This window comes from Vanessa cardui, chromosome 13 (assembly GCF_905220365.1).
Source record: "Vanessa cardui chromosome 13, ilVanCard2.1, whole genome shotgun sequence".
In the NCBI taxonomy this organism is placed as follows: domain Eukaryota; kingdom Metazoa; phylum Arthropoda; class Insecta; order Lepidoptera; family Nymphalidae; genus Vanessa; species Vanessa cardui.
The window spans coordinates 1320235-1438732 of record NC_061135.1 but is presented as its reverse complement, the minus strand read 5'-3'; the positions used below and the strand labels follow the sequence as shown (position 1 = coordinate 1438732).

The 118498-nt window shown below is 34.6% G+C and overlaps 10 protein-coding genes across 12 annotated transcripts; 5 read left to right on the top strand and 5 right to left on the bottom strand.

The window, feature by feature from the left end:
- Positions 1–1606: 1606 nt before the first annotated feature.
- On the bottom strand, positions 1607–4494 carry LOC124534595 (vacuolar protein sorting-associated protein 33B). Its single transcript, XM_047110519.1, has 2 exons — positions 4127–4494; positions 1607–3656 (listed from the first exon to the last, which is right to left on the bottom strand). Exons 1-2 carry the CDS (start codon positions 4282–4284, stop codon positions 1883–1885), a joined length of 1932 nt encoding a protein of 643 aa, XP_046966475.1. The 5' UTR covers positions 4285–4494; the 3' UTR covers positions 1607–1882.
- A 1946-nt stretch (positions 4495–6440) lies between these two features.
- LOC124534593 (probable isocitrate dehydrogenase [NAD] subunit alpha, mitochondrial) lies at positions 6441–20717 on the top strand. Of its 3 annotated transcripts, none has more exons than XM_047110517.1 (7): positions 6441–6573; positions 6908–7075; positions 7351–7529; positions 11595–11810; positions 15006–15141; positions 15623–15736; positions 20131–20717. In XM_047110517.1, exons 1-7 carry the CDS (start codon positions 6547–6549, stop codon positions 20356–20358), a joined length of 1068 nt encoding a protein of 355 aa, XP_046966473.1. In that variant the 5' UTR covers positions 6441–6546; the 3' UTR covers positions 20359–20717. The 3 variants fall into 3 exon arrangements, with proteins under 3 accessions (XP_046966473.1, XP_046966472.1, XP_046966470.1); XM_047110516.1 differs by having other exon boundaries at positions 6537–6828; XM_047110514.1 differs by lacking the exons at positions 6441–6573; positions 20131–20717 and adding exons at positions 6585–6828; positions 17516–17912.
- A 6557-nt stretch (positions 20718–27274) lies between these two features.
- On the top strand, positions 27275–47846 carry LOC124534629 (nucleolar protein 6). Its single transcript, XM_047110573.1, has 14 exons — positions 27275–27407; positions 27494–28571; positions 29638–29908; positions 30409–30627; positions 31029–31130; positions 31857–31981; positions 33177–33341; positions 40730–40828; positions 41471–41771; positions 42427–42671; positions 43510–43685; positions 43751–43906; positions 46832–46933; positions 47574–47846. Exons 1-14 carry the CDS (start codon positions 27396–27398, stop codon positions 47709–47711), a joined length of 3189 nt encoding a protein of 1062 aa, XP_046966529.1. The 5' UTR covers positions 27275–27395; the 3' UTR covers positions 47712–47846.
- A 195-nt stretch (positions 47847–48041) lies between these two features.
- On the bottom strand, positions 48042–60189 carry LOC124534921 (myogenesis-regulating glycosidase-like). The gene is made up of 9 exons (XM_047110965.1): positions 60153–60189; positions 59194–59325; positions 58638–58847; positions 57582–58242; positions 57120–57312; positions 50961–51070; positions 50471–50726; positions 49129–49285; positions 48042–48453 (listed from the first exon to the last, which is right to left on the bottom strand). The coding sequence occupies exons 1-9, from the start codon at positions 60187–60189 to the stop codon at positions 48167–48169; spliced, it is 2043 nt and encodes a 680-aa protein (XP_046966921.1). The 3' UTR covers positions 48042–48166.
- Positions 60190–62260: 2071 nt separating this feature from the next.
- LOC124534920 lies at positions 62261–63952 on the top strand. The gene is made up of 3 exons (XM_047110964.1): positions 62261–62316; positions 62393–63737; positions 63942–63952. Exons 1-3 carry the CDS (start codon positions 62269–62271, stop codon positions 63950–63952), a joined length of 1404 nt encoding a protein of 467 aa, XP_046966920.1. The 5' UTR covers positions 62261–62268.
- Positions 63953–64023: 71 nt separating this feature from the next.
- Positions 64024–72816, bottom strand: LOC124534662 (myogenesis-regulating glycosidase-like). The gene is made up of 9 exons (XM_047110638.1): positions 72732–72816; positions 71891–72007; positions 68319–68525; positions 67188–67848; positions 66487–66679; positions 66012–66121; positions 65250–65523; positions 64909–65065; positions 64024–64317 (listed from the first exon to the last, which is right to left on the bottom strand). Exons 1-9 carry the CDS (start codon positions 72754–72756, stop codon positions 64040–64042), a joined length of 2022 nt encoding a protein of 673 aa, XP_046966594.1. The 5' UTR covers positions 72757–72816; the 3' UTR covers positions 64024–64039.
- Positions 72817–79230: 6414 nt separating this feature from the next.
- Positions 79231–85291, bottom strand: LOC124534660 (myogenesis-regulating glycosidase-like). The gene is made up of 9 exons (XM_047110635.1): positions 85192–85291; positions 84271–84369; positions 83692–83859; positions 82965–83625; positions 82248–82440; positions 82060–82169; positions 81350–81605; positions 80687–80843; positions 79231–79428 (listed from the first exon to the last, which is right to left on the bottom strand). The coding sequence occupies exons 1-9, from the start codon at positions 85214–85216 to the stop codon at positions 79241–79243; spliced, it is 1857 nt and encodes a 618-aa protein (XP_046966591.1). The 5' UTR covers positions 85217–85291; the 3' UTR covers positions 79231–79240.
- A 2218-nt stretch (positions 85292–87509) lies between these two features.
- Positions 87510–89106, top strand: LOC124534632 (tubulin-specific chaperone A). The gene is made up of 2 exons (XM_047110575.1): positions 87510–87765; positions 88768–89106. The coding sequence occupies exons 1-2, from the start codon at positions 87557–87559 to the stop codon at positions 88895–88897; spliced, it is 339 nt and encodes a 112-aa protein (XP_046966531.1). The 5' UTR covers positions 87510–87556; the 3' UTR covers positions 88898–89106.
- Positions 88947–91542, top strand: LOC124534631 (cytadherence high molecular weight protein 2-like). The gene is made up of 4 exons (XM_047110574.1): positions 88947–89498; positions 89591–89777; positions 90642–90849; positions 91352–91542. Exons 1-4 carry the CDS (start codon positions 88947–88949, stop codon positions 91434–91436), a joined length of 1032 nt encoding a protein of 343 aa, XP_046966530.1. The 3' UTR covers positions 91437–91542.
- Positions 91543–95070: 3528 nt separating this feature from the next.
- Positions 95071–108636, bottom strand: LOC124534813 (DDB1- and CUL4-associated factor 12 homolog). Its single transcript, XM_047110832.1, has 10 exons — positions 108220–108636; positions 107003–107159; positions 104522–104674; positions 103827–103948; positions 103048–103147; positions 102582–102735; positions 101827–101984; positions 100626–100782; positions 97935–98032; positions 95071–95412 (listed from the first exon to the last, which is right to left on the bottom strand). Exons 1-10 carry the CDS (start codon positions 108315–108317, stop codon positions 95260–95262), a joined length of 1350 nt encoding a protein of 449 aa, XP_046966788.1. The 5' UTR covers positions 108318–108636; the 3' UTR covers positions 95071–95259.
- Between the last annotated feature and the right edge of the window lie 9862 nt (positions 108637–118498).

Below are 118498 nucleotides of genomic sequence, written 5' to 3'. Positions count from 1 at the left end.
TGATAAATTATAACCAAGATTTTCTATCACAGGGTTTTTTTTTAATGGTCACGAAAAACATCTGTACCAACAGATGATGTATAAATATGCTTTCTAGAGGAAATTATTCTGTATTGAGGTTTTCACCTTTAGTGATTTCTGCGTTCGGAGCATGTCAGTTGTATAATATTAATAAAATTAATCTTAATAATGGTATTAATCTTTGTTCAGGAAAATGAAAATTAATCTTTAAAATCAATCCCATTATTTATTAATTTTTATTGTTTATCTTGCCAATGAATTATAGAATATAGTAATATATTTTAACGTAATTAATGTATAAGTTGTCTGTGTATTTTTCTATTTGAAAAATACAGTCTAGCAACAGTTACTTACATATAACTCGATGTACATATTTATTGTTGTAAATATTACAGTTTTATTTTTAATTTGTATTAAATATAAAAACAAATCATAAAAAAAATGTCTCGAGGTATTATGTAATTATAAACTAAACTTTAACAAAAGAATTTACTTACAGCAAGTATAATATATTATATGAAATGTATTTGTAAAGAAAATATTTAGGTGATTTCTTTCTCAGGCATAATTTATAGTGAACATACATACATTCTATTAAAGTTTAAGGAATATATTAAATTTTAATATAAGCATGTATATACTCATCTATAAATAAAATGTTATAATTACTGTCAGATACATGATATTATTGTTTTGCATTGAAATAAAAGAATCAACCTATAATACTATAATAATACTTACTCAGGCAGGAGTGACTAGAGTGTATACGGGTTCAAATCAGTGCAAGTACTACTGAGTTAAGATTTCTTTTTTTAACTCATCGTTGATAAAAGTGTCTTGAGGCATGTTTTGGAAAATATGTCTGCCACGAGCATATTATAAACTGCTTATACTTTCAGCTTAAGTTTAGAGGTCTATGGACACAGGCCTTCTCTATTTAATATAATTTTTCCAACTACTTAATAGGTTATATGCATGAAGAGTGATTATATGTTAACATTTGTATGTGTGAACCTATCCAAGTAGCAAGAAAAATATTGGTCATGTATGTAGTAAATAAAAAAAAATTAAAATGTTTATTTAAACATTAGACAGAATTGTCTGAGAAATTACATGATTATAACCTTATTGTAATGCCTTTTATTTCAAAAAGTTGTTGAACTTGTTACTGGTATTTTAATTGGTTATTTCATTTATATTTGATTGTTAACGAACATTAATTACGCACATTTAAAATTTAATTTTAATTAAATAGGTATTTCTTGTTATGAACTAACCCGGGAAAGAAATCTGTAACATTATCTGTGTGCGAAAAAAATATAATAATGTTTCTGCAACTTTGTTAAAATAATAATTTAAATAAAAGTAAATTCAAATTGGCCCACAGTAGTTGTAAGAAGTTATATTTGTAATTTTTTACTGTGATATTTACAAATAAAGTATTTTCATACAGATATATATTGTGTTTTCTTAATAAAATATGTTTTATAAAATAAGTTGTTTATTATGCAATAACAAAATATTTAACACTAAACATAAAATTCTTATGTTAAGTTAAACAATAATAATTATCAATTAAATAAATATTGTAAGACTTGGATTGTCTTTATCTATTGATAAATCAAGTGTAAAAAGTATTCAAAAAGTCTGTATATACATTATAAATAACATAAGTAGGCATAATTATTAAAGATATAACATATTCATATCCAGTTTCTGACTTGGAAATATGTAATTATTTAAATTTGAAAAGCTCTTAAATAATATAATATAATTGTAAATTTTGATAAATATAATTTCTATATATTTCCTTGCTGTGCAAGTTAAATGCAATAGAGATTCTTTACACCAATCTTCATAATCAAGTGTTGGCAGCCATCAGATCACTACCACTTGCAATGCAATCACTTGCTATTATAATCCTACTGCTTGTATTAGCCTGAATAACGTCACAAGCAGCAATTTCAGCATAAGTCACCCCACCGATTACATACACCAAAATTGTTTTTGGTTTTAGAGAAAACCCACCTAACTTATCAGCTTTTAAAGTTTTCAATATTGATTTAGCATCTCTACATCCAAATTCCAAATCATTTTGCAGATTCAAATTCGATAACTTTTCATTCAATGTTTCCATACCATCCTTGAATTTTTCAATTACAGCCCCGCCCACTTTAAGATCACTAAGAGCAGATAACTTTGACAAAACATCTACTAAAGATTCTGATGTTAGTAGGGCATTGCATATAATTGCTACCAGTGGAACATATCCACCATTAAAGACATAACTTGGTGACTTTCCATCATCAGATTTAGATGGTAACTGCTTTAATTTATTGGCTACAGTTTGAAATTCATTCTGCCACCTTGGTAGCCTTTCGCTCAGGTTACCTAAATTGGACAAAGAAAGTTTCGGACTGGATGGCTGTATCAACAGCCCAGCAGTTATCAAGTTATTAAAAACATATAAAAACTTGTAACCAAATGCTAACAAATACTTGCTTACAAGGGTATTATATTCATCGTAAGACAATCCTTGAGTCAAACTGAGTAAGCACATGAGTCTCAAGCTATTGTAGATGTGGATATCTGTTCCAAAATTCTCATCAATGAAGGTAAAATTGGACTTCTTATTTCTGTTATTTAACATTTCACTCTCGGTAAATGTCAGATTTTCGAATTTATTATTCATTTCTGATATAATGGTTTCACTGACTAAAACATGATTGACTAGATTCTGTTTAAAAAGTGTTACTTGTTGTAACTTTGTCGCAACAAATTCTTTCATTTCCTTAATGCCTAATGCTTTAATGTCTTCATTTTTTAATAACTTGGCTTTTGAGCTCAATACACTTAAAACTTCAGAGAAATGTCTGTGCTTTATTTCACCATATAGATTATCTAATGAACTATCTAGAGTTATGACTGTATTTTTACCAGGATTTCCTGCAGTAGTAGTAAAATTAAGCTTTCCTCTCTTTAACTTTGTATCATTTCCATTCACTTCTAAATGGCCACAGCTGATATCAAAAATCTCACTCAAGAGTCCACTATATGTAGCTGGTGTGAGCAAGCTTGAAGCATAGTCCTGATCCCTATCCATCACGATTAAGGCTCCAATATCTTGTGAGGATTCAGAACTTATGAAATCTCTGGAATAACTCTCATTGTATACCTCCAGTATATCTAAGACACTTGCTGACAATTTACCTAAGGATAATATACACTTAGGTCGGCCAGTGACATGGAATAAACTCCACAAGGACATGGAAATGCTTGATAATAGAGAATGGTTCTGTTCAACAAATAATTGTTTATAAATAAAAGGCAATTCTAAGCTTAGAAGCTGATCGTCGAGGTACATTAATTCCCATGAGAATGAATGCAACTTTACTACATCATAGAGACCTCTGTTCTCTAATATTGAGTCAAATGTGGATATAACTTTTGGTACAATTATAATGTTGAAACATTTGGCATCTGCTAGCGATGGGTTTTGGCTCAAAACAGATGATATCTGATCTAGAACACACTTGTACTTTTTTATGGAAGCCGGTATTAAATAAACTCTAGTGATGTTTGCTGTAGTACCCAATTGAGGATCCATTTTGTATATTTTTTCAATTCCATGTTGCCTTGAAGAAAAAAATTAAATAATATAGTGGGTCAATTAAAAATAAACCAAAAAAAATATTTGCTGAATAATATAAAAACTTTTTAAAATAACAACGATATTCTAATAAACAGATATGTCATATCCATACTAAACAACAGAAAAAAGTGTGCCGCGCCGGGGACCGTTTACTTTAATTTATTTTTACATTTCGTTAAAAGTAAAAAGGATAGCTTGATAAAAACAATAAGTAAAAGGGATAACTAGATGTTTTAATTACGCAAAACGTTTTACTACGTAATTGTGATATATTTTAACGTATTATTATTACGTAAAACTAGTAAAGGCAAACGTCCCAATTAGGACGTTTTCTAGTCTTCACTTTTTGCGCGTTAATAACATATCTGTTTACTACAACATCATTGTAAAATAATAAATAAACATCTGTTAACTTCATTATTTATGTTTTTCGTTAAAACGGGATATTCTTACCTGAGCCAACTAACACCGCATATTCTTTCCAATGGTTTTATAAGGGATGGGTCAATTATTAAGTCCGCCTTGTCGCCACATTGGTCAAGAATCTTTTCTAATTTATGTTGTGAAATTTGACTTAAGGAAGCTAACTTTAAGGAAAGCGGCTGGTCCATTATTTTGTATTTTTAATAAAACCTAAAGTACATTAATTATTGCATTGTTTAACGAAATGCATTTATATAGAATCTAGCTATGCTTCTAAAAATACGCTCTGGTATTATTAGGTATAATAAAATTATATAAAACTAATTAAATATATGCGAAATGTTTACTATTATTCAATGACCACTTGTCACTCTTGTCAGTCGCTACTCGCTTGTCAGTTTTCGCTGGATGCCACTTGCTCATGGTTGCCAATGCTTATTCAGCTAATTCCCCAATAATCTTAGCGAAATTCCCCAAATTATGGAAAAAAAATGTCCCAATTCCCCACACAGAAATAAAGGAAAAAAATCATGTTATTGTATGCTTGTTTTTCATTTCCTAACAATAAAATCAAATTTTTGAGGTAAATTTCGTCAAATCAGACTAGTCATGGTTACTGACGACCTTGTTTTTTTTTCGTTGAATATGACTAGTCATGGTTAATGTGTTAAATATATAGTGTGTTTTTGCTACCATGCTAACTAATAATCGATTACATACAATACCAATTTTTGTACTAACTAAAAAACGGGTAAACAATCAATTACCGATCGTTTTGGAATAAAACGCATAAGTATAAATTCCCCTCATTTTCCCCGTATACGACAATCCCCACACCAATCCCCGATCGACTTGCGATTCCCCGCAATTTGGGGAATTCTCCGCACATTGGCAACGCTGCACTTGCTAGTCTTGCTACTTGTTTTATTGTCAAACGTTAAAACCATACTTGACAGTAGGGTTGCTGAGGATTCCTCTTCCGCTTCCTCATAATGCAAAAGTTCCGCAATATTTTGGGTTCCTCAACCGATATCGCTTCCTCAGAAATAAAAATTAAAAATCCTCTTCCGCTATCGCTTCCTCAAAATTAACTTAAGAGCAATTTAAGAGGAATCTGTAGCTGTAGTAGACACATCCTGCCCCACACCCACCGCTTCCACGTTTACCAATAGAGGAGAGGTACATGTTACTAAAGCTACTATTAAATAACGACATTAAAAAAAACTAATTAATATGCTTGAACACAGTCTTTTATGGTGAAAAAATGATCCGAAATATTTCGGAGCTTTAGGGCAATACCTATCTTCTCCTCCATCAAGTATGCCCAGCGAACGACGTTTTAGCAGTGTTGGATTAGTACGAGTATATGATGAGCTAAGAAACCGGTTGTCAGGGGAAACAGCGTCCAAATTATTTTTTACAAAAAAAACCTTCCTATAATTTATTTTGATTATTTATTAGTATTCAATTCCTTTATTTTGAATAATAAAATATTTGACTTAAGTAATTAATAAAGATATAAAGACTGCACTTTTTTTAGTGTATGTATGTTATGTACAGACAGGACAACGGCTTTTCGGTTGGGTCCGCTAGTATTTATATTTTCCTATCTTCCTAATCCGTTCTCTCTGTCGCTTCCTCATCCGCATCCTCTTTCTTGAAAAATATCTTCATCCTCATCCGCATCCTCTAAATTTGCGTTCGAAAAATCCTCTTCCTCCTCCTCTTCCTCATAATCACTTCCTCAACAACCCTACTTGACAGTATAAAATCGAAATAAACTGCAGTTTATATAAAGAATTCTAGTGCGTACATTTTGCAACAGAGCCAAGATAGCTTAGTGGACAGTACACGTAAAATACAATATTTACATTAATATTTCATCTCAAAATCTCTTATTAATATTTTTATAATGTTGCGTGTAAAATAAAATACAGATGTTGGCAAGACCAATACGAGAAATGTCAAATTAACTTTATTGACATTTTGCTATTTATATGCAGTCGGTGTTGACAGAATACCACCGATAGCCAAACTAACGTCAGTTGAATTGAATGTTGCCTATGATAATATATTTGAAAAAATTGCAAATCTATATTTTTATTTACAATATTCTATTTTTACTCTTGAATATTTTAAATTTTAAATAATTTTTAATGTTACTAAAACATATGTTAGCACAATTTCACAAAAGTTTACTTATTTTGATATCTCTCAAAATATTTCAGTAAAGTGAAGTGTCATTAGTTTGGCTGAAAAAAAATTGTCCTTATATTCCAATTTGTTATAGTTTTTTTATTTATGTTATATCCATTTCCCAAAAATCCCGCGAAAAGTCGACCTTGACAGTTATTTCCGGTCATGCGTCGTCGTTGTCGAGTTCGCAGTATCCTTCCCCTCCGCCGCTCCACCGCGGAGTCTCTCGTCTTCGTAAAATAAAATTTAGTGAAATGGCTGCGAGAATAATCAGAAAAATTGTAAGTTTGTAGTTCAGTGTAATAGTTTTCTATTTCTTACAATTTTCTGCATGAGACCCTTATCCCATTAACATTTTACGACGGCTCGTTTAATTTCTTTTATCATCCAAAAATAGACTTATAGTTATGTCGAAGAATTACATAAATGCGCTATTGAAGCCTTTTCGTGAGAGTAAAGTTGTCGAAAGCTTACTGAAATTGTTCGAGTCGGGGACGAATAAACCCTCCGGAGGGGTTGGGAGTGTGAAAAATGAGGTTAACAAAATTTTTTCGTGTCTTTGTTCTACGAACGAAGTGTAAGGTTATACTGTAGGGTTTTTCTGGTTTCGTTAAGGTCCCAGCGGGCCGAGCTGGTACCGCTCAGTACAGCACGGGAGTACGGAAGGTGACCCTTATTCCCGGCCACGGGATCGGGCCGGAGATCACTGTAGCCGTTCAGAAAATATTCGAAGCTGCCAAAGTGCCGATTGAATGGGACGAAGTGGATGTCACAGCTGTTAGAGTAAGTACACGTTTTAACAAGAATTCGATTATTTTAAAGACACCATGCCCTTAAAATTATACGATAAAACAACTTACTTTTATTTTTGAGTTTATAAACTATTTACGTTTTTATTTTAAGGGAAACCAATGTCAATAATTTATTATTCTTATAAGAATGAATGTGACATATTTGTAATTATTATATATATTTAATTTATAATTATACATTTCGTAAATAAATAACAAATATTTATGTTTTATCTGATATTTTTACTTATCATTTGTTTTAATTAGGGACCAGATGGCAAATTTGGAATACCTCAACGGGCAATTGACTCCGTCAATGAAAACAAGATTGGTCTTAAAGGGCCATTGATGACCCCAGTCGGAAAGGGCTACCGCTCTCTCAACTTGGCACTCCGTAAGGAGTTCGACCTCTATGCTAACGTCAGGCCCTGTAAAAGTTTAGATGGGTGAGTAATTATCATACTCTAGATAGATAGTCCCACAAAATATAAATATGTGAATATAAAAAAGTTTTACTAGCTCTGGTTATAAATGAATAATGTCATATAACTGGACAGACGCTGCTTTCCTTTTAAAGTTTTGTATTTCACATCTCTAAGTTATATTATATTTATTAATATCTATGTTTAAAGTTTATAAAACACCGCAGAGCCGCTAGGTTAATGCACTAGTAGTGTGTACATAATGTGGTAACCGGTAGTATCAAATTACAGTTCATACAATGTATTTGTGGTCTCGTGATATTTGCAATCTCATTATACGGCTGTGCAAAATATAATACAACACTTACTAACAAAACTAGACTAATCTAGATTTAGTCTGTGCGAAATTTATTTGTAGTTGTAATAATCTAATTTGAACTGGTTTTAAAAGTTGTGAGAAAGAACTAGGGTTGTCATTTATCTAGTGGTCTCATTTACATCCTAACTCACATGATACCTGAGAAACATTGAAGGGAGTTTTTTTATACAGCTTTAAATTAAATTTAGGATTAACTGTTGTAGATTTATATTATTATTATTAATATTATAAAAGTGAAAGTAACTCTGTCTGTCTTTCTGTCTGTCGCTTTTTCACAACCAAACCGCTTAACCAAATTTGATGAAATTTGGTATAAAGCTAACTTAAACTCCAAGAAATGTCATAGGCTACTTTTTTTGCATAACTCATGACAACCAAAACCCTAAAGCGAGCGAAGACGCAGGCAACTAGTAGTTCTTCATAAAAGTTAATACATAAGCTTGTACTAAAATTGTTAAAGTATTGTTTCCTAGTAAATTCCTAGTCCTATAATATTGATTTAACAGCTGGTAACCCTAGCAATGTCTTGTTCTTTGAAATAGGATTATATATAATTTCAGTTAGTTATACATTATGTAATATAATATCCTCTTTTTACATGATCATTTTAATTTTTAAAAATTTACAAATCTTATGATAATAATTTTTAATCATACCTAAAAATATCCATTTTCAGTTATACACTAATAACTGAATTGCCATTATTAAAAAAAAATAACCAGATTCTATTTTTAAATGAATTTCTATAGGCTTAAATATTTATTTTACAAATTATTGATGTAGTTTTGTCGCCAGATTTTTATCAGTGTGCACTATAATGATTACAAGTAATTCATTGCACTTATCTTTCAACGGTATCGATGATTGATCCGTCGTCAGAATTCCAAGTGAAGCGCCATGATTGTGATAAGTTAATACCGGATATCACATGACTTAATGATATTTGTAAAGCCGAAACAATAACAATATTTCCAAAATGACCTTTCTGACCTCTATCCATCCAACACAAAAGTCTTTTATCTTCTGTAGTAGAATAAATTATCGATTAGTAACATTCTCTTTTCTTTATGCCTTTTTGGAATTGGAAAAGATTTGTCCAAAAGGTGCAGTGCACAAGGCCCCGGAGTTCAGGGGGCCTCTAACCTAAACCTGAAGCTTCTGTAGCTAGATAATCACAACCCCGCGCACAAGATTTCTTATTTGGTATTTATAATTTTAAAGGGTAATTATTAGTTAAAGCAGGATGGGAAAGAGGGGGGGGGGAGGACCTGATTCTTTTTCTATGCACCGGGGCCCTTCCTCATCTAGCTATGCCACTGTGACCAATCCCAGTCCAAAGTAATTCCTATAAGGACTTAGGCATCAGGTTATGGTAATATTGAAGGGTAAATATTGTCTTAAATTTTCGCGATTATTACACATTGAAATAAAACTAGTTATAACGGATTTGAATCGCGTATATTAATTATTTTTAACATCCCGACGTTTCGAGCACTTTACAGCGTTCGTGGTCACGGGTAGATCTCAGTCTATCTATCAAATCCGTTGTAACTAGTTTTATTTAAATATTGAAAGGTTCTCAGCGAATGGACTAGCGTTATAGAATGATTACTTAAATAAATGTGCCGGTAAGTAGCGACCGTGAATGGTGTACTTGAATCGAAGTAAAATTGTCGATAAGAACTGATTCACTCGAGCCCGTGAGCCACTCAAGTTCGATAATCTTCGTTATCTCGTACATGACAAACCGGGGTTACCGGATTGTTGTTAATAATAATTACGTAACTGATAACGTTTTGCGGGCTTCGTTCATTAAGATAAATAAAACTAATAACTTTACGTTGCTGCACACTTTTTTTTTCCTAATAAAAATATCATTGTGATTGGTTCAATGAAGGTTTTACTAAATGGATTAATTATAAATAATGTATGAATTATGTGAAGGAAATTAGCTTTTATACGCTATATTAAATGGTATGTCTTGTTCGTGATCTGATCTGCGTCCTCTACTACGGTCTACAGCATAGATAATATTCGGTAATATAGAAACATTATAACGAGCTTTAGCCCAACATTCAGTAGTACTAGTACAATTCTGGTTCAATATTTGGTACATACTTATAAGTCGCCATAGAAATTTCGCCTTTATTCTACAGACTTTAAGGAATATCGAAATCACACTTTTTTTGTACCTCATTTCACTAATCACGTCTGTTCGCACGTTTTACTTTTTTTAATTTCTTTATAAAGCCATAGCGCTGCTCTCTTCGCGGCCAGTAACTTTTTTCCGTTTTCTAAAATTAATTATTTGGTTAAATCATAGCATACAAGAATCCTCTTTAATTTTCTGTGCTTCTATGGCTGGAAGTCTTCAAAATAACACCATAACCGATGTGAGCAGCTTTCATCCCATAATCACTGCGACAAAATCGCTTTTCGCTATTAATATTTTTGGAACCAGAAGTAGGAAGTAGGTTAACCTCTAAAACAATTATCCTTAATTTAAAATAACAATCAATCTACCACAAAAGAAAAACATTTAGTCTACAACAAATAACCATCAATAATCACATTACACCGTAATCATTATATTCGCGATCCCAATATGTCAACTACGAATCTCCCGCCTTTTTTTTTAAAGGGAAGTTGTGTGACTTGACGCAGATGTTGCTTGTTTATTCCAACAATATATATAAAGTAGATTTTAATTTATCACACAACCAAATTACATTTACAAAAAGATCTTTAAAACACTATGTACAAACAAACCCCGATGTTATTTCTTATATATCATATAGATTTTTATGCTTATCGGATAATTGTGTTATCATTATAAATATTGACGTATTCCAGTAATATGCGGAAAAAAAATATGAAGTGAAATAATCCAAGATTGGAAAACCGTATCTGTCCGTAGCATTGACTACGTTCTTATCATATCGAGTTAAAAATATATCGTCATATATTTGAATGCGAAATGAAAATCTGTCGCCTCTAAATATGTTTTAATTTATTGTCTGTGGTGTACTGAATTAATATTTACTAACAATTATGTTTTTTTTTTTTAATTGTGACTAGATAATTTCACATAAGATGCCAGGTATTTTTCTAAATCTTGGTTATTTGTGCATATTTTTGTATAATACATTTAGTTACGAATGTGTGTGACGAATGTTTTTATAATATAAATATACTAAAGAATTTGTTTATTTACGACATCACATAAGAAACTTCTCACATTATCAGTGTTTCTTTAATATAGTGTCCATATATTATTATATACAAAAAAATCATCCCCTCGACACACCATCTATTTAAAAAAAACCGCTTCAAAATCCGTTTCGTAATTTGAATGTTCTAAAGCATACATAGGGACAGACAGCGGTAAGCGACTTTGGTTTGGGATTTTAATGTTAACATATTAAACAAAAAAAAAATTGTCTGCTATTACAGAGAAGGGTCTTATTGAGTAAATAAGTGCTAATGAGTTCAATACTAACAGTATAGGCCATATTCACCATTACCAGCTCCAAACATTGTTCCACATCACACCGACTTATCAACATATTCTCACACAATCATATCTATGTATGTGACACCCTTCAAACCGGAACACAACAATACTGCGTACTGTGCCTACCCAGACGGGCTAGCACGAAGCCCTGCCACCAAGTAATGTATGTGACGGTGTCTCCTATCTGCCGTTGCAGTATCAAGACGCTGTACGACAACGTGGACGTGGTGACGATCCGCGAGAACACGGAGGGCGAGTACTCGGGCATCGAGCACGAGATCGTCGACGGCGTCGTGCAGTCCATCAAGCTGATCACGGAGGAGGCCAGCAAGCGCGTCGCGCAGTTCGCCTTCCAGTTCGCGCGCGACAACAAGCGCAAGAAGGTCACCGCCGTGCACAAGGCCAACATCATGTGAGTGCCCCGACACCAGACATTATTTAAACGTCCTTCTAGCATTTTCTTAGCCTTTTCTATGGAATATGACTAGAAAGTAAAAGTAAGTAACAGCCTGTAAATTTCCCACTGCTGAAATAAGGCCTCCTCTTCCATTAAGGAGAGGGTTTGGAACGTATTCCACCACGCTGTTCCAGTTCGGTTTGGTGGAATACACGTGTCGCAGAGTTTCTATGAATTTAGACACATGCAGGTTTCCTCACGATGTTTTTTTTAACTACCGAACGAGATTATTATAAACACACATTAAGCACTTGACTTTTCAGCGGTGCTTGCTTGGTTCAACCCGCATCAATAAGATGCACGCGTTCTAACCACTGGGCTATGTCGCCTCCTTGATATACTCGAACAGTAGACATTATTTAAACGTTATTTTAGTGCTAGAAGTGACTACCATCTCAATAGACACTGGTTCTGTAAGAAAGATGAACCATCCCTTACATCATGAAAGCTTCCTCAACCTTAGGTACTGAATTGATATTTCCCTTGTGCCGTTAATTACTGGTTCACTCACTCGCATCAACAAAACTTAGTATTGCTGTTAAGCGACGAACATGTTCTTTGTTTGTAGAAAATCTGATGATTGAATGGTAGGTTGTATGTTCACAGACCGGTTTGCACAAAGCCCTTGGGACTTTTCTAGCTAAACCCCAAGTCAGAACAATTTAATTGTTTAATGGCACTTTTAGAGTGGGTGGTAGCTGACCAGGCTTGCAGGAATACCCAAAGTAAAAAAGTCACGATATAATTTGTCACGCTTGTGATTTATGACGTTATCATATCTTGTAATTATATTTTGTAGTTTCTTGATGAATTGGCTAAATATAAATTTCTGTGACAATTAGTGCTAAAATTGGCATAAGCTCTCTGCTAAGAAACATTGTAGCAACGAACTGTGTCACAGTCACATTCCTCAAATGTCAGTCAGACAAGAAGTAAATGAAATGCAATTGAAATTGAATTGAGGTATTTATAAAAAAAATGAGTTCGTATACGTAATACTATTGAAACTTTTTTGCGTCTTAAATGTAACATTTCGAATTTTAACTTATTCGAGGAATTTACTTCCGAAAAATTACTTCTAAATTCCATTTTTATTATGAAAAGTGAGAAAGTTTTGAAGACCTATATCACTTGTTTATAGAATGTGGCAAGACTCAGAATTATAGAAAGTTACTCTTATCTAGTTTAAAAGCACGTTTGTTCGATATGGGATTTTCTCAAAGTATTATTTAATAGCTATTAATAAAATAAATAGTATTAAAGCAGAGATAGCCCAGTGGTTAGAACGCGTGCATCTTAACCGATGATTGCGGGTTCAAACCCAGGCAAGTACCGCTGATTCATGTCCTTAATTTGTGTTTGTAATTCATCTCGTGCTAGGCGGTGACGGAAAACATCGTGAGGAAACCTGCATGTGACTAATTTCAAAGAAATTCAGCCACATGCTGGTCCACCCCGCATTGGAGTAGCGTGGTGGAATATGCTCCAAACCTTCTCTCAAAAGAAGAGGCCATTAGCCCAGACGTGGGAACTGGGAAATTTACAGGCTGTTTTTGTCGGTGTTGAATATTAAAAACAAAAAGAAGTACATTGTTGATACGGTTTTAGAGTATGGAAATATATGGCGTTATTACTTGCGAAGGTAAAACGGTCGGCCTCGAGCCTCGAGATAATTGTCACATATTAGGTTCGTCTTCATTGTCGCTAATAGAGCGATATCGAATCACCTGTTTTACGAATATAAATATCAATTAAACTGATGGTTCAATGCGATTTATATTAAAAATAATCTTGCACTTATTAATATAATATTTTATTACGTAACGTTGATTCTACCGAAAAAGTGAACATACATTCATATTTAATTTATTCGCTATTTTTCAGTTTTATTCGATAAAAATAAACGAATCATCTGTGAGTTATAAATTTTATATGAAACTCATGGATGTATGTTTATTTATTTATAAGCCTTTAGAATTGTTATCGTATGTCATATAAAGATTATTAGGCTAAAAATAAAGCGTCAATTGTTGTAATCAGTTTATATTATGAGTTTAAAAATGGTTATTTACTTACTAAGGCTGAAAATACTACTTAATTTATTCTAAAATCCCTAAATAAAAATGCATTTTATTAAACGTTTGTCACGTGACACAAAACGCTCCTGATTGGTCGTGCTTATTATGAAGTCACTTGTTTGTTAACCTTGCTTGCCTACTATATGTACCACAGATTAAAATACAGGCAAGTGACTTCATCGACACCATTGCAACGCCATATTGTCAAAGTAGCGTTTTCGCGCGCTATTTAATTGTGGAATTTTTAATATGATGATTTTTATATCACTTTTCGGCAAATGTGTACTAGAAATAAAAAAATCAACGTTTAATGGGTTCCTTAAACTCTACCAAATAATAATAAAATAGATTTGAAAAACCAGTCAAATAGCCAATTTTTACCCATTAGATAAGAAATTCTAAACCTAGATTCTAACGAATTCAATTTCAACTGTTCGTGAAATTCAAACATATAAAATAACACACATATATACTACAACTATTTTATTGAACATGCCTTCAGTAGCATAGATAATATAATATGTATGTTACATAAGAGCTACGAAATTTATCTGTGTAAATGCAAATATTGTACCTGGGCCAATATTAACACCTACTCACTAAGTAAAAAGTTAATATGTTAAACATATATTTGACATAATATGTGTTAAAATCAATATTTGTTGCTATTCTTGTTTAAATTGATATACTCGAAGAATTCTCGTATGCAGAATGTATTAGATTAGATTGAGGGGAACAACCATACGAACAAATATTAGCCGCGATGGCCCAGTGGTTAGAACGAGTGCATCTTATCCGATGATTGCGGGTTCGAATCCAGGAAATCAATATGTGTTTATAATAAATCTCGAGCTCGGTGGTAAAGGTAAAACATCGCGAGAAATCTTTCATGTGACTAATTTCAAAGAAACTCTGTAATATCTGGTGGATTTACACCAACCCAAATTGAAATATACTCCTAACCTTCTCCTCAAAGCTGTGAGAAATTATATTCAGGCATTACTCAGGCTATTGTTGTTGTTGTTAACATATTTTTAGCGATATGACGTCATAAAAATGTATGTGGTTGCAGGCGAATGTCAGACGGTCTGTTCCTGAGGTGTTGTCGTGACCTCGCCACTCAGTACCCGGATGTAAAGTTTGAGGAGCGGTATCTCGACACGGTTTGCCTCAACATGGTCCAGGATCCTTCAAAATTCGATGTTTTGGTGAGTATTTAATGTTAATCCTGTTTTTCTAATTAAATGATTTAGATTACGGAGTTTAAACATTTAATGGTAGCGAATTATACGAATTATAGTTTTTTATTTTTGAAATTTGCACTACTGTTATTTTCAAGGTCAAAGAGGATAAAAAGTTTATCAAAAATAAAATAAATAAAAATAAACTTTATTCAAGTAGGCTTTTATAAGCACTTTTGAATCGTCATTTTACAATTAAGTGACGCTACCACCGGTTCGGAAAGTAGATTCTACCGAGAAGAACCGGCAAGAAACTCAGTAGTTACTCTTTTTTAACATTTAAAAAATACAACGTCGTGTTAATTAAATACAATTATTTCAATTAATGTATCCTGCTTGGATAACTAACCATTAATGTCCTTGAATATCTGTAAAGGTATAAGAAAAATCTTCTTTAAAGGCAATTTGTATGAAGCGATGAGTTGATGTTGTGTGTGTGATGTTACAGGTGATGCCCAACCTGTACGGAGACATCATGTCGGACATGTGCTCGGGGCTCGTGGGCGGACTGGGCCTCACGCCCTCCGGCAACATCGGCAAGAACGGCGCGCTCTTCGAGTCCGTGAGTATCGCGCACACACACACACAAACACACACACACACACACACACACACACACACACACAAAACCCGGGGGGGGGGATTGTTATGACAGTACTTAATTATCTAAATCGTCCCGAATTGTCTCGAATGTAAAGGCCTATTTTACATATTATTATTATGTCAGGGTTTTCTAGTAAACATTAATAGTTGATTTACTATTATTTTTAAATATTAGGATTATATTAATTGCAGTAACTTTTTAAATATAAAGTCGCTTTTGATGAATTCGATTGTGAATCAAAACATTTTAAATTATATTAAAAACATGACAAAGATGCTATTGTGACATATTATAAAAAAAAAAAAACTAAACAAAACTGCTGTTCAGACTCGAGACAAATGCATCCACAGTCAACAAAGTCTACCATACACACCACTTGTTGTAATGTACACAACTCGCATACACTCACATTGCCAAATATATATATTGATGTACGCTAATAAATATACATAGAAAATCATATATTTAATTACAATATACAAGATTTTAAATATTTAAAAATACTTCATAAAGGAAATGTTTATACCGGACCGAGTTTATTTTGAAAGTGATAGTGTTTTAAAATACTGTGCATCTCAGCAGTGAAAATATATCAATTGAAAATGTAAGTCTGATCAAAAGATCTTTGACGAAATTTTTACTAACCAGTGTGGGCATTGAAAACATTACTAAAATATGTTTTGCATGAATATATGTTGTGTCCGTTATAAAAATTAATACACAATATTATGTCTAATAACTTTAATTGTATTTATAATGAAAATAACGAATTAAATATATACTGAGATTAAATTCTATATATTCCCAATAATCAATACACTTAATATCACAAAATTTTCTATTTTATTACATTGAAATATTTAGATTATATGTATATGTGCATAATATATGCTTCAAGTTATTTTAAATTAAGTTTTAAAATACTCTATAAAATGATTATTTTCTTAGTCAATAATATAGGAATGAAGTAACTAAATAAAATGTAAGGAATACCTTTGAACATATATTTTATAATTTTATAACTTCAAGAAATTATGACATAAATGCCTGATTGGGTATTAAAAAATTGCTTTATTATCTGTTACATGAAATATAAGCACGAGGTACAAAATATAATGCCAAAAATCATTTACACCATATAATTTTTGTGGAGTAATAACTATTTATGAGTAACTAATCTTTTTTTGTGATCATTATTATTTCTAAATTACATAATGAGTACTAACTGGCCTAAAACGGTTTTTACAATAATATATGTTAAGTACATGTATATGACTATCTCATTTAAAAAAATGTACAAAGATAAATCGGAAATGATGAAATTGTTCAGTTTTTCTTTTTAGTAAAAGTAATCATATAATATTATAATTTAAAGTTTTTTATCTCTATGTAAAGATTTTAGAGATGAGTTCGGGACATATTTTTTGAAAAAAGTCACTAATATATCATTTCCAATTTATACTTGTACAAATAAAATCAAAACTAACCCCATAATTAATATATATACTATAATCAATTTTGTCACCTACATTTCCATCGCTGGAAAATTGGTTACTTTTGTTCATAAACCGACAAAGGTTAACAGAGTCACTCCGGCTGTGTATATACATACTATAATCAATTTTGGCACCTACATTTCCATCGCTGGAAAATTGGTTACTTGTATTCATAAGCCGACAAAAGTTAACAGAGTCACTGTTGTCAGTCCGGTGTAAGTGTCATGTAATGCTGGTGCAGGTGCACGGCACGGCGCCCGCCATCGCGGGGCAGGACAAAGCTAACCCCACGGCGCTGCTGCTGTCGGGCGTCATGATGCTGCGCCACGTGGGGCTGGGGGCGCAGGCCGAGCGCATCGAGGCGGCGTGCTTCGCCGTGCTGCGCGAGGGTCGCGTGCTCACCGAGGACCTGGGCGGCTCCAGCTCCTGCACGCAGTACACCAACGAGATCATCAGCAAGCTGCAGTAGGACAGCTCCCCCCCCGCCCCCCTCGCTGCCTTGCCCCTGTTACTCGAAGACATTACATTGCATTACGGTGTATGTCTTCCACATATCTATCCGGACCCCCTGGCCGGGGCACATAAAGTGATAAAGATACTTAACGCCTTCAAAGAAATCGACCCCATTGATATATTATGTAAAATTTAACACAAAATTATTCAATATATTTTTCAAAAGCACTGTGAGACGGTAATCATATTATATTTAAACATACAAATAGTACTAAAGTTTTTAATTGATTTAAAAAAACAGTATTATTTTAAACTCATATGAAATATGAGTTTTAAGTTATTTATGTTTAATTATATAAAAGTAGTAGTATTTTTTTAAATGTATATAAGGCAACGCAGCGATGGAAGCTAAGTAGATGTTTAGCTAAACTAGATCAATTGTATATTAATAATTAAATGAAATTGTGTTTTGTTGTTATGTATTGTAAAATGTGCGATAGTTCATTAAACATTTCATAGCGGAGAGATCTGTTAGGTCGGAGATATACAATGATTATTGTTCAAGCCTACTTCAAATATTTTTTTACATCACATATATTTTAATGTCACACCTAATTGATGATGTATTTAAACCACCATCACAATAGTGCTACAATTTGGGACCTAACAAAAATTTAAATCAAACTAATTATAACGGATGAATCGCGTATATTAATTATTTTTAAACATCCCGACGTTTCGAGCACTTTGCAGTGTTCGTGGTCACGGGCAGACGAAAAATAATTAATATACGCGATTCATCCGTAATAATTAGTTTTATTTAAATGTGTAATAATCGCGAAAATTTAAGACAACCTAACAAAAATTGTCAGCATACTTGGAAAAACCACACAATCTTTTACAAAGGCAACATTATATAGCTACTTACCAGTAGTGGGAAAGCTCGTCTGATTTTGGTAAATGGATGAGGACAATGTATTCAAGAATTTGTAAATTCTGTGAATTGTAATTTGACATTGAAACCTAGTACTAGGATGTAATCAATGATTTTTTTTTTTAAATATAGAACCAAGTATTTATTAATCTGTGCAAAACCTGATGTCTAAAAAAATTACAAAGAATTTCTATTGAAATGAACACATAGATTGTTTTGTTTGTATTTTGTAAATAAAATGGATACATGTATGTGGAATGTAATACAATTTGTATGTTAACAGAGAAAAAAATTCATTGCATTGAAAGGGAAGGGAAAATTATATTTTCACAAACGAATGCTGCAAAATGGAATGAAGTGTTTGTGTTCATGATATTCATCGTATTTAAGTTATTTATTGGCCTCTTGGCATTTTGATAGTGATACACGGCTGTTTAAGTGTGATGCTAGGTAGATTTTCATATTGTAGTCAATAAAATATAATAAAAAAAAGTATTCAATCAATATTTCATGTTTTCCCGTATTCTATTATTTAGTATCAACCTCATTGCCCATATAACATACATATTATTGTGTTATGATACTCTTTATTTTAATTTATTAGGTCATGTCACATAATTTTTATATATAATTTAAAATTTGTTCAAATATTGCAATTGATTTTTGATGATATAAAAATGCACCATTATTATTAATTGAATAATGGAAAATTATAACAAACTTATTGTTACATAATTCAATTTATATTTGCAAAATTACTACATCCTTAAACATCTTATCTTATGATTGATACTGAAGTAAACATTTACCAATATCAGCCATAATAAACAGTATTTATGGTATATATTTCATTTAGTATAGATTTAGTTAAACGGGTTACCTAATTTGTGATGTTTGAATCATTCCATTTTTAGTTTGTATTCAGTATTATTTGTATTGATCTACAATATTTATTTCCAGTGAAATGAATTGTAATACATATTACAATTATCAGATGTAATCTGACAATAAATGTTATAATAAAATATTGTATTGCATTCGTGTTTTTTTATCCCATAGGTAAATAAATCGATTAAAACAAATGTTAATACTAAATGAACGGTAAGTGTGTTTACGGTGTTACTTTTCCAGATTTCGATAAGTTGATCAGGCATTGAAGGAACTCGAAAGCTACTAATATTTATTATAATAATAACACGCTGTTGAATGTTTACAATAACGTTTTTTTAACGATATTTCTATTTAATTTATTCCTGTCACAAATCATCACGTCACTACGTTAACATCATAGTGATGGCACACGTTTGATGGCCATTTTAATATAGAGCTTAGAAAACTTCCTGGAATATATGTTGTCGGGTCTTTTTAATTTGAACAATTTCGTCTACCAGCCAAGATTCCAATAAAATACGTAAATAATTCATTCAGTTTGTCATCATGTACTTAAATATATTTTTTATTTTGCCTAGGTCCATGGAACAGCTCCCGACATCGCTGGCAAAGACATGGCTAACCCCACAGCTTTACTCCTGTCCGCCATCATGATGTTAAGGCATTTACAACTTAATGAACACGCAGATAGAGTTCAAAATGCCTGCTACGAAGTGTTGCGCGAAGGAAAGTCTCTTACCGGTGATCTTGGCGGTACTGGCAAATGTAGCGAATACACCAATGCAATTATTTCGAAATTAAATTAATTATATACGCATGGTAGGATTTTTCCCGCCCTTTTGGACTTAGAAGATAAAAAAATGTTACCAGAGCCTTGAACATGATTCAAATTGTGAATATGGCGGCATAGTATTATTTTTTTTAGATAAAATTTACAGCAATCACGTAGAAAAAGCAGCGATATGAAATGCCAAAGTACATTTTCACCTTGAATGCAATTCATTCATTTAAGTATTTATTGAATGAATTAAGTTATTAATATTAAAACGAAAACATTGTTATCCTAAAGAATTATAATCGTTATTTATTAGAACTTGACACTAAAGAGTTTCTTTGTCAAACAAGGAATGAAATAAAATTTCAAATAAACCATTTATTAAAAATTTCTGTTGTTTTATTTTTTTGCATGTTTCTTAATAATTAGACGAATCATAAAAATAAAATAAAAAATTGTTTTAATTTCACGACTTGAAAAATTTGCTAAGTCATTAATTCTGAAGCCTTCAATTCTAATTTTATGTGAAATTAGATAAAATAAACAACGAAAAGACTTTCGATTTTGTTAAATGGGAAAATATTCAATTTTGCTCATGGCTTATTTGCAAAGTTGGTTTGCATGAATGCTGCTTTTCACACTTTTGAAAACGTATCGACTTTGAGGCACTTGTCAAACAGGTGCCGAAGATATTCAATCTCCAAGACGCGGCACAGCTCTGAAACATCGTCGTAGCATGCGCGGTGGCGACTGGCCACACACTTGCAGTGCGTTAAAAACCAGAACGAAAATATTTATTGTATCTTTTTAGATTATTATAACAAGACATCAATCATATTTTAATATACCATATGGTATTTTTAATATAAGGATATTGCTTGAGCAGTAAGTTATTGAAGCAAACGACTCATAGGCTGAAGAATGTGAGAACACGGTATTTTAGATATTCTAACCGTTTTACCTATAATTACGCTCACTCGTTACTTTTGAAACTGGAGCAAAGAAATCTAAATAAAGCAATATTTGATATAGTTAAAAACAATCTAACTTTTCGAATACTCTTTAATTGATTTCAGTAAAATGTAAATAAATGTAATAAATTTGTTTTTTTATTTTTTTTTAGGCTTTTATTTGAACCAAAAAGGCACGGATTATTTCACCAATGTTACGTGAGAGTTATTTTATTCAAGTGATGAATTAACAACATTAAATGCTTAAATATATATATACAAATATGAACTAAAACTAGTTACTGTATAAATCTTGACCGCGTGGAATGGTGGCAAGAATGCTAGCAGCATTTCCCCGTTGAATCGCAATTCCGATCCTCTGGGCAAAAAACGAACCAGCCCTCCTGTCACCAGTGGAGGCAATGAGGCGAGGTGTTATACTTTTGATGAAAAATTATTATTACGTGAGAGTGATTCAATCAATTCTTAGTTTAATGGCTTTTAGTTGTGCCGGCAGGGCACAGATTATTTCGCCAATGTCACGTAGGATGGAGAAGACACGAATGAGATTGATCGGTGCGGTTGAGACACTAAACTCAATTGAATTTTAAAGTCAAGAATAGTAGTATTAATTTCCTTGTTAATCCTTAACCTAGAACAACACAAACATTAAGAGTTGATAATAGGATAATTAAAAATAAAATAAAAATGTTGTTAGTATTCTAAACTATATATGTAATAAAATATGAAAAATTGGACTATTTACAACTTAATTTTATTTAATTTGATATATTTACATAAGATTGAACAAAATGGACTAAACACAAACGTCAACAAACATTCAACATTTATAGGGCGAGGGACTTTAGAAGGGAGGATGTCATAAATGGGACGAAGAAGTTTAGGGCAAAGGAACAGGATATGGGTTGCAGAGCCTTCGTCTAGGCCACATTCACACAGCGAGTGATCACGAACTCTGATTTTTGCTAGATGAGTAGGTGTGCATGAATGGCCGAGGCGTAACCGACAGATGGTGGAGGTGACCCAACGGTCAGCGTGCCTGTGAGATGAAAACCAAGGTCGCCTCGGAATTTCAGGTTGTAACGCCGAATAATATTTACTCTTGACCAATTTTGATGAAACCCAAAAAGAATTCCAGGATTTATTCATTTCAGCTTTAGCAAGAGAGAGCAAATCCTGAGATGTGTTGGCAAAATGCTCAGATGTACCAGATTGGATAGCAATCTTAGCATATGAGTCTGCCATCTCATTACCTGATATAGCTGAATGGCTAGGAATCCAGACCAGCAGGACTTGTAGCCCTTGTTGATGACAGGACAACAGGGCCTCTCTGATCTTAAAAACGATTGAAAGTCTTGATCTGCTACGAAAAGGATTTTCTTTAATGGCTAACAGACAGCTCACATAAAATAATTGTTTGCTGAATATTGTGTGACTGGGCATACATTACAGCTTCCAGTAAAGCGATAGCCTCACAGGAGAATACAGAGGTTTCGGGGGGACATTTAAATAATAGGGCTATTTTAAATTTAGGAATCCAACAAGCTGCACCAACGCAGCCGGTCGGCGAGAGCTTAGAGGCATCAGTATATATAGGGAGATGATTTGGCCAATTTTGATGAAAAATTGTTTGAAATTGGATATTAGTATCAGGGGAACCTTTTACGAGTCCAAGATTTGTAATTATCGGAGGATTATAAATAAGTGCATTAAAGGAGGTGGAAAAAAGAGGATTAGAGGGAAAAGTGGTAAGTGGATGGGGGAGTTTGGTATACTTGAGGAAACTGTTTAATAGGAATGGGGATGCCGGATTATCTGAGTTAAAAAGGTGGGATAGTTTGTTTAATCTGATCAGTAGAGGATGGGAGGGTAGCTGTAACAATCTGATGATAAAGCGGTCACAAAGATATTGCCTCCTTATCTGTAGAGGGGGGTCAACACACTCAACCTGTAGAGCATTAGTAGGGGTGGATTTCATCGCACCCAATATAATGCGAAAACATTTATATTGAATTTTATTTAATTTTTCTGAAGCTGATTTATTAAAAGGATCTAGAACGAACAGTCCATAGTCCAAGTGACTACGAACTATTGCGTTATAGACCAATTTTAATGTATAAGGGTGAGCTCCCCACCAGACTCCAGACACAGCTCTAAGGGCATTAATTGATTTTTCAAATTTCTTGGCTATGTAATCAGAGTGTGAAATTCCGTTCAGTTTGTAATCGAGAATTATACCAAGAAATTTTGTTTTGTCTACAAAGTTAATGCATTGACCCTCATAAAACAGATCAAAGGCAGGAATACGTCTTTTTTTCGTAAAGATCACTGCTTGACTTTTGGCTATCGAAAGCGACAAGCCATGGTCACAGAGCCATTGGGATAGATAATGCAAAGCAGAGTTTAATCGAAATGTTAAATTTTCAACGGAACTAGATCTATAATATAAAACTATGTCATCAGCATACTGGAGGATGTTACAAAAGTTGTTAACAGACAAATCGAGGTCATGAGTGTATATGCTATAAAGCAGAGGGCTGAGTACTGAGCCTTGAGGAAGACCTTTCCAGACGAATCTGGGGGGAAGTGAGAGATGTTGGTGTCTAACCGTTATTGATCTGCAAATTAACAGATTACATATGAAATGAACTATCCTCGGTGGAATACTCAGCTGTTGCATTTTCTGCCTGAGCAACGGAAGAAGGACATTATCATATGCAGAAGATATATCAAGAAAGATTCCCACAAGGTACTCTCCTTTAGCGAAGGCAATTCGAATGTCTGTTGTAAGTATGCTTAAACTATCAATAGTGCTCGACCCCTTCCGAAAGCCAAATTGAGAGGGAGCAAGTATGTTTCTGCTTTCCATTAACCATTCCAGGCGATTCTTCAAGAGATGTTCAGTGCTCTTTGCCAAAGTAGATGATAAAGCTATAGGCCTATATGAATCGCAATCGGAAGGGTTCTTACCCGGTTTAAGGATGGGAATAACAATTTGTGACTTCCAAGATTGCGGGATGATTCCTTTGATAAAGACCGAGTTAATAATATTTAAAAAACAATGTTTAGCTTTATCATTTAGTTTGGAAATAAAAGAGTAAGGAACGCCATCTTCCCCGGGTGTCGAATCGGATAAACCATTTAATGCACATTGAAGTTCAGAAAAAGAGAAGGGGGCATCCATTTCATCCAAAGTAGATGCTGGCGTAGAAATTAGAAAACTGTCCTCATATGGGACAAAGGAGGGGGCAAGCTTCTCAGCAAAATTGTTAAGCCACTCAGAAGGAGTATTTGAGGTAGGATTGTCAGAGTTAAGGCAACGGCGGAATTTTTTAAGTTGGGACCAGACTGCAGAGGAAGAGGAACGAGGGCTCAGGGATTCACAGAATTGAATCCAACTGACTTTTTTCTTTTTAGAAATCAGTCGTTTTAATTTGGCGTCGATTCTCTGATACTTGTAAAAATTATCCATAGACATACACATAGTGTATGTTTCTTCAGCCTCTAGTCTCTGTTCAGTTAATCGTTTGCATTCCTCATCCCACCAGGGGGTGGAAAGCAAATGATTTTTTGAGATGTGTTTTTTGGGAAAATGGAGATCAGCTGCAGTTAAAATACCATTAACGAACAGGTCGTAGCAAAGGATTACATTTCGATAGTCTTGCGACGCAAAGAGGGTGTCAATCATGTCGTCAACAGATTCAGCATATGCAGACCAATTAACATGTTTTAATTTATATTTTAATAAAGGATTTGGGATGGAGTATGGGATGGATCGGTTATTTAAAGAAAGGAGGATAGGGAAGTGGTCACTACCAAAAGAGGATGATAGGACATTCCAGGATAATTGAGAAGCAAGGGTAGGAGAGGTTAGGGATAGGTCAACAACGGATTTTGGGTTTTGGTTGGGGTATACTCTACGTGTTGGTGAGCCATTATTGAGGATGCAGAGGTTTGCATCATCAAATATGTCCATCAACAAGAGAGCAAACGAATCAGAAAAATGTGAACCCCAGGAGGTATGGTGGGCATTAAAATCCCCCATGACAAGGATAGGATGAGGGAGACTAGAGAAGATGGCGGATAAATCGGGAATTAAAGCGGGATTAGGATGAGGGATATACAGGGAGAGAAAAGAGATGTTGAGGGCTCTAACAGCAACAGCATTAATATGCTGGCTGGACAGGGATAGAGGGATTTGGGATCCAGGGATCAACCAAGTTTCAGAGATGGCAATAATGACAGGTTTATGGAGATTAATTAGAGAGAGGAGTTCATGTTTTTTAGGCCGGACGCTCTTGCAGTTCCATTGAAGGAAGCTGATAGGGGCCATTTTTAAGGATTGAGAACAGTTGACCTAAGTCTTGAGCAACGTTGGACGGTAAGGGGATATCATTACAGGTTGAAATAATGCTTAGAAGAATCTTCGTTAACATTTCCAAGAAGTTGGGATTGTTATTTACGGGGAGAGAAGTATTTTGGTTGAGAGCACAACCATTGGGAGTAGTAGAGGGACAATTGCTAACAATGGATTGGTGAGCCTGTTTATCGTATCCTTTTCCAAGCGGTGATCTTGGGCGAGGAGTACTTAAAACAGTCTTACGATAGGATCTGATAGGTGAAGGGATAGATTTGTTTGGGATAGTTGGAGAATATATAGGAGGGGTGAACATCTCTTTTGCAATCTCTGCATAGGATCTACGAACAGGAGGGAACCGTGAGGATGCTTCTATATATGACACATTGTCTTGGGACATAACAATTTTTATGGATTGTTGGCGTGAAAATTCAGGACAGTCCTTATCCGTAGTAAAATGAACACCTGAGCAATGTAAGCAAGTGGCGTTATCCTTACTTACATCACAAGACTCACCTGTGTGGGATTTGGAGCACTTAAAACATCTAGGTTGTGATCGGCACTGAGTTTTTATGTGTCCATAACGGCAGCAGTTCAGGCATTGGATCGTAGGAAGTTTATACATTTCTACAGGTAGGGAAGTATGATAGGAAAACACTTTATTGGGAAGCATTTGCCCCCTAAATGTGATAACCACAGATTGGGTTGGGACCCATGTGATAACACCATCAGTAAATGTTTTCCTGTTAAGGCGTCTGATTTTTAAAACTTCACCACATCCAGAGGGAAGTTCGAGTGATGTTGCTAATTCATCCATTGTCCAGTCCACGGGAATACCCTTAATCAAACCCATTCTAGTAATATTGAAAGTCGGTACAATAGCTTTATATTTATACATTTCAATAACAGGGTTTGCTAGAAAGGAGTTTGCTGCCTTGCTTGTTGAAAACTCAACAGATATTTTATTGCGTCCTACATTTTTAAGACCATCGTTAATAATACCACTAATTTTGTGAGTATGTAGAAATTGCCCAAATTTGATAGCCCGTATAGTAGTTCCTGAAGCAGGATCAGAGACTTCCCGGGACACATGAACAATGAAAGGGCCTTTGTCACTGTCTAAATAACTTTTAGGGCCTTCAGAGTAGGAAGGATGGGTATAAATCGTTTGGATAGAGGGAGTTGCGGTTGTGGGATGAATTACCGTTTTCTTGCTGTTGGAGTCGGAATTAATCGAATCATTAGTACTTTGTCGTTTACGAGAAGGTATAGAAGGAGAAGAACAACTGTCGGGAACTGAATCTACTGAGCCACCTGGATCAGGGGGTTCGGGAGGAGTATCAACCTCCATTATAAAACTTAAAAACTACAAAATATTAAAATACAGCAAATACTAACAATATGTATAAATGTTAGTAGCACCACTAACCCAAATATCAACTAATAGTACTATTAACAGTAAAATACACTACAAAACTAAACGTAAACACTCAAAATCTCTTAACACGTGTGTTAACCAACACTAACGCAAGCGAAAAAACGTGAGAGTGATTATTGTTAATCTATCGTTACTTTGACATTTGTTTGACAATCAACTTTGTCAAACAAATGTCAGTCACACATGGCAAGTTGCAACTTGCGAAGCATGTTGTTTACGAATTTATAACCTGATCGTAACTTGTAACAATTAAATTTTATATGATAATATTCAAAACATACTTCTGTTAATGTTCTATCACGATGGTAAAACGCGTAAGTAGATATTTTAATTAGTACAAAAGTAGTACAGCAGTGGTTCATATTTATTACTTTTTTATTTTAATTCTTTATTTACGTAGGCTATGAGGAATTCGGCTGTGAGTGAGGGAGAATCAAATATAATTAATGAAAATGGCAAAAGGCTTAACGATTTGGATAATAAAGATGGCGTAAAACGTATAAAAACGAAAAGTTTATATCGTCAACCAACTGCTAACGAATTGAATAGGCTCCAGGAAACTGAGAATTTGTTTAACTCGAACTTATTTAGACTTCAAATTGAAGAGATATTGCAAGAAGTTAAGGTAAAAGAAAAAACTGTAAACAGAATTAAAGAATGGTTCTCAGACTTTCAAACACATTTATTATCTATACCTGAAGATGAAACTGAATATGATTTAAGTGAGAAATCATTTGCTAAGCAACTAAATGTTAAACTACCAATCAGCAAAGACCACAAAAAAACAAAAGTTATGTTTAAATTTCACAAATTTACTGATGTCGAAATAGTTGGTTCATATGCCCTAGGCTGTTCAATTAATTCAAAATTAATAGTTGATTTACAAATAACAGTACCAGCCGAGACTTATACTAAGAATGACTCAATAAATTATAAATACCATAAAAAGCGAGCTGCATATCTAGCTTACATTGCTTCTTATTTGACGCAAACAGACATAATAGAGGAATTAAAATATTCGTTTTTAAATGGATGTGAAACAAAACCAACTATTGATATAAAACCCAGTGGAAAACTTGGCAATCATTTATCTATGCGTTTGAATCTTGTGTGTGAAGCTGAAGCATATAAATTTCACAGATTTAGTCCAAGTCGGAATAATTTAAGAGAATCATGGTTGTATTCCACTGAAAATCAGGAAAATGTATCTGAAATTGGTCCACCAACACCATATTATAACAGCAGTGTATTGTGCGATCTTACTGCATCATTCAACCAAGATTTCCTTAAAGAAATTTTGATGAATAGCGAAAATTTAAAGCAAGCTGTAGTGTTGCTTAAGATATGGATCAAGCAGCGTACTTTACAAGTATCTGGCTATGTGATCAGCATGCTGATTGCATACCTCGTACAGTCAAAGAGAATTAACAATATAATGAGCAGTTACCAAATTGTAAGGAATGTTTGGATAGCATTGAGTAAGTTTATATTGATTATTTACAATTCAAGCTTTGCTTTTTTTACTGTTAGTCCTATACATTATTCTAATACTTTACTACACAGCATATAAACTGTGTCTGTATTTGACTTATTAATAATCTTATTTAGAATATTTCTCCTGTATGGTTAACACAAAAAATAATTAACTCCTAAATCATTAACCATTTTAACTATAAATATTGTATGAGGGCAGAGTAGTTAAATAATACAGTATCCTCTTGCTGAGAAAAGATAAAAAAGACTCAGTGTTTACTTAAAAACTTGTAACATAACTTTGATCAGTTAAGCCATTAATTTATTAATGAAATAGACACCAATAATCTATGTAACTAACTATAATATAAAGATTTGTATAATTGAAATTCTTTGCATGTAATTTTATATATCTGTTTACTCACAAAAGAACCTTAAGTCCTATAAGATGTCTTAGTGTGTTTGATATGAGATGATAGCAAAAACATGAAAAATCATTATATTTATTAATGCACAACACATATGTTCACTTTTTTAAGTATGTAATAAAACTGACTTACATGCATACATAAAGCATGCATGCATAAAGTTGTGGGCAACAGTTAATAATTAAACATATTTTATAATTGAAAACTAAAATTATAATATTAACTAGTCAACTTCTCTAGAACATAAAAAAAATGGAGTAGAAATAATTTTGTTGCCAGATAAAATAAATAAAGTACATTTTTATTATATGCTAAAAAAAAGAACTTTCTGTTTAAATATAAGATTTTAAAGTAACATGGTTATTTTTTTTTAGTATGGTTATTTTGGTTATTAATTTCGGGATATTTACCATGTTTTTTATTTTTGTTCGGTGGAGCTCGATATTTCGACATTGCCTACGAATGTCTTGTTCACGAGTTTGTCTCGTGAACAAGACTAACTATAATTTCTGTATAAAGAAAAAACATTTCATAATTTGATGATAAAATTTGTTTTTTCTATCTGTCTGATTATTTTAATGTTCCTTCATCATATCTTGGAGTTTAATTAACATATTAAAAGCGCTTGTCTTTTTACTTACAGAATCATCAGAATGGGATTCAAAGGGCATATCTTTGAATAAAGACCAGAACACACCATCCATAGAGGAATTCCACCAACATTTTCCCATTGTATTTGTTGATAAAACTGGCTATTACAATATATGCTGGCAGATGAGTAAGGGCACTTACTATGCTTTGAAGAGAGAATCTTCACTCGCAATAGATATATTGGACAATGGAAAAATTAACGGTTTCATTCCATTGTTTATGACACCTGAGACAGATTTGTTGCAGTTCGATAATATACTTAGGTGAGAAAATATATAGTAACACTAGCGTCTCACAAATTATTGAGTATTTTAACTCAACCTAACAGGTCCAATCAAAGCCATCCACTCAAATACATACAAAAAAATTCATACACACAAATGAGTCCAACTGCTTCAAATGAGTCCAGTTTATACACAAGATTTAAATATATAAAGACACACAACACAAGACACACAAGACACAACCATCCATAAATAAACTTATTTTCTGCCTTATGAAGTGAAAATCACTGTATGGACTTTAATAATTTAGCTAATTTAAATTTAAACAATTTTTAAAAAAGTGAAATTGGAATAATTGAAAAATTTGTTTTACTTTTTTCTCAATTTCAGTTTGATTTTTTATGTTCATTGCCTTATAATCTTTCTGTTGACATGTATGATTTGAAAAATTATCTTTGCTTTTCCAATTAAAAAAAATTAAATTTAGAACTTTAATCTGATGAATATGCAATGATTAATATAAAATGCTTTTTTTTTAGATTTCAAAATTTTCCAGAAGTAAAGGAAAGTGTGTTAAATAGAGTTCCCAAACAAACAAGAATTAACTATGGTCTAGATCATTTGGCACTGGTGACAGACACTCTGTATAACTTAATATCTAAAGGTCTTAGTAACAGAGTTGATTTGATACAGGAGATTATTGAAGCAGATTTCTCTTGGCCGGTCAAAACTACATTGGAGAAAGCGAAAAAGGAAGGGTGAGGTCATTACTTGGGAAAATTAGTTAAATAAGAAAACTTGAGATGAGAGTCGAGATGGCCCAGTGGTTAGAACGCGTGCATCTTAACCAATGGTTGCGGGTTCAAACCCAGGCAAGCACCACTGATTCATGTGCTTAATTTGTCTTTATAATTCATCTCGTGCTCAGCGGTGAAGGAAAACATCGTGAGGAAACCTGCATGTGACAAATTTCATAAAAATTCTGCCACATGTGGATTCCACCAACCCGCATTGGAATAGCGTCGTGGAATATGTTCCAAACCTTCTCCTCAAAGGGAGAGGAGGCCTTTGGCCCAGCAGTGGGAATTTACAGGCTGCTGTTGTTGTTGTTGTAAGAAAACTTTAACAAAAACTTTTTAAAGATTTTTTTTTTATTTAGGTATGAAGAAAAGTTGTTCTTCGGTTTTATATTGAATGAAAATTCAATGGACATCGTCGACAGAGGACCTCCGGCGAACATGCCTGAAGCGGAAGAGTTCAGGTGATTATAAAATATAACCTGGTAATATATAAAAATAATTTAATTATAGTGATTGTGGACTTAAAAGAAGTCTTGTATATCGATACACATTGTACTATTGGATTTCCTGTCAAACTTCACGTTTATTCGAAAGTATTGGAGTTGGTCGATTTTCTTCAATTTTGACGTGTTTTCTTTTTTTTTTCCTTATACAACCGTTGTGCCGTTGTTTGAACGGCCAGTAGCTTTTTTCCGTACTCTAATGTTAAATCTTTGTTTAATCAAAACAATTGAGTGAGTTGTAATCAAGAATCCTCATTATTTTTCTGCACACCATGCTTCAGCTCTTCAAAGACGATAACTAATTTTCTATGTCCAACTTAGATATTAACATAGATGAAGTTGGCTATGATCTTGACTTTTCGAGGTTTGATTTTTTCATAGAAGGTAAACTAAGTTAAAATATATGGCCGTTTATATTGCATTTCCCAAACATTCGCAAAAGGAATCAAGACTAGGGTACTTCCCGTTGACCTTGAATCATGACATTTAGTAAGAAGGGTAAGAAACAAAAACTTGTACCACAAGTACAAAATATAAAAAACCCCAAATAGGGAAATCAGTGTTTGCTCGTGTATTTTTTTCTTAGTACGGTATTTTCAGTGTAGAAGGCTGATTCGCACTTGGCCGTTTTATTTTAAGTGTGGTAACACCTTAAGAAATCATTTAATAGTATGTGGTGTTTAGGGCATTCTGGGGCGAGAAGTCTGAACTGCGTCGGTTTCAAGACGGGTCCATCACGGAGGCGTGCGTGTGGCAGGAAGGGCCAGTGCTGCCGCAGATACTGGACTACCTAATGTTGCAGAAATATGGTGAGATTCAACATTCCACTTACAACATTACTCTTTTATTGAAAACTATTTTAGGTCAGACGCGAGATATCCCTAGAAAGCGCTTAATAATCTTCCTGACAAGATTTTATTTGTGATATTGTATATGTATTTACTTTTAGACAGGTGCACTATAACATATAGATAAATAAATAAATATAAGACAACATCACATACATTACTCTGATCCCAATGTAAGTAGCTGAAGCACTTGTGTTATGGAAATCAGAAGTAACGACGGTACCACAAACACCCAGACCCAAGACTACATAGAAAACTAATCTACTTCATCGAATCGGCCGGGAATCGAACCCGGGACCTCAGAGTGGCGTACCCATGAAAACCGGTGTACACACCGCTCGACCACGGAGGTCGTCAAATAGATGTTATTGGTTTGTCAAAGGTCACTACCGCATCGGTAGTGGGAGTATGGCCATCAGCGGTGTCGTCTTCTTTTAAGACATGGGCACCGTACTAGTCCGTTTGGTACCACTCATCGCTAGAGGTAGTGTGTATGTATGTGTCGTGTGTGCAGGCGTGCTTATTGGTTTGTCAAAGGTCATTACCGCATCGGTAGTGGGAGTATGGCCATCAGCGGTGTCGTCTTCTTTTAAGACAAGGGGGGCACCGTACTAGCCCGTCTGGTATCGTTAGGGGTAGTGTGTATGTATGTGTCGTGTGTGCAGGCGTGCTTATTGGTTTGTCAAAGGTCATTACCGCATCGGTAGTGGGAGTATGGCCATCAGCGGTGTCGTCTTCTTTTAAGACAAGGGGGGCACCGTACTAGCCCGTCTGGTATCGTTAGGGGTAGTGTGTATGTATGTGCTGTGTGTGCAGGCGTGCTTATTGGTTTGTCAAAGGTCATTACCGCATCGGTAGTGGGAGTATGGCCATCGGCAGTGTCGTCTTCTTTTAAGACAAGGGGGGCACCGTACTAGCCCGTCTGGTATCGTTAGGGGTAGTGTGTATGTATGTGCTGTGTGTGCAGGCGTGCTTATTGGTTTGTCAAAGGTCATTACCGCATCGGTAGTGGGAGTATGGCCATCGGCAGTGTCGTCTTCTTTTAAGACAAGGGGGGCACCGTACTAGCCCGTCTGATATCGTTAGGGGTAGTGTGTACGTACTAGCCCGACTGGTACCGTTCGTCACTAGGAGTATGTGTGTGCTGTGTGTGCAGGCGTGCCGGGGGCGTGGCTGCGGCACGAGGGCGGCGAGCTGGCGCCGCTGGATGCGGAGGGCGAGCCGGAGCCGCGCACGCGCGCCGTGCTGGCCGCCTTCGACGAGCTGCGCGCGCAGTTGCGCGACCTCAGCCAACTGCCGCTTGACGTCACCGCCGTGCACGGTGAGCGAGTGATATTTCCTGGGGGGAAATTATTATACTTTGGAATTGAATATAATCATACTAATAAGATTTAAAGACAGGGCTAGTCAGACCAATTCATAAAGGTGGCAAGAGTTCAGATTCTGGACAATATAGACCTACTACTATGCTTCCAATTATTGACAAAGTTGTGGAGTCTTATATTAGTAAAAATATTCATGAATATTATAGCCAGCATAATATATTATCATCAAAACAATACGTTTTTCAACCTAAGAAAAGTATTACTCAACTTTTGTCTAAATTAACAGATGACATATATAGACGCTTAAATAATAAAGAACATATATTAATAATTTTTATCGACTACAGTAAGGCTTTCGATACCTTGCAACATGATATTTTAATAAAAAAACTGGATAATACTGGAGTTAGGGGGCCATTACTTAAATGGTGTGAGAATTATCTTAATAATAGGTCTTATAAAGTCAAGATAGGGTCATCGTCTCCTCTCCCCTCTGGACCTCGTTCACGAGTAGACGCTTATAAAACTATTGTCGGACTAGTGTACAAATTTAATTTAATAAAAACATTAAAAAAAACAAAACAAACAAATAGGAGTGCATAACAGTGAAGAGTTGTGAAGAGTGCCGTTGCTATCTACGCTACCTCAAGCCCCGCCCATCTTTGCTAGAGGAGTGCAGCCCACTACGCCGGCCAGTAAGCATACCTTCTGTTGAATTCTTTTGCCCTGGTACTGTGAGAAGCGCAAACATCACCACTACTATCGGCTGCGCAGGCGCCGCCAATTAGGTGGAGGAGTTATTTACGATTGAGCACCCGACATTTTTGTTTGAACAGTAAACATAACATGTGCCAGCCAGAGTGAAGCCATCTTGTTCCCTACGCACTGACCACTACGCCGGTCAGTTATAGCTCATCTCTCACTAACTTCTAATACCCTGGTACTGTAGTCTAGTCCAACCACACTTGTCTACAAAGGTGCTGCCATCTACGATACTAAATAATTATAGTCATGATGGACAAGTCGATGTCAGAGCCGAACATAGATAATATATGCCAAAGAGATACGACACCACCAAATTACGTTTCACAACGTAGTAAAAGAAAACGGGAGGAGGACTTCGCTTCTGAACTTTCCACTTTTCGAGAGGAAATGAAAAGTATGATAAAATCTTTATTGTCTGTGCAAGAACAAGAGTTAAAAATAATAACCCCGACTCTAAAGGACATCCAACAATCAAATCGAAACATTGAGAATACGATCGCATTTTTAACCTCCCAGAATGAAGAGTTCAAAGCCAAAATTGACAAGTTAGAATCGCAGGCCAAGGAAGACCGTAAATATATTAATACTCTAGAAGAGAAAATAGAAGAATTACAGAGAGGAAGCAGAAAAGCCAATTTTGAAATTAAAAATGTACCAAAAAAAGGTAAAGAAACCAAGGAGGATCTAATTGAGATGGTCAAATGTTTATCGAAAAGTGTTGGTAGCAACATGACAACAACTGATATAAAAGACATATATAGGGTACGCGGGAAGAGAGGAGACATTACGAACACCCCTATTGTTGTCGAGACCTCGTCTACTACATTAAAGACTGAGCTTCTAAAGATGTGCAAAAACTATAATATCAAGCATAAGTCTAAACTGTGTGCCAAAAATCTAGGATTCTGCACCTCTGAAGATACACCTATATTCGTTTCAGATCAACTGACCCCTAAAGGGTCTCGGCTTTATTTTCTGGCTAGGGAACTTGTGAAATCGAAAGCCTACAAATTTTGTTGGATTGCTTACGGCAAAGTACTTGTAAGAAAGGATGAAAATTCCCCCATCATCACAATTAAAAATGAAGCCCAAATCTCATACCTACAGCAAGGAAAGTGACTATATTTCAGTACTACTGCTCATTTATTAATAAGATTAATTTATCTAATAATATTAACTTTAGCTGTACTTTTTTATGTTACTAAAACCTATTTACAGTTCTTAAAAGTTATGTCTTTTTACACTTCATACATATATACATCTTATAACACTAAAATCAACACACATTTAATCAATTCAGTAAGTACAAAGATATCAGTACCTATCTTTCAAAAACATATATTTACGTACAATATATTACATTACTTCGAACATTCTCTGCCCGAGTTAAATGAATCTAGTATAAAGTTTATTTTATATAATGGATAGTACTTTAATTACTCAAACAGATATAGACAAAGCAGAAATTTCGCAAGCAATGCAATGTGAAATTATGGACCTTACTAGACATATTTCTAATAAGAACACAGACATTACTGTCGTAAGTCAAAACATACGTAGTATTTATTGTAACTTTGACGACCTTCAAGTTACCTTATCTCAGCTTACTTTTGAACCAGACGTATTGATCTTGACCGAATGCTGGCTCAGTCAGAATAAACCAATACCACAACTGGTTAATTACACTTCTTATGAAACGACAATACATTTAAACCAGAATGATGGAATTGTTGCCTTTATTAAAAACACTATTAATGTAAATGTTAAAGAAATTCACCTGGTACATGCATCATGTTTGCAACTAACTATAAATAATAATAATATTATTTTAGGTATTTATCGCTCACCAGTGAACAACATTGCTGATGGATTCATCGAATCCCTGAATTCATATTTAGAAAATATAAAATCCTCAAATAATATAATACTAACTGGTGATATAAATATTAATATTATCCCTAAATCGGTGGAACGAACCTGTGAACGTAATAATATAATAAATTACCTAAACATGATTTCTCATCATGGATTGCGCCCAGGTCATGTCCTACCAACTAGAGAAGATAATTGCCTGGACCACTTTATTTTGAAGTTGGAAACAAATAAATGCAATGCTTTTGTAGCGGTCCTAAATACTACTATTACTGATCACTCTATGATATTTCTGCACTTAACGAACAGTAAAAACGAAAAAAGTTGTCCAAAAATTAAGACCATTACAAACTTCGGCGAGGCACTTAAAAGTCTTGAACATAAAAATATTTCTTTTTTACTTCATTGCGAGAACCCTGAACTAATAATTAAATACTTAACAAACGAAATTAAAGATTATTTAGACTTAAAATCAAAAAAAATTATTATTCCTAAAAACAAACGTACAATTAAACCCTGGATAACTCCAGGAATTTTACGCTGCATAAGACACCGTAATAAGTTACAAAAAAATTTGCGTTCGGACCAAGTTGAGTTGAGTTGAGTCTGTTAATCTTGTTAATAACTATTTTGCTAGTATTGGAAAAAAATTGGCGGAAAATATTCTCCAGAACAATTCGAAACAACAATCATCAAATTTTGTAACTTCATCCTATTCTCATTACTCATCATTTGGGGTCCTTGATACGAATTCTCAAGAAGTTAACGATATACTTATGAACTTAAAGACGGGCAGTGCATCAGGATGGGACCATATTCCAACAGAGTTCCTGAACCTTGCTAACAAATTAATAACTCCCATCTTCACTCATTTTGCTAATCTATGCTTTAGTAAAGGTATTTTCCCTGCAAGCTTAAAAAAATCTATCATAACGCCCATATACAAAGGTGGTGACATAGTCAATGTCAACAACTATCGACCGATCTCAGTTCTTCCTGCTATGTCAAAAATATTGGAAAAACTAGTTAATAATAGATTACTTAATTATTTAGACCAACGAAACATTATATCTGATTCCCAATATGGATACAGACTCTGCTCTCACCACCCAAATAGCATAACAGTTAGATACTAAAAACAAATGCCTTACTGTATTTCTAGACCTTAAAAAAGCCTTTGATACCGTCTCTGTTCCCATCCTATTGCAAAAACTGGAGTCCATAGGAGTGAGAGGTACGACAGTGGGCGTACCCAAATGGTTAGGATTGATAAATATATTAGCAATGAGACTGATATTACCTATGGCGTTCCGCAGGGCAGTGTGTTGGAACCAACCTTATTTTTGATATATATCAATGAATTATGTAACCTAAAAATTCAGAATGGACATATCTACTCCTATGCTGATGACACTGCCATTGTTTTTACAGGAGATTCCTGGAATGAAGTGCGTAATCACGCCGAAAAAGGGCTCGGTAAAATTGCTGAATGGCTTAGTTTTAACCTCTTAACACTTAATATTGCTAAAACAAATTACATGTGTTTTACCTTGTCCGAGCGTTCCCAACCTGCTTCTAACTTTGAAATTAAGTTACACTCTTGTGCACAGTTCGGAGCTCGAAATTTGAAATGTGATTGTCCTGATTTGAAGAAAGTCTCGACAATAAAGTACCTCGGGGTGATGCTCGATGATCGGATGACATGGTACCCACATATGAACATAGTATCTAACTAGAACAGAATAAGAAAATTAATATGGATATTTAAAAACTTGCGACATATAGCTACTAAAAGAGTTCTAAACACAGTATATTTAACACTTGCTCAATCAGTTATAACATACTGCATTACTGTGTGGGGCGGTGCGTCTAAAACAAAGTTTATTGAACTAGAGAGAGCCCAACGATCCCTTATTAAAGTCATGTTATTTAAACCATACATGTTCCCCACTACACAACTCTATTCAGTCTCTGGGATACTTTCTGTCAGAAAGTTATACGTTATCGGCATAGTTATAAGAAAGCATAAATCTATACCTTTTATACCTCGTAGCAAGAGAAAAAGATCTGATGTTGCCAAAACACCTCGTCCGAGAACAGCTTTTTCCCTTAAGCAATACGCTTCGCAATCAAGCTACTTGTATAACGTGATGAACAGGAAACTAAAAATATATTCATTAAAACTTCATGCTTGCAAAGACATCTTAAAAAAATATTTACTAACCTTCAACTATGATGAAGTAGAATCACTTTTAAAACGCATATTATAACTTATATATGTAATATATGTTAAGTAGGTACAAAAGACACACACACACACACACACACACACACACAAACACACACACACACACACACGCACACGCTTAATTAATATATGCTTATGTAAGATATTGATATGGGAGAGCGGTGTCTTCTGGCACAGGTGCCCTGCTGCACTTAAAAGAAGGCTCCAACCTTTACTGTTTAGACGAAATAAGCTGAATGAATAAAAATATTTTGTTTTTTTTTTTTGTTTTTTATCGTATAGTGAGAGTGTATGTGTTAGTGAGGGAACGGCTCAAGGATCTGTGTTAGGCCCCTTGCATTATCTTGCCTATGAAAATGATATAAGCCATATAGTACAAAAATGTGAAATTTACCAATTTGCTGACGATACTTGCCTTATATCATCTAATAAACATAAAAACGTTGCTGAATCTGAAATTCAGGCAGATTTTGAAAGAATTTGCATGTGGTCACACGATAATGGACTTATTCTAAATGCAGAAAAAACTAGCCTAATGCATGTCCGTTCTAGTCATAATATCACAGATATAATACCTCGGGTCATTGCCCACGATCATCACTGTTTACACACTCAATGTAATGGCACTAAATGCTATTGTCCACCTCTAAAATTAGTTGAAGAACAAAAATATCTTGGCCTAATTGTAGATAATCGTTTTAACTGGAGTAAGCACGTTGATAAGGTATGCGATCAGTTACGTGTTTTTATGGCAAAACTATACATAATAAAGCATAAGGTACCCTTCCCCATATTACTCATGATGTATAGGACCCTAGCAGAAAGTATCATATCCTACGGCCTGGGTAGTTATGGACGTACATTTAAAACTTACCTAGACCGAATATTTAAAATACAGCAAAGAATATTAAAAAATATAGTACCCCAAAAAATTCAAATTAAAATAAAAAAAAAATTTCTCTTTTCAAATATTGTAAAGTCTTACCAGTGTATGATCTAATTAAACTCGTTATAGTCTCTAACAATTATTTTAATAATGAACTAAAAAATCCTTATATTCATAATATGACTACCAGAAATATAACCAATAAAAACTTAACGTTTCCAAGAACCAAAAATCTATACGGGAAAAAATCTCTTATCTATGTCCTACCTATGTTTATAATGAGTTACCAAAAAATATTAGAGAAAAAATTACAGAAAAAAATATCAAAAATGTCCTAAAAAAATATTTTTATCAAAAATTATAATATACTATGTATGTATATATATGTATATATATATATGTATAAATATGTGTATATATATATGTATATGTGTGTATGTGTATGTGTATATGGTATGTATATAAATAAAAAAATATATATAATTAAATGAGACATTTGGGAACAGCCTGTATTGTTTAGTTTTAATAAATAGTATATGCGAATACTTTTCTTAGCCAATACAAACCAGAAAATGGTTTAATGGCTTGTAAAATATATTAATGTGTATGTTTTATTATAAAAGAAATAAATAATCAAAAATAAATAATAATAGTGATAATGGAGTAATCGGCCTTGACCCTGGTTGTACTATTAGAGGTGAATCCTTTACAATTCACGCTCAACATGACTATGTCAATCAGATGTACATTCAACCTACGACTCACATCAATGTACCAGTTATATCTACGCTGAACGAGTTCATGAACATATCATTGCCTCACAATTTCACCGCTGAGAACCATGAACAATTGTTTACATCAATAAAGAAAAACATAGACGATTTGAAGCGGTCAGACTTGAAGAAATTGAAACCCGTGGCTCTACACATTATATTGTAATTTATACAATTTTATTTTTGATGACGACGTTGCTGCTCACACTCGCATATTTTAATCTGAGGCCAAGATGTGAATGGAAACCTAGTGAGGTCAACCCAAACAATGACATTACATTAGACGAGATAGTGTCGACGCCCCCGCCGTCTTCTTCGCCGATCCCGAGAATGACAGCCGCAAGTACAGCGACACGAGGCTCTACAACGAGTGTCGACACTGCGACATCACCCGCCATCCCGAGGAAAATCCACTTTAATCTTAATGCGAGCACTGGGGACTTAAATAACTAATGTGTATCTTTAATTTTAGATAATTGCTTATTTTTGTTTACTTATTTTTTCTCTTTTTGTAGTTGGAAATATGTAGAAGCTAGCGCTGTACACGTGCCTGTAAGGTCTTTGACACTTGACGATTCGTATTACACACAATTCGTATGACCCAGTTACGATCATTATGTTATTACATTTTATAATTATGTACTTTCAGTGTAATAAAGACGCTCCGTGGTATCGGTTGGCTTGACAAACATATTGTTTTCTTTGCTTGACGACAACCCCGATTGCTCTCCGATGTACCTGACATCTGACATCTGACGAATTAAGTGAACGTGTGCTGACTAGCCCGTTCAAATAAAATAAATAAAAAAAAATAAAGATTCGTGTGTCCTATCCCCGCAGGCATATCCCCGGTGTTCAGCTACTGCGATCCGTTCCCGGCGCACGCGGGCGGCGGGCGTGGCGCCTACACTCCCGTCAACCGGGCCGTGCTAGAGCTGAGTTAGTACTGCTTGCTTATTACTCATTTATGTATATAACTTAGATATAAAAATGAGGCAAAGTTGAAACCTGAGAATTTCAAAAAGATATTGGGACAAGGGCAATAGAATAGGCTAATTGACTGGTTTTTAAAATCCATTTTATATTGTTTAGTAGAGGTTAAGGAACCCAGTGAAAGTAGATTTTTTTATTTCTAGTACATATTTGCCAAAAAATATCATATTAAAAATTTCATATTAAATTAACGCGCGAAAACGCTACTTGGACAATATGGCGCTGCAATGCGGTCGGTGACGTCACTTTGCTGTATTTTAATCTGTGGTACATATGGTAGAAAAGCAAGGTTTACAAGAACGTGACTTCATCATAAGCCCGGCCAATCAGGAGCGTTCTGTGTCACGTGATAAACATTTGAAAAAATGCATTTTTATTTATTAATTTATGAATAAATTAAGTATTATTTTCAAGTTTCGTTAGTAGTTACCATTTTTAAACTCATAATATACACTGATTACAATAATTCACTATTTATTTTTCGCATTGTCAAATAGCCTATGATGATGATGATGTTTGTACCGATACAGATTCCGTTGTAAAATTATTAAAAATGTTATAATATAATTTATTATTATATTATTTCAGGTTACAGCGGAAAGTGGCCAGGTGACTTGGAAGCGTTCCGCTGCCTCAAAGCGGCCTTTCACTTGCAAATAGCCGAGCGTCTGAAGAAGCAGTACTCCCTCCCGACCCAAGCCTACGATACGCACGTCGACGTGCTCAAAAACGGGCTAGTCTTCCGTCTTCAGATCGCCCACCCCAAGGAGATAACACTGCTACGGAGATATGTGGAGGGAGGCGTGGTGAAGTTCAAGGAGAGTGCAGAGAGTGTGGAGTTGGAGCGCGAGACAGTGGCGCTGCCCAGGCTGCGTGGGGCTCTGCACGGGTGAATATATCTACACTGAAATATAGAGCTGGGGTGCTGGTTTAATGTAACGTCACATAAACTTCGACGGTACAGGATATGACTATTGACTACATAGAAATAAACGTTTAAGAAAAAAAAACTAGTAATTAAAGAATGGCTTACGAATTTTGATTTTAAGGAAACTGAGCAGTTGTTGAATTAAGACTATTGTTATTTCAAGAGCTGACATAAATCACAAATAATTGTTGCATATATACACATATTACTAAATACACACTCATAGCACGCAACATCATACATAAATACACATATACAGACACACACTTACACACACACGCGTGCCCACATAATATTAACCTTTATCATTTTAATTCACTACTTAGTTTGGTAAATAATTTCTTTTGTGATTTGATTGTTATTATTATTATTTTTTATTTTCCATTTACTTTTACTTTTATAATAAGAAACAATCTGTAACCTAAAATCTGGGAAGGAACTGAAACCGAAAGCTAGTTTGGAATTCAGGGCTAGCATTTAATAATGTAAACATAAACTTGTGTGTGAAATAAATAAATAAATAAATAAATAAAAATAAATAAATAAATAAAATAAATAAGTAAGGGAGTTCAAGTAGTCTAAACTAGTACAGAGCGATAACTGTTCTCGGCCACAGACTGCAGCAGCGTCACCCGGGCTTCGGTGCCGCGGCGCGTCTGCTGCGGCGCTGGCTGGGCGCTCATCTGCTGGCGCCGCACTTCGCCCCCGAGCTGTGCGCGCTGCTGGCCGCCAGCGGCGCCCTGCGCTCGGGCTGCCGCGCCGGCGCCGGGCGCTCCGCCCTACTGCGCACGCTGCGCTTACTGGCCGACACCGACTGGTCGCGCGACGCACTATTACTCGACATCAACGACGAACTGTCCAGTGAGTACGCACCCCCCCCCATGTTTCATTAATTTGTTTTGTTTTATTAATTGTATTAACTTAAAAATTAACTAACATGACTGTATTTTTTTTAAATGTTTAAAAAGAGTAACTACTGAGTCTTGTTTTGGTTATTTTCACAGTATTATGTCATATGGCATATTACTTTGGGGTAACGCTGCAGACATTGAATCTGTCTTTATTTCACAAAAGAGAGCAATTCGGTTTATTTATAATCTTGGAGCTAGAGACTCTCTTCGGTATGTTTTTAACAGAGTAGGAATACTCAATGTTGCGTCGCAATATATTTACAACAATATCATGTATGTTCACAGTAACATTGATAACTTTGATAAAATCAGTGATAAACATTGTATATGCACTAGAAGTGAGGATAAGCTTATAACGCCAAGTTTCCGACTCCGCAAAGTCAATAAATCTTTCTTGGGGCAAGGTATCCATTTCTATAATAAAATTCCACAGACATTTTTAACTTTGCCGTCTCGTAAATTCAAATCGTTCATAAAAAATACATTGGTGAAAAAGGCGTATTATTCGATACAAGATTTTGTAGATGATAAAAAAGCGTGGAATTAATACCTGTTGACTTCGAGGCATGATATATTAATTTAATAATTGTATTAACTTAAAAATTAACTAACATGACTGTATTTTTTTTTAAATGTCGAAAAAGAGTAACTACTGAGTTTATAGCCGGTTCCTCTCGGTAGAATCAACTTTCCGAACCGGTGGTAGCTTCACTTAATTGTTAAATGACGATTCAAAAGTGCTTGTAAAAGCCCACTTGAATAAAGTATATTTTGATTTTGATTTTCAGAGGAGGAGATGTCTGAGCTGGAGCGGCGTTTGCAGGCGCAGTCGCCGCGGCCGAGCATGTGCGTGTGGGCGGCGGGCATGGACGCGGGTGCGGGCCCCCCGGGCCCCGTGCTGCGCCGCGCGCAGGCCCTCGCACGCGCTGCGCTGCGCCACGTGCGAAGCGGCGGCGACGTGCTGGTGGGTAGCGCTTTGCCCCTTGCGTGGCGGGGCCCGGGCGCCGGTGCTGACATGTGTGTGTGCAGGAGGTGTTCGTGCCGTCTCTGCGCGGCTACGATGCGCTGGTGCGGCTGCGGGCGCGGGGGGCGAGGGGGGCGGGGGGGCAGGTTAAGACGGCGGGCGAGGGGCTCATCCCGGTCGTTGAGTTCGACCCCGTGCGAAAATACTTGGACGAGTTGAGAGTGAGTCACCTTGTTCTAGTTAAACTATTTTTGATCGATTACATTAGTTGAATGATTTTAAAAAAATTTTTTAGTTGCATTAAGATTGGTCTATATCGTCGTCCACAAATGGTCTATTGATATTTATTTTCGGCTTCTCTCAAATAGAGGATCTGATCAGAAATGTCTTAATTATTTTAACATTCGGTTGCATGATTTTTTTTCAAATATTATACTTAATACAGCATTAAGATTGGTCTATAGTTCGTCGTCTATATGATCTATTGGAATTTATTTTCGGCTTCTCTCAAATCGAGGATCGGTTCCATTGTCTTAAAATGTCTTCCTGAGTTGGTGTCAAGACAATCAAGCCCCTGTTCGCTGACTGGTTTGTTTCAAGTAATTTTCGGCATCTTCTAGGAACCTAAAATCTCGTTTTCGAACTGACACTGGCGTTGAGCTCGTAAAAAATATTTACAGAGCCTGGCTGGAGTCACAGGATGCCTTAGGGATTTTTTTATTTATCTAAGGGCTTTGATTGTGTGCAACACGAAACCTTGGTCAGAAAGCTACGTCATTATAGAATCAGGGACACAGCACTCAATCTTCTGATTTCATATCTAAGCAATCGGATTCAGAGGGTTGACGTAAATGGAGGGGGGGGGTCCCTCAAGGATCAATTCTTGGTCCATTTCTCTTCCTTGTTTATATAAATGACCTTCCACATCTCTTAGGTGATAAACTCGAGATAGTATTGTTTGCTGATGATACTTCTTTAACTTTTAAAATAAAAAGACGGCTTTTAATGTATGTACAGTGGTTTAGTGTCAATAATTTAATGTTAAACAGTAAAAAGAGAAAATGTATTAAATTTACTACTCCCAATGTAGGATGTGTCAAAACGAATGTACTTTTAAACGGGGAAGCATTAGATGTATTAGAATCAACAGAGTTCCTTGGTATGACCATAGACTCTAAGCTCCAATGGGGTCCCCACATAAGTAACTTGGCAAATAGACTCAGCTCTGCAGCCTATGCGGTAATAAAGATTAGACTTTTGACTGATGTGGATACGGTTAGCCTTGTGTATTTTAGCTATTTCCACAGTATCATGTCGTATGGCATCCTACTCTGGGGTAATGCAGCTGACATTAATGCTATTTTTGTACTGCAGAAGAGGGCTATTCGAGCAATTTATAACCTGGGCCCGAAAGATTCGTTAAGATGTAAAGAAATAAGATAATGACTGTCGCTTCTCAATTTGTTTTTGATAATGTTATGTATGTACGCAAAAACATAAATGATTTTTCCAAAAATTGTGACGTACATTCCATTAATACTCAAAATCAAAATCAAAATAAACTTTATTCAAGTGGGCTTTTACAAGCACTTTTGAATCGTCATTTAACAATTAAGTGAAGCTACCACCGGTTCGGAAAGTAGATTCTACCGATAAGTACCGGCTAGAAACTCAGTAGTTACTCTTTTTCAACATTTAAAAAAATACAGTCATGTTAGTTAATACAATTATTTAAATTAATATGTCCTGCCTGGAAGTCAACAGGTATTAATTCCACGCCTTTTTATCATCTACTAAATCTTGTATCGAATAATACGCCTTTTTTACCAATGTAGTTTTTATAAATTTGAATTTACGAGACAGCAAAGTTTAAAATTTCTACAAGAATAAACTTGTTATGCCTAGTGCCCGATTACACAGGTTTAGTAACTCTTTTTTGGGGTAATGTATACGTTTTTACCACAGGAACCCAGAAAACGTTCAACAATATTCAATTATAAAATTCAAAAGAATCGTTAAAGAGCGTTTGTGTGCTAAAGGATATTACAGCACTAATGACTTTCTAGTTGACTGCACATCTTGGGATTGAGATGATCGCCTCCAGGCTGTTTCAAATAACAAAAACATGTTTATTATTGTATATTGTAAATTGATATTATAAAAAAATAGATCCCGCTGAGTTTCTTTCGCCGGTTCTTCTCAGGTCTGAGGTGTTATATTCCGAACCCGTGGTAGATTTTCAACAGTAAATAAGAAAGTGTAAAACACTTCCATTTTGAATAAAGGTTTTTGACTTGACTACTGTTGCAATGTCTATATTCACGATTATGTCGTCAAAAATAATTTATATGCATTTATAAGGATGGGTTTACCTTCATTATTTGAACTTTAGAGAACCTGTTTTGTCTCGTCCACGTCTCAATTTATAAGAATGCTGGTGGTGTACCCTTTAAAATTTGCTCCTGTTCTTTAAACAGCGCATCGATATCTAGGTGGAAGAACAGTTGAATATTATTGCACTGTTATCAGTACCTGGAAGAGTCGAGATGGCCCAGTGGTTAGAACGCGTGCATCTTAACCGATGATTGCGGGTTCAAATCCAGGCAAGCAGCGCTGATTCATGTGCTTAATTTGTCTTTATAATTCATCTAGTGCTCAGCGGCGAAGGAAAACATTGTGAGGAAACCTGCATGTCACAAATTTCATAGAAATTCTGCCACATGTGTATTCCACCAACTCATTGGAACAGCGTCGTGGAATATGTTCCAAGCCTTCTCCTCAAAGATAGAGGAGGCCTTTAGCCCAGCAGTGGGAATTAACAGGCTGTTGTTGTATCAGTACTTTGGTTGCTTTTATGACGTAGACGAATTTCGGACGACAATCACAACAACGCGTCTTTAAAACGTTTGATTGACTCTGTGGCTTTCAGGATTGACAGGTTCAAACGGTTCCATATCCAATTAGTATGGATTGGAGGTATAACCTCTGTGGAAAGGTTATAATTATGATTCAAAATGAAATTTCTTAGTGGTAGTGCTTTGTTCAAGGCCGATAGTATTTTTGTTGGTGTTGGTATTTCATTGCTGATGAAAGATTGGGTAACATTGCCAATGTTTTTAGTAAATTATTTACTATTTATATTCCAGTCAGCATATGACGAGTTCGCAGTATTCTTCTACGATGAGTATGGAGGTGACGTCATCGCGGTCCTCTGGAAGCCGGATATACATGAACCTAGAGAATTTCAGGTAACGATTGATAATACATACAAATATTATATACGTACGTCGTATATATGCATAAACAAGTTGTCGTTATATATTTATGCCATATATAATATGCCGAAGTAATTAAGAGATTTAATTCATGAAACGACTACGATAAGCTGATAAGAATGAGTTCATTAGTAAATATATTAGAGAATATCTAAAACAGTTTCAGCTATCAATAAAAGGAGTCGCGAAAAACCAAATTACGATCTCATATCCAAGATTCACATATCCAAGATTCCACGTTGATTTAAAAAAATGATACTTGCTCTAATAAGGATCAAATACTGGGAAATAATGACACACGGCAGACTTAAGGAAAATGATGAATTTTAATAATCTGATTAATATTTTAAAGTTATGACATTAATTCGTGCTAGTGCAGGGTCTTTAACAACAAAAGAGATAAATTTAATTAGGTATTTTTTTATTAGAATATCATGTTGCGAAGACTGCGTGCGTGCGCGTTGGGATCAGAAGGATCTGTTGATATTAGTATATAAATTTTTTGTAGCCGAGATGACCCAGTAGATAGAAACGCCCAATCTTACCCGAAGACTGCAGCTTTCATTCTAAGCCATTCTTGATATGTATATCAAACCAATATATTATTTTTCAGACATTAAACGCGCATGCGTTAAAGCCAGTGACTATAAACGGGGAGACGAAGTACAAAGTGAACATCGAGGCCATTCTCGAAGACTTCCGGATCCTCGGCGAGGGTCTCGTGATCAAAGTGACTCAGCCAACCGAGTGACGTCACCGTCGGCATCATTTTATTCGAATAGGTTGGCAGACTGGCAAATAGGCCACTTTGGAACTGAGATGTTACGTCTCTTGTTGAGTGGCTAATACATACACGGGCTTACACAAAGCCTTACCACGTACATTCATATAAATGTACAGCAACATTGTTAAAAGATTTACCTGTTAAAATAAAATAAAAAATAAAAATTGTAAAAAGTTGTTTTTTTTCTGTGATATTATATACATAAATACAGATATTCCTTAACACAAGCGCACATATCTTCTACCGGGAAGAGTAAATTTAAAAAGGTAATGGTTCCAGAAATAAAACTACGATTTTACAGCAGTGCTGTGACGTGGTATGTATGGTATTCACACATTACAACTGTAATACTAGTATGAATCATTCGTTTATGGTTATTATCTACATTCAATTACAAATATAAACATGTGTGATCAGTTCACTCATAATGTATCGTATTGGAACATGAATAATATTGATAGGAAGCCGGCGAGTACTAGCGGGCCCTTTCGGTGGCCCCGTGCGCGCGGGGCGGCGCTGGTGTCGCTGCGCACGAAATAGGGCAGCACGTCCAAGCCGGCGCTGTAGCCCCGGAGCCACGTCGGGCCCTGGACTATATTTTTAGGATTTCCTTGGTCGAGCCACTTGCCCGCTGGGAGGTAGATGTCTCTCGAAGTTGCACCCTCTACGATTACAGGCGCAACTAGAATGTTTTCACCCAGGAGATATTCTGAAGAATAGGATGATTGTTTAGTTAAGGGGTGTTAAATCGCGCTTAATCGATGTGAGGGAACATGTTGTTGGTTAAAAATCTGCCACTTGTGTGCCTTAACTCTGGAGCAACTCGTGAATATACTCCAAGACCAAACTTCTTTTCTTGCGAATTACTCGAGATTAGAATGGCATTGTCAGCAAACGTTTAAATAGAAGTTGAACGGTAACCAGTGGCAAATGACAAAAACGCAAAAGGTATACAAACTTCCATGCGAAAATACATATTCGTTCATTTTCCATTTGATTGGCTATAACTAGAAATCGGTCAAATTCATTGTCATAACAACGAAAAAAAACAACAACCACCTGTAAATTTCCCATTGGTTTAAGGCTTAAGGGCTTCTCCCTTTCGAGAAGAAGGTTTGGAACATATGCGGGTTGGTGGAATACACATGTGGCAGAATTTCTATTAAATTGGACAAAATGCAGGTTTCCTCGCGATATTTTCCTTCACTTTTGAGAACGAGATGAATTATAAAGACAAATTCAGCATATTCAGTGGTGCTTGCCTAGGTTTGAACCCGCAATCATCGGTTAAGTTAAGATGTACGTGACCTAACCACTTGGCCATATCGGCTAACAAAGTATAACTTAAAAGTTAGTTTGCGTCAGTCGTAGCTGAGAGGCTTACCGTCCCAGACGGCGAGCGCGGTGGCGTCGTCGGGCGCGACCCACCACAAGGGCGCGTTGACGGGCGCGCCGTCGCTCACCGCGCGCTGCAACGCCTTTATGATCTCGGGGGCGTATTGTGCGTGGAGGTCGACAAACTTCTTGCTTATCGCAATGGTCTTGTAATCAAATATAATTTTATAACGTATAAGGAAATATCTGGGTTAAGGCCTCCTCTCCCTTGTGAGGAGAAAATTTGGAACATATTCCACCACACTGTTCCAATGCGAGTTGGTGGAATAACATGCGGCAAAATTACTATAAAATTAGACACATGCAGGTTTCTTCGAGTAAAACTGAGTATTCATCTGAATAATTAATAAAATTCTTTTAATGAATGATTTAGGAATATCACAATATTTCAAAAAACAATTTTGTGATACAGAGAGCTAAATGAGCATTTGTTTGGTGGACTGGCAAATGGGCCAGTTTATGGTAAGTGGACATAACTAACCCTAAAACATTAGTACTGTAAGAAATATTAATCATTCCTTATATTACCACTGTGACATTTACCATATGAAATTTCTTGTGCCTGAAGTTACATTGGCTCAATCTAATGATAAGTAATTTACGATTTGAATCGAAAATACTGGAGAGAAATGGTAATTACAAGAACATGGGACGTGCCGCTTTAAAACTAAATCCTTTGGTTAGTGTGTATGGTGCTTGTTCGTCTACCTAGTTATGTTGCGCAGTACACCGTTTCTGCCGACTAAGGAATCTCTGGTAACCAAACCTTCCGTGAGGTACCAGTAACTTGCTGATTCCTTAAATTTTACATTGTATAGTTTTAAGCGTAACATATCATTACATGATTGGCATCCAATTTTGTCACATGTATTTATTTTATAATTAAGTTTTACAACAACAGCCTGTAAATTCCCACTGCTGGGCTAAAGGCCTTCTCTCCCTTTGAGGAGAAGGTTTGGAACATATTCCACCACGCTGTTCCAATGGGTTGGTGGAATACACATGTGGCAGAATTTCTATGAAATTTGTCACATGCAGGTTTCCTCACGATGTTTTCCTTCACCGCTGAGCACAAGATGAATTATAAAGACAAATTAAGCACATGAAACAGCGGTTCTTGCCTGGGTTTGAACCCGCAATCATCGGTTAAAATGCACGTGTAACCACTGGGCCATTTCGACTCATTAAGTTTTAATTTCTCTTTAAATTCAATTTAATTTTTAAATAAATTTTAACAAATTTTTAAAAAGTCTAATTGAAGCTTTAGGAGCTTCAACTTGACTATCTACTAAAATATTACTACTAAATATTAATAAGACGAGCAATCTTACTTCGTCATCGTAGTCCCAAGGCACGTACGAGAACTGCATGCTCGGCATGAAGGTGTTAGCCTGTAACCACCTGATGAATAGCTCGCGAGATGGCGCACCAGAATATCCGTTACCGCCTATCATATCCGGTAAGACGAGGGTGTACCCGTTCATGTTCATTTGAAGCAAGGTCGTGATGAGAGTCGGCAGTCCGTTATCAAACGTCCAGAACGAATCCTTATCGATCATGCGCACGAAGATTGGAAGGTCTTGCGTTCTAAAAAATGTTGTTCACTTAAGCAGATGGGCACTGGCAGATGCAAATTATGGTTATTGCAAAATAAAACGTTAAAAATATGGAATGAAATAAAAAAGAAAACATAGTTTAATACAATAAATGTATTTTTCTTATTTTTCGTAATACCTAACCTGACCACCCCTAAGATGAAGGCTAAACAGCGGCGGAAACAAGCGTTAAAATGAAGTAGTAACAGTATGATTATATATTTACCCATATCCTGATCTCACTTCAACTAAATTTCCAAATGAAGCGACAGCCCTAACATAATCAGCGGTTATAGTTTCTGGTTGTAAATCGATATATCCTCGAAGAACCGGAACCTATAATAATAAAAAATATATATTATTACGAAGAAAGAAAAATGAATTAATTTGACTTAATATTTTGTTCATATACGTATCCTCGCGATGTTATCTTTCAGCACGAAGCACAAAAGCAATTATAAAGATGCTCTAATTTTAAACCTGTAAGATTTAAGTAGTTTTATTCACAGTTACGTATTCGCCACAATTTAATATTTAGCTTCCGATTGGTCCTGTAATTATATGACCTGTGAACGTTAAAGGAGGCAACAGTCTGTAAATTTTACACAGCTGGGCCAAGGCCTCCTCTCCCTTTGAGGAGAACATTTGGAAAATATTTTACCACGCTGGTCCAATGCGGGTTGGTGGAAGACACACGTGGCATTATTTCTATGAAATTTGACACATGCAGGTTTCCTCACGATGTTTTCCTTCACCGTCGAGCACGAGATCAATGATAAAACACAAAGAAGGTAAGGATCTAAAAACTCTAAAAATCATCTAAAAACTCGAGTACATAAAAGTATTTTTTTTTTTTTTTTTTTTTCATTTATTTTAAAGAGGGTTTTTTCTATAAGAAAATGCCACCCTCATAGTGCTTACAAATCATTAAACTTAACAAATTGATTAATTACATCGATTCTTAAAAACACCATCCACTAATTTGTACAAAACTTGCGCTGGTTCTGATGTAGGGTCAGCGAGGACACTATTACATGCCCCCACCTCCCCGCAATAATTGATTAAACGTAAAAAAGAAATTCTATCAGTGTCATTCCGAGCACACTCCATTATTACGTGGTACGTGTCTTCTATGCTGTTACATACACTACAGTTAGGTGAAGGTGTTTTACCCATAAGAAAACCAAAGTTATTTAATGGAATGTGGCCGGAACGAAGTCGAAGAGCTGTGACAATTGAAGACCTGCTCATATTGGCTCCATCAAACCAAAGACTTTTCCGTAGTCCGGGTTGCATAGTTCTGTACCAGATCCCTTTAGTCAGCGATCGCTCATCAAAATATTCTCTCCAAAATTTGTAATATTTTTCTTTGGCTAGATATAATAATTCCGTATAATATGGTACGCATTGGTAGTAAACACCATTTCGTGCTGCATTTTTTGCTAAAAAATCTACTTTTTCATTATCCTCTAGACCAATATGAGCAGGAATCCACTGCAACATCACTTTTTTATTTTGACGAGAGAAACTTAGAATAGATTTTAAAATTGCATAGGCTATCGGAGCTCCTCGAAAGGTCGAGGTAGACCGAGCCACATGTTGGAGAGCACTTTTAGAATCGGAAAAAATTACAAATTTATCACAATCTATTGTACTGATATATGATAAAGCCTCCAAAATTCCTAATAACTCTGCACGCATCACAGATATCTTAGAATCTACTCTAAGTTGACAATTAGTATTAGTTTGAGGGTCATAAAAAGCAACACCAACATCAGAGCTATCTTTTGAGCCATCTGTAAACACTTTATAAAATGATGAATATATTTCTGAAATTTCCCGTTCCGATAATAGTTTTAAAGCTGCATTACTATATTTACTTTTACTTTTGTCAATTGATGCTAAAGAACATTTAATGTGAGAGGATAAATCCACACTGCTAACCCACGTGTCTAGACTAAACATATCTAGTTTATTACTTTGGTGAATTTTGAGAGCATTATAATCATTGTGAATCTTAATGAGCAATGGCAGTTTTTTATTTCGCCAATAAGAATTAGTACACATATTTTGGAATATATTTAACAACTTGATAATTTCATTGTTAGCCATAGATTTACATTTTAACCAAAATTTAACTCCCAAATAATACCCTCTGATCGACAAAGGTGGTACGCAAAGCTCATTTTCCATAATATAGATCGGTGTAGTTTTAACAAAGCCACCAATAAATCTGAGACTTTGATTCTGTAACGCATCGATTTTTTTCAAATTTGTGTTACAACTATTATCATATAAGAAACTGGCATAATCTATTCTGCTCCGAATCAACCCAAAATACAACCGCCTTAAATGAATAGGATGTATACCCCAGCCCGGTCCTCTTAGAATTTTAATAATATTTAATAAATTCAAAATTTTGCCTCTTAAGTAATTAATATGTTTTGACCATCTCAATGAATTGTCAAGCCACACTCCTAAATACTTAAAAGCGTTAACCTCTTCAATTATTTTGTCATTCAATAATATTTTCACTGTATATTTTTTATGCCCCCTTTTGAATATGCAAACTTTAGTTTTAGTAGACGAAATCTCTAGCCCTATATCTAATAAGTGGACAGCCATCGTGTGCAATGACGACTGCAGTTTCTCAGAGCTTTCTGTCAAATCATCACATGAAGTAAATAAAAGAAAATCGTCCGCATATTGCAATATAGAAACTGGGCTGGTACGTTTGCAGATTTTATGGGTCGCGATATTAAACAATAAGGGCGCTAATGGATCTCCTTGAGCCAATCCTAGGCTGGTACTTCTTGCCATAGTGTTTCCGTTATTAAGAATTTTAAGAATTCTATGGTTTAAAAAATTCCACAGATAACTGCAAAATTTTGATCCTACCCCCAAACTATCCAGAATCGAAATGAGTGAAGATATATTGACATTATTGTATGCGTTATGGATGTCAACAAAACACGCTATAGTTGGTTTATTTTCCGAAAATCCAGCTGAAGTTTTAGTTATGAAGTAAGAAAGATTATCCGCACACTGATATGATTTTCTAAATCCTGTAGTATTTATCGAAAAAATATTATTCTTTTCGCAGAACCATTCCAATCGCTTATTAAGAATACTATGGAAAATTTTACATAAGCAAGACATTAAAGCAATTGGGCGTAGTGACGAAATAGATTCTGAATCTCTACCTGCTTTCGAAATAGGGACAACGATAATATTTTTCCATTGGCAAGGGAGAAAGCCTTTCTCATAAAATAAATTGTAGAGTGTTGTCAATACATGTTTACTATTTTTTGGAAGGTGTTTTATCATTAGGTATGTAATTCCATCATCACCAGGTGCTGTATTTTTAGATGGAATACAGCTTTCTAGCTCAGTTATACAAATTTTGGAACCTAATCTATTATTATGAGAACGTAACACAGGGCACATAGGGGAGACATAATCGGGAGTTAAGCTACGCAAAAGTTTGTTTACTAGATTTCCATTAATTTGTTGTTTAGGAGTTTTATAGCCCTTTATCCACTTCATTTTAAGCCATAACTCTGTTGATGTAGTTTTGTGATGTACAGACGAACAAAAATTTTGAAAAGATTTACTTTGAGAGTTACGCATCAGGTTTTGTGCAGAGTGAATTTTATCCTTCAATATATCCAAATTACGTGGGATTGGATTACGACGGAGTTGTGACAAAGCCAAACGTCTCTCAGACACTGCTTTAGACAAATGCTGATTCCAGTACGGCTTGGGGGTGAAGTTCGTAGTAGGGCTTTCGTTAAATCTTATTAGAGGAATAGATATTTCTGCAGCTATATTTATATAATCTACGAAGGAGTCGTAGTCTTTTTGGGGATCATTAAACCAAGAAAAATTATTAAATAAGTCTTCAAGTATTTGCGTGTATAAATTCCAATCCGCTAATTTAAAATTTCTTTTATATATCCATGGATATGAATTACTGACATTGGTTGATATTTTAATGACCCTGTGGTCACTGCCCAAAGTTTCATTGAGAACTGTATAAGTAAATTTTAGGGCAATATCAGAGGTAACCAAAGATATATCAGGGGAGTACTCTTGAAGAGTACCGTTAACTAATTTTACCCTAGTTGGTGTGCGGTCATTTAAGGTCACAAGCTGGTTATCCGAAAGCGCATCGAATATTTGAAGGCCTCTTTGGTCAATTTTTTGTGACCAGTTAGTGTGATGCCCATTAAAGTCTCCAATTATAATTGTTTTAGAATTAGCTATCGAGAAAATGGCGTCCCAATCATGAGTGCTGGTTCGGGCAGAAGATGGGCAATAAACAGAAATTACATTATCAAAGTCTCCGCAATTCAAAAGCCTAACATGGATGATCTGGATTAATGAATTAGTTATACGTACTTTGCATACCTGAGATTTGATGGATTTATGTACAATTATGGCTATCCCTCCATACGAGTCAGCACGATCGCATCGGTGTATACTGTAATTTTTGATATTTAAGTAACCATTTGGCTCTAACCAAGTCTCACATACGGCAGCAATATGGATTTTTTCCTGCCACAGTAAATTTTCAAAACTTGTCAATTTAGGTCTAAGACTTTGTGCGTTCCACTGAATTATGTTTAGTTTTGTGAATTTATGTGTTTAAATAATCTAAAATTAACTTTAGGATAGGCCAATCAGAAATATTTTCAACTACAATTAAAATCAACCACTCAACACAACACTTAATTGATTTCTTTACTTTTTGTTGAAAAGATCCGCTTTTAAGAAATAAAATTTCTTTTAGTCTACTTAATAGTTCTGAGAAATTGATATCTCTATCTAATGGTTTATCGAGATTTGTATGATGTAATTCTTCAGATTCAATTTTAGAATCAGACTGGTTATGGCTTGTAGATAGGTTTGTAGTTTCGGTTTTAGGCGCTTTATGTTTTCTAGGTACATTTTCGGATTTACGTTTTATTCTTGGCATTTTAGTCTGTTCACTTGAAACTTGTGCCGAAGATTCCTCTTCTGAATCCACATGAGTAGGAAACACATGTGAAACAACATTTGCATATGTGCGATTTGTATGAATGTGTGTTTGATCAACGTTAGTATTCACAGTTTGGATGTTAAATTTTGGGGTCGGAGACTCTGGTAACATTGTACGAGCTTTCCTGTATGTACAATTAAATTGAGACATGATCTCGCGAATCTTTTTTTCATTCAAAAAAACAGGGCATCCTTTATTGAGTGCCATGTGTGGACCTTGACAATTAACACAAACAAACGTCTTTGTCTCGCAATTTGCATGATTACTACCACATTTAGGGCAAATAATCTTATTTGATGGGCATCTAGATAGTGTATGTCCTAATTTCCAGCACTTGGAGCACTGAGACACAGGGAATGTGTAAGAGTCAACATTAATGCGGAGACTGTCCACGAAGACATGAGTAGGCAAATACGAACCCTTAAAACAGAGACGAACTCTCTCGGAGTCAATCCAGCTACCATCCACATCGCGTCGTTTCAATCTACTCACTGAACTTAATTCAGCACGACTATCACATTTAATGCGCATTTTAATTTCTTCTTCCGTTAAATCGAGATCCACGTCCTTGATTGTACCATATGTAAAATTGACTTGAAATGCTTTTTGAAATTTCCACCCTTTATTTAACAAATCTTCACAAGTCATCATTCTATTCATACAGTGCACATTATCAAATTCAACTCTAATTTTGTAGGGGCTTAAGTATTTTATTTTAGTTATATCAGTAATTTTCAACTCCTTTAATAATTTTGCAAGGGCAAATTGTTTGGGAAACTTTTCTTTACATGAAATGTACATTTCCATGTCTGTGTCTTGAGTTTTAATTTTTTTTTCTTTCATAACTGTCTGCCAACCTTCGTCTTCGTCTTTATCATCTCTTTCTCTTTTATTAACTCGCGCTGACCACTGTTCTGCATCATCTTCCATGGGTATATATTCTGTCTCTTTCTCACAATTCTCTTTTCTTTCTTTCCGTAACATCTCACTTAAATAGATAGTTGGACTTGGAGTCCTCAACTCATTATTCACATTGTTCTCATCAATCGAAGCATCATTTTCATCCATGTATAATAATAAATTAAAAAATACGCAGAATTAATACAAATACAATCATTCAATAGTTATCTGTTCGATAGATAAGCGGCACCGGTCGGCCCGCACGCCGAACGGGTTTCACAGTAATTAACTAATGACTTGTAAACAAGAAAGAATGCATTCAAAACAATAAACGTCCACCTCGTACGAGTACCGATACGAGACTCACATAAAAGTATTTGAAATGGTTAATTTTTTGGTTACAGAAAAAGCAGAGGTTTTAATAATTATTAGAAATGAATATACCCCAGGCGACCAACTGGTTTCTCCACCGTCGAACTTGTAACTGTCGATTCCATGTTGCTTTTGTAGCTGAACCAATCTGCTAACGTACCATTCGCGTGCAGTCGGTTTTGTGAAGTCGATGTACGCGGCCGTGGTACCGTTATCATTCCACCAGCTCGTCTCCACCGAGTTATCTTCAGACGACACCAAGTAACTGCGTCAGTGGAATATCATTTTTAATAGTTTGTTAACATTCAAATATATTTTATTGACATTAAAACAAACTAAAGTCAAAAGACAAAAATAGCAAATATTTATAGTTAACAAATATTTGTAGTTAATTATTCTAAGCAAAAGTTTGCCCTTACTATTTTTTAAATAAATGCATAGGCTATATAAACGTGTTAAAGTTATTTTTTGAAGCGATTGAAATATTTTTCATAGTTGCTTAAAGTAATTTGTTTTGTTAAACGAAAGTCTTACCCCAAATTTTTCGCATCGGTGTACCAAGGCTCGCAACCCTTATTCATAAATGGATGAGCCCAAACTGTTACCCCAAATCCTTTGGATTTCAAACTGTTTACCGTTTCCGTCATGTTAGGGAATCTGTTAACATCGATAGTTAATGAACCGTAGCATATTTCCCAAAGATCGTCGATTTCTAACTGACAGTTTGGGAAACCACGTCCAACAATCTCATCAGCGAACTGGAGAACGACATCATGGTTGATATCTCGCTTATAACGAGCCCATGTAGACCAGATCGGATAAGTAACCATTCTCTCGTTAGGATATCCACTCGGCTTTTTCAATATTTTATAAACTGCATATTCATGGGCCTGTCGAGCGTTTTCGAATATCCCTATGGTGTAAATTAAATAGTTTTGTGTTCTTTTAGATGAGTATGGTGGTTTGACTTGAGCAATGAAACACGTTCCATTTTGAACTGCGTTGTTTTGGTCGACGAATAGCGGAACCTTTTTATCAAAGAAATAGAATAATCCTTCTGAGCTTAGCCAGTAGGGTTCCGCTATACCACAGTTATCAGCTTCTTTGGTGACGTAGGAGTATTCTTGTAACTTGAGCTTCTCGATCGGCCAGTATTGTTGCTTCTGCTGTGGCCCTCCATACCAGTTACTTGAACCTAAACCACAAGCGAGATGTAAAATACGAAACTGAAGAAATAAAATTATCGGTAACATTATTTTAGCGTCCTTAAAAAAGGGCAATATCGTCGCGTACGTAGCATCTACTACAAATACTTGAAATGTTTGAACCTGTGACTAAAACTGGACTGTGAGCAAATATGCTCACAGATTAGCATTATGCTGGCAAATAAAAGCACTGTTACTCAGGACGCACACTTAAAGTATTTTGGGACTAGAAACTTTAAGGATCTATTTTGAATTAACTTGTACTTCATATAAAGGTAGTTGAGAAGAGGTAGTATTATGGCTCTGAGGAAATACAAAATACGTATGGACTATTTGTTGCGATATTATAGCATATTAAGATCATATCAAGGACACGTTTATTTACCCAATTCGATGCAGTCCGCTAGCCGTGTTGAAGTCGGCGCCTGCCAGGTTACTGTTAAGACTACACCCTCATTGGGAGTGCTGACTTTTTCGTTGGTGATTGAGAGGGTGATATTATTCGAGAAGGTGATCTCAAATTGAGAAGCAACGAGAGCACGACGAGTTTCGTTTCGTCGTCCCATCGAGGTGGACAGGACTTTTTGGACACCATCTGTTTATGTATCAATGTTTAGTACGTTTATAAAATTATTGTGGGGTCTATTAATTAGTATGGCAATGTAAAATAATATGCTCTAAAATAAATATTAGAGGGGTAAAGAATAACAAACTGTTCCAATGAATTTTACGCGATATAATTGTTTTTATTTTTAATTTAGGTTGGAGAAGTGGATGCAATGATCATTATCATTTTTCTGATACAGCATTGTGGTGGAATAAGCTCCAAATCATTTCTAGAGTTATACCTAGAGCGTGTTTGAAGCTATTTTAATAAAATAATGATGATTCGTATATTACTAAGTGTTCTGGCTTCAAATATATTATCTTTATTTACTTACTTTTAACAGCAATTAGTCTGATTTCGCCATTAGAGTCATCGTCCACAATTACGGTTAGTGCGGCTGCACTGTAAACGGTGTGTGTAGCGGCGCGGACATTCGCAAACGCACACAGAGCTAGCGCCGTAAACACTAAAATTAAGACACTATATAAATCGATTTAATGAATCAATAAATAAATTTACAACAGCCTGTAAATTTCCCACTGCTGGGCTAAGGCCTCCTTTTCTTTGATGAGGTTTTTGGAACAAATTTCACCACGCCGTTCCAATGCGGGTTGGTTCAATACATGTAGCAGAAATTCTACAAAATTAGACACATGCAGGTTTTCTCATGATGTTTTCCTTCACCGCCCAGCGCGAGATGAATTATAAAAACAAATTAAGCATATAAATATTCAGTGGTGCTTGCCTGGGTTTGAGCCCGAAATCGTCGCTTAAGATGCACGCTTTCTAACCAATGGGCCATCTCGGATACTATACTCAATAAATACAAACCTAAATAAAAATAAATGATAATAATTTATTGTGATGCTATAAGGTGTTGTGAAGGAATATTTATTTGAAACATAATTGAAAAAATATTTGGAATATTTCGTGAATAGACTGTGTACTTAACATAACAGATTATTGGGATTCTGAAACGTCTGATACTATGGTTGTTTGGCCGTAAAGTATCTGATGAGTAGTCGCTCAGGTACCTACCCAAATAGGTCCTACTAAGAAGTAGCGTAAATATAAAAGTATAGTACGACACAACTTAGATGTAGCATCAGCAAATTTAATAAAACCGCTAATCGTCGCTATAGATTCTCGCGTCAGTTCAATCCGAGAAAGCAAATGCATGTGAATCGACGTGCCAAATTGACGATATATTAGGTCATATAAGATTACAATTTATCACGTTTGTGCAAAGATCATATTATTAGAAATAAATATTGACAGTATGGGATAGCGTACTTAATTGGGATGTGAATATCATAAAAAGACGCATCATGTTTTTTGGTTCATCATCCTCCTGCCCTTTTCCCAATTTTATTTGGGGCCGGCGCAGCATGTCTTCTCCTTCCATACTTTTCTATCAGAAATAACATTCTTTCTAACCATATCGTCTTTCACACAATCCATCCATCATCTTTTTTAATTCGTTTTTACTTATGTTATTGCTAGTGGTATATGGTGCTCGAATTTCGACGCCAAACTCTGATCATCAACATCAACTCTGACATTTTACTATATACCTACTAAGTCGTTTTTAGTCTTACTGTTAATAATCAATGAGCATAGTAAGTTTACTATACATATAACAAAATTGGAGTGTCTCTTAGCGGTTGTTAAGTGCATAATATGTATAGATACACGGTCCATACTATACAATGTAATGATGTTACTTAGGGTCAATACCTATTTTGCAATACTAAAAACAAATGTATTACTTTATTTTAACGTATACACACATATATGCCTTCTAAATAGTAAAAATTATATTTAATGCTGTGACAAAGTCCTATTTTATACATTAAAATATAAATTAGTTAGTAATACATAGGTTTATTTCGCTCACCGTATAATCTGCGCATGGCTGCCGCGCGTCCACCACTACTGACCGCAGCTCGTCAAAATCTCTGAATATGTGCAGTTTTCGTTATCTTTGCACTTAATTGCTGTGATAAGGTACTTTTCTCACTGACTGTTTACTAGTTTCTTCTGTAGATTTGATTATTTAAACATATTTTTCATAGATACTTTTCATATATTTTGGGAGTACATCGCCAACCTCTTATAGCTATGAGCTAACCTAAACTACACCGTCGGTTGGACTGGAAGAGATCGCTATGTAGCGAGTCGTCAAAATTGTACGCCTCTTTTACTACGACTTATTGAGTGTAGTATTTATTTATTTTCTCTGTGTGGTGTACAATCTATATTAATATTATAAATGTGAATATAACTCAGTCTGTCGCTCTTTTTCCACCAAATCAATGAAGCGAATGTGATGTAATTTGATGTGAAGCAAGTTAGAACTCCAAGAAAGAGCATGGGCTACTTTTTTGCCTAACGTATGACAAACAACCCCCTGAAACGCGATCGAAGCCGCGGGCGACTACTAGTAAGGTATAAGGTAAAGTATTTTTATTCGTTAATTTTTTTCGTTTTTAAATTGTCAACCTTCAAATGTTAAGCCCTCGTGTGTATTTATTTCCGACGATAATTTGATATCGTCGTTCAACTGAAATCTATCGGATTTAAAACATTTAGGAAGCAACACCATTGATGAAGATTTCAAAAAGCATAGGGCCAAGTATTAAGCTTTGTGGTACACCCGTTGTGAACAACTGAAAAAATATACTGAGGGTTCGTTAGTAGTAGACAAAAGAAAGTTACTAAAAATATTAAGATACTCCTTGTCCTAGAGTTAAAGCAAGAATGTTACCTATACAGTCTATTAACTTATATCATATTAAAATCTTTTGTCATTAAGATAGTAAAACCCAAAACGGATAACTGTTGTTTTAATATTCATCCACTTCAAGATGTTAGCCATAAAAACACTTAACGTGGCTTGATAATACTTGGCATTTTAATAACAAATTCTTGTTGGTCGTATAAAATATATTTTGTAAATGAAGACCAAGAATAAAATAAATAATAAAGAAGAATATAAACTAGCTCTGTCAAATTATATCACATCAATATTATAAAGGCTTAATTATAATGTATAATATACATTTTACTACACGAATCATGCAAGCATTCAATGATTCTGTGATAATATCTATGGCTGGTAGTTAATTATCACCTGGCGTCCTATTTGCCTAAACAACTTTCTTAGTTGGATGAGAATGGGAATGAAAGGGAGTAGTTTTACTTGTGACGGTTGTTACTTAATGTAAATGCACCTGTATAGTTCTTGCAATCTGCGAGCGCGCGTGGCCTTTATTTGTGTTTGTAACCGAAAACACATAATTGCGTTAGTGTGTGTAACCGACGGAGCGATCAGTAGCGAGTGAGCCTTCACTCGGGTAACTTGTCTTTATTGTTTCCGCGTCATTATTGTTCACGGAGTACGGTCAGCATGTCAAACCTCAAATGTGAAAGAAAACGTAAAATAATTCATAGCGAGGTAAGTTTTTTTATTTTTATAATTGTTTTTTGATATTTTTGTAGTTACCAATATGTAACTTTACTACTATTTGCAGGGACGCGCCATTATTGCCCGCGTGTACCACTTTCTTCAAGGAGAGTATAATTTTATGAAAGCGAACAATATGGATCATTGCGATTTGAGTCCTTTGGCTAATATACGGAAACGTACCGCTGAAGCTACAGGGTTTAGTGAACGAACTGTAACTACAATATTGAAAGAAGAAAAAGAGCTGCCATGTACTTCTGCAAGTTTTACTTCACCTACGAAAAAACGACGTAAGAGAAATAATAAATTTCATTTAGACAACATGAATCTTGAAATCATTCGAACTACTGTGCAAAATTTCCATATTGTAGAAAAGCAATTACTAACATTATCAAAATTGCAATCAGTTTTGAGAGAAAAGATTGGGTTTGATGGATGCTTAAATACATTACGTTCGATATTAAAGAAATTAGGCTACAAATGGAGAAAAATTGTGAACAACAGAGAAGCATTACAAGAAAGACATGAAATTCAACTTTGGCGATTAAATTTTTTAAAAAAGATCTTTCAGTATCGTTCGGAAGGTCGTCCTATTGTATACACTGACGAAACATATGTTTTGACTTCTCACGTGCGGCAAAACACCTGGTTGCCTCAAAACAATTACCCCAAAGGCAATAAACAGTTTTCAAAGAAACTGAGCACAGGAAGCCGCTTTATTGTAGTGCATGCAGGCAGCAGCGACGGTTTTGTGCCTAATGCTTCGCTAGTCTACAAAGCTGCATCTACATCAGGAGATTATCATTCAAACATGAATCATGATAATTATACAAAATGGCTTAATGAAAAGTTATTGCCAAACTTACCTGAGAAGTCAGTTATTGTTATGGACAACGCTTCTTATCACAATACTCGAAGCAGCAAAATACCGACCTCTAATTCCAGTAAAGGGGAAATGCAAAAGTGGCTGACAGAGAATGGCATCTCATTTGATAATCGTTTTAAAAAAGTAGAACTGTATGATTTAATTAAAAAGAAAAAGGACCGTTTTATAACATTTAAAATAGATGACTTTATAAGAAAAAAAGGTTTCGGAATCTTAAGACTCCCTCCGTATCACCCAGAGCTTAACCCGATTGAAAATATATGGGGTATTATAAAAAACCAAATTGCCGCAAAAAATATAGGCCAAACCATGACCCTTGTTCAAAATTTAATAGATGAATGCATAAATAATATAGACCAAACCACCTGGCGAAATACATGCAAGCACGTTGAAAAAATTGAAACAGAATACATGAAGTATTTCGACTATGATTTTCAGTTTATTATAAATGTAAGTGAAGATGATGACAGCGACAATGAAAGTGAGAATGATGACAGCGACAGGATAGAAATGTTTGATGAAAATAGTAATATAATTTAAATTATTTTGTTATTAGTCGAGATGGCCGCCCAGTGGGAGTCGAGATGGCCCAGTGGTTAGAATGCGTGCATCTTAACCGATGATTGCGGGTTCGAGCCCAGGCAAGCACCATCACTCCACACTTCATTCAAATAATCATTTAAATTAAATTACACACAAGTAGATGGAGAAAATTGACATATTTTCAAAGGCGATGAATGAAAGAAGGTTATTTAAAATAAAACACATCTAGTTTGTTACAAGAAAAAATTTGGTAACCATTTATTTAATACTTAGCTTAGAATAAACTTAAATTTGATTAAATATATTTATCAACATTCCACATAATACCAACAGAGCCGAAACTATGGGAGCATTGCCCATACTTGTCTCAATGGATTTCTCCCTCACAAAGTATGGCAGAACATCAATGGGAGCTGGGTAATTGTAAATCCAAATTGGACCTTCGTAAACCTTTTCAGGGTTCCCTTCTTCAAGCCAGGTTCCTATTGGTAGATATATGTCTCTTGAAGTTGCACCTTCATTAAATATTGGAGCAACTAATATGTCTTCGCCCAGGAGATACTCTGCAAACAATAATTGGATTAAAGAAAATATATTAGACGCTATAGATTATTTAAACAAACCTTCTCAGGCAAGCAACTCGAAAATCTTCCAATTTTTTCAAGGTGCGTTAGGTCAAACGAATTGTAACGATGAATATAGCTTTTGATATTTATAATTAAAAGAATATTATAAATGCTTTTATTTATAAAAAGATTATTATTATAAATATTTTTTTTTCATTTGCTTCTCAATGTCTTAAATTTGCCAAGAATTAAAATTTTTGTCATGATATAAAAATTCGATATAATTGCTAAGTTAAACTTTTCTGAACTGATTAAAAGTAGTTATGGCTATTATACTAGTGTGAGTCAATATCATTAACCAATTATTTCGTCTTACTTGTGACCAAACCGTTCGGTCCAAACTATTGTCTGCTATTGTTAGCAAAAAGTACTTATGACTGACGAAGAATTATTACCATAACCTTTCTCATAGGTTAGATATTTTGTGCCTTAGGTTACATTACTGTATTGATTTAATAAATATTTTAATCGTTAGTCGCCAGACCAAGTAAATTCTCTGATTTGTAAATGGTATCATTTATATCTCACCATCCCATATTCTGAGCGCTTCCTGATCTGTAGGATCTATCCACCAGAGCGGCGCGTTGACGGGCGAGCCGTTATCCACTGAAGCTTGCATCGCGTCGTATATATCCTGCGCATGCGCAGCGTGGAGGTCGGTGTACTTTTTGCTTATAGCTACAGTCTGAAAGAAAGATGATTATAATTTGTTATTAGATTAGATTTAAAGGTAACGGTTAAAACATTATCATAATTTAAATTAATGAGTTTTGTTTAAAGAAAAACAGTATAAAAAAATGAAATGAAAATAGCTGATTATTTTATAGACCTGAGAAAAACAAAAGAGGATTTTAATAGCCGAAAATTACCTCGTTATCAAAATTCCAGGGTACAAAGGAGTATTGCATTGCAGGTAAGAAGGTGTTCGCCTGTACCCATCTTATGAACAATTCCTTAGTGGGCTGGCCGGCTTGGGGATGATTGAGGTTATAGCCGTTGCCACCTATCATATCAGGCAGGACCAAAGTGTAGCCGTTAAGATTCATCTGGATGGTGGTGGTGACGATTGTTGGAAGGCCATTGTCCATACCCCAGATGGAATCGCGGTCTACCATGCGAACGAAGATCGGGAGGTCTTGAGTTCTTGAATTTAATATGATTTACTTTAATAAGTAAGGTTTTAATGTAATAAAACAAGATATAGTTTTCTGAAGTAAGACTTCAGAGAGTGTTACAAGCTTTTTATAAAATACTTGTTAATAAGATTTTGAAGAACATTTAGTTGTCAATAAGTCAATGCGTATATTTTTTGGGTTAGATTAAAAGTTAAATTAAAAAGTAAAATTTGGAAAATTAAAATTACGTTCCAACAAGAAATGGTGCAAGGATTCTTGCTAATATTTACATTTCATCTGTATATATTATTTTTTGCTGTTCGCTGTTATCTCTATATTGTCAGATCTATCTGTTGTATATTAGATATCGATAAAAGCATCTAGAAATAATCAAGCTAATGATATTTAGACTGATAAAAATACTTTAACAAACTTTGACTAATTTGATGTTAGATTCTTAACATACATGTGTTCTATTAATTTGTCATACTGTTTATGATTTGTGCAGAATGTTACCTGTATGCAGCACGAACTTCTATCATGTCACCGAATCTTGCGCATGTCCTTACGTATGCGTCGACAATATTATGTGGGTGAAGGTCGATGTCGCCGTGTTGAACAGGGATCTGGTAATTACGACATTAACATTTTCTAAAATATTTAATTAAGACGGAATTATTTAACTTTAAACTTAACGTTTATTGAATTAATCTAAAAGAGAAAAAGTATTTGTATTGAGTTTTGCCATCGAGTAATTCTTGATATCAACTCAAAAGCCTAAAAGTTTTTGAAGAGTCTCGCCAATCGTCAAGTCTTGGAGAGCACGTAGTCGTTTACATCTGAATTTATTAAAATGTGATAAAGAAAGTTAGAAAGTGAACTTGTGCACTATAATTGTCATGTGCAGGTCAATCTTGAGAATAAACAACGTGGCCGAAGACAGGAGAATAAAAACTACAACGAAATTATCATATTTTGGTCTATAGCTCACCTGGGGAGAGAAACTGCTCTCACCAGCGTCAAATTTAATACTATCAATGCCATAAGTGTCGATGAGATTCTTGACACGGCCGTACCACCATTCCGCTGCTGCTGGGTTGGTAAAGTCAACCAGACCCGGAATAGAACCATTTGCGTTCCACCAGTTTGCCTCTGGTGTACCGGCTTCATCCAGGACTAGGTAGCTGGAAGATTTAATTATAAATGGTTAAAGTTCATTCATTTAATTCATAGTTGAATAAGGTACATAAGCCTATCACATCCTGGCTTATTGCCTTACAACATATACCAGGGACATATGTTAGCTCTTAAAATTGGTGGCGCATTGATGATGTTTCCTCACATCGCTTAATTAGTCAATATTTTTAACAGTTCCCGTATCGAAAGGCGGAGATAACTAGCTACCATTAGAAGGTCCATATGCCAGTACGTGTACCGATAACATATAAAAAATAGGAATAACTGTTACTGAATTATACCTATTTCCTATATTTGACGATTCGTTAATGTACATCAGTAGCCGATTGTTTTTCAAGTTTCTATCTAGTATTTGGACATTTGACATAGAAATCTACGCACGGTCTTAATACACAATACTCCGTACACAACTCTTCTCCGAAAGCAAAACGGATCACTTTTTGAACGATTGAATAAGCAAGAATTAATAAAAGGTACATGTTATTAGTACATTACCCATTAGACAGAGCTTCGGAATACCACGGATCACAGCCGCTGTTAATGAACGGATGAACCCAAATCGTCACACGAAAACCTAGAGCCTTGACCTCTTCCACCAGATGCGTGAGATTCGGGAATTTATTCGTATCGACTTCTAAGGAACCGTAACAAGTTTCCCAGAGATCATCGATTTCGAGTTGCGAATCATTGAAACCACTCGCTCTTATTTGTGTCGCGAATTCCATAACCTTCTCTCCGGTAATGTTTTGGGAGTACTGAGCCCAAGTCGACCAGATCGGATGTTGGACCATTCTGAAGTCTGGCAGGCCAGTCGGTTTACCTAAGTAGTTAGCTACAGCGTGTTGGTGGGCTTTCTTCACGTCAGGAAGAAACCAAATGTCATAAGATAGTTCTGTGTGGTTTCTTCTGGAGGAGTAAGGGTTCGTTATTTGAGCACCGAAGCAAATATGGTTGGGTTGGATGGAATTGTAGTCCACAAATAGTGGTACTTGTGGATGTACATAGATGTACTCTCCGGCGGAGTTCAGCCAGTATCTCTCAACAATCGCTCCATTGTCTTGTTCTTTAGAGATGTAAGCGCTGTAACTGTGTTGAGCGTTTTCTATTGGGTAAACTTGGTTTACTTGCATGGGGCCTCCATACCAATGATTCGTTCCTAAAATTAAAAGGTTTGATTGAATATATATCATAATGTAACACGTTGGTAGCGGCATAATTTTATTTATTTATTATATAGCTTCAGTACGTGGCATTTAAGACCTCGTATGAAAACTATCATAATACTGGTACGGGGCTTATTAGACCCCGTATTGTTTGAGAAACTCGATGTGATGATGTGGTGTAATCGAAACTTCAGTGCAGTAGGTCGTCAAAAAGACTCCGATTTAAAGTATTTCCACCATATTATTCTGTTTTCAATAGGTTTCATATAAGTATATTTAATAGATTAGATGTCCTAGTGACCAAGATATGTGAAATCTAACCGAAATTGCAACCAAAATCTGGACAGACAACATTACTCAGTGTTGTGTGTCCGTATGTACTTAATTTCGTTCTACTCAGAAAGTATCTGTCTTAAAATAAGGATGTTAACAAGCAATGAGTAAACTTCCAACTAAGACTTACCGAAATTGAAGCAATCTTCAAAACGAGTAAGATCTTGGGTATCCCATTTAATCTTAATGCCCCTCGCTTGTTCCACGTCATCGTATACGGTGTGGACGGTCAGGTTTGTATTGCCCATCTGGATGAGAACACCTCCTTCCACCTCTTCGGCGACGTACACCGAGTACAGAGTTCGACCAATGTGACCATACACTTTTCTTTCATCTCCTGAAATAAAAAGTTCATGAATAATACTGTTTTCAATATAACTAGAAAACTATTTGTGTACTTAATCTATATTAATATTATAAATGTGAAAGTAACTCTGTCTTTTGATTTTCAAACCACAGAACTGAATTTCATGACATTTTGTTTGAAGCGAATATGAACTTCATTAAAGGACATTGGCTATTTTTTGGCTAACACATGACAAGCAACACCCTAAAATGCGAGCGAACCGCGTTCGAATACTATTTTAATATATGTATTTTCCAGTTACTATAAGGCTAATAATAATAGTATCGAATATGTCGTGGTTAATCAGGCGTATTTCATTTACGGATGCATTCGTTTTCAGTTTTCAGGGTTATCCTTCCTTTCGAACCGGTAGTAGTACGATAGCAAATAAATTACCTTTTGTATAAATGTCGTGTTAAAGTCTAAGACATATTATATACACACTACACATAGTCTCCGACTCATACGAGAGTATACAATCTTTAGATTAAAGAAGAAACATAAATAAATCAGGTTCCGACCAAGAAAGTTTAAGCTTTCGGCCTTTTTCTGATTATGATCCAATCCTTCTCCTCAAGGGGAGAGGAGGCCTTTATCCTTATCCCAGCAGTGGGAAGTTTACAGGCTGTTGATGAATTGATTATTGATGAATGTCAATTGAATAGTACACGAAGAGTGTACTTGAAATAAGTATATTTGATATGAATTGATTTGAACGTTTAACATAATACTACATGAATGCGAACGCATGATATTTAATTATTAATAAGATTAGCGCACGGTAATACTTTAAAGTAAATATGTACTTCAATATAATAAGTGTTATTGTGTTTCTAAGTGATGTGTTTGTTCAATTAAAGTGTTATTGAATAATATACGATCACACTTTCACTTTTTTTTCTTACTTAATACTAATAGTCATATTTTAATGACCTTGACCTCATTTACAGGCTTGGAAAATCGATCGATGATAAACTGCGGCTGGATTAAGATAAAAAGATACTTGATTCGTCACAAATTTCGAGTCTATTTTAATGTGTTGTGTATTTTGTGTTAATAATTGACCCAAACCTGACCAGAAATAGTCAGTTTAATGGGTTTTTCATCGCATGTCATGTCATCATTGCAAGTAAGTAATAATAGCCTGTAAAATTCCCAATGTTAGGCTAAGGCCTCATCTTGTGGGAGCGGGTTTGGAACGTATTCCACCACGCTGTTTCAATGCGGGTTGGTGGAATGCACATGTGGCAGAATTTCGATGAAATTAGACACATGCAGGTTTCCTCACGATGTTTTCCTTCACCGCCGAGCACGAGATGAATTATAAATATAAATTAAGCACATATATATAGTGGTGCTTGCCTGGGTTTGAACCCGAAATCATCGGTTAAGATGCACGCGTTCTATAACCACTGGGCCATCTCAGCTGTCATTGCAAAGTATTATTAAAAAACTTGATGTTATATACGCTACCTCTCAGACCCCACATCAGTACTAATGTTACATAAATTTTTATAAATAAAAAAAAACCGCCTTCAAAAATGAACTAAAAAGAAAAAAATAATCAGTTACATCCATATCCAATTTACGATTTTTTAATCGCCTCTCAAAGTCGGTGCCGACATTGCTAATATAGGTACATAATACATAATACATACATATAAAAACTAAATCTATTTATTGTATAGATGACACCATTAGACAAACCTTACTATCGATACAAGTTAAATGATTTCAATATAGGAATTTATTTACTTTGTTGGCACCGACTTCAAAAGGTGATTAAAAAATCGTAAATTGGATATGGATGTAACTGATTATTTTTTTCTTTTTAGTTCATTTTTGAAGGCGGTTTTTTTTTATTTATAAAAATTTATTTAATGCTTTTCAGTGTTGTTTTGTTATTTATAATTACAATTGGTAGTGTTTATCATTCACTTTATTATACTCAGTACATTTCGGCTTTCGACTCTAAACATAACTCAACCCCGTTTCAATACGATGTGGACTGCAACTCAAATTAAGCGTTACCTAAGTTACAATAGCCTAATGTTAACTGCTCATCGCCAATTAGACAATACCATTTTTCCCGATGCAATGCCGTTAATCATCGAGGAATTCTCCGTGTAATCCACCATCAGCTAGACTTCATCATAGGCATGTTTACTAACATCAATTGCTTGACGACTATCTTAAAGAAATAGAACTAAACCCGTAAAATAGTTACTTACTAATAGGTTCTGATTACCAGTTGTGGTCTTCATCATCAGTTCCACTTCATCAAATGTCACTTTTCGTGAGCATATGACCAAGGCACTTTGAATAAAACCGAAATCACTATAGGTGTGCCTATAAAATTTGAGGAATTCCCTCGATTTCGCCAGGATCCCATCATCAGATCCTGATCTCCTGACAATGGGACCACCTGTAAAACATGCCCTTTCAAACAAAAAAAGAATTGTCAAAATCGGCCCAGACATCTTCGAGTAATTCGGTAACATACATAAAAAATAAAAAAAAAAAAAAAAAAAAAAGGCCCCGACGAATTGAGAACCTCCTCCTTTTTTTGAAGTCGGTTAAAAAAATGCACGTAGGTACTTAAAAGTTAACAACGGTTACAACACCTGAATCTATACTAAAGATCATACAATGATTTCAATTAATAACATTAAATGCTTAAATATAATACACAAATAAGAACTAATCCTAGTTACTGTATAAATCTTGACCGCGTGGAATGGTGGCAAGAATGCTAGCAGCATTTCCCCGTTGAATCGCAATTCCGATCCTCTGGGCAAAAAACGAAACAGCCCGCCTGTCACCAGTGGAGGCAATGAGGCGAGGTGTTATGATTACAGTTGAATCCCAACTATTTGAATCTTTTTTTTAAATTGGAATTGATGAAGTAATTGAAGTAAATTCATAGCATAGAATTTGCAAGTCGAGAGTGCCTGAAGTCTTGTGCCTCAGAAAGCACGCGACTCGTCCGGAGTCTAAGCTCTTTCCGTGCGATTTGAATTTCCATCAGCTTATGAGCATCTGAGCCGAGGTTAATTTAATTATTACTAATTCGAGGTGATGGTTTGCAAGCTTCAGTCAAAAAGTAGCCCATGACCTTTTTTCGAGTTCAAGTTTGTTTCATAAAAAAATCAGCAAATCGGTTCAGCAGTTTGGTCGTGAAAAACGGCAGACAGGCACACAGAGTAACTGTCACATTTATAATATTAATATAGATAAAACATAATTTTAATTATCATTAATATGTTGTTATACCTTATGCACTGTACTTCTTGCGAAGCTGCCTTTTCAGACGCTGAAATTGCTTGGGATAAAATAATCGATGAAGCGTAATTTACCTTTGGTTAAAACGAACTGGAAACCGCCAGTCAGCACTGGCTCAAGAGTGAGGTCTACATCATCAGCTCGCACTGATATATCCGCTGATAATGCCCGAGCGGTAAGAGTAAGGATACCTGTTAAATGTCAGCCAATTTTAATATTTAACGTAATTACATAGAATGTTACATCACGGAGGAAAGCTTCTTGTGTCAAATTAAAATCATGAAACCAACAGCCGGCATTTAAACACCTAGAAGAAATTATTAGTAGACACTAAATTAATAAAGAGACTGGGTATGTTTATAAGTTAAAAATAATCTGAGTTTGTTCAAATTCTGCATTACTAAAGAAACATATATTTTAAATAATTAGTCTTAAAGTAAAGTAATAGCATAGAAAAACTAAAAGACAAAATAACGTTAGAAATGCATTTCGAATAAAAAAATCATGAAAAAAACAATAATTTTAAATATCATCAAGGCGGAAGTCTGACGTCACTTGGAATGTGCTTTTGAGTTATACTGTGAATATTTTTATTTTTTATATAGTGATCGGTAAATGCGTAAAAAGAGCATAATTTATATTAAGGGATACTTATTAAGCAGCGACTGTAAACATTCTTACGAACAGAAGACTTTCTGCAGGTACCACAAATCCGCTTAACATACTAACATAAACATATATGTTTCAAAATCAAAATCATTTGATTTTGAAACATATATGTGCACTTTTGAATCGTCATTTAACAATTAAGTGAAGCTGCCAGTTTAAAATATTTCTCTGAGTAAACTACGGACTACCACCAATTTAACATTAATTATAGATTATTTAACAGATAAAAAATATAATGAAAATTACCAAGCACTGTCCCTATTGCCGCCATCACAGATCACTCAGAATCAGCGACTGTTATCCATTACCTTGTGACAATATCAGAATTACCCAATTGTTTCATTCGTTATCGGAATCTCGAGATTTTTCATGTTTAGATAACCGCCATTATTCGTTTTGCATATAAAGCTATTTTAAAAAAATAAATACCGATTTGTTTTTTTATTAAATAATCCTTTACAACTATACAGTTTCAGTAATTTAGGTGGACCATAAGTTTGACAAATTGACAGATATGTTTTCATTAATCACTGTTTAGGTTATAATTTAAATCGGAATGTGTTATATTTTGTTTGATTTGTATTTTATGTACATACAAGCGACACGCCCCGGCATCGCACGGTTGCAATGTTGATACTAAATATACTGCAGACTGTGTTACAGTGTTCACAGTTTTTCAGTCATCCTATACTATATTGTGCATGTTACTTATGAACCTTACTCTTGAATCAATCTATCTTTAAAAAAACCGTATCAAAATCCGTTGCGTAATTTTAAAGATCTAAGCATACATAGGGACAGACAGCGGTAAGCGACTTTGTTTATATGGAATGTGTCATTATTATTATTGTTACAGCATCAGTAGCATTTGCTAACGAGTACTCAAACTGACGATTTTCACAATCTTATAATTAACCTACGAGATAACAAGGATAATTTCTAAAAAATGTAGTTTTTTACACATATTATAATTATATGCACGGCATATAATACAATACTCATATACGTAACTTAAATTTTAATTATTTTTTTAAGTGGCAAAAGGTCTGCGCGTAGCTCAGTATAAAGTCAAAATCTGAAATATTTGCTTAATATAGAAGCAGTACACTAATTGCTTATTGATTGTCAAAAATTTCGCGTGATACTGGCGAAATAATCTTTATCTTTTTGGCAGAAATCAAAGCCATAAAAAATCTTTCACCGATTCGAAAAAAAACAACTCGGATTTGAGAAGAACTGAAGCAGCAGGATTTTTTTTAATTATCATTATTAATTGTAACAGTAGAAGTCATAATGGCAAAATAATATTATTTTTTATACAATATTTAAAAAATATATGATATGAATATTCATTCCTTATCAATACCGAACACAGTGATACAGTAGGGATGTAAAATATTTAATGTTTTTGATCGTTATCTGCTTTATGTATTTTATTTATTTTTAGTAAGAATTAAATTTTACTTCACCAAGTTTAAATTATATGTACTTGAAAATAATATATTTTGCATAATGTTGAGTAAAAATGTAATGTGGAAAATACAAACACATTCGATTTTCCGTTGACAAGATACGTAAGAAGATTTGATAACGCAATCAATAGATAAGATGAATTGAAAATCATAAGACGTTTGTTTTTTGAGATATATTTATTATTATTTACACAGCCTCGTAGATTATATTGGATATTAAGAAAATTTTATACCAAGTAGCAACTAAATCAGTTATTAAAAATCTGTATTTTAAACTGCTTATAGTAAAGTATCCTTTCGTGTGTCTTCTTTGGATGACATTTTCCTCTCTTTCTCTTTATATTAAATAAGGTTTTATATAAAAACTTTTAAACTTATACCTATTTTGTTATTGTTTTATTAAATGCAATTCAATACTAATTTTGTCGTAGTTACCAAATTGTTTTCAGTACACAGTTTATTATAATGAAAGCAATTGCTGGTATCTCTTTTTTTTAATTTTTTGTTTACACAAAATCTATTTTGATTCAAAACTATTTTTTATTCATTAATAGGGCTCATATGAGAACTCGCAGTAACTTATTTATAAATTTAATCAACGATGAAAAAAGATCGAAATCGGTGAAGGAAAAAGACAGAAAATTATTAGAAACATTTTGAAAAAGTTGACGGCGAAGTGATATTATTAAAATAGTTCAATTAAAACGAGCGACTAATTGCCTTTCAAAATATAATAAAGTAAGTTTTTTCAACCGACTTCCAAAAGGAGGAGGTTATCAATTCGTCTGTATTTTTTTTTTTTTTTTTTTTTTTATTATCTTTGTTACCTCATAACTTTTCACTGGGTGGACCGATTTTGATATTTTTTTTTTGTTTGAAAGGTAGTGCTTCCCGTGGGGTCCCATTTTTTTTATTTTTTTTTCCGATGATGGTATCCATGTGAAAACGACATAAGTCTTAAATTTGCATTACGTATATACGCGACAAATAGGTGAATAACTGAAAATCACGTTAACCAATTTTGATAATTCTTTTTTTATTATAAAATATATACTTCAAGGTTAATTTGGTGAAAGTTTGGTAAGGTTCTGAGCACAGGATCCATGACAAAGTAACGGAACGGAAGGGAACGGAACAATTCTGAGGAGCACGTTAGCGATACTCGGTCGAATCTTTTATTTATGGGTTATTTGAATATTTGAGTCACCTTCCGTAATGTGGTTATGTTTATGTAATTATCATAGTCGAATATTATAATCAACTAGCTACCCACCCCGGCTTCGCACGGGTGCAATACTGATACTAAATATACTACAGAATTTGTTTATATACAACATCACATCGCAAACTTCTAAAATTATCAGTGTTTCTTTACTATATTCTTCATGTATTATATACACAAACCTTCCCCTTGAATCACACTATCTTTTAAAAAAAACCGCATCAAAATCCGTTGCGTAGATTTAAAGATATAGGGACAGAGAAAGCGACTTTGTTTTATACTATGTAGTGATGGAACTCCTATACGCCTCGCAGTTAGGGTGCGATATGGGGCAGAATTTCTTACTATCTTTAATCAAATTTTGTGTATGTGATGTGATGTCATATGATGTACGAAATATAGTTGGTCTTTTTCAAAGTTTTTTTGCTGAGTTCGATTACAGCTCTTTCGAGGGATCCTTGTAGTTTACGCCGCGTGACGTATTAAATCCGCATTTTCGAAAGTCTATTTTTGCTTTATTCGCAAGTTTCCTTTGAAATTGTCCTCGAAGTAGTTTCTGACTCATATAAACGGAACGCTTAATCTATCCATATTAAAAAAAATTAGTTAGTCAACATCAGCTTCACTTAAAACCAAAAAATAAATAAAATTTTAACAAAAAGAAAAACCGACTTCAAACAAAACACTATTTTAAAACAAATGAATATGCACGAAAAAGTAATAAAAATAATTGCGTGTTCAACATATTTTTTAGAGTCTTCCTAAGTTAAATGAAATGAAAAATATTAGACTACTTAAAAGTCGATTAACGATTATATCATGTAGTTATAATTATTGTTATATTTGGAGTCGGTGTCAGCCAATAAAACCCTATAGTATATCTATCAAAAAACAATACGAGAATACTTTAACAAATATGTTTTTTACAAATTACCTTTTACACAATAATATACTGGATCAATCAAGGGGCTCGTATCTCTTCTTTCTTTTGATTGTTGGGGCAAGGGCACCGTGGCTGACACCGGCTCCAAATATAACAATAGTTATAACTACATGATATAATCGTTAATCGACTTTTAAGTAGTCTAATATTTTTCATTTCATTTAACTTAGGAAGACTCTAAAAAATATGTTGAATACGCAATTATTTTTATTACTTTTTCGTGCATATTCATTTGTTTTAAAATAGTGTTTTGTTTGAAGTCGGTTTTTCTTTTTGTTTAAATTTTATTTATTATGGTATAGGTTGGCGGACGAGCATATGGGTTACCCGATGGTAAGTGGTCACCATCATCCATACACAATGAAGCTGTGAGAAATATTAACTATTCCTTATATCGTCAATGTGCCACCAACGTTGGGAACTAAGATGTTATGTCCCCTGTGCCTGTAGTTACTACAATTTAATAATTCAGTTAAAAAAATCTGTACAATTCTTCAAGACATATGAGTTGCGATAAATTATTATGATAATATTGATGCAAAAAAATTTAAGATTGAGGACTCAAAATGATAGTTACACAAACATCGATTATCACACGTCTTTATGTGAAATAGAATCAAAGTAATGCCGCCCTCCACAAGTTAAACTACTTACTTCCTATTGTTCAGTTGTATTGATAATATGATCCTTTTGCTCCCTACCCATTTAATTTTATGCGTATTTTCGTTGGAGTCTGCTTTCCTGTGTTAGAGTCGAAATATTGACTCAAAAATACTTTATTGTAAAGTTTATTTGAATAAAGGATAAATAAATTGAATAATAATAAATAATAATAATAATAAATTAAATAAATTGAATCAACGTTCAGGATTACTATCGAAACGTTTTAGGTCGAACTCAATAAAAATGTCGAGAATTCCAAAAAACAAAATTTAAAACTAGAATTGCAGTAAAATATAAAAATAAAATATATCCACAGTCTCAAATTCGTGAGGGAGTAAAGCTTGAAATTAAATATTTTTGTTTTCTTTTTGTTCTTTTGCGATTTGTTACCAATAATACTGATTATTTATTAGTCTTTTAAGCTCAAAAAAAGTTTCTTAACTATAAGTATGGATACTACTTCGTGTAGATATAAGCCGCTCAAATTATGACATTGGTGCGCAAAAGCTTGCATAAATGCAAACCAGTCTACGGTATCTAGAGTATACAGAAGGCTTGTAGACACAGGGCTGTGCAAAGAGACCCAATACAGGCAGAACGAGAGCATCTGCCCATCGTGACATTAGAATTATTAGATTTTAAATTAACATGGTTATTTTTATTATTACAGTTATTAATAACGGGATGTTTACCATGTTTTTCTTATTCTCATCAGAGTCTCGTGCACAAGACATTCGTAGATAATGTCGGAATTTCGAGCTCCAACGAATAATAATAAAAAACTTAGATATCCCGTAATAAATAACTGTAATATAATTATTGTTTTAACTTTCTGTACGAAATTGCTTTTTTATTGCAGTAAACAACAAATCATAAGAATAAAGTGTGTGGGGTAAACATAAGCACACGAACAATAAGTAGGCGGCTGCAGGAGGCAAGATAGAGCGAAAACTAGGCTACCACGCTATTCGGATCTTAATTCCATACAAAAGAGCCGAATAAACTTATATAATTTGAATTGAAATAATAATATCTAGTACGGCTTTAATTTTTAAATACGTTTTTATTTGAAATAACATTTATTAGTATAATTATTGATTCGGTTATCGACACCGTATTGTGGGACTCCCGTCACTTCCTCTCGCGGCGTGGTGCGGCCACTGGTACTGTCTGGCACGAGAAAAACAAAAGGCGGTGGATTTTGAACGGGCAGGGGAAAAGAAAGCTACATTCGTGGATGGGTCAAAGGATATAATTATATACAATAAGCGGATAAATAATATATGTATTGATTGGTAAATTAATATAGTGACATAAATTAATTTTGTGTTAATAGTTTTATTACACAAGGAACAGCGATTTCATAGGAACGGAAAAATATTCCACAACACCTTTCCAAAACCCTAATCGGAATTATGCATAACAGCTTACAATCTCTTATACGGGCACGTGAAAGCAACAATTTTAGGTCAGTTAGGCAGAACCTACTCAGAATGATGTAAGAATTCTAAGGATACTCTTTATATTCAAATCTATTAGGCATTCAGGTTCTGGTGGAACAAGGAACCCTGATAATATTACAATCATTTTTGGGCAGCCTTGTAATATACAAATGTGTTTACATAATTGACATTGTGTGTATATATATTGTGTTAACAGTGGTGTACATAAGTAGTAGTAGTCGAGATGGCCCAGAGGTTAGTACACGTGCATCTTAACCGATGATTACGAGTTCGAACCCAGGCCAGCGTCGCTGTTTCATGTGCTTAATTTGTCTTTATAATTCATTTCGTGTGAAGGAAAACATCGTGAGGAAACCTGCATGACAAATTTCATAGAAATTCGGCCACATGTGTATTCCAGCAACCCGCATTGGAACATCGTGGTGGAATATGTTCCAAACCTCCTCAAAGGGAGAGGAGGCCTTTAGCCTAGCAGTGGGAATTTACAGGCTGTTGTTATGTTGTTGTGACATAAGTAGTAACAGGATAAGATGAGATGTGAGTGACGTAATATTTTTATAGAGCTTCTACAAAACCGTCTGGGGTGGCCCACATATAAATCATCAAAAAAGATAATAATATATTAGATCTCAAGATTCGTAGCGTTTTGATAATTCTATTAATTTGACATATTCCTAAAAATATATAGCCTATTCCCATATATTCAAGTTTCATTCTTAAAAGGCTTATTAGTGTAGGTATCTCAAACGTAGCTTTATAATAAAATAAAGGAAAACAAAAAACATAAACTTAAATCTTATTTAATCATTAACAATAAAAAGATTAAATAAAAATAATATCAAAAATACTTTTTTATTTTAGTTTTATATTGGCAAAAATGCGATCTCTCTCGTAAAACACTGACATTCATAAAACAATAATTTGTTTTTTTCTGTGAGCTTTTGTCCTCTTATTGTGAGCTGATGTGGTCTGTAGAGTTGTATCTACATAGTTTAGTCTTCAAGAGTGAAGTAGGGCAGAGTGTCAAGAGGTGCTGGGTAATCCCTGAGCCAAACGGGGCCCTCGATCATTTCATTTGTAACTCCGTCCCGCCACTGTCCACGTGGGAGATAGATGTCACGTGACACCGCGCCTTCTTCCAGAACGGGAGCTGCGAGAATACGCTCTCCAAGGAGGAACTCTGTAATGTAACGGAAATGTATTACAAATTTTGTTCCTCTTTTTTACGAAAGTAACGCAGATAGAGGTGTCTGAAATTCGATTTATTTCAAATTTATAAGGGGTATTCCTCAAGGAATGCTAATGGATATTAATATGACACGTACGTACTTATAGGTATGCATGTTTTATATGCAACATTCGTGTATATAATATGTAACGTTGTAGTTTACGTTCATGTCAAAATTAAAAAAACAGTTACGTTTTCCTTTTGACATTTGTTTTTTTTTTATTGTAATAATGACAAGGTGTCGTCGAGCTGAGTCTCAATTTTCCAAACATTCAAATCAATGTTTCTATTGACCAAGGGGCAATCATTAAAATATTGGACAACATCACATACATTACTCTGATCCCAATGTAAGTAACTAAAGCATTTGTGTTATGGAAAAACAGAAGTAACGTCGGCACCATAAACATCCACCAAAGACAAAATAGAAAAAAAAACTTTGTCTACATCGACTTGACCCATGAAAACCAGTGAACGACTATAAATAGTTCAGTGCCAATTTTTGTGTATAACAAGTAACTAAAGCATTTGTGTTATGGAAAAACATAAGTAACGTCGGCACCACAAACATCCACCCAAGACAACATAGACAAATAAAAACTTTGTCTACATCGACTTGACCCATGAAAACCAGTGAACGACTATAAATAGTTCAGTGCCAATTTTTGTGTATAACAAGTAACTAAAGCATTTGTGTTATGGAAAAACATAAGTAACGTCGGCACCACAAACATCCACCCAAGACAACATAGACAAATAAAAACTTTGTCTACATCGACTTGACCCATGAAAACCAGTGAACGACTATAAATAGTTCAGTGCCAATTTTTGTGTATAACAAGTAACTAAAGCATTTGTGTTATGGAAAAACATAAGTAACGTCGGCACCACAAACATCCACCCAAGACAACATAGACAAATAAAAACTTTGTCTACATCGACTTGACCCATGAAAACCAGTGAACGACTATAAATAGTTCAGTGCCAATTTTTGTGTATAACAAGTAACTAAAGCATTTGTGTTATGGAAAAACATAAGTAACGTCGGCACCACAAACATCCACCCAAGACAACATAGACAAATAAAAACTTTGTCTACATCGACTTGACCCATGAAAACCAGTGAACGACTATAAATAGTTCAGTGCCAATTTTGTGTATAACAATAGCCGTTGTATTTCATGATATAGATAGCGTGGGTATATCTCACCGTCCCAGACGGCGAGGGCGTCTTGGTCGGTGGGGTCGAGCCACCAGATGGGCGGGTTGACGGGCGCGCCAGAGCGCACGGACTCCTGCATGGCAGCCGCTATATCATCAGCAAACTCCGCGTGTAATTGAGTGTAGCGACGGCATATCTCCACCGCCTGCCATTAAATTTGGGTGTAAGAATATGAGGATGCGTTTAATTAACCTACGATAATATTAGATACGGAGAGGTTACTGCTTTAATAGGAGAGATATCTCTATGCAATTACTTGGTATTTTTAGGAAGTAATGTATTTATCATCCTTATCAATGTGATAGTAAATTTAAGTAATAGTGGTATGGAAAAGAAGATACTGTCATCTACGATAATGTTTAAACAAGTTTTACATTTAATGTTGTCTTAAATTTTCGCGATTATTACACATTGAAATAAAACTAGTTATAACGGATTTGAATCGCTTATATTATTTCGTCTACCCGTGACCACGAACGCTGTAAAGTGCTTGAAACGTCGGGATGTCAAAAATAATTAGTATACGCGATTCAAATCCGTTATAACTAGTTTTATTTCAAGTTTTACATTTTTAATGTGATTCGTAATCTCCAACATATAGTATTGACTAAACTGTGATTAACAAATGTTTTAGTTAAGGAGAATACAAACCTCGTCATCATGATCCCATGGAACGAAGGAGTATTGAAGAGTCGGCATGAAAACATTAGCCTGGAGCCATCTCACGAACAGCTCCTTGGATGGTTTCGCGTTGTATCCATTACCACCGATCATGTCCGGCAGCACCAGCGTGTAGCCGTTAAGGTTCATTTGCAGGAGGGTGGTGACCAGAGTCGCGAGACCGTTGTTGAAGTCCCATAGGGTATCTTTGTCAACCATGCGGATGAAGACTGGTAGGTCTTGAGTCCTGGTTAAATGTTGGTAACGTTAGACAAAGGAATTTTTGACATATTCCAAATGTTTTTGTAATGTTGTGCCGTATATGCACATAGGTATTAAAGTAAACAGTTAGTAAAGTTACATATTCTATGACTAAAATATTTCACATCTGTGTATCTCATATTCTTTGGCATATATCATGTGTAAAAGTCGAAGCATTGCATATGTAAAACGGAGTGTCTATCAAGTGCGTCACAGTATGTATAATTGTACCGTCTCGTTAATAAATCGTGAACTAGTTAATAAATCGTGAACTAGTTAGTGTCTTTCATTATCCTCTACATCAGCCCAGCAACAATTGGCCAAAGAATATGAGATACACAGATGTGAAATATTTTAGTCACAGAATATGTAACTTTACTAACTGTTTACTTTAATACCTATGTGCATATACGGCACAATGCCAATTCAATGTGTGTTACCTCATTCCAGATCTGACTTCGATCATGGGGCCAAACTTGGCTACAGTCCTCACGTAGGCTTGAACAATGTTTCCAGGGTGTAAATCGATGTCTCCATTTTGGACTGGGATCTGAAAGCAAATATAAATTGAAAGCAAACATAAGTAAATATTCTTAACAATGTTGATTTAACAGTTAATTCAAATTACCTGGGGTGACCAGCTAGATTCTCCAGCATCGAACTTCAAGCTATCAATGTCGTAAGTGTCAATCAGATCTTGTACTCTTGTGGTGTACCATTCAGCAGCTTCGGGGTTGGTGAAATCGATGTATCCGGGAACTGAGCCATTATTGTTCCACCATGTTGTGTCTGGGCTACCCTCTTCGTTTAGGACTAAGTAACTGTAGAGTGTTTAAAGAAATAAATTACACTTGTAATTATTATTAAATTGAAATTACGAATTTAATGTAGATACTTTGAAGGCGTTTATCTATACATATAATAAAATTGGAGGGTCTGTTTGTAATATTACATTAGGCCTTTTTTACTCAATGCATATGAGAAAAAACATGGTACATATACCAAGATAACATTTTTTACTATTTTGTCTGTTTGTCTGTTTGTTCCGGCTAGTCTCTGGAACGGCTGGACCGATTTTGACAGGACTATCACTGGCATATCACTGATATGATAAGGAGTAACTTAGGCTCCAATAATATTTTTTGCTTAAATTCAAACGCGTGCAAGGTCGGGGGCACAGCTAGTTTATATATATAAACCATCATATAATACTTCTTAAAATTAATTTGTACCTAACCGTCTGACCGGCGTTGTCAGACGGTCAGTTAGGAATTAATTTAAGAATATACAAATAATATTTGAAAGTTAGAAAATTCAATCATATTTAGATTTTTAATTTACTTACCCCTTTTCCAAAGCCTCAGAGTACCAAGGATCGCAGTCCTTGTTAATGAAGGGATGGACCCAAATAGTCACCCTGAAACCAAGGCCTTTAATATCTTGAATCAGTTGTTTGAAGTTGGGCAATTTCCTTTCATCAACGGTCAGGGAACCGTAGCAGATTTCCCAAAGGTCATCGATCTCGAACTGAGCGTTTGGGAATCCACTGTCGTTGATTTCGTTTGCGAATTCCCATAGACTGTCTTGGTCGATTTCTCTGGAGTATCTCGCCCAAGTCGACCATACTGGATATTGAATCATTCTGTAGTCAGGAATATCCGATGGTTTGCCAAGGTAAGTGTCGACGGCGTGTTGGTGTGCTTCTTTCGCGTCATCGAAGAACCAGAGGTCGTATTTGAGAACATTTTGCGTACGTCTCGTAGAGTAGGGCGCTGTAACTTCAGCTACGAAGCAAATGTGGTTATCGAGGATATTGTGATGATCTACGAATAGAGGTGCTTCCGGTTGAATGTAAATGTACCAGCCCGCTGAATTGACCCAATATCTTTCAGATACAGCTGAGTTATCATCTTCTTTAGATATTACAGAGTACTTCTGCAGTTTAGACTTCTGAATCGGCCAGTACTGTTCCTTTTGTTCCGGACCTCCGAACCATTGTCTGGTACCTAATGATTTTCAAAATGAATAAATTGTATTATAAAAAGAATTAAAGTTATATTATTAATTCTTACCGAAGTCATAACAATCTTCGAAGATTTTGTCGCTAGGTCCTTGCCACGAGATGGTTACCCTGTATCCGCCGCTGGCTTGGTCGCGACCTTCGGTGATTTCGAAGGTAACATCTTCATCATCAAGACTTGCTTTACGTCCGATTTGACCAAGAAGAATGCGATTCGAATCTGTGAAAGAATATAAAGTAATATATAATTTGGCAAGATTTTCTTACCATTTCATACACCAAATTCTATCACTGTTCTCATCAGCAGCTACACGTATCTTTATTGTGCTAAATAATGTGTTTCCATGTTCTGAATTTGTGTTTATAATTCATAACGTACCTGGTGGTGAAAGAATACACCGTAGTGAATTGAAAAGTATGTTTCAATGAAAATCTGCCACACACGTTAAGGGTGAGGATGCTGTTCCTTTTGGCAACATGGTATGAGCGCCACACGGCTAGCACACACTTGTGTGTGGAGAAAGAGACAGCAGAGAGAGAAAGAGAGCATTATACCATTTTCTGTCACAATATACGAGTCGGTTTTACTTATTATACACAGACTTTTTGACTTTTTGACTGGTCGACTCACCTGTGATGGCGATGACATTGTAGCCATCGTCAGTTTCTTCTAATTCAAAATCGCGGGCGGTTGGCTTTCTAGGCGCAGCGCCTAGCACCACAGCTAGTCCTGGAAATGAATTTTGTATTTAAAAAAAAACTCTTGTCAATCTCATGAGTATATTTAATGCAGGTCCAAAATGAATATATTGTAACTAGAGCAGCACTTTGAGTTAACGAGTAAACAATGTTAATTTAATATAATATCCCTATGTATTGATACAGTAAAAACAAGTATTATAGTATGCGTTGTTTTTGTCTGTTATTAATTACTTTTTTAAAAGTTATAGATCAGCATGTATGGAGAAGTAAATATTTCAATTTTTTTTTAAAATAGTAAATTGGTTTTTATTGTTCTAGGGCTTAAGATCTCTATTTTTTATCTATGTTTAATGTATGATTAGTATTTTATATTATTTATTTATAGTTAATAATCTTTAAATTATATATACATTACGGGGACTATTTACTGCTTTAATTATGTTCTATTGATCGATTTCGGACTCGATGTCTATGTTTAATGAAGGTTACAATTACGTAAGAGATAATAAAATGCGAGCGCAAACATGCGATCGATTTCTTTTCGTTCACTCTTTCAGTCGGATGCGATGATAAATCAACATAACCGAAGTTCAGTTACAGAAACAACAGCATAATTCCTTTCTATGCACGAGGCTGAAAAACTGCCAACTTCTAAAAGTCTGCTATTGACTATTAATATTCTTCTTGGCAAAATATTATACTATTTTATTGACTTTATCCGAAATTCGTAATAAGCTCCTCGTATACAGCCATAGGACAACGAGCCAGTTAAATTATTTAATGAGCATTAAACACCACAAGTATTGTAACTATAGGGAAACCCAAATAATATACTTCAAATATTACTCACCAGCTAAAAGCACTAACCACTTCATTTTGGATGGTGCCTTTAAGCGGGCCGCGACGGAAACAGGTCATTTTATTATTTTCCATATCAACACTTATCTTGCGATTCTCCTGAGTTAGCGGATAACTCGTGACAGATAAGTCATCTCAGAATCCCCAGTGGATAACACACAGGCTGATGAAAAAGATACATAAAATCTTACGATTTTCTGAACCTTTTTTATATAATTTAATGGGTATTTGGGACATCCGATGGTAAGTGATGACTAGTGCCCAAAGAAATTGGCGCTGTAGAATGAATTGTTCCTTACTTCTGTTATCATCGCATCCTTTTGAAATAAGTTAGAGTTATGTTTCTGTAATTATAATGGCTCACGTACCCTTCAAATCGCATTACAACAAAACTAATTATTACTCTTGGCGGTAGAATATGTGTTAAGTGGGTTGTTCTTACCCAGAACGGCTGGTAGAGAATAAATGGTTTTCTTGAGCAATGAAATATACATTTATCATTCTGAATATTTTTGAGATATTTCTTCGGCTATGTTATTTAGTATTTTCGAAAGGAAAATACTAAAAAACCACAGATAAATAATATGATACGTAAGAAAAAAATTGGAATAAGAATACCCTTTTTCTATAGAGGAAAATAATGTTATGACAAATGCAAGTAATCTTTAGTCTCTACAGTTAGGACAATTAAATTTTGAAGACGGCTAATATTCAAAATCGAAAGGACTTCTCCGTAACTTTCAGAAGATATATTAAAATTTAAAATATATAAGATAATATCATGGAATAGTTAAATATCATACTGAAACGATACGTCCAATAACAAAAAGTCATAAATTATCGAAATCGCAATTAACTTAGAAAATGAATGTAGTTTAGACAACAAATAAATTTATTTCATTCTATATAAGAATAAAGATAAATTTATAAAATGCTTTAGCAAAACTGTCCATTTAAAATCTTACTATTTTATTATCAATACACGCTACAGTGTTCTGTATTTAGCCTAAACGATAAGATACAGTCATTTATATCAAGTATTTTGTTTACTGCTTTACATAATATTTATTTGCTAAACGTCATGTATTGAACACCAAAACCTCCACACTATTACAGTAAAGAAAGCGAAATTTATTGTTATACTTTTTTTTACAAAACAAGACTCCATCTAATTAAAATGGCCAAAGTCTTTTCTGAACTTTCAAATTCTAGGTTGCTGAGATTTATTCGATGGAATTCTTATTCGGTCCCACCCGTTTTTTATTATTAATTATTATTATATCTTTACAGATTTGATGTCCGTGCCGTTGTTATATCATATTTATAAATGCATTGATTTTAATGTGCCTTCTTGTTTTTTTTTGCAATGTAGTACAACTATTTAATTGCAATTAGGATTCTAAATTGATGACAAAAAGTTTGAACTCTACGAGGATTTATTCATTCACTCGGAATTTGTCTTTGGTGTTATTAGTCTTCGTGGAAATCTGGATTCCTTATCGTTTCTGGATTCAGATTCCTTATCTTTCAGCCCGTTTGTTCCATAACGAAACTTTTTCAATACGTTTTAATACTTTGAAAATCCATTTTAGTTCATCATCAGAATCCATGTTATTCGGAATCAATATTAAGCATTATATATTTGTGCCTTCTTCACGAGTGGACATATGGTACATATATTTTTCTAAACGCGTCCTATTTTTCAAAAGTAATAAAATAAATTTATAAATATAAAAAAAAATAGATACATAATGGAATTGTCTTTGTTTTTTTGTATATATTTATTTCAATTTATGTTATGGTGTTTAACAAAAACATAGTTAATTAATTAGGGACATGTATCCTACCAGTTTGGCATAATATGGAGATTGAAACTTCAAGATTTTATTACTACTAACTTATACTGCGTACTTAGTATTATCTTGTACCGGATTGAGAGTCAGTAAGCCAATGAAACTACTGGTACAAGGGCAGTATTATTCTTAATTATTTTGTCGTTTAAAATAATTAATTTTGATTTAACAACAAAAAAGAAATGTGTTCTTTATTCACGGCAGACACTATTTTTTTTTATTTTTTTTTATTTTACCTGTTTGAAGTGATGGGTTTAGGTAGCCAAAATTGCACTGCGTACCATTTATTTTATTTAAAATTCATTTTTGGTAAATACTAATTATTGAGTCTCTGAAATTATTAATTCTCTGATTTAAGTATCAAAATACTTTCTGAGATATTATTAATATTTATCAGTAGCAGCCAGTGATCATTTGGTAGCCATAACTTAGCCTCAAACCAGCACATGTCAAGTGTATGTCATTATTAGTTGTCACTTTTTATTTTATGCTCTGACTTCAACAATGGCAGATCCGCGCATCAGGCAAATAAAAATCAAAACCGGCGTCGTTAAACGCATCGCTAAGGAAAAAGTTGTATACGAAAAAGAGGTAGAACAGCAGAAAAATAGAATACAGAAAATAAAAGACGAGGGTCAAGACGAACACAATATAAGGAAGCAGGAGGAGGTTCTTCAGGAGTCGCTTATGATGGTCCCTGACTGCCAGCGGCGGTAAGACATGTTCTATAATTAGATTTTAGCTTTGGGGTGGTCGTGCGCTTAATATTTCGCGTTAACTCCCAATAGTTCAATTTATAATTCGCAAGTTTCGAAGCAGATGTGCAGTCACACTAAGCACATTCCATTATGATTCTCTTTGTTAGACTGAAAAAGTGCCTTGAGTACAAAAATCGTTGATGAGTCATCTTAGTCCAAAACAATGCGGTTGTTAGAATTAGTTCTATCTGTTACTTTTGTTTGTTAGTGTATATTACCAAGATTGTATGTATATTTGTGTAGGCTTAAGATTTTTCAATTGTAACATTTCCTGCAACTCCGCTTCTAAAAATTTTTATGATAATGTGTAGGCAGTCAGTCATTTGACTTTCAATTTTAATACTTCCTAACACTGCTTCTAAAAGTGATGACAATGTGTTGTTTCATTAATAACTTAAACTGAGTCAAAGGTAAACCTAAGATAGTTCAAACTACATCTTGACTGATGTCTTGTAAATGCTATAAATATTTTAATTCATTATAATTAGAATTATACAGTTCTGCTAGTGTTAAATGCACTTTAGAATCACATAATAATATATCTGAAAAAATGCTGTTCCAAATTGAAACACATTTTCGTATATACTTTGTAATACTCATTTTATAAATAGAAAAAGAATACAAAAACAAAAAGGAAATAATTGTTTTGTATTATAATTAATAAAATTTAAAAAATAAACTTTAAAGGAAAACTTTGGTTTTCCATTTTAAATCCTAGAATGGTAACTTTCTGCATAACATTATAACAATCCATTTACTTTTTAATGGATAATCAGAAAATTTACATTTCTTTTAAGCCAGTAACAAGTATATTCTGTTTAAAACTTATACCTCTGCCAGACTATGGCAGTGAGGATATAGCATTCACATACATCTTTTACATATTTCGCATGGCTTAGTTGACAAATGCGGCTATGGTTACAGTCACATGTCATAGTATTCTTATTATATTTACAGACTGGCAAAGGCATTTGCAGACCTTAAAAACATCCTAGAAAGTGAACAAGACTTAAAGGAACACGAGGATTTCATTGCAGCCGAGCAAGTATTGAAAGACGCCGAGTGCCAGCTGCCGGAGTCGACATAAACTCTTAATAATTAATTTTTAATATTAGTTTTATACATTTAAAGTAATCATGTCCCAAAACCCCCATTATTTTAATAATTTTCGATGCAACTTTACATTCCAAAATCATATGCCTCCCCGTTATCCTTTTCCACCCCCTATCCATGTGCCACCTCCTGAAATATCAGATGAAGAGTTTATGAGGAAATTCAAAGATGCCATGCCTCCAGCAAAACCAAAGCCTAAGGTGAATAAAATGAAAATATGGAAAATGAAGGCTGATGTAATCCGCCTTCTCGGAGCTCTCCATGATATCAAACTTCAAGAGGAAACATTGTCGACAAGTCATAATCTGTCAGACGAGGATTGGCAGTCTGCTCTTCAAAATATAGATATCAATAAAAAAGTTCTCAAAGATACAATCATAAAAATATCCAAGTCTGGTTTAAATATTAGCAAGAAACTTGTCTGCAAGAGAAGGGCTAAAAGATTGCGTTTAAAACGTAAGAAGGAAGAGATGAGAGAAGAGAGGAAGGAATGGCTTAGACAGAGTAAAGAAAATTCAAGGAAGATTGATGAAAATTTACAGAAAATAAAGGACGCTATACAGAAAGCCAAGCAGGTATAAAGAGCCCGACAACATCCGTAGATGTAGTGTAATGTGCAATTAAATTTAATAATTTTATTTACAAAGTTTTATCTATCTTTTTGTAGAAAGAAGAAGCAAAGTTTCAAGCTGACATAGTTTTGAAGGAAGTGCTTAGGAAGAAACATGATGCTAGGAAGAGTATTATCAAACTTGAGGCTCTCGTGAAACTCAGAAAAGCAAGGGAGAACACTGCTAAGGGAAAAGGGCAAATAATATCTGATACTGAGAGTACTAACTTTCAAGAAAATGTGGGTAAGTTGAGTCATTTGTTACAAAGTCTGATAAATTAATCTGATATTTGTTTGTACTTTATTGCACATGAATATTGTGTAGTTAGTTAATTACAATCTTATGATTAGCGGTTTTTTCTATTCGATATTTAGAGCTGGTCCTCCCTGAGACGGACTGTCAAACTACTAACCGTTGTTCTGGTTTGAAATGTAAGTGAGTCAGTATAACTACAGGCGCAAGGCACATAACATCTTATTGCCTAAGGTTCATGGCATTTTGGCGATGTTTAGGAATGGTTAAAAATATGTACAGCGTCATAGTTTATTGGTTGTGGTGACCACTTAACATAAGGTGTCTGACTCTGATCAGTTTAGGTTTAGTCCAAAGCAGTTAACGACTATTTGCCGTGTGTGGTAGGGTTTACGAATAAGGAGACCTAATACAAAACATTATATATGAACATTTAAAAACATTAAAATGTGAATTAAGAAATGCTTTCGAATGCCTATCATTATAAATCTGATTATTTAAAAAGCAATTATGAGAGATCCCTGCCGTTTTTTCTGGATGATTTCCGAAACATTGGAAGATTGGAATTATTAACAATTAAAAATGCGTTATTGTAGAGTTTACTTGAATAAAATATAAAAAAAATTGTGAATGCTATTTTGCCTAGTGAGCAATTTTTTACAATATGACAGATAACAGCTTGATAACAGAGGCGGGAATAGTACTTCTTGATAGTACAGAGCCTAGAAAAATTGCAGATTATGAGGAGTATTTTGGGAATTTCCCAAAGCATTCGATTGACTAGTGCATGATACAATTATATAATTAATGCTCTTTTTGCGTAACACTTAAATAGCGTGTATTTGTAATTTCCAGACAGACTAAAGCACCTATGGGAACACAAATTGGCGTCATATGAAAAGGAGGAAGTTGAATTACGCGCAAAGCTCGACGAACGAAACGAGATCGATAACGAATCGGAGATACAAGCCAACACGGCGAAATGGCGAAAGGCGCTGTTTGGCGGGAAAGACAACCCGCAGGTCGACTTTAAAGGCGATTTTGACCGTTTCATCGTTGTGAGGTATGTTGTGTCTTTCTCATTTCACAAAATCAAAATATACTTTAATCAAGTGGGCTTTTACAAGCATTGTACTAAATGTAAAGTTACCACCAGTTTGGTATATGGATTCTAGACAAGAAAATCAGTAGTAGATGCTGCACTAATATCATATTATAAGCCGAACTTATTGCGGGTAGTTGGGGTATCTTTCGACTCGTATAAAAGCGACCGTTCGATAGACTGCAGGTACTCCCCACCGATTTCGTTCTCAACCGAGGTGCGATCTCATAGGAGACACCCTCAGGACGAACTTTAGATTTAATCTCAAGCCCCGCGCTCAACCTCAGGGCAGAGGACATTAATTCTCGCCCAAGATATATTTTTTTTCTTTTTTTTTAATATTAAAATATTAGTACACTATGGTATGGATCATTCGAACATTACATGTAAACAGACCGTTTCTAAAAAAACCCTGGCACTGTATTTATTCAAATTAAAACAAATTTGTCCTCTTGTGTTCCAGAGCGGATTGGGACCAGTACATCGATGATGGTCCAGAGTCAACCCCTATCCCCGTCGGCTGGGTGTTTCCTAATTCTAAAACATAATTAGATTTCGATCATGCTTAGACTGCATTATTTTGCATATATTTTTTAAATTTTTCTATGTATAATCTGCATTTATGCTTAAAATAAAATTTCTATAAATATTTGATTTAATGGGTTTCCTTTTAATGAAAGACAAAATCAGTATAATTTCTTTTAATTCATCATTATAGTTCTTTTCATTTACATGGTAAGAATTATACGTAAAAACACCTCGTTTCCAAACAGTATACAACTAAGTTAGTACTTAACTTTAAATAAATTATATGGACAATGTTTCCTTGTCATGAATATATTTATATGGCTCTGTACTGGCATTGCACATCCAATTTCATGACATACATTCATGTAGATTACATATTTGTTGCTTACATAGAGATTTCATGAAGATATGATCGTAGTTGAGCAGACTAATTCACTTACAATACGCGCAATGTAAGCAAGCCGGCTTGAGGGTCAATGACCCGTTCGCGCATTTAAAACAATAAAAAAATAACCATAACCAACTATTTACGTAAATGTAAACGCACAAATGCGTATTGACATCTCTAGTTCAGCTGTCTTCGTAATCCTCGCCTTTGTTCGTAAAAAGTATTTGCGCAATTTTGAGACTGGTTTCTAACCGGCAAAGTTAGATCGCGCGTACTGTATCGGTAGGGAAACATTGCCAATCTCTACTGCGATCTGACGTATGGACATATCACACTAGACAGATTAAATATAAACGAATTTAGAATCACTAAATTCAATTTTACAATATGTATTATTTGATTTTGAGAATATTTTCTCACTTTTTTTTTACATAGCTTGAGTTATTGTATGTATTATTTATTTCCTAGTACTCGTACAAACATCAAAATACTTTTTAAATATAGTTGTGTCGGCCATGTTTGTTAAGCTCCGCCCATATGTCAGATTCCAATATCAACTGGAAGTGATCTACATACTTATGAAAGAGAAATATGTCTTTATTTTTTTACGAAGAAACATCGTCCGTTCCCAGTAGATAATTACGAAATAAGGTAATTCAGCGTCTAGCTTTTAATAGCGTTTTAATTAATAATAATTATTCAATATGCAAGGCAGTGTCCCGGCTAACATGTTATACAATCACAGAGTTTTAAAGGACATTAAATTTGCACGGTGTAATTATTTCTGAAATTGATATTATTCAATCAGGGCCAAGTTTATTAAATAACGACAATCACCAAATCGATCGCTCCAGTTCAAAAATAAAGTAATTTAAAAGGAAAGGTAAACAAGATGATACTAATGTTAGTGCAAAAGGTACTAAGTAAAGTAACAGCTTGTAATGGGCTAAGGCCTCCTCTTTCATTAATGACTTTGGAACATATTCCACCACGCTGTTCCAATGGAATGCACATGTGGCAGAATTTCAATGAAATTAGACACATACAGGTTTTTTCACGATGTTATCATTAACCGCCGAGAACGAGGTGAATTATAAACACAAATTAAGCACATAATATATAGTGGTGCTTGCCCCGGTTTGAACTCGAAATCATCGGTTAAGACGCACGCGTTCTAACCACTGGGCCATCTTAGCTCAAAACGTACTAGTCAATTATTATTAGGCGTACTTTTGATTTTTTAAAGTTTTGGTATCCTATTTGTGACGTCACAGTGCGGTATAGTTAAAACTTAATTCTTTGTTACCATAAAGTGATAGGCATAGAGATATAAGTCGCGCCACTTCACGTTACATAATTATTGTCGTAGTGTGTGTGAGTGACGCTCGTGCTTACAAGTTTTAGTGTGCGCAAGACGACTACGAGTAGAGTCAGCAGAAAAATACAAATATATGTTATTTGTCAAGTTTATATTATTAAAGATTAATTTATTTAACGTGCAGAGGCACGCCTTCGTAAGCCAATAGACGTATACTTATTTTGTTTCTGTATTTATGTCTGTCAAACAAAGGGTTATTATAAAGAACAAGATGTGAAGTTTTAGAACATCTGACTGTTTCAGTCTCTTAGAATTAGAATTTGACTCTTTTTTGATTTGGTTTTTGATTTTCTTGCCATTAAATTGTTTTATGAGTTACAAAATAAAGCATCTATGTTAGACACACACTCCAAAAATATTCAATTTTACATAGACCATTTGCACTATCATTACCAATCATTTAAAGTATGCTTAATTAAAATGATGTAAAATTTAATTGTTAGGTTAATGTACTGGAATATTAACGGATGTTGCATTTGATTTTTGCTTTTATATCTGTAGTCGTTAACCTTGTACCTTTGGACTTAGGTTACTTTAGTAAAAATAAACTATTTGTAAACTATGTGGTATTGAACGGGGCTATTTTTATCATTACTCATAGTGAATCTCATTCTTGTGTTCTTCTTGTTTTCAATTGTGAACTATAATGAGGTAATACGGCTTTATAAACGAAAATTTTCTAAATACACATCTTATAAAGGAATCTGGACAGATATTTCATTTTTTTGTCATTAAATTAATTTATTATTAATTATTTTAAAGAAAGTTTAGATAATATCGAGCTTTTAAACATAGAAAATACATCTAAATTAAAAGACAATTTCGATATAACCTCTAAGTCCCAAAAATACCAAAATTACATTGAAAAAAAAATAAAAGTCCACGTAAAAATTAGATTTTACTAATTATATTTACATCATATATTTTGAACTGAACACTAGAAGGTACAAGTTTTATACAACTAGCTATTTTACAACTAAAGTTACTTTCAGAAAGAAATTCATTTTCAACTCACCTGATATCGCTAATTTTACATATTTAAAATAGTTCAACTCGACCCCTAGACAAAACGCGGCTCATACATAACTAAGGCCAAGTTACGATGGATACACAACATAAAAAAGACTCGAATTACTTAACCAAATAATTATAGTACAAAAAATTGTATATAGTTTATTGCCAATCATTTAAACAGGTTATAGTACACACAAATTAGATGTAACATCAATACAAACAATAGAAATAGCTCCCTATCGCGCCATTCGACGCTATTGGTCGCTATAGATTCACGCGTCGGAGAAAGCAAGTGCATGTAAATCGACGAATATATTAGGTATAACATATTTGACATATGATATTACAAGTTATTACATTTGTACAAAGAACATATCCGCATGAGAAATAAATATTGATAATTAGGGATAGTGTACTTATAGTCTGTTCGCGTTAAGAATGCAGTGAGTTGTCATTGTTTACCGTCCTGACTCCGCCCCCTTTGACCAATCAAATCTTTTCAAATTACAAAGTCAAGTTCACATTTAATTAATTATTAACTGATATTTTTATTTTTATTAAATTTTGTTTATTTATTTATTTATATTTAATTTATTCAGGCTGTACACGTAATAATTAATGTAACCTATAGCTACTAGATGACGTTATGTCAAAATACGTAAATTTCTACATCGCGATTGCAAGATTCGCAAACAATTGTATATAGTGTTAAGAATTTTGTTGATTAATACCCCGATTCGATTTTTTATTTTAATGTGAATTTTTTAAATTCATTATACTTAGTCTTTAAAACAAATATAATTTGTTGGAATTTTAACACAAATATGCATACACCTTCACCCTGCTGTTAAAAAAGATTTGATTGGTCAGGGGGCGGAGTAAAGCCGGTAAACAATGACAACTCACTGCATTCTTAACGCGAACAAACTATAATTCGGATGTGATCGGTTTTACGAATTTTGCCGATGCTACATCTAAGTTGTGTCGTACTATAATGTATACCCAGTGGTAATGTTCAACCGATCCCATGTGGTGGTGGTGTGGTGGTGGTGTGGTGGCGGCGCTACTGCCAGAGGCCGGCGTAGTTGCCGATGAGCGGGGCGGGCAGCGGGCCGCCGGCCGTGAAGATGCGCGTGCCGCTGTCGTCGTAGCAGTGCGTGTAGATGGCCGGCACGTACTTCACCTGGTTGAACCCGTCCGCCTCCTCGTCCGGGAACTGCGAAACAAACACTATATTATATACTAGCGGTCGCCCGCGGCTTCGCCCGCGTAGGTAACAGTTCATAATCAGTCTTCTAATATCCCTACTGCTGAGGCACGGTCACATTTGAAGAATTACTGCAACCGGCGCTTGGATCTATTGTGATAAACCTCAAATTCGTGATCACAACACCTCAGCCAGACCAACATCAGCCACGAATCTGATGAGGTTCTTAGGGTCGGAGGCCATTATGCCCTCTAAGGACCGGAGTTAGAACATTTTATAGTTCTATCTTTTATAGTTTAGGCATCATACGCAAAAAATCAAAAATTTCCTTTTTTGTCCGAAAAACCCAAAATATCTTACGGAACCCTATTTTTTTTTTCAAAATAAAATTTAGCCTATGTTATGCGGGATTAATTTAGCTTTCGAATGGTGAAAGAATTTTTAAAATCGGTCCAGTAGTTTTTGAGCCTATTCATTACAACCAAACAAACAAAGTTTTCCTCTTTATAATATTAGTGTAGATATATGTCGGAGACGGTCATGAATTCCTTAGCGTAACGAAGCGCGGCACGAATTCCGCGAGGCGGCAGCACTGTCGTGACGTCACGACGCGGCTAACTTCGTGCTACCCTACCCTAACGACGGAGCCTGCCCGGTGGAGGCGCTCAGAGACGACTCACTTACGATTCCGCTCTCGTGAAGATCAGTATAGTACGACACAAATTAGATGTAGCATCGGAAAATGCAATGGAATGAAAATAAAACCGATTACTGCCGATTTACACAACCAATGGAAATAGCTCCCTATCGCGCCATTCGACGCTATTCGTCGCTATAGATTCCCGCGTCAGAGAGCGAGTGCATGTAAATCGACCCGTCAAATTGACGAATATATTAGGTCATATGATACTAGAAGTTATTACGTTTGTGCAAAGCTCATATTCGCATGAGAAATAAATATTGATAATTTGGGATGGCGTACTTAATTCGGATGTGATCGGTTTTACGAATTTTGCCGATGCGACATCTAAGTTGTGTCGTACTATACCTCCATCCTAGGAACTGTCATTCGCTTCGTTGCCAACTGTGATACAGTGTGATACTGAATTCCTACTAAGTGTATTAAGTACTTTAACGTTGAGTAAACGTGTTCCTGTATTCGCGGTTTCCTCATTGCTCGATCACCCTAGTAATACGCCCCTATGATGTCTCTCGATCGTACTGATGTCGCTGTCGATCCGACTTATATATATTTTTTATGGTATAGCTTGGCGGACGAGCATATGGGCCACCTGATGGTAAGTGGTCACCATCGCCCATAGACAATGACGCTGTAAGAAATATTAACTATTTCTTACATCGTCAATGCGCCACCAACCTTGGGAACTAAGATGTTATGTCCCTTGTGCCTGTAGTTACACTGGCTCACTCACCCTTCAAACCGGAACACAACAATACTAAGTACTGTTATTTGACGGTAGAATAACTGATGTGGTACCCACCCAGACGAGCTAGCACAAAGCCCTACCCTATCTTATTCAATCCAATATATTAATAAATATTGGACAACATCACATACATTACTCTGATCCCAATGTAAGTAGTTAAAGCGCACCCAGAAAAAAGTCAACATAGAAAATTAATGATAATCTACATCCACTCGGCTCGATTCCCGAATCGCACCCGGGACCTCGGACTGACGTAACGATGAAAACCGATGTACACACAACTCGACTATCGAGGTTGTCAAATTAATTAATTTATAAATGTTTTTTTTCTTTGCAAACATATATTTTATAATTAGTGTTCTGCTTAAAGTGTACTCAATTATACAGCCCGACAAGTCGTAATTATTTTTTATGATTTATAATGCAATTTTTTTAGTATGATATATCATGGCGGTAAGTGTACACCACCTAACATCATCACATCGAAAATGCGCTTTAAATTTGCGACCTAAGATGTTATATCCTTTATATAGTTTACACTAATTTATTCACCCTGTATTTTGTGATTCTATAACATAACTGTGTGGCAGTAGAATAAGTCATTACTGGCAGCTACTCAGAAGTACTTCCATACAATTCTACTACCAAGAGAAGTATTTTCCTCATTATTTTACAATAGCATGGAGTCGAGATGGCCCAGTGGTTAGAACGCGTGCATCTTAAGCGATGATTGCGGGTTCAAACCCAGGCAAGCACCGCTGATTCATGTGCTTAATTTGTCCTTATAATTCATCTCGTGCTCAGCGGTGAAGGAAAACATCGTGAGGAAACCTGCATGTGACAAATTTCATAGAAATTCTGCCACATGTGCATTCCACCAACCCGCATTGGAACAGCGTGGTGGAATATGTTCCAAACCTTCTCATCAAAGGGAGAGGAGGCCTTAAGCCCAGCAGTGGAAATTTACAGGCTGTTGTTGGTAGAATAAGTCATGACTAGCAGCTACTCAGAAGTACTTCCATACAATTCTACTACCAAGAGAAGTATTTTCCTCATCATTTTACAGTAGTACGATGTCCTCACCACGTATCCTTTGGACGCTTTGAGCGTGACCGTTTTCGAGGAGTGGATATTGCTCTCCAAGTATTTGCCCGCCCTCAGGTCGTAGAACATCAACAAGCCTGGAACGAACATAAAGTAATTATTATTTAGTTTTGAGTATGTTAAGTTTGTGACAGAGCTTAAGAATTAATGTGTAAAATTATACTACATATATTGCTTAATATAAGTTTGTAGAGTTCAATACTTTGATTTTTTTTTTTTTTTAATGGTATACGTTGGCTGACGAGCATATAGGCCTGGAAATTAAGATGCTATGTCCCTTGTGCCTGTAGTTACACTGGGTCACTCACCCTTCAGACCGGAACATAACAATACTGAGTACTGTTGTTTGGCGGTAGAATAACTGATGAGTGGGTGGTACCTACCCAGGCGGGTTTGCACAAAGCCCTATCATATATTGTTGTAAATAACTGTAGAACTGTGTATACAGCTTTGTTTATGTATTTTCGATAACTTTTTCTTATAAATATGGATGGTGTTTCAAGTAAATATTGGATTCGTTTTTAAATATAATATTTTATAAATAAACAAAGTCACTATAGTCTGTTCGCGTTAAGAATGCAGTGAGTTGTCATTATTTACCGGCCCCTTTGACCAATCAAATCTTTTCAAATTACAAGTTCACATTGAACAGGTAAAGACATAAGTTCGAACGTGACGGTGGATTTATTTAATTATTAACTGATATTTTTATAATTTAAATTATTTTTTTATTATTATTAACTGATATTTAAAAAAAATGAATACCACACCAATTTGTAAAAATAAAAGTGCGAGAAATGCTACGACCACGTCTTACAAGAAGAAATTGCCATGTGGGATTTAGGTAATGTTATGGAACTCGCTGCAGAAAATTATTTTATTATAAACACTAACGACGACACTAGAAATAGTGATTAAAATATTAATGACTTAATTTCGATTTTTTACGTTAATGTGTATTTTTTAAATTCATTACACTTAGCCTTTAAAACAAATATAATTTGTTGGAATTTTGACACAAATATACAAACACCTTTACCCTTCTGTTAAAAAGATTTGATTGGTCAGTGGGCGGAGTAAGTACGGTAAACAATGACAACTCACTGCATTCTTAACGCGAACAAACTATACATACTCTCAAAAGTTCCTACATTCTTATGTATGTTCAAATCTTTAAAACTACGCAATGGACTTTGATGTGGTTTTTTTTTAATAGACGCAATTGATTCGATAGGAATGTTTTTGTATATAGTGTATATAAGTTCTATACTATTTGGTAATGCATTTACTAAATAGTATAGAAACTCTTATAATTTTAGATGTTTCTATTGTGATGTTGTAAGTAAACAAATTCTGTAGTATATTTAGTATCAGTGTTGCATCCGTGGCGTCAAGCCGGGGCGGGTTGCTAGTTTTAAATAAGGGCGAAATGGATAGTTCTATGTTTAAGTTTGTAGTAGCTAATATAAATATTTTTTTATTCTTTATAGCACAGATCAAACGTGTACAAAGGGCGGACTTTTCTGCCAGTCAACCCAGAATAGTGTAGGAGAGTAGTCAGTAGGGTGTGCACAGAAGTTAAAAAAAAAATTTAAAATATATACATAGCGATAGACTCCTATAAATATATATAATAATAATACAGTAGATTTCGATGTTATACATAATATAAAATACATAAATATACATAAATATGCACAAACATATACGTATATATATATATATATATATATATATAGTAGGACACAAATTAGATGTAGCATCGGAAAATGCAATAGAATGAAAATCAAACCGATTACTGCCGATTTATACAAGCAATAGAAACAGCTCCCTATCGCGCCATTCGACGCTATTCGTCGCTATAGATTCACGCGTCAGAGAAAGCAAGTGCATGCAACCCACGCGTCAAATTGAAGAATATATTAGGTCATGCGATATTACAAGTTATTACGTTTCTGCAAATATCATATTCGCATGAGAAATAAATATTGATAATTTGATATAGCGTTATCAATTCGGATGTGATCGGTTTTACGAATTTTGCCGATGCGACATCTAAGTTGTGTCGTACATATATGAATCCAATTATGGTAATGGTATTGATGAAAAGACATCACACAGTGTTGACAGACGACATTGGTATATTGTTGGTATGGGGTTGTCCATTAAGCACGTGATCTTTTTTTAGCATTTTTAACCCCCCCTCCCCCATTGGTGATACGTAGTGAGGTTTAAGACCACCCCCTTCTCAACGTCACGTGTATTTTTAGTATCTAAAACGAATCTTAATTTAAATACAGGTATAAACTATAATCTTATTTTATTCTGAAATTAAGGACAATATTTATTTAAAAATCGCGCATTAGACGAAAAAATAAATACACGAGATATCTTACTACACCCTAACACAAGGGGGGGGGTGTGTTATTTTCGTGATTTTTATCAACCCCCCCCCCCCCTTTCAAGCCTCACGTGATTAATGGACGACCCCTTATTACGTTTGTGCAAAGATCATATTCGCATGAGAAATAAATATTGATAATTTGATATATCCAAGTTGTGTCGTACTATATATGAATCCAATTATGATAATGGTATTGATGAAAAGACATCGCATAGCGTTGACAGACGTTCGTATATTGGTGGTATGTGGGTGGTATGTGGTGGTACCGAGTCCGGTGCCGATGGTGAGCATGTGTCCCCGGAAGCTGGCCGAGCGGATGCCGCAGCCGTTGTAGCGCGACGTTATCTTCTTCACGGACTGCAGCGTGCGACAGTCAAGCAGCAGAGTGTACGACTTGCAACCGATCGCATAGATGCCGCTCTCCTGGTAGAGTATCATAGTATGGACATTTACATTATTACAGTTTATTAGAACGGGAAATTTACCAAGTTGCGTTGAAATATCGAAATCCAATAAATAAAATAAAAATAAACATGATAAACATGTCATTTTAGTACAAAAAGTAGCCATGTTAATTTATATATTTTTTAATTTTTAATATTATTAATTAAAACAAAACAAATGGACTAATGGATCACCTGTCAGTGAATTTAAAATATCAATCATTACATACTCATTTATAGCGTTGCAACAAAACATTTGTTGTTTGTTTAAAAAAAACAACCTACCTTAAATTAGGCTTCAAACACACGGAATATTCGACACAAACTTCAAAGAGTAGAGAACTTATATACATATAAATTCTCCACAGTTAATTCAAATATCTAAGTACCATAGATAGTACCAGGATATTCGAATTATAGTCCAAGATTTTTAGATATCCGTTCTGCATAAAATCCTTCTACGTGATTTTTCCATTGGATTATGTCGGAGGGTGCCCCCCAAGTATAAAACCGAGTTTCTGTCGTCCGAAACCGCGAGCGTTAGCCGCCATCTTGGAAAACGTTTTTTCGCATATATCTCGGAAACGGTAAGTTTTACATAAAAAACTGAAGAAATCTTTTTTGTAGAGAACAAAATTTCCCACTTTTTCTATACCAAACTTTTCCCCCTATTGTTGATATTTTCCGATATATTTAAGTAAAAAGAAAAAACAATTATTTTGTTTTTGTAAAGTAACTCAATCATTTTTGGAGATACGAAAAAAATTTTTCAATTATGAAATTTTCTACAAATTTTATATAAAACTTTTTGTACAAACTTTTTTTACTAATTTTATACAAAAATTATTGATTTACTTACATTTGGATTATGTCGGAGGGCACCCTCCGACATAATCCATTCGAAAAATCACGTAGAAGGATTTTATGTAGAGCGGAACGATTTTTAGTGCTAAAATTCCTGGACTATTATAGCAAGATTATAGTGATACTAGGTTGCCAGCTATGGGTGTATCCCTCAGGGTACCTGCGTGGCGAGGCAGACGAGGTCCTGGCAGGAGGGCAGCTTGCGCGACAGCGACTGCCGGAAGGTGCTGGCGCTGAACACGTGGATGTAGCCGTTGAGCGTCAGCGCCGCGATCTCGCCCCACTTCGTGTTGAACGTCAGCGCGCGAACCTTCTGACCTGCACCGCAAACGACACAGTTATTACACTCTACCCCAAAATCCGGTGTTAAAACTTGTTTCAAGTATTATTTGTCATTCGATATACTATTTCTTAATGGTTAAACCATTTAAACGAATGATTTTTTGTATGTAGCAAACGTAAAGTTCATGGATGGAAACGGGCCTACTTTATATGCCTAACGCCTGACGACCAACCAGTTATGTCATCGCCGCGAGCGAAGTCGCGAACACTTAGTAGTTTTTTATACAACAATAATGTGGCGTAGTGTGGTATGGCATAGAGTAGTGTAGTGTAGTGTGGCAGAGTTCAGTGTGGTGCGACAGAGTGTAGTGTAGCGTGGCAGAGTGTAGTGTGGTGTGGCAGAGTGCAGTGTGGTATATCAGAGTGTAGTGTGGCGCGGCAGAGTGTAGTGTGGTGTGGTGTGACGTGGCAGAGTGCAGTGTGGCGTGGCAGAGTGTGGTGTGGTGTGACGTGGCAGAGTGTGGTGTGGTGTGACGCGGCAGAGTGTGGTGTGGTGTGACGTGGCAGAGTGTGGTGTGGCAGAGTGCAGTGTGGCGTGTTAGAGTGCAGTGTGGTGTGGCGTGTCGGCGGTACCGGCGCGGCACTCGCGCACGGCGACGGGCGCGACGAAGCGGTGCTGCGGCGTGCGCTGCGCGGCGGGCGCGGGCGGCGCGCGCCACAGCGCCAGCTTGGAGTCGCGCGAGCCCGTCACCAGGAACTCGTCGTCCAGCCAGCACATGTCCAGGATCTGCCGGCGAGCGAGCGTTACTAGTTACTACTCATCATACCCACTATCAATAATAATAATAATGTCACAGGAGCATGATAAAATCAAAATCAAAATAAACTTTATTCAAGTAGGCTTTTATAAGCACTTTTGAATCGTCATTTTACAATTAAGTGAAGCTACCACCGGTTCGGAAAGTAGATTCTACCGAGAGGAACCGGCAAGAAACTCAGTAGTTACTCTTTTTTAACATTTAAAAAATACAACGTCATGTTAATTAAATACAATTATTTCAATTAATGTATCCTGCTTGGAAGTCAACTGGCCACTGACCCAGTCCTTGTGCGCCTCCCCGACGCAGACCGGGTCGAGGGTGGGTAGGCTGTATATCGCGAGCTCGCAGGAGTTCCGCGCTCCGGTGGCAAGTAGTGTTCTGAAATGGATTTACAATAACCTTTAATATTTATGTAGTGAAATATAATATTTGGAACGAAGAGAAGTAAATGTTTGACCACATGATGACCGAAATGTAGTAATCATTTCTTGCACTGCTTAGATGTTTATATCTTGTTCTCGATATTCTAGTATAATTGTAAGTTATAGATAAAATTAAAAGATCCTTTAAGACTTACTTACATTATTGTTTAAAAATAAAATTTAAATTAATATTTTTCTAATGGAAAGTAAATACTTTGCTAATGGAAATGTGATTTTTTTAGTAGCCTGAAGACCATACAAGAAAGTACGTACTATACTTTAAGAAATATCAAATTTTTTTTCTCGGTTAACCAAAACATTGATATGACTTAAAGATTGCAGTCCTTTCGGATTACAAGAGTGATGGAATAGTACGTAATTAACTGGTATATATGGTATAGCCAAAATCGATCGAGATGGTCACGCAGGACGTTATGAGTGCGTGCGCGTGTCCGTGTGTATGAGTGCGTGCACGTGTGTATGAGTGCGTGCGCGTGTCCGTGTGTATGAGTGCGTGCACGTGTGTATGAGTGCGTGCGCGTGTCCGTGTGTATGAGTGCGTGCGCGAGCCGTGTGTATGGGTGCGTGCGCGAGTGCGTGTGTATGGGTGTGTGCGCGCGCGTGTGCGTGCGCACCGGGAGGGGTTGATCTGCAGCGCGTGGATGCCGGTCTGGTGCTCGGCGCCGGGCCAGGGCGCGCGCGGCCGCAGCGTGGGGATGGCGTCCAGCGAGCGCGACCGCACGTCGTACACCATCAGCTGCAAACAATCGACCCAGCCCAGCTCAGCGACATACACACACTAACCATATTTAGTGGGTGACTCTACATATTTGAGTTTTACGAAGTCACATCCAACAAAATTCGTCATGTCCATTAAATATTTTTTCAAATAAAAAAAAAATCAAAATAAACTTTATTCAAGTAGGCTTTTATAAGCACTTTTGAATCGTCATTTTACAATTAAGTGAAGCTGTCACCGGTTCGGAAAGTAGATTCTACCGAGAAGAACCGGCAAGAAACTCAGTAGTTACTCTTTTTTAACATTTAAATGCTTGGAATAACAATGACATATACTTATGGTAGCAAAGAAAGCGAATCCAGAATACTAGATTATTAATAAACAATTGCAGGCTAAAATCCAAGTATTAACCGATGACTTTTCTAACGTTTCACTTCACTTCACTTCACTTCTGCACTAAACTATGAAATTAAGCATCATCAAGAAATTGCCTTGTTTGTATGTTGTTACCTCATCAGTATCAATTAAACTGGACTCTAATTATATATTGTAATAAGGGTCATTTAAAGGGTGTTACTGTTCGCTTCGTACCTTATTGCACTTGGTACCGAAGACGACCTGCCTGTCCGAGAGCCACTGCGAGCAGAACACCTTGTTCATGTTGCCGAGGTTGACGGGCGTCTCGCGGAACATGTCGTGCGTCAGCATGTGGCGGGTTGCGTACGACGGGTCCACGGATCGCGGCTGGAAGAGTTCAATTGAGCACATTAAATATAGTGAAAGTATTTATAAAGATCATATATGCGTTAGTTTGTTTTTATTTTAGTTTTATTTAAAAATGGTGGGGGGGGGGGGTCTATCTAACTGCCATTGTTGCCTTTAATTATCTCATTCGTAAAGGTAGAAATTTTGAACTTTGAATTCTTTAAAGTTCCATATTTAATGTAATCATTATATTCTATTTCTTTTAGCAATAAAAAGTTAAATTTCCCGACAGTTTTTCTTTTCCAGACTAAACTAAAATGGAATAAGAATAGGTGAAATTTCTACTTATATGACATTTGTTTAATCTATACCAGCCTCTACCAGCCCAGAAGTACTTTTGTAGAATTACTTTCTTTGTCCCATTAATCATTTGACAATTTCAGCCTTTAGTTTCAACTAATTGATAAAAAATATTATAAAAGTGCTGTGACATCTATCATTTTTCCTTCCCCTGATAAACATAATCATAAATATATTTATTATGTGTCTCTTATAGGTGAATGTAGACTACTAGATTTAAAAGAACCTTTGCATATAAATATTAGATTAAGAAAGGTCAGCAAAGGACTGATAACAGATAAGATTATTTTGCGAATTTATTATTTTATCAAACTATCAGGGTTGTTTAATTTTATGATTAAATATAGAGACACATACAGTTGCCATCAAATAAAAGAATGTCTAAATATCTGTACATAATTCTAGAATGAACCCTTTTCATTTATATTAATTCTAACAATGGAACAAAACTATTCTCTTACGTTCGGTACATATGATTATAGCTTATTACGACATAATAATTACTTTAATAATGCGGTTATCAAGAAACATGACATGACAAATCAAGAGAGGATTTATGACCCTACTTAAATAAAGTATATTTTGATTTTTGAATGACTGCATAGCTATTATCCTAAAGGACTGCTCACTAAACTATACCCATGAACATGCTATGAACATATTGGGTAAGGAAAAATTTATGATAAGGACTACTATGCCTAAATAAAACATATAAATAGTGTATTACACCCGAACACAGTTTCTATGACAATAGAATCTATGTGTCATATCCCAATAGTTCTTGATTTGATTTTATCCGACAAATTATTAGCATGGTCAAGTATGAGACATAGTGGGCAGTCTTTAATAGTGTATACTTTTTTTATTGTAATTACTGTACAATGTGTTGTTTTGTTTTCTTTATTGCACACAATATATTTTTATAGTATATATAATACTGTCGTTGATGATGATTTTATAATTACTTAAACACATAAAGGTAGTTTTGTACAGTGTAATGTTATTAAATTTGGACGAGTAACTAACGGTCTTACTATAAAGTTTGTTTACACTGTTTAGTCAAACATCTTTCTTTTTGTCTTCATGTATTTGCCACACAAATAGTAACATTGTAAGTCATTGTTTAACTAATCACTCTCAAATATCATTAAATTAAAGTAAGTATTCAAATTCTTAAATCTAAAATAAAGTAAACTAGCATTCTCATAAATATAGTGCTGCTGGACAAATGGCTTCTGAATTTGCAATTTGAAGTGTAGGAGATGTATTTCATTTAACCTATTAGATATATGTATGTATTGTATAGTTTCCTTTATGCTTTAGTGAGAGCCACGTATATGAATTGCATACACATCAGTAACACTTCAAACTTTTGAATGGTAAAATATTGAAACCAGATTTGAAAACATTATCTTCAGTATTTTTTTTATTTAATAACAATTTATAACAACAGAATTACTTGATTCAATTTATTAATTTTAAATACATTACTTTAATTTTTAATTACAAAATAATTTGCAAACATACTGCCATTGTACTTAGTTTTGTTAAGCACAACACAAGTAAAGATGAATAAATAATATTGACAGTGAGTTGATATGATTCCAGTGAAACTATGACAATCATTATGACCTTATAAGAAAACAAATGTGTTTGGGACGTCATCTAAGTGGCTATTACCAACTTTTACAGTTATATGTGTTAGTAGTAATAGTGTTGTATAAATAAAGACTATATATGAATCACCAACTTACGAACTAAATTTAATCTTCCTAGTAGCATCATAAACAAATCGCAAGCAATACTAAATGTAAGGTTTTTTTATATCTCTTACATTAGAATAGGGTATAGTATAAATACATATATAGATTAGATACTGTGTAATGTTATAATATAATTCAATTACTACAGAGTACAGGCCTTTTAGTTATGCATTCAAATTAGATTTCCAGAGTAACTTTAAATATATGTACTTTTATATGGATTTAATGTTTTATTTCTACTGACCTCTGGTGCTTGAATTTCTCTAGATCGTACATAATCTACAAAGTTGTATGATGTGGACAGAACTGTGTGCTGTTGTGCTGGGGTTTCTTCTTCACTATCACTATCGGAATAGCATACAAAGTCTTCAGGCTTATCTGGTTTGCGTTGTTTCTCCATTCTGTAATAAATAATATCATATTGATACTCCTCAGCATTTGTGTGCTGATGTGCAACGGAAAAAAGAAAAATATAATAATAATAACTCTTCGGTAGACTATAATCTACCAAAAAGTTACTTATTGCTGCTTATATAGTAGACAGATCTGCCAGAATCATCACATAAGGAAAAAGCGTTTTAACACCTCTCTTCCTACAGGTGACCTTGTCCTCTCTTTCTCTTTCTATTGTACTGTTTAAATAAAATTATTAAAAGTTATTTACTGTTATTATTTTTAATTGTCTGTAATTTTCTCCCTTCCCTTATGTTATGTCTAACTTTGGTAACTATGATATTATATCTCTTGTTTCTATACCTTCAAACAATAAAACAACAAACTAAATTATTCTTTTTGGCTGTAGCATATATGACAAGTAGGGTAGGTATGATTCAGGTACCTATTCAAAATTCAAGGTATGATTCAGGTAAACACTAAGGTAGTTGCTTTTTTTCATATCATCCATTAAACTCCTATACTTTACTATAAAAATAAAAATATTGCCAAATTTAAGGCCATAAAGTATTTTTTTCATTAGTTTTAATAGGTTACAAGATTGAATCCAGACATATTAACAGGATAAACAACAAAAACAACCACATATGCATTATTGCTCGGATATAATTTTTAAACTTTAACATATAATTAAAGAGTATCTATAGAATTATTTATCTTTTTTTTAATGTATCTTTTTCTATTGAATAAAGCTTCTGATAATCATTTAATAATAAATGGAATATGTTAGGTAACCTAAATTTAGGTAAACATGCATAATTGTACCCTCAAACATTTGTGTATATTTTATATTGGTACAAGCAAGTCTATAAAAATTACTTAGAAAGCCATTGCATGTATTATTATTTGATAATAGAGGTTTTAGGTCACCTACATTTATATGATTATAAACAAAAAACAAATAAAGTATGCAGGTATGTATGACTTTTTAAGTTAATGCTTGCAAAAAAAATATTGACACGTAGTTTTAAAAACTGGATCGATATAACGGTGCATTTCAGAACTTACCTCAGGGCTCTGGCTTTTGCCCTCCTTTCCTTAATTCTACTAGGTATATAACATGAGGGATATCTCGCCTCGATGGCGCGTCTCACTGTCTGCGCCATTTTAAACTATAATATACAACTAGAATACGTTAATTCACTAAACACACGTTCAATTATTCACTTTCGTTTTGTTCGATTGTACATGGATCCATAATGCGACGACATATTTCATTATTGTAATAGCGTTGCTTTATTAGAAAGTTTTGCACTAACATCGAATTCAACGCACCTAACACAGGCAATGCATTCTGAAGATTATATTGTGTTTTTGATAATAAGAAATATATAATCAATGAATCTATTTACTCGATTAAAATATTTTAGAAAAATAATGAGATGACGGAAAGTTAGCTGTCACCAGTATTGCTAGGTTTTTTTATGTGACTCAAGGTTGCCAATTCAAAATATTATATACACATACAGACCCTATAAATTAAAAAGCATAAAACTTACGTAATTTTTTCTGCCTTAACTATTTATTTAATAAATATTTAAATCTAGAATAATTTTAGGATAAGAAAATAGTTATATTCATTCGATTCAATTGAATGAATTAAGCTTCCACTTACTATAGTATCTGCTATTATATTTTGTATATTATAAGTTATAGATATTCTAACATACATATTTTTATTCTAATTCAACATTAATATTATTTTTCTAATTTTAACAACAAAATTGGTTGCTATTTTAAAAATAAAAGATAACTTTTTGCCTTAGCAACATAGGTTTAATCTATTAATCATGTCTCAAATTTCATTTTTTTATTAAATAGTTAAATACATGCCCTTGTGAATTACCAAGTCTTCATCCTGAAATACTATTTTTTTATACTACCGATATTGATTTTAGTATACGTTACTTTTACGATAGTTTCCGTTACCAAATTATTTCTAAGTCGATAATGATGAAAAAAAATATAATAAGTTTAAGATGTAGTTATACAATGCAGGTATATAATATATTTAACTGATATGATAAAAAATTATAATTGATATACTAAATTGTTTTTATGCTTAAAGAACAATAAACAATTTTTTAGTATTGTAATGGCTATTCAATAAAAATATAAATTTGGTCGATTCACTAAATTTCGAAATACCTAACTGTCGAATTTAATTCGTGCGATTTAGTACGGCTTTATGATTTACCGTTCAAGTTTTTTACGAGCATTTCATAAATTATTAATTAGGAATGTGTAAAGAATTATGTATTTTCTTTTTGATTGCATTTATTTACTTTTAGGTACCGGATAATATATATTAATTGTCATGTCGAACGGTCAGAACCTAACGATCCAAGGTACCTCAGAATAGGTATTAGATAATCCCAATACTAAATCATCGTTACTTCCATAATGTGTTACTCAAAGTACCTTCAAATCGGGTATTATTCTGCTACTTCGCACAATATCCATAACTGAATACAACAATATTAAGAAAAGTAAGAAACGGATAAATATCCCGTCCGAGCGTCGTGTACCTAACGACCACTCGTTTCCCCTCAAGATCTAGACGCAGGTCGTTAGTCGTTGTTACTGGGATTACCTGAGGTGTATTTTACGCTATATTTTTTTCTGTATTCCGTTTATTATTATTTATGATTAAAATATTAATATTAATTTTATCAATCTTGTAATTTGGGGTAATAGCAATGATGTTTAGTAAACAGATATGTTATTAACGCGCAAAAAGTGAAGACTAGAAACGTCCTAATTGTGACGTTTGCCTTTAGTCGTTTTACGTAGTAATACGTTATAATACATCATAATAACGTGGTAATACGTTTTGCGTAATTAAAACATCTAGTTATCCCTTTTACTTATTGTTTTTATCAAGCTATCCTTTTTACTTGTAACAAAATGTAAAATAAACGGTCCCCGGCGCGGCACACTTTTTTCTGTTGTTTAGTATGGATATAACCTATCTGTTTATTAGAATATCATTGGGTAATAGTAATGTTTTATGTATATTTTTAATTTTTATAATATAAAAAGATATTAAATATTAATTTTTAAACTAGTGGTTGCCCGCGGCTTCGTTCGCGTTTTAGGGTGTTGGTTGGTCATCTGCTAGGGAAAAAAGTATCCTACGTCCTTTCTTGGAGTTTAAGTTTGCTTCATAGCAAATTTCATCAAATTAAGTTCAGCAGTTTGGTCGTAAAACAGCAACAGACAGACAGAGTTACTTTCACATTTATAATATTAATAAAGATAACCATAGAAGCAGCGCCCAGTGGGTTGTAATATTCATTGAAAACATTTAAAGTATTAGGATTTTTTTTAATTATTCACTTTTTTTACCTAACATAACAATACTCTGTTTTACTGAGTTTTGATTTGAACAATGAGTGAGCAAGCACAAGCAGATTTGGTCCCATTTATAGCAGCACATTGACAGTGCAAGAAATAGTTTATACACACAGTCAGTGTTTATGGACGAAGGGAAATAAAGCGATTGATGTGCTCGTCTATCATTTAATAAAAAACAGAAACGATTGCTGTGGGTCATTTTAAACTGTTCGGTTCTATAGCCTATTTCACCCACAAGAGAAGTAAAGGAATATAAAGAACTATGATACTGAATTGACTTGATATCTTTGGTCGAAATCTTGAATAATTTATGTTATTCATTATATATTCATAAAGAAATTGCTTGCTTGTACTTTGGAAGTAAAATTAAACTTGATTTATTTAAGCGGTTAGTTTGAACAGAGTTTTATTATCCATAAATATACTTACATTTGTCAAGAACTCTTTGTAGTACATAATATAGCAGAGCCACCTAAGTGTTTTTTTGTTCTTTACTTCTTCTTACTTAGTGATAGCGAAGCCGAGAAAGTTGCTATTTAATTAAACTATAATTTGGATTAAGTATGCCAAAGTCTACGGTAGGCGGTAGCCAGTCTGCCGATAAAAATAAGGTATACTCGTATAAGTATGATGAGCATGCAATCGAAAAATAGCACTTATTTAGAAACATTATTTGTTGAGTTTGGATATTACCATTAAGTTACTCGAAATAGGTCGAGTTAAACCGTAATAAAAACTGTATTATGCAAATAATTAACCTTGACCGAACCAATCTTGGCTATGGAAAACTATAAAGATTTAACAATTGAAGTAATGTAACTGCTATGTTGTACAATAAACCACAAATGAAATAGTTTTGCAGGATAATAATCCTTATTACATATACGATACGAACCTTTATTATATTTAGTGATTATTATGCTGTGTAAATGCAGTCTAATTGATGTAGGGTTGCCATTATTAAAATATTATTAGGAATAACTAAGAACTTAATTTTAGGAGTTAAAAATATATATAATAATTAATTTGAATATTCGCATACCAAATTGGTCTTCGACTTGGGATTAAATGGTCTTATTTAAAGAGTTCAGGCAGGATTTTCCTTGCGCTCATTGTTCTTACTTTTCGATTTCAAAACTTTAAACGTTTGGTTGTCACTATAATTAAAAATAAAGAAAATCAAATTAAAATCGGACGTATGATGAAAAATTGTTCTCACCATTTTGTTCAGCAGTAGCTGCAACTCTAGGGCTTATCGATCCCTTAATGAATAGATAGAGAAAAGAACACCAATCACGAAATGAAAGAGCGATTTTCCTAAGTAATGGAAATAATATCTAATACCTAAATTCTAATACCTAGTGCTCAGTGATAGAAGACTTTGTAAGGAATCTTGTATATGTCTTATTTCATTAAAAAGCTTTCACATCTATATTTACCAACTCACATTTTAGCAGCATGGTAAAATCAGTTTGAAACCATCTTTGAAGGATGGGGAAGTCTTATCCCAGTTGTGAAACATTACTACTTAACAAAACACATATCTTGTTTTTTTTTTTTATGGTATAGGTTGGCAAACGAGCATATGGGCCACCTGATGGGGTGTGGTCACCATCACCCAAAGACAATGAAGCTACAAGTAATATTAACTATTCCTTACATCGTCAGTGTGCCACCAACCTTGGAAACTAAGATGTTATGTCCCTTGTGCCTGTAGTGACACTGGCTCACTCACCCTTCAAACCGGAACACAACAATACTGAGTACTGTTATTTGGCCACCTAACCTACCCAGACGAGCTTGCACAAAGTCCTACCACCAAGTATATTCCTTGTTGATTGGTTCAATCAATATCGGTATCAAATGATTTAAGTACCTAAATATTTATAGATCGTTTGTCATAATTATATTGAAAGTTTGATAGAGATACAGTTATGAAACTCTTCAAACTCTTATGATTTGTGTCGATTTATCATCCGAATATCGAATCATTGCCAGTCCAAGTCTTTCAAACGTAAACCAATGCACATAAACTCTAATGGGTCGTTGAACGAATAGTTCGGTGATTGGAAAGTTGAGTGGAGCCAACTTTACCGTTGGCAGCGTATCACAGGCCATAATAAATTGTCGAATCTTGTAAATCAATATAATGTTAGCAGCATACCATATTTTAAAGCATCCTTTTTCAAGATTTTCGTCTCATTTCGGTTTTTTATAACAGAATTCCTGTTATGTTTTCTTGTTGCAGTGTTAATTTCATACTTTTAAAACGTCTTAGATATATAATGACACTAGAGATTGTGACGTAAGCGAGCATACTTTATTTCAATGGAAGGAAAAAAGGTAAATAAACCTTAGACTTACGTACTTCATGCAATTTGCTAATACTTCAGCTTTATTGTGCACTACTTACAGTTCTGCATTAATAAATCTTTATTTATAATACAACACTATTACACTTAACTATTTATTTCCAGGTTAATTTAATTCCAAAATTCCGATAAAAGATTCGTTGACGTTAAAAACGCCATTTTTTCGCAAATACCTCGTGAATGTCGTAACGAATGATATCGCGTCAATTTGTTGTAAATTGTAGTTTATTTGACTTTTCTCCTGTTATGGTTGGAACAGAGTACAGATGGGAAATGTCCGGTAATATTTAAATTATTGGTGACCACGAGCAGGGAACACAGTACATCTCTACCTCCATTAGTGCATTTGGCTACAAATTATACCCCTTTGTGGTCTCCCATGATATGAATAATTATGTTTTATGGAGTCTTCGCTCGAGATTCATTTCACCGAAATAAAAGTATAATTATAAAACATGTAGGTTTTTAAAAAAAAAATTAAATGTTGAATATTATAATCTGTAAAACTTCAATCTATTTTATTTTTAATCTGTGCTTTTATTTTATGTTAAAGTTATAAATACTTTTTGTATTAAAACGTAATATGATACTATTTTAAAATAAGAATAAAAAAAAAGTAAGACATTAGAGAAGAAAATTCACAAACAATTAATGACGGTTATTTTAATCTAAACTACGGCTTGAGGTTTCATTGTCTATCTATTTAAGATTAATAGGCTAATCCGTTTGACCGAAAACCACATGTATTGCTTAGTCCTTAAGAAGATTTAGGACAAATAAACAATTCTAGCAACTACGCGAAATCATTGACCGAGATCTAGAATATTCTGTGATATTTATTATGAATTACGATTTTTTCGTGGAAAAGGTTTCTGTCATAGATTTAGAGTAGCCTAGATACGTTTGATTAAGTGTGCAAAATTTATTACTATGCACAATTTTAGCGCGCTTCTTTAGTTTGCATTTGTGGAATTTGTGCCGTTGTAAACTGTTAAAAATCTAGTAAATAGAGGATACGAAGGTATTACCGATGGTAAAAAAAAATTGCTTAAGTAGCTGCAACAAATTTTGAAATCGTTTATTATGATATTCAAGCATGCCCGAGGTGATGTCATCAGGTCTATAAAAGATCACATAAGAATGCTCGGTTAAGAAACTATTATGTATTAATTAAATTATTGTAATGTACATGCGGTGCCTAGCACACTCGAAATCTGTGTTTTGTGTATAATATTGTTTTAATTCGTCGCTAGATGGCGTTGCACGACATAAAATGCTGTATTGTTTCAACGCTCCGCCCACCATGAGGAAAATTTTCAGGGTATTATTATACATATATGACTAAATAAAAAAGTATTTATAGTTTACGTGCAAGTTATATAATATTCGATTCATAATCTTTTACGTTATAATAAATTATTAAACGAAAATCGTTTCATAATTCAAATATAATTAATTCTTAACTGATGTCACATAGTCGCTCGGTACAATTCTAGGAATCCAATTCGATTAAATTCATTGCTAATGACTTTTAGTTGTGACAACTTCTAGATATTAAATCATAACGTTATTTGTAAAGTGCTAAGTCGAATAAAAATTAACGCTGCTGATTCAACATTGTCAAAAGTAGGTTGATAAAAAAGCAAAATGAGTAGCAGTTTGCGAGATACAGACGCAAGAATGGACTTAATTTTTTGTCACAACTGCAACGGAATATTTTATGAACGCTATACTGTGTTGATATGTATGTTTGTACGGTTATATAATCGTAAAAGATATACAGAGTTGCTTATAGAATATTGTACGGTGGTAAGGAATTTTCGCATGTAGCTTTTGACGACTTACTACTCTTTGTTTTTCTTTTGATATGATATGCGGACTTGCGAATTGGCCGCCTTATGGTAAGTGGTCACCACCGCCAACAGAAATGCACCACCAAACGGAAACGATGTTATGCCTCTTGTACCTGTAATTAGACAGGTTCAGTCTGGCCCTTCAAACCTTTGGCGTTTGGCGGTAGAATATGTATTTTTTTTTTTTTTTTTTTTTTTTTTTTATTTTATTTAAGATTCACCAGTGGTAAATACATCAACACGTACAAAGGTATACAATTTTAATACAACTTAAAACTAAATGCATTACCTATTAAGGTGAATACCACTTGCAAAGATACAGTTGGAGATGACGAACTTACAAATAATTAATTGTTAGTAAATCAAAGTTAATTAAAAATGACAAGAATTAACAATAATAGTAAAATAATAACATACAAACAAAAAAAAATAATAAATTAGTTAGCCGACAATTTTGACAATATTTTTTTGTGAAACTTGTTTGATGAGTCTCCAAAAGGGTCTAAAACAGCGCTGTGCTCATTTAAAATTTTACATAAGCGAGATACAGGTGAATTGCTTCCTAAAACAGTTTTGCGGAAAGGTCTTACTAATGGTGTTATTGGTTTACGTGGATATCTAATGGGAACATTCAATTTAATTTTTGATATAAAAAACGAGTTATCGTAGTTGTTGTTAAATGTTTTATATAGAAATTTTAAATCCAACAAATCCCTCCGATCACTTAGTGAAAGAATTTTGAAAAATTCCAATCTTTTTTTGTAAGAAGGAAGCATTTTCCCTTTACCTAACGAGAAAGCAAGATGATAAAGAAAACGTTTCTGTATCCTCTCAAGTCTTAGGCAGTGTGTTGCATAATGTGGCCTCCAAACAACGCTTCCGTATTCCAGTATACTCCTGACTAAGCTGTTAAATAAAATAATTTTTGTTTTAGGATTTCGAAATAATCTTCCATTTCTTATTACAAAACCCAACATTTTCGAGGCACGGCTAATTACACCATCAATATGAGGTATGAAAGTTAGTTTTTTGTCGAAGATTACTCCCAGGTCTGTAATTCTATCCACAGATTTAATAGGGGCACCAGCTATGTAATAATTTGTTTGAGATTCTTTTAAACTCCTGGTGAATGATATCCATGAACATTTTACTGAATTCAGTCTCATGCCGTTATCATTACACCAATGGTATAATCTTGTCAGATCATCTTGTAAAAGAATAGTGTCATTTGGTTCTTCAATCCTTTTAAGAAGTTTGACATCGTCAGCATACAGAAATGGTGTAGAATATTTAAAACAATTAGGCAGATCGTTTATGAATATGTTGAAGAGCAGTGGACCCAGGTGTGACCCTTGTGGGACTCCAGATTTTACATCGCATTCAACCGATTCATAACCGCTGGCAACAACATAAAAATGTCTTTCTGTGAGATATGATGCTAGAAATCTCAATAAAGATCCGACAATACCATAATTGGACAACTTCAAGACTAGTACTGAACACGGAACCAAGTCAAATGCTTTACTTAAGTCTGTGTAGATAACATCCACTCTCTTGTTCCTATCAACAGATTAAAATAAGATTTCGGAGTAATTTACTAGATTTGTGCATGTAGATCTACCGGCTATGAAGCCATGCTGGTGGGTACTAAGAAAACATTTAACATGACTGTAAATATATGGATATATTAGAGACTCCAACACCTTACCAAAGATAGAGAGGATTGAAATAGGCCTATAGTTTTTTACATAATTTTTTTCTCCACTTTTGAAAATAGGGACTACTTTCGCAGTTTTCCACTTAGAAGGAAATATTCCGGTGACTAATGCTTTGTTAAAAATAATTGTTAGTGGTACAGCAAGACTTTGGGCACAGTTTATAATAAAATTTGGCGGAATATTGTCAGATCCAGCACCCTTATTCATATCTAAATTCTTTAATTTATTAATGACTTCAGATTCATCAAGCTGGATCAAAGGTAGGCTATTATTGCAACTGATTGTAGCATCCATGGTTCGAAATATTTTGTCAATATCGTACTTGCTCTCGTTTTCTTCATACAGCGAAGAGAACTGTGACGCAAATAGGTTACAAATTGCTAAGCCATCAGACGCTACACTTTCATCATTTTTCATTGATTTTGGATAGGTGTTAACATTTTTATCGCGTTTACTTTTCATGTATGACCAGAAATAATTACTGTTGGATGTAATCTTTTCTTCTGCAAAGTTAAGATAAGAATTATAACATTCAATAGATAGTCTATCGCATCGTTTTTCTAAGAGCGTTAGTGACAAACCATCCATAGCATTTTTGTATTTTTTAAATTTCAATCTTAGTTTTTCCTTTTCTCTTATTCTCTTTATTAGTGTTTTGTTGAACCAAGGTGGATATTTTAATGATTTTGTTCTTTTGAATTTCGGCGTGTAAAGTTCTATAGCATGATATATCTTCGTATATAGGTAATCAACCATTGTGTTAATATCATGAAGCTCTGCAAATTTTTCACTCCAGTCTATACTTTTAAGAAGTTCGTTTATAGCTACAAAATTGGCCTTAGCGAAATTATATTTTTTGATATCTTGATTAATCCTCAAGTTTTCCTGCAAATTGTGTGTTACTACAATATCAATATTAAGGGGTGGGTGTAGTGGATCAATGCGAGTTAATTCTTTAGGAGCATTATCTACTGTAACCGTTAACGATTCACCATTAAAAAACACTAGATCGCGTACTTTATTTTTTACATTCTTAATGCGATTCATTTGACGAAGACAATTAGAATGGGAAAAGTCTATTAAAGATTGAGCTAAAGTAGTTGTATGGTAACTATCATGGGGACCGTCAGCCAAGTTCCAATCAATGCAACTTAAGTTAAAATCGCCAATTATTAGTGTGCTATATTTCGTTTGTTCAGAAACACGATTATAATTGTCCATAAATGTTTCCAAGACCTTTTTATTAACTGGTGGAGGAATGTAGGTTGCGCAAATAGCGATTTTTATAGATGGTTTTATTTCTAGAACGATCCACAGATCCTCACAAGAACTATCCCAGTGAACCATTCTTCGAGAAATAAGTCTAGTGGACACGGCAACCAGCACTCCTCCCCCATGTTTTTTTTTAGAGTTATACATGTCTCTATCCCTTCTATAAACAATATAATTGGAGCCAAACATTTCACAATTAAGAATGCTGTCACATAACCAGGTTTCTGTGAGTATTATTAAATCATAGGTACAACAACAAATATTTCTATATAGATCATTAGTTTTTGTTCGTAATCCTTGAACATTTTGATAATAAATATTTAATCGATTGAATTTTACACAACTGAGATCAAGTTAACATGCAAAAAGTAGTATGACTAATTTAACTTATCAAGACAGTCCATGTTATATATAATTTTGTAATCAGAATTATCGGTTTTTCTCACAAATATACGCCCATTTCGTACCCATACGTGTCTGTACTTCAACTCCTTTGCCTTGCGCCTCGTAGCTGCATGTAGTAATTTATTGGCTGCAGATAAATGTTCGCATACATATACTGGCACAGTATTTCCTCCAATACCTAGATGGGAACTATTTAATTTTTCTGTTGGATATTTCTTATTAAATTTTATAACTGCTGCCAATAGTTGATCACGAACAGATGGCGAATTTAGTTGTAAGATAATAGATCGCGGTCGCGTTGAATTACGAT

What these genes read in the sequence shown, in the direction of transcription:
- LOC124534595 (XM_047110519.1), bottom strand. Translation starts at nt 4,284, where the DNA reads ATGGACCAGCCGCTTTCCTTAAAGTTAGCTTCCTTAAGTCAAATTTCA. An exon ending in TGCGGTGTTAGTTGGCTCAG is followed by an intron (nt 3,657 to 4,126) that starts GTAAGAATATCC and finishes TTTTTCTTCAAG; the next exon opens with GCAACATGGAATTGAAAAAA.
- LOC124534593 (XM_047110516.1), top strand. Translation starts at nt 6,700, where the DNA reads ATGTCGAAGAATTACATAAATGCGCTATTGAAGCCTTTTCGTGAGAGT. An exon ending in TTGGGAGTGTGAAAAATGAG is followed by an intron (nt 6,829 to 6,907) that starts GTTAACAAAATT and finishes GGTTTCGTTAAG; the next exon opens with GTCCCAGCGGGCCGAGCTGG. An exon ending in ACGGCGCGCTCTTCGAGTCC is followed by an intron (nt 15,737 to 20,130) that starts GTGAGTATCGCG and finishes TATTTTGCCTAG; the next exon opens with GTCCATGGAACAGCTCCCGA.
- LOC124534629 (XM_047110573.1), top strand. An exon ending in GAGAAAGCGAAAAAGGAAGG is followed by an intron (nt 30,628 to 31,028) that starts GTGAGGTCATTA and finishes TTTTTTATTTAG; the next exon opens with GTATGAAGAAAAGTTGTTCT. An exon ending in CCTAATGTTGCAGAAATATG is followed by an intron (nt 31,982 to 33,176) that starts GTGAGATTCAAC and finishes CTGTGTGTGCAG; the next exon opens with GCGTGCCGGGGGCGTGGCTG.
- LOC124534921 (XM_047110965.1), bottom strand. Translation starts at nt 60,189, where the DNA reads ATGATGCGTCTTTTTATGATATTCACATCCCAATTAA. An exon ending in GATATTCACATCCCAATTAA is followed by an intron (nt 59,326 to 60,152) that starts GTACGCTATCCC and finishes TCTTAATTTTAG; the next exon opens with TGTTTACGGCGCTAGCTCTG. An exon ending in AGCGGACTGCATCGAATTGG is followed by an intron (nt 58,243 to 58,637) that starts GTAAATAAACGT and finishes CTTGTGGTTTAG; the next exon opens with GTTCAAGTAACTGGTATGGA.
- LOC124534920 (XM_047110964.1), top strand. Translation starts at nt 62,269, where the DNA reads ATGTCAAACCTCAAATGTGAAAGAAAACGTAAAATAATTCATAGCGAG. An exon ending in GTAAAATAATTCATAGCGAG is followed by an intron (nt 62,317 to 62,392) that starts GTAAGTTTTTTT and finishes TACTATTTGCAG; the next exon opens with GGACGCGCCATTATTGCCCG.
- LOC124534662 (XM_047110638.1), bottom strand. Translation starts at nt 72,756, where the DNA reads ATGGCGGCAATAGGGACAGTGCTTG. An exon ending in AGAGCAGTTTCTCTCCCCAG is followed by an intron (nt 66,122 to 66,486) that starts GTGAGCTATAGA and finishes CGTAATTACCAG; the next exon opens with ATCCCTGTTCAACACGGCGA. An exon ending in AGCGCTCAGAATATGGGATG is followed by an intron (nt 64,318 to 64,908) that starts GTGAGATATAAA and finishes TATTGTTTGCAG; the next exon opens with AGTATCTCCTGGGCGAAGAC.
- LOC124534660 (XM_047110635.1), bottom strand. Translation starts at nt 85,216, where the DNA reads ATGAAGTGGTTAGTGCTTTTAGCTG. An exon ending in GTGGTTAGTGCTTTTAGCTG is followed by an intron (nt 84,370 to 85,191) that starts GTGAGTAATATT and finishes ATTCATTTCCAG; the next exon opens with GACTAGCTGTGGTGCTAGGC. An exon ending in CGAAGATTGTTATGACTTCG is followed by an intron (nt 83,626 to 83,691) that starts GTAAGAATTAAT and finishes GAAAATCATTAG; the next exon opens with GTACCAGACAATGGTTCGGA.
- LOC124534632 (XM_047110575.1), top strand. Translation starts at nt 87,557, where the DNA reads ATGGCAGATCCGCGCATCAGGCAAATAAAAATCAAAACCGGCGTCGTT. An exon ending in GTCCCTGACTGCCAGCGGCG is followed by an intron (nt 87,766 to 88,767) that starts GTAAGACATGTT and finishes TTATATTTACAG; the next exon opens with ACTGGCAAAGGCATTTGCAG.
- LOC124534631 (XM_047110574.1), top strand. Translation starts at nt 88,947, where the DNA reads ATGTCCCAAAACCCCCATTATTTTAATAATTTTCGATGCAACTTTACA. An exon ending in TAACTTTCAAGAAAATGTGG is followed by an intron (nt 89,778 to 90,641) that starts GTAAGTTGAGTC and finishes TGTAATTTCCAG; the next exon opens with ACAGACTAAAGCACCTATGG. An exon ending in GACCGTTTCATCGTTGTGAG is followed by an intron (nt 90,850 to 91,351) that starts GTATGTTGTGTC and finishes CTTGTGTTCCAG; the next exon opens with AGCGGATTGGGACCAGTACA.
- LOC124534813 (XM_047110832.1), bottom strand. Translation starts at nt 108,317, where the DNA reads ATGGCGCAGACAGTGAGACGCGCCATCGAGGCGAGATATCCCTCATGT. An exon ending in TCGGTACCAAGTGCAATAAG is followed by an intron (nt 103,949 to 104,521) that starts GTACGAAGCGAA and finishes GATTGTTTGCAG; the next exon opens with CTGATGGTGTACGACGTGCG. An exon ending in CGTGCGCGAGTGCCGCGCCG is followed by an intron (nt 101,985 to 102,581) that starts GTACCGCCGACA and finishes TTTGCGGTGCAG; the next exon opens with GTCAGAAGGTTCGCGCGCTG.